The sequence below is a fragment of the Dermacentor andersoni genome, chromosome 1 (assembly GCF_023375885.2).
Source record: "Dermacentor andersoni chromosome 1, qqDerAnde1_hic_scaffold, whole genome shotgun sequence".
Lineage (NCBI taxonomy): Eukaryota > Metazoa > Arthropoda > Arachnida > Ixodida > Ixodidae > Dermacentor > Dermacentor andersoni.
Window position 1 is genome coordinate 182,166,990 of NC_092814.1, and position 120,175 is coordinate 182,287,164.

At 46.2% G+C, this 120,175-nt stretch overlaps 1 protein-coding gene and 1 non-coding gene across 2 annotated transcripts; one reads left to right on the forward strand and one right to left on the reverse strand.

Annotated features, from left to right (window-relative positions):
• Positions 1 to 16,753: 16,753 nt before the first annotated feature.
• LOC126547253 (uncharacterized) lies at positions 16,754 to 87,656 on the reverse strand. The gene is made up of 10 exons (XM_050195207.3): positions 87,501 to 87,656; positions 87,081 to 87,159; positions 77,543 to 77,722; positions 76,671 to 76,793; positions 59,598 to 59,753; positions 58,885 to 58,917; positions 58,650 to 58,773; positions 31,337 to 31,582; positions 29,907 to 30,016; positions 16,754 to 17,271 (listed from the first exon to the last, which is right to left on the reverse strand). Exons 1-10 carry the CDS (start codon positions 87,543 to 87,545, stop codon positions 16,976 to 16,978), a joined length of 1,392 nt encoding a protein of 463 aa, XP_050051164.1. The 5' UTR covers positions 87,546 to 87,656; the 3' UTR covers positions 16,754 to 16,975.
• On the forward strand, positions 55,394 to 55,466 carry TRNAL-CAA (transfer RNA leucine (anticodon CAA)). The gene has a single exon. It is a non-coding gene; the product is annotated as a tRNA-Leu (tRNA).
• Positions 87,657 to 120,175: the final 32,519 nt, after the last annotated feature.

Consider the following 120,175-nt stretch of genomic DNA (forward strand, 5'->3'; position numbering starts at 1 on the left):
TAGCCGGCGCGGATGCAACGGACGCCGGGGCTTCGTTCAAAGCGGCGGACATTTTGGCCCGTTCAGCGCTGCCGCAACGCCTCCTGCCATGCGCGTCCAGGCATGTTTCAATGCCACGTGTCTTCGTGTGTGCGTGTGTGTGTGTGTGCATGTTGGTGCCCACGCTTGTCAAAGCGCGGCAGCCGGGGAGAGGAGCTCCCCAACTGTGAAGCGAGGAGGTCTGACCGGCGCCGGCCCGGCGGATGCGTCACTTCTAGTTTCAACGTGTCCGTGCGGCGCCGTCACGTGCGCCTCATCGCGAGCCGTTCCTTCTTGCCCTCGACTCCGAGAGTATAAAAGCAGCAGCCCACGGAAGCCGAGGGGGGCTCCGACTTCTTCCGTCGAGTAACGTGCTCTCCCGTCTCTCCACTTCGGTCGACCTGACCAGCCGCTCTTTTGCGATGCTATAATAAACAAGTTCTGTTAGCAGTAGACTCATCCTTTGCCAGGGCCTTCGGATGCTTCCAGCTGTGCCCCAGGCCGCCAGGCCAACGCTACCCTTGGGGCTTGCGACCCAGATGCAACAATGTCATTTCTAAGCATCCATGGTGGATGTCGCAACAAAAAAGATAAGAGCACCTCTACAGTCTATAAAACAGTAATCTATGGTATCGGCACATGGACAGAATCCACAGTACCTTGACCATGGCACAAAGCAACCCTTTAAGTTTAACCATGCAGGTTTTAACAGGAAGTGTTTCCAAGTAAAATTTAAAGAAAAATGTTTTAACTCCAGGAGGTGAACACATTGTACGAACCCGCTTAAGTCATCATCACCATCAGCAGCCTATTTTATGTCCACGGCAGGACGAAGGCCTCTCCCTGCGATCTCCAATTACCCCTGCGCTGCGCCAACAGATTCCAACTAGCGCCTGCGACTTTCCTGATTTCATCGCCCCACCTAGTGTTCTGCCGTCCTCGACTGCGCTTCCCTTCTACTGCCACCCATTCTGTAACCCTAATGGCCCACCGGTTATCTAACCTACGCATTACATGACCTGCCCAGCTCCATTTTTCTCTTAATGCCAATCAGAATATAGGCTATCCCCGTTTGCTCTATGATCCACACAGCTCTCTTCCTGTCTCTTAACGTTACGCCTAACATTCTACGTTCCATCGCTCTTTGTATGGTGATATAATCTCGACCGGGTGAGGTGGGTCTTCACGGCAAGAATCAGGAAACGACGACGAAGCCGGGCATCGTGATGATGAAAAAAAAGTAGAAAAGATTGCATTCACTTCATTGGTGCCGTTGTCAGATGGGAAGAGGACTTGGCACCCGGAGGTGCCGCGTCCCAGAGCCTCACACGTACTCATCAACCCAACATCATTAGGTACGTTGACCCCGGCACTCCCCCTCTACTCGGGTTGACTGGAAGGGGGGCTTTGGTTCGGGCCAACGGTCCTTTCCAAACAAGGGTGCTGCTGTGGTGCTGCGCGACTGCGCTACTGCACTCAACACACAAGCAGCCAAGTCGGTCTTAAAGACACGAGCCTGACAGACTCTCGGATTGCCTTAACACAAAAGAGGTCAAGGCATATAACCATGGAGACCACCAAAGCCATCCGCGGAGCAGCGCGACCGCACGGAAGTGCGCCACGACCAATCCTGGTTCTGAGTTCCACTGAGCCAAACAAAACCCCGTAGATCGACTGGTACACACGGCCAAGTCGAGCGAACTTAGGAGCATGCATCACAACTTAATGTAGAGCTGTCCACCTGACTCATCAAACATCACGGCACGACGAGCCCACACTTCGAGAAACTTCTTGTCGCCCAAGTGATGCCACTCCCGGGTGACATGGAACCAGACCTCCTTCCATGCTTTCGCAAGTGCTTCGTGAAAGCCCGGCGCCCGCCCCCCAAAAACCGCATCACAGCGTGCCAACCAAACTTGGTATGAGCACTCCACAAGAAGAAGCACGAACTGGTTGATCGCCTGCTTAGGCAAAGGGTGCAAAAATCGAACAGTCTGATATGGAACACCTGGGAGACTAAAAAGGCTAGCTATTCGTTCGAGATGAGCTGCGGGAAGCAAACACTGCGTAAAGATATTAACCGAATCCTCACGACCGCCACAAAAAGGGCCCACTCCACGAGCCGGGATGGCTGTGAAGGGCCTGTAACTCAACGGCGGGCACCCTGACGCAAGGCGGCACATGAATGTAGCTCGCCTGGCGCTGAGGAAACTGGCCGTAATGAGCTTCCAGCTTGGCCTGTGGATGGACAGATCGTACCTTTGGCAATGCGGGGGGAGACCTGGGGTGAGGATATCGACTAGTTCTTGGATTAGAGTTGAAACTACATCGATGCCGGGGTGAACCTTGCGGAGGCATACCAGAGAGCTGGCAGCCGCCGCATAAATGGTGGACGGGGAACCTGAGCGAGGCACACAGTGGGAAAATGTACTTTGCGAAAACAAACGAAGTCGGGTACTAAGAAAAAAAGAAGTAAAGCTTCGAGTCGGGAGCATATCCGAGTTAAGAGGGACCTGGGTCCACCTGACGTGCAGTGCAGTAGCCACGATGCCCAGGTCGGGCATTCCGAGTCCTCCCTTATCCTTGGGCAACTTAAGCACCTGCCGAGCTACGCAACCAGTTGTCCCTTTCCAGAGGAAACGAAAGAGGACCCTCTCCAAACTAAGCTAGGTTCGGGCTGGAACAGGAGACACACGCCACGTACGGAAGGAAGGAAAACAGAAGCGAGCGAAGAATTGTTGCTCGAGCCGGCAACGGACATGACAACGCGCTGAATTCCTGAATCCTGGTTTCAAGCTTCTCCTTAGCTTGCTGCCAGTTCTCAGGAAACAGACTGTCTGGACCGAATTGGAAACCTAGAATGCGCAACCGCGTTTTAACGGGAAGACCATGAGCGGGCTGCGGACTGGACGGAGTGGAGTTCAAGTACATGGCTGCACTTTTCGACCTATTCAACCTTGCATTACTCGCCGCGCAGTAACTGTCCATGACATCCAAGACGGTGCAAGACGACAATAGACAAGTCATCCAATAGACAAGTCATCCGCATAGGCAAAGAGTGCAACCGGAGGGGAACCTGGTAGAAGTAGGAACCTGCCAATTCTACTATCAAAGGACAACCTCTGCAGAAGCGGTTCAAAAGCGAGCACGTAGAGGGCAGGCGAGAGAGGATCCCCCTGCCGTACACCACGTCCCACAATGAATGCCTCCGAGACACGATCATGTATGAGAACAGCAGAAGTCGGTAGAGAATACAAAGCTTGGACCATCTGCTGAAAACCCACGCTAGAGCCAGCCTCTTCCAAAACCCGGAATAGGCACCTATGGCTAACGATATCGAAAGCCTTCTCCTGATCGAAGGAGCACAGAATACCTTGAAGTTTCCTGGCATTTGCCCACAGAAGGTCCCTGACTGCTAAACCGTGAAGCTGAGTGGAACGTCCCTGGACACAACATGCCTGGTAAGGACCCAAAACAGTGTTGAGTACTGGAGTGAGTCGCACACACAGACATTTTGCTATGAGCTTGTAATCGCAGTTCAGAAGTGTGATCGGACGCCATGCTCTTAAATCGGTGCTTCTCGACTCATCGTTACAAAGGAGAGTGATTAGTCGCTCTCTTTGAGACGCTGACAGAATCCTTCACTGAGTAGCCTGTTCACCAATTATGTGAACGGCTTCCCTAACAGTGTCCAAAACTTTACATAAAATTCAACTGCCAGACCATCGGATCCTGGACTGCGATTATGCTTCACAGACTTCAAAGCCGAAAATAGCTCGTCCTCGGCTATGGCTGAGTAACAGTCTTCCGGCGGCTCATCTGGTGAAACGAATGGAAAGACAGCTGGAGTGGCAGCTAGTTCGGCATATAAATTCGTGTAAAACTGCGTCGCCAGTGCAAGAACTCCGTCTGGTGAATCGACTATGCTTCCATCACTTGGATCCGCTAGGGAAGAGAAAGTTGTGCTCTTCCTTGAAAGATGTCTACGAAGGACATTTCTGCTGCACCACATTCCCATTTCCCACTGCTCTGCTCGGGTTGTGGCTATCAAGCCAACCCAGCGTCACTGCAGGAGGATCCGAAGTTCCTTTCGGAGTGAGGCCAGCGCCCGAGCAACACCAGGCCCGCAGGACAGTGGCTTCGAGAGGCGGAGGATCGCGTCGGAGACGATCTTAGTCTACTCGCACTCATCGCGCGCGCGACGCTTGCCCCAAGACCTGAAGCACTCGCGCACACTGGCCTTCACTTCATCCCATTCTATGCCATCTAGATTCTCTCTCTTGTGGAGCGATCGAAAGAGAATGGATATTTCTGCGGTTGCCTGCCTGTCCTTTAGGAACCGTGGATTTAGACGTCACGGTCTCTTCCCTCGCCAGACTATGTTCGAATCGGCAAACCGCAGAATTAGGAAGCAGTGGTCGCTAAGAGCAGAAGGAACCTACCATGAAGAATGCATACTGGAAGCCAGTGACGATGAGACGTAAAAACGATCGATGCGGCTCAGCAAGCCCCTTCCTGTGCAAGTCATTCCTGACTGTCCAGTGCGAAGCCCGCGCAAGGCATCGACCAGTTCCAGCCCATCGACAAGCTCTCCCAGTACAGCATTTCCAGCCTTGTCTTTGAATTTTGGAGTTCCTCTACGGGAGACGCGATCAACCTGTTCTAACAAACAGTTAGAATCTCCCACAAGACTAAGCCAAGAGGGGCCTACCAAGTATGGATCCAAAGCAGCGAAAAACTCTCTCTGACCTCTATCCTTGTTTGGAGCGTAGACATTAACAATTCGAATGCCACAATCAAGATCCACTGACAGGATACGGCCCTCGGCATCCCTGGCATGACGAAGGACAAGGCCGCTAAAATCCGGCATCAAAATGATGGCCGTAGCTCGGCAGCCCGACTCGCCATAACTCCAGAAAGACCTGGTGCGGAAAATCCTGTCAAAGTGGTTGATCTGACCTAACCTACGGACATGTGCGCGCGTCAGAATCCACGGAATAGTCGCCACCCTCGGCGGTGTCTACCACGCTCAAAGAAGCCCGGCTGTCCACGTCCTCCAAATCGGCTGCTGTGCTATCTACCGGTGATGGAACCGCCTCCACTGCTGCAGGTTCCTGCTGTTCCGGCCGCGCGGCTACAGACGAGTAGGTGCAGACACCACACGCCGAAACCGCGTAGTCTCCGCCACATCGTACGCACGCTGCGTCGCAGGCCACGTGGCCAAACTGCTTGCAGCGCGCGCACTTCGACGTGTCGCACACGGCCGCGTGGTGACCTTCCAGGTTATACCTACGGCACAACCGAACGACTCCCTTATATTCAAACTGCACGACACGCTCTCCTACGCGAGGAAGGTTAGGAACGGGCCGCGCCATCTCCATCAGAATGTGCCGGTTCCCTGTACCAATGCCACAGAACCCCGGCACGCACTCTTCGGAGATCCCGTGGATCCTAGCAAAGACCTCCAGCTCGGTGACAAGAGCTTTGTCTGGAAAAACCCTCACAATCTTCGCACGGGCACCTCGACATTCGAAGCGAACCTCGACATCGCGAACGTTCAATGCGGGATCAGCTGAAAAGTGATCAACCAAGGTCTTATTCTTGATGCGACTTCAACTCGGACTGCGAAAAGCGCTGCACAAGCGCCTTACAAACGTCAACATTGGTCGCGCCTTTCGGAACACGACCGAAGAAAGTCAGCGGACGAAGCCACGAAGGGGCCACCATCGCAGTGAAAACCATGCGGCGCCCGCGCCTAGCCGAAGTGAAGCTAACACTACACGAGTGTAAAAGCTAAAAGCCTCACCTAACAGCAGGAAAAAACACACATAGAACAAAGCCACGAGGGCAGCTCACCAAACGGATGGACACTTGGCTGGAACCCTCAAGAACCCGCGCCGTATCCAGACATTCCGGGAGGAGACCCCGTGGAAGGAATCAGCTGCTCACGAACTCGAACTCACGAACTCCAATGGATGTGACTCTCATCTGAGTCTCGAGCGGTCCTTATTAACACGTGGGCCAGCACGGCCTTAAATAACCTCTGGCGGTCTTGTCATCGTCGCCGTCTTCTTCCGGAGCCTGTCTTTCCCTTTTGCCCATCCTTGGTGTCAGCTCGGGGGAAAGAGTGACGTCGTCTTGACCCTCAGTTTTTGCTTCTATCCTTTTGTGCCAGCTCGGGGAAAAGCATGACGTCGTCTTGACCGCCGGTTTCTTCTATCCTTTGTGTCAGCACAGGGAAAAGCGTGACCTCGTCTTGACGTTCGGTTGTTTCTTCTATCTTTTTGTGTCAGCTCGTGGAGAACGAGGTGGCGTCGATTCGGAGATGAGGGCAATTATGTTGACGTGAGGAAGCCCGTTTGAATGCGTCTCCCACCCGACAGGCCGATCATAACAGCGGTCCTTAACTTGTTCTCAGCTTCATTGTCAGTACCCGCCGTGGTTGCTCAGTGGCTATGGTGTTGGGCTGCTGAGCACGCGGTCGCGGGATCGAATCGCGGCCACGGCGGCCGCATTTCGATGGGGGAGAAATGCGAAAACACCCGTGTACTTAGATTTAGGTGCACGTGAAAGAACCCCAGGTGGTCGACACTTTCGGAGTCCTCCACTACGGCATGCCTCATAATCAGAAAGTGGTTTTAGCACGTAAAACCCCATATTTTTTCTTTGTCAGTCTACAAGTTACTGCCCCATATGGTAGCACCGGTAAAATGCACTGATTGTAGACCTTTCTTTTCAATGATAATGGTAAGCTTCCAGTCAGGAGCTGACAATGTCTGCCGAATGCGATCCAACATATTTTTATTCATCCGTAAATTTTCTTCTCATGATCAGGGTTCCCTGTGAGTAATTGACCAAGGTAAACGTACTCTTGTACAGACTCTAGAGGCTAACTGGTGATCCTGAATTCTTGTCCCCTTGCCCGCCTACTGATCATTATCTTTGACTTCTGCATATTAATCTTCAAACCCACTCTTACACTCGCTCTGTTAAGGTCCTCAATCTTTTGTTGTAACTCATCCCCTGTGATGCTGAACAGGACAGTGTCATCTTCAAACCGAAGGTTGCCGAGATATTCGCCGTTGATCCTTACCCAAGCATTCCCGGTTTAAAAGCTTGAATACTTCTTCCAAGCACGCAGCGAATAGCATTGGAGATTGTGTCTCCCTGTCTGACTCCTTTCCTCATAGGTATCTTCCTACTTTTCTCGTGTAGAATTAATGTAGCTGTGGAATCTCAGTAGATATTTTCCAAGATATTTACGTAACCGGTCTGTACACCTTGATTACGTAATGCCTCTATGACTGCTGGTATCTCTACTGAATCAAATGCCTTTTCGTAATCTATGAAGGCTTATAGAGAGGCTGATTGTACTCTGCGGATTTTTCGATTACCTGAATAATGACATGGATGTAATCCATTGTAGAGTATACCTTCCTGAAGCCGGCCTGTTCCCTTGGTTCACTAAAGTCCAGTGTTGCCGTTATTCTATTGGAAATTATCTTTGTGAATATTTTATATAATACTGGAAGTAAGCTAATGGGCTTGTAATTTTTCAATTTAATGTCTCCCTTTTTGGGGATTAGTATAATGTTGGCATTCTTCCAGTTCTCTGGGACCCTTCAAGTCGATAGACAGTTCGTATAAAGGGCCGCCAGTTTTTCAAGCATTAGGTCTCCTCCATCTTTGATTAAATCGACTGTTATTCCATCTTCTCCTGTCGCTTTTTCCCGTTTCATATCTTGCAAGGCCCTTCTAACTTCATCGCTAATTACAGAAGGAGCTTATGTAAACTGTTCATTACTACAGTAAACTCTCAGTTGTACGAACGTCGGTTTATCGAATATTTCAGAATAACGAACTTTTTAAAAATCCCCGGCAGTTTTCTTATATATTCTATGCAAAAATGTTTCACTTAAACGAATTTCGGAATAGTGAATATTTCAGTTTAACGAACTCGCTCAGAGGACCAAGGCTTATTTTTACGATCAGTTCAACGAAGTTTTGCGCCCTGCACTGCAGGCGCGACCGATGCCCGCCCTCATCAAACCGCCGCTCCAGCGGCAATGTAACGTCGCTGGCGCTACAGCGCCCCTAGGGCAAAGCGGCGGCGCGGAGATCGAACGGCAACGAGGCATAGCCTCCGAGATTGCCCGCACAAAATGAGCAAGCATGTAATCTCGGAGGCCATGAACAAAGTAAGCTCGCTGGCGCTTACAACGCCGCCAGAGCAAAGCGGCGATCTGTCACATCACAAACCACGTGGCGTGCGTTTTTCTCTGACTGGCTAGTCGTGGCGTGGTCGTCCCGTCTCTTTCTTTCCAGTCTCGTCGGTTCCGCGTGATCACACAAACGACCCACGTGGTGTGTTTTTCATCGGCTCCGTTCAGCCTTCCAGTTTTAAGTAACAACGGCAATGACTTTTCGGACAGTTTTGTTACTTCATGTGCTTTAAAAGTAGAAGTGCAGAAGAAGATTACAGATTTTTTTTCTAAGTGAGAAAGGCAGCATTATAAATGTTATGAACCTTGTACTTGTTGATATGTACAAATTCCACTTCACACATTTCTAACACTATGCATGCCATGTCTCTTGCTCCATGAATTGCACTTCAAACTTTTGACTCTGTATGCCATGTCTTATGTTGGTCTAGTGAATATTCAGTTTAGCGAACTTTCAATTAAGTGAACTATTTCCTTCGGTTCCTTGAAGTTCACTCAAGTGAGAGTTCACTGTACTTCGAATGGAGGTATCGTGGTTGCTCTGGGTACTGCACAAGTCAGTATAGTATTATTCCACTGCTTTTACTATATCTTCGAGATTGCTGATGATAGCACCCTGCTTATCTTTCACTGCATACACCTTGGTTTGTCCTATGCCATGTTTCCTTCTCACTGATTTCACGCTCCGTCCATATTTTACTGCTTCTTCAGTCTTTCTCAGTCTTCCTCTATAGCAGCGGACGTGACCGTTTGTCAGTACTGTATAAGCCTCACCAGTTCTTCTAACCTCACTAAGGCCAATGATATCCCAAACAATGCCTGATAGTTCCTCAAAGAGTCCTGCTAAGCTAGCTTCACTCGAGAGTTCGGGTGTTAAACGTTGTACTGTACTGATAAAAAGAGTGTAAAGACTGGGTTTGCATTTACAGAATAATTTTTGCAGTTTCTTTTGTTAGCGTTAACTTCGAAAAAAGTTTTTTTTTTTTTTTTTTTTTTTTTTGGGGGGGGGGGGGGGCTGTGGGCCATTGTGCCTTTACATTATATGTAGGTCACAGATGCACGCCTCCAAGGATGGAACGCTCCCCCTCAAGCCTTTCCCTCGTGCAAGCCAGCACTTTAACACGATTGGTGCGCCAGCCGCGTCGCATAGATACAATTTCACTTGCAGAGTGAGCGCGCGCATTTTCTATCGCTGAAGATGAAGGATGCAAGTCACGGGACGCGTTCGCCGCTGAAACTGCCTGCGCATCTCTCATTGTACTGTGGCGCTGTGGCACGTTTCTACAAGGTCGAGCATGTCGTGACTTATGGTACAACGCGTTTCAATGCTGAATAAAACAACTTCCATTTCCTTTGCAAAGTACACCATGTTGGCTGGGAGAGACATTTGTTACTGAAACCTGGAGCACGTCTCTCGTTGTAATGTGTCATTTTGCCTTGCTGGCTCAAGCACGCTTCGCTTTCACCGATTCCCACACTACGTGGGACCTGCATATTTTTTTCCACAGCATGTTCTTTCCTCCATACATTTTAAGTTGTCTTTGGTAAGCTTATCCAGTCGCCGACCAATTTTTCGGACATGGAGGGGGCCACAGATGCGCCCAACTCTGCTAGATCGATCGCCGATGAGGTCAGCTGGTAAAATTTATTGACGGAGAGCTTCCCGCGACGGCTTGTAGCCAGGTACTCCACCAGCAGTCAGCAAATTTTCTTCACAGCCGTACTGCCTATAGGCAACTAGGCGTAACCAGTGCTACCAGTGACGCCTATAACAAACTTGTGCCGCTTGCACAACAGTCAGTCGTCAAAGGTACGGTTTGGTGCCGAGTCAGCGGGAGCAACTTTTCGTCAGAGCCACCATGCTTGCAGCATGACGCGTGCGGTACATGCCTGAAAAAATCGAGCAGAACACCGTGCAGCATCTGAAATTTAGGTCGACATGATACATTGACTCTAGCGATAGGTGACGTTGCAGCGGGGGATTCCGATTAAACCCGCAGGTCAGAAAAATCAGGCATCTGAAAAATTGGCCAGCGACCAATTAGTTGCCATGTGCAAACTAATTTGCTGCACTGTAGCCGCTATGTCAGGTTCTGCCTTTTCGGTTTCATTATAACAGGACAATGCACCATAGAAATAAAGCATGTCTAACCTTATATAAGCATAGAACGATTATAGCACAGTCGCCGGAGACATGAATATCTGCATTATAGGCGGTATCCTGCTATAGCAAAAAATAAGAACATTTTTCAAAGGCTGTACACGTAGAACTGTATACCAAGCAGCGGCGTGTATCTGAGAATCGAAGCACCCGACCAGGATGTTTGCATCCGTTTAAATTTACGAACGCTGAAATGTGACGAGGACCGCGGTGTTCGCATGAAGCAAACAAATAACAGAAAGAAAACGACAGAGGAAAGTAAGTCGCCGACAAAACCTTCAGACCTACACGATAACTCGAAATTCCCTGCGGCACCGCCACCAACTTAACAGAACTATAATGTAGAACAGCGACTGAAATTTCGGACACCACACAGTGTCTCATTCGATTTCTCAGATTGATACGCGTGCGCGCAATGTCGAAAACATGGTGACCGCGAACGAAGTTGCCACCATTCGAGCGCTGTCCGTGCCCTCACTTTCGTTGTCGAGGTGGTTTCTCCGCTTTCCAAGTGGCTTACAGAGACTGACATGTTTCCTTCAAGGCTAAACCCCATGAGCGCGATTTTGTGCGCGACAGCGACGAGTGACGGCTTTGAGCGACGGATCGGGCCGTCGCGTGAACAGATCGCTCGGTCTTGTCGCGCGATCGCTCGGTTCTGCAAACCTAGAATTCGTCGCTCGTCGCCCGGAAGTGCTATGAGCGACTAGCCAATAGCGCGAAGCCAGAACTGGATGTACATAACTCAAGTACTTCCGATTGTCGCAGGGAACGAGCAAACGATTGAATTTTTATACGTGCAAGGATAAGAACCTACTGCAAGACTTTCATAAATATTTTATGCTGCTTTTTACAGTAAAACACATCGACTTAAGGTAATAAAGCACGCGTCACGCTAGTTTCGGTGCCTATATTGCTGCCCTCATACCGGCAACATTGGGGAGACGTCGCTCTTAGTCATCGCTCGCATGGGGTGCAACTTGTAGGCGACGAGCGAACGCGACAGCCATCTCCATCGCGTCGCTTGTCGCTGTCGCGTGCAAGATCGTTGGCATGGGGTTTATACTTGACTCGGCACCAAACCACTGCTTTGGTCAGACTCTCGACGAGGCTCACTGGTAAGGCCTAACCGCCGGTTAGGCCTAATCGTCATCTGCCTCTCTTGCGTTTCCTTTCTTGAAAACGCTGCACTCGCTACTTTTCTGTCGAGAATGCTCTGTCACGATAAAAACGCGCATGCCATTCGTGACTTCGCAGTACCGGGCTCGCAGCATTAAAGAAAGGAAATGCGTGCAAGACAGATGATTATTTTTGTGTGGCAAGATACGACCCAAAGGGTGTAATTTTGTTTGTGTGACTGTCAATCTATTTTTTTTTTTTTAATGCGTTAGCATTTCTATGGCTACCCAACGAGGAAACCCGTCCGTTCGTCCTTACCGGTACTTAGACTACTGCTTTCAATATAGGGTCCGCAGCAGCGAGCGAATTGGCCTTCGTGCTGCCTCTCGCTTCAACGCAAACTACGAGCGAAAACATAGCGCACACGAAGCTATCGGCATTCGACACTCTCTCCCCATTGCACATCGCCTTCGAGGCAGGGCCCGCGCGTCTCGCTTCAACGCGAACCACCCGCCGTGGTTGCTCAGTGGCTATGGTGTTAGGCTGCTGAGCACGAGGTCGTGGGATCGAATCCCGGCCACGGCGGCCGCATTTCGATGGGGGCGAAATGCGAAAACACCCGTGTACTTAGATTTAGGTGCACGTTAAAGAACCCCAGGTGGTCGAAATTTCCCCAGTCCTCCACTACGGCGTGCCTCATAATCAGGAAGTGGTTTTAGCACGTAAAACCCCATAATTTAATTTTTTTTTAAGTCAACGCGAACTAAGCTGCGGGAACAGCGCACACGAAACTATCAGCACTCGGCGCACTATGTCCCTGTCGCTGATCGCTTTCGAGATAGGGGCCACGCGGTCGCGCCATACGCAGCCGCCGTCGGAGTACGGTTGATAATGGTTCGACGCGGATGGATGAAGCGCTAAAGCGCGATAACGGCTCATAATAATCGAATCAGCGCAGCTGGCGCCACCACCTGCCGTATTTTGCGTCAATTCACCTTGCGCCGCCGTCCGCAGCAGTTCATGTCGCCGCAACGCTGTCGTTTATACTAGTCGGATCAAGTTCCGTAACATTGATAATGACACCGGGCTGCGTGGAGATGAGAAAGTGGCACAATGCTTACGCATACTTAGTCAACTCCCACAGGAGCTTCTGCGTGATTTTCTTTTTTTACGTTTCGTGTCCGCTTGCGCCGCGTTTCCTCCTGCTCCTCTGCATCGCCCTCGTCGCTCTGTCCTCCCCTTGGCCGGCGTGCCTTGTGCCCGCTTGTGCCCGCTCGCTACATTTTTCTGCGATTTCCCCGCGGAAGTCACCTTATAATCGATATTTCGTCTCGCGCAGCTGCACTTATGCAGTATGCGTATACATGGAGTTCTATGGGTGGGCATACAGAAGCCAGATAATGCCGCGTTACAGCCGGTTCGGCACTATAAGAGGAAAGTTATAACTTGTCTAAGTATTTTGAGATATCCGTGTTACATTTTGACTGTCACAGCAAGTACACAAAATGCTATGAAGTCCTCTTAAGGGGCGTAGGCAAGTGGTTAGGCGGGTGTGTCAGTTTATTTTCCACACTGCAAGGGCAACGAAAAATCAGTTTTCTGGAACTTTTATTTTAATGCACTGATTCCAGAAAAAGAGACACTGTAAACAAATCCCGTAATCAAAAGCACATAAGTACATGTATCCATCCAGCAAAACATTTTCTCTTGAGAGCTTGTAAAACTTCCCAGAAAAAAAATGTGAGTCTCCAATTTAATCTCTAAAAGTTGCGTGAGCAATCCATCTAGACGGAACAGACGACAATCATCTGCAGTGTCAGTAACTGGAGTCCATGTGACAATGCTTCGTACATATCTTGAGACGGGTCACTATTGAATCAGCCCTCACGGTCACTTAAGGGGGGACACGGGTTTTAAAAACCGAAAATCGCGAGAAAAAAAATCGATTTCTGAGAACTACTTGTTTCAGCATCTAATACCCCTGTCACACGGCAAATCTAATGTCATTTCCAACAAATGACATTTGTGCCATTAATGTCATTATCACAGCGCGCTGTCACAGGGCGAAAACTAATGTCATTTGAAAATGACGACAATGACGATAGTAAAAAAAAAACACGCCTCAAACCCACTTTTGTCCAATAATTATTTTCCAATATGCGAAATTCCACTAGAATATGTGATCGTTGCTTTCAAACCGTAGCGTTCGATCACTAACTTTTCGACATTGCCAACAAAGTCGAGTCAAGCCAAGCCAAAGCTAAGGCAAGCAACAGTGCGAAGAGAACGATAGGCGCGTCCGCTACATCTGCTGAAGTAGTACGAGAAGGGCAGTTGCATGTCATCGCCGTTCTGATGTGCATGCGGGATCCTAATATCCTAATTCTTGGCGCGTACCACAGGAAAACACGTGCATGCTTTTACGCCAAGTAAATTGAAGCGGCCGCGGCCGATGCTCCGGTGCGAACCAACACAACTGCTGCAGCGAAAGCTAAAGACGGTTGTCTGGTCACTGGACTGAGAGTAGTTTTCTGTATTTACGCACGTGATGGACTTCAATGTCGTTAAAGCAATAATTAGGTAATAAAATTTATAGAACAATAGTGATTTTTTGTTAAAACGAAAAAGAAGCATGTACCCTTTGTGAAACACTGGTACTCTCATGGTGTCGAGGATTCACATTCGGTTCCAAACGAATGCGAATGAGTTTGGCGAACTCATTCGTTTGTGAATGTCATTTTCGACGAATGTCATTACGTTTTACCGTGTGACAGCAAACAAATGGCATTATCAGCGAATGTCATTCGTTGTAAATGACATTAGATTTGCCGTGTGACAGGGGTATAAAATACCCAATCTGCACCGTATCGAAACGATTAGACCAAAAACTCACCTCAAGTGTCTGAAAAAAATTTTGTCAGCGCGGACGTGAAAGGAGCCCAAAATCGCACAGAAACGCCGCAGTTCACGGTGCTATTTCTGGTCTTTCCTACCGCTGAACACCGCCATCTTGGTATCGTTCTTAATTGAAGCTCAAAGTTCCGCCTTTCAGTTCCTCGCATCCTCGCGGACGATGGCCGCAAAGAAAAAGCGCAAACGTAAAAACAATCAGGGGCCGGTCTGACGAAGCTCGAGATGCACGCGGCGCTCCTATTGGCTCAGTGCGCCAGCACGCTGATAGACGCCTTCAGATTGGCTGTCGCTATGGAAACTAGTGCGCTGACGCTGCCAGCGCAGCGCTCGTCTGCTAGGCCGGCCAGTGGGTCTGCTTCGAAAACTTGATACGCCGTTTCGTTGTTGATCGTATTGCGAACGTAAGCGGCAAATCGACCATTTCTAAAACAGTCGGTTTCGCCCGAAAGGCGAAGCATCGATTGCGACATCAAATTAGCAGACAGCTATACGAAGTAAGGATAGTAGTTTTATCGGCCATATAAACTTGTACATCTCACTCGATCACCGCGGAAACTGGCTGTCAAAACGCTGGCGTGAGGAAACGCGGCAGCAGATGCGAGCGAAGTGACATTCGTGTTGTCTAGCTTCAACATAAAGGGAGCGCCTCGAACACAGCACGCACAAAACTACGAGCCAACTAGACTCTGCTCCGAACGCCCAGGTTGCTATCTAGACACGGCCGCGAGAACCCGCGCAGCCGCCACATGCGCAGTTGCAGCCGAAGTAGAACACCGCCCCCCGGTGCCTCGCAACGTTCGGTGCCTCGCGCGCGATGGAAGTTTGTGCGCTTGCTCCCCGCTTTCGTCTTTCGTGCAGGCGAGATTGAGCGGCGATCGTCGACTCCTCTGACACGCGTTCACTCGCACATACAGCGTAAGGGCGCGCGGCGACGGTTATCGCTCTTGGACTTTGTGCGGAGCCTCAGGGCGACAGCAACGGCAGAAATGCGCTTAGAGTGTCCATATATTTGCTATCGCAATAAAAAAAAGTATCTGACACCGGGCGCGCGTCTGCGAAATGCGAAGCGCAAGCCGTATCTGCTTCCTTCGGCAAGAGGAGGCGGTTGTCCCAAGGTTCAGCCGAACCGATAAAATCGCGCCGGAGGTAAGTCACTGCGTTGTGCAATCTCATACTGCATCGGCAATAACGCAGCAGCGAAGCTAACCATTGCCCTTGGTTCTTGCGTGTGGGTTCGTGCATTCCAAATCCTGTTACGAGCCTATACGTGCGCCTAATGCCAATATCGGCGAAAGAATTTTGTCTTTAATTATATAGTACTTATTTCCTGGTTTTGAAGCTTGAAATTGATAATTTCCTTTTCTTTTTTGTTTTCAAGTGTACCTTTTTTAAGGTCTCACATTTCGAGATCAGCATTGTGTCCCTTCTACTCATTCAATTCTCGTCATTTGTTCCCCCTGAATGCTGTCGAGTCAGAGAGTGCACAAAAACTGACATAGTGTCTTAGGACACTGAAACATTTTGAAATCCTGTAGAAATCACCAACAAGAATTCACATTTGTAAAGCTGCAACATTAGACTTTCATAACTTAGGTAACGTGCAGACACAAACATCCTAATGCTAACTTGCAGTCTTTGAACATCCAGGAACACACCTGCTCACTTCTAAATGCAGTAAATTTTTTTGCAAATCAGATCCCAAATTTCTAACAAGAATTGCCGATTTTTTGTTGACTTTGGAAAAAATTTAATTCCATATTTGTAAGCCGCACACAAGATTGGACGTGTCCTGAAAGTTTCATGCGTATAGAGCGAATATCAAAAATAGTTGTTCTGGATGCCATGGCCCCTCATGTTTAATTCTGTTTTTTCTTTTGTGTGTACTTTTCCCAAAACCAATTTTGGGCTCCGTGCAATATACATGCCTCGATATCGCAACATTAAGAACAGATATAACTTTCCCCCTTTTTCTTTTTTTTTTTTGCAGAACGGAGCATAATGTATACTCTATGAAGTATAGCAAACAAATTTTTTTGTCTTCACTTTGGAAATTATTTTGCTACATCTTCTGCCACACGGTTGCCACATTTTGCAGACCTGTATTCAAAGGGCTGTAAAATATCAATGGCCAGATAAAAAAAGTGCTTGCTATCCTTCATTCCTTACTCTTTATGCTATCTAACCATGCCTTACCAATAATTTTTATTGTGCCATTTCTTTTCCATTGTGGCCTTAAACAATGGAAGTTAAATGTTAATTATCGTAGAAGCTGGTTAACCTACAGCAAAACTAATTACATATTTGAAATCAACACAAAACCTTAAGACTGGAAAACTTTATTAATATTGATGAAAAAAAATGATGAACATTATTTGAATAGCAGTATGTGTCTCCCATTAAGATGCAGCATAGGTCCCACCTTTTTCATTTTCACACTGAACTCAATGTGTACTGCAACTTCATTTTGCTGAACTGCAGAAATGACGATGCTGTGGAGCACTTTTCTATTTTGTGCCACAAATGATTTAGCACTTCACTGCTTTTAAACTTTTCTCTGCTTTGCAGATCCAGCAGTGTTTTTCACCTCTTTGCGCTTAGCATCAAACTTGGCCTTGGATGTCTTTGCATGCGCAGGTTTGCCTCCTTGCTTCTCAAATGGCTTTTTTCCAGACACTGTGTTTTGTTTTCTTTCAGACATTCTTGAGATTTGTTTTCTTTCAGACATTTCCGGAGTGCTTTTGCCAGGCTTGGAATCGGACAAATTGCCACGCTTCACTTGCTGCTGCCTGTCTTTCCTCTTCTTCCTTTTGATCTTCTTCTTCTTACCTTCACCAGCAGCTGCCAAGAAACAAAAGCACAAAACACAAAATGAATACACAAAGTGACTTGCATGACAAATATATATTTGTTAACCAGGCTGTGACCAGCACTGAGAAGATGCAAACGACACAAAGGCACGATGCTCATCACTGTTTTTCAGACCTTGCACAGTCAGCACATACAACTGAAATGCAAACCAAGGCTCAAAATTTAATAACCTTTTACCGTCGTTACGTCAGCTATTTGACCTCTTTAACATATACTGTCAGAAAGAAAATGCCTTCGCAAGAAATCCAACTGCATCATCAGAACGGCTTCTTCTGCAAGCCGCACTCTAAATTTTTATAGAGCATCTGGCGGGGCAAACCGTTTAGCCCCTTGCTAAAACGATATGTAATGAAAACATGTTTATAATGTTATCGCTTATATCCTTGCAACCATACTACGCATGTGCCTTACTTTTGAGTCGGTGTATAGAGGAAAGAAGTCATTACTCATCAAGCATGTGTCGCGTGCACAGATGGTGGCGGCAGCATGCCACACATGATGCAATCAGAGCTAAATCTAGCCTCTCACTCGGCGTTTAGAGAGGCACATATAGGCAATACGTTTGTCGATCCGAGTGGAAGTGGTCGCGTTTAAGAGAGCTCACTCAGCCATAGTAGGTAGGTATACCATATAGACTTGTGTAAGGGCCACGCTTTTTTTTCACGATTTTGACAAGGAGCGGCCCACAAGATCAGGCCATTTGGTCAAATTTTTCCCACAAGTTCCAGGAACTTGCACGCTTTCCCACAGAAAGCCTTCGTCGATTTCTTTGTTGTGGAGAGCTCCTCTTTCTGCTTCAGCCACCGACATACGCTCTTGTCGTCGACGCAGACGTGACCTGCCGTGCTCCTCAGCGTATGCAACGACTTTGAGCATGACAATAGAATATGATCGTTCTTCGGCTGGAAATTTCTTTTCCAACAAATTTTGGGCTCCCAAGTTGGGGATGCAGCAGCCCATATGCTTGAGATTATATGGCAATCCATCAAACTCAAACCAGTGCTCATCAGGAGTTATATAAGACCTACAAGTGCGCAACTATCTGCAGAAATTTCACACTTGCTCGGTTAGGCATCCCCGTGTTCGACATCCATAGTCCAGAAATGGCATAAAGAGACTCTGGCACCAAGAGAGGGGGACACTAATTCGCACCCAACACCCTTGACCACAGAAGGCCTACTACAAACAGGGAGCGAGCACGATTGCAATCTTACACCATAGGACCCCCACTAGCAGTATTATAAGTTAACAGGTTGTCTACCAAGTTGACATTTCCAAATTCCCCGAGTTTTCCAGGTTTTCCCTGAGTGCCTTTGCAAGATTCCCCGAGTGACACAGAACTTTGTTATATGCTAAGTCGGGCTGACACTCTCTAGTAAGCATGTTAAAAATTAAAAACGACCTAATTCAGTTTGAATAGTAAGGAGTAGCGTTTATTTTATTCAAAAGAAAACAAAAGGGAAGGGTTAGTGAAATGCGCAGCGAAGAAAATATCTTCGAAAAAAATAATAAAGCCCATTGCAAATCCAGTCGAACATTCTCAAATATGAATAGAAAGGAGATGCATACAGAGGCAAATATTTTCGAATACAGTAAAATACCACTTGAGCAAACTTCATTTAAACAAAGTATTCAGTTGTACGAACTTTTTTTAAAACCCCCACCGTCGCGCCATTGAACCCTATGCAAACGCCCTTCAGTTTAACGAAATTCAGTGCAGTGCGCATTTCACTTCTACGAACAGTTTCCGAGGCTCCATGCCATGTCTCCTAGGTCATACTGAGCACTTCAACAAGTATAAACCGCCCTTTTTGCCACGCTTTTTTACGTTGAGAACCGCGCCGACCACGCTCCATTACTGCGTTACCGCTTACCGCCGCCATTTAGCGGTTTAGCTTTGAACTGGATTGGCTACCTAAGCCGTAGCCAGCCGAAACCATTGCTGTTTTTTTCACGTTTAGTGCGTTTAGTTGGCTCCACAGCCATAGCTAGCCAGAGCTAGAGCCAGCCACAGCTTCAGCCGTACTAGGCCTATTCGTCCTAGCCTCAAGGAAGTGTGCGCATGCTAGTTAACCATGAGCGGCAAACGAAAGCGCCTGACACTTGACGAAAAACGGGACATTTTATGTAGGCTGGACTCCGGGCAGCGTCAACTTGACATTGCAAAGGCATTTGGGATCCCTGCATCGTCACTGTCTACAATTAAGAGCCAGCGCTAAGCAATCACGGCCGCATCGGAAAGCGCACAGTGACAAAAAAATGTGTTGATAAACAATTTGACCACCAGTTCTATCGTTTTTACATAACGGCAACAAGCTGTCGCACGCTTGCTTATTTCAGTTAGTGAACTTTCACTTTAACAAACTTTTCCCTGGGGTCCCTTGAAGTTAGTTCAAGTGAAGTTTCACTGTATGAGCTATTTCTATCAACTGATAGCAAGCTGATTGGTATGAGGCCCAAACTTTGCCACAAGTGAGATTCTCTCCCAACAGCTAGTAAATCAATCTCAACTGTCCTGACATACTCTCAAGCCGCACACAATGCCTCAGTGTTGCGTTTCACTGCTTTAAAGAGTTTGTTTTGGTTTGTATGAGGCACACCTGCATCTTGGCAACTTTGTTTTTCTTGAACTCAAGCTCCTTCAAAGAAGCAATGACACACTTCCTTTCTTGTTCATTCCTCAATGTGTGGGCCCTTTGCATTCTCATCCTCCTTCCGCCGTGCCTTTGCTTCACGGACCATTTGAAGCATCCTCTTGGTCAGTTGTACTGTTAACATCCGATTAATTTGACTCCCTAGGGGCCGCGAAAATGTCCGAAAAAATTGGGCAGTTCAATAAAACGAATGTATGCCTTTTAATGCCTATGGCTAAAATCGCCGTAGGCACTTCTGAAAAAGCTTTGAAGGCCTGCCAGTACACTTATTAGGCATATCTGTGTTCATATCGTGACATGAGATGGTGGGTGCACACATGTATAATTAAGGAATACCTACTGTGTCACGTGACAATTGCCCCTCCCAATACTTATGCTTCACCGCAATACTTTTGCGTATGCTTCACAGCGTAACATTGCTATAATAAGGCGAAGCTGACTTTCGGGAACCGGCATTATGCAACGCACCGTGCATTCCAAGCTTCGAAGCCAATTGCGAGGACCACAAAGGCAGAGTCGGTGCCATTGCTGACAGCGGCGAATTCTTTCAATGAAAAACATGGCACCGAACAGCAAGAAGCTTAAAGGGACACTAAAGGCAAATTCTAAGTCGACGTGGACTGTTTTAACTACCGTTCCAGAAACCTCGCAACGCTTGTTTCGTGTCAAGAAAAGACTTGGCTTACGAGAAAATTGCATCTGAAGGGTCTGAATACCTTTTTCGTAGTTCAAATCCCCCGACACTCAACCAGGGGAGTGGTGACGTTACATACGCCATCACCACCCTTTGCTGCCGTCGGTGAGTAAAACGGCGCACGACAGACGGCCGTACCGAGCCAAGAAAGAGCGGTGGATTTACCGCTGCAGCTGCTTTTTGGTCAAGTGGCATAGACTGTTCGGGCATCTCGCGACATCACATGGAATTCTCTGCTATTTACAGTTTGTGCGAGTCTCGCGTGCCAGCAAAACCAGCGCAGCACCACGGAATCAAGCGAAAACAAAACCTTTTGACCAACCGCATTGTTGTCACGATTAATTTCAATGAGTTCATTTTTTCTAAAAATAAAATATAACTGGACAAATAGCATTTCGTCTTATAATACAATACAAGAATGTTTCTTGCAACAAATGGCTGAGTACTAGCGACAGAATTTTTAAATTAACTGAGGAGTGCTTTCGTCATCGAGCATGTACTTGAATGTCCCGCGGGAGTCTCTAATCACGTCCTGCATTTACCTTAATTTCTCGATTATTAAGGCTCTGTTCGTGATAATTTTGACCCCTTAGTGAGCACTAATCTATCACTTTAGCTTGACTGAATGTTTGCCTTTAGTGCCCTTTTAATAGCGAACGTCAAAGCAGCTAGGCCTAGCATTGCCGTGGTGGTGGCTACGGCCAACGTTAGCTACGGCTGCCAGTGGATCTGCATGCAAAAGTACCGGTTCGAGGTGGCGAGGTAATAAAAATGGCGGCAGTGGTGGCTTTGATTAATGCCGTTTCGAACCTGTGGTCCTAGCAAAAAGTTCAGAAAATCGGACGGCGAAGGGTTCTTGCGTTCATTCTTATACATTAGCTCTATGGGGTACGTGGTCTGGACACCCAATAAGCGTCCTGAAAGTCAATCGTTGACTGTGCATTGGCAACTCCTCCAGCCGACGACATGGCGTCAATGACAATGTGTTGAGATTCCTCTCTTTTACTCGAGCCAGCATTATTGCAACATTAGTTCCTTTTCGATAAAATTACAGCTAATTTTCCTTGATAAAAGCACAAATTCCCCGAGTTTTCCCTGAGTATTTCCAGACTACTCAAAATCCCCAAGAATTCCCGGTTTTCCTGGTTGGTAAACACCCTGGTTTAGCACTTAAGCTCTCAAATGCGTGAATAGATGTCATGCACTTTGATATCGCTGTACAGAAGAAAAAAGCCATTATTCGATCGTGCACATGTCGAGTGTGCAGATGGCGCCGTTGTCTCACCATGCATGACACAATCGGAGGTAAATTTAGCCTTGCACATGGCATTCAGAGAGGAGTAGCACAGCCCTATGTTTATCCATCCGAGCATCAACAGCCGTGCTCGAGAGAGCTCACTATGCCACAGTAAGTATAATTTATCACTCATACGAGTGCTAATCAGGATTGATAAGGCCCACAAGCATGCAAAGTGTTGCAGAAATTTCATGTTTGCTCGGCTATGGGCCCTTTGCGTTCAGTGCGTATGGTCCAGAAATGGCGTGAAGAGACTCACGCAGTAAGTCAAAGGGATACCGAACCAATCTGACCATGATAGAACCTGTAAGTCTTCATAGGGAGCACAAGCGCAGGTGGTTGAGGCAAGCGCACGAACCCCAACCATCTACAAGTGCGGAGGGCTCGAGAGGGGCAGGCAGACTCGGGTGCAACTAAAGTCGACGACCGACAATTTGGACTCTACGGGAAACGTAAATGAGTTTGAACTATCGAATGTCCAAAACAACTAATGTGTCCACAAAAGATAACTGTTTTTACGTTTTAAGGCCCCTGCGCATGGAATAGGTGGTCGATGCGCTGCTGCACACACTTCCGCTTACGTGCAACCAAGTACGGCTGTATATCTGCCAGTTTTGAGTTTCGCTGTACACCGATGCAAGGACTGGAAAGACTCGAGTCAGATCCGCATGTGGAAGACTCCGGAGCACACAGCACATCATCATCCGAGTCAGAGTCGCTGTTTGACAGTAAGAGAACTTGCTCAATTATTCCGTCATTGTTCAGTTTGGCACACGACGAAACCGCGCTGTCGACCCCCATCTGCAAAGTCTTCAAATCTAATGGCGGCAGGAATCGGCACACCGCAGCCCAGCAGGTCATCAATGCTGTCCGCGTCTGAGCTTGTGGTAGGCAGCAGTTCAGCCTCTTCAGTTGCGGAGTCGGGCTTATGCAGACTGCGGCTTGAAACTCTTCTGGAGTCTGACTGCGAGATGCCATTTGACACCGCCTATCTATAACTTCACGAGAAAGACTTGTTGGAGCCAACAGAGTGCTGTCTGGAACACAAACTAAACAAACAAGCACAAAATGGCAGAACGCTGTGCACAAGGCAAACTCAACAAACAGAGTGGCGATAGCAGGCCATGCGCGGGTGTAGTGTGTACTAGAATACGGTTGGTTGGGGCGGCGCATGGTTAGCAGCGAGGCATGTGACGATGAAAAATACTGTGGCAGCACTGCGATCGAAGTAGATTGGGCTACATCAAGGTCGCGCCGCTGGAAAATGCTGGCGATACTTCTCGGAAGGGTCATTCGTACTACTCTGCACACTGTTAAATGCGTTCAGGCTGCTCCAACGGTGTTTATAATTGGATATGAATTGGATAATCTCTGGACCCGGACAGGCCGCCAATGGAAACTGACCCTTGCAACCTTTAACGCCCGAACTCTTTCACGTGAGGCTAACTTAGCATGACTCTTTGAGGAACTATCAGGCATTGTTTGTGATTTCATTGGCCTTAGCGAGGTTAGAACTGGTGAGGCTTCCACAGTGTTGACTAACAGCCACATCCTCTGCTATAGAAGACTACCAATTAGATGCAGTTCGGAGTAGGATTCGTAATCCATAAGGACATAGCGGGCAACATTGACAAATTCTACAGCAATAATGAGAGGGTAGCAGTAGTCATAATAAAGCTGAATAGGAGGTATACAATAAAGGTAGTACAAGCCTACACTCCAACCTCCAGCCATGATGATGATGAAGTAGATCAGTTTTATGAAGACGTGGAATTAGCCATGAGAAAAGTGCAACTCGGCATACTGTACTAATGGGCGACTTCAATTTCAAAAGTGAGAAATAAGCAGGCTGGTGAACTACCAAATGGCAATTACGGCGTCGGCTCTAGAAACACTAGAGGAAGGACGCTGGTAGAATTCACAGAAAGGAATAAGCTACGAATAATGAACACCTTCTTCAGAAAGCGCAGCAACAAAAAGTGGACCTGGAAAAGCCCTAATGGTCAAACAAGGAATGAAATCAATTTCATACTTTCTGCCGATCCCCGCATAGTGCATGATCTAGAAGTGTTAGGGTGAAGTGCAGTGATCATAGGTTAGTGAGGTTTAGGATTTATCTCAACATGAAGACAGAAAGAGTAAAATTAGTTAAGAAGAACAGGCCAACTTACACGCAGTGAGGGTAAAAGCAGACCAATTCAAGCTAGTGCTTGCAAACAGACATTCAGCCTTAGAACAGAGAGATGATGATGACATAGAGCTAATGAATGAAACCGGAACTAGGTTGGCGTCAAAGGCAGCAATTGAAGTGGGAGGCAAGGTACGAAAGCAACCAGTAGGCAAGCTCTCCCAAGTAACAAAGGACCTAATAAAGAAACGGCAAAGAATGAAAGTGTCCAACTGAAGAGATCAGATAGAATTCGCAGGACTGTTAAAACTGATCAACAAGATGAAAATAAGGGATATTCGAAATTATAACGCGAGTCAGACTGAGGAAGCAGTAAAAAATGGACGCAGCATGAAATCAATGAAAAGGAAACTTGGCATAGGACAAACCAATATGTATGCACTGAAAGATAAGCAGGGTAGTATCATCAGCAATCTCGAAGATATAGTAAAAGCAGCTGAATAATTCTATACTGACCTGTACAGTACTTCCATTCAGAGTACTAATGAATAGCTTAAAGAGGCTCCTTCTGTAACTAGCCATGAAGTTAGAAGGGCCTTGGAAAACATGAAATGGGGAAAAGCGGCAGATGATGGAATAACAGTCGATTCAATCAAAGATGGAAGGCACATCACGTTTGAAAAGCTTGCGACCCTTTATACGAAATGTCTCACGACTTCAAGGGTCCCAGAGAGCTGGAGGAATGCCAACATTTTACTAATCTACAAAAAGGGAGATGTTAAAGAATTGAAAAATTATAGGCCCATTAGCTTACTTCCAGTATTGTATAAAATATTCATGAAGATAATTTCCAATAGAATAAGGGCAGTACTTGACTTCAGTTAACCAAGGGAACAGGCTGGCTTCATGAAGGGATACTGTACAATGGATCATATCCATGTCATCAGTTAGTCAGTTGGGGTTTAATGGCGCAAAGGCTACTCAGGCCATGCTGTGCCAGTCAGAAGTCCGTAACGCAACACAACGTTAAAGCAGGTAAACCTGCCTTCCATTATAGTTGATGTAAATAATCAGTAGTCTCTAAAAAGTCAAACAAGTTAGTATATGGCACTAGCGGGTCATCTGCCAGTAATAGGGCAGGGTGTAAAGGTATATGTAAATTACATAGGTTGTGTAAAAGCTTCCGTCTCTGTGTTTCAAAGTGTGGACATATCATAAAGACATGTTATTGTAAGCGGTTCATTGCATTTTTTGCAAGTCGGCGGATTTCTTTTCGGAGGAGAAAATTGTGTGTTAGATGTGTGTGTCCAATCCGAAGACGACAGAGATCACCTCATAAAACCGTTCCTGATGAGTACACAACTTTTTTGTCCCTGATGAGTGCATGACGAAATTTTTGTCCAGTCCACGCTTAACAACAACAACGAACAAAAAAAAAAACACAAATGCAGCGTGGTAGCCTAATTAGTTGCTACATAGTAGATATGGCGTTTCGCTGCTAAACTCGAGCTCACGGGTTCAAACCAGGTCGCCGAATTCGATGGGAATGAAATGAAAAAGCACTCGAGTACTCCTGTTTAGATGCACCTTAAAGAAACCAAGGTGGTGAGAATTGTCTCAAAAACATATCGCCAGCTGCAAAACGGCAGAATTTGTTCAATAAAAAAAAAGGTGGTTGCGTCCTGGGCTTTCTTCTGGTGTGTAAAATAAAGAAATTATTCTCGAGAGCGATTCCTGAGACAAACATGTTACGCTTATCTTATATTCTCTATCTTACAACAATAGATTTAGGTATGAAATTACCTAAATGCATTGTTGTTCCTAAATGTACGTCCGCTCAACTAAGCAGCTTCAGTATTGTAAACGGCTGCATCCATGGCTGTTTTCCATGGTGAAATAACCCGCTTACTACAATGTCCCGATGCCACATTATCGTTTATAACGATGAAGTCTGGCTGCTGAGTGTCCGAGCCGAAAGGTAGTGAAATGCGAAATCCTTGAAAAGCAAAAAAGAAAACGAGAAATTTGAGCTGCTGCATGTTGGGCCACTCCTTCAACAGCCGCCGTGCGTTCATTTTCCAGCCATCTCCGAGCGCCTCTCTCCCGTCACCTTTCCACCCCTCCGAACATGAATTGGCTGCGCCAACTGCGGTGCTCACAGATTGCTCACATGTTGCTCACTTGCTTTTCGTTCAGCGCAGTTCTGCTAACGGCTTATTCGCTCGCGTTAGTCTTTGTTGGTTGCGTAGAAATCGTTCCTGGCCACGCAGTTTCTCAGCCTCGTTTGACCAACAGTTGGTTTGACTCGCCGCTGAAATGGGAGATGGCTGATGCGCCCGCTGATCATCGGCAATGAACGACGTTGCCGGTGAAAAAGCGCACGGCTATAGATTTGGAAACTAAGAGCTTCTAACTGATGAAGCGATTGTTGCGACGACGACGACGACAGCGATGACGCGGTAGGGTAGGCAGCCTCAACGTTGTCCTCAAAGGAAACCCGGCAGATGATTCAGTCCCCTCCGGGGCTTCGTTTTCGCGAGGAACCTTCCGTTGCACTACGTGGAGCACTTGGATGCCTTGGAGAAGGATGTCGGCAAGCTTCGCGTAAAGCATGCAAAACTGACGGACACAGGGTTTTCTCGTGCAAGCCAGTGAGAAGTATATGGCGAGATGCTTGTGGCAATCTCGCCCGAGCGTTTCTTCTAGATTTCTCAAGCTGACAGGCTGCCGCGGCAGCCTTCTCACAATTTCGACAAGGCCCCTTTTGGGGTCACCAAAGCGATGCCTCAGTGGTGCTCGCATATCGCTTGGCACCCATGACCTCTCTTTGCAGTTGTTATGGCAGTGCCATTCTTTAACGCCAACAGCTGCGGCTTGTTAGACGTGATCGGCGCCCCCAGGAAGCAGCTAAACGAGTGAACACAATCAGCAGCCGAGTGAAGGAAAGTGGTGGGAAGGGGCACTGGCCTCCCCACAATTATAGGTTTCTCACATCAGGTCTATCATCCCCCTATTTTGATTTTTTAATGCAACCTGGTTATAACAATTATCGGTTATAACAATGGAATTTTCATGGCACATAAATATTGTCATAAGTGGGTTCAATTGTACATTGGTAAAGACTTCCCAGACTCCTTGATCCAGTCTGAGTACATAGGCAATGCATTTTTGCTAACACTGTTGTTCGTATTAACGTTCAGTAATTGCCTTAATTCCTTTTCTCGGAAAGTCTGTTGGTTCACCTGGGGCTGGTACAGCTTTTCAAAGAAACCCGCTTATTCTGGTCGGGAGTTTTCATTTTTTTTTTCAACCAGTGCATTTAAAATATTTGATAATTTTTCTTAGACTTGTATGTCTTCGATATATATGTCTATGTACCCTTAGATTTACCTAGAAGTGCATTGGTCATCTGCCTGGCTTTGTGCTACGCAGCCAATAAACCTGGTTTATTTCAGTATAATATTGTTTTCTTTGATCATTGTCCCTGATCGATATTCCACCAACAAGAAGAGAGCGTAAAATGACACGATATCAAATTTCCTTTCGTAACATCACATTGCAGATAGGCGGCTTCTGTGGCAAAAATTGCTTGTTACCTTTAGAAAACAGTGCTAGAAATAACAGTTCACCTAGTTAAAACTACAAATGGTAAAGGCTGACAAGAGTCACAGGCGCACCAGAGCAAATAAAACTATAAAAATTTTTAGTGCACAGACATTCTGCAAGATAAACTGGGTGTCCGCGCTCACTGGCAGACGACACACTTGACAACGGCAGCAAAATTGAAGACGTCATGTTGTATAACCCATGCGGCAAATAAGTATGCATAGCAAAAAGGTGTCAATATAAGTTTGCAGTTGAAATAAAGCACCATTATAAGATTGTACACGTGCAATCGGTCTCAACGCCTAAACCGAATTTATGTTGAATATACCGTGAAGTGCATCTCCACCGAAATCTAGTTCACTCGCAGCGCCCTCACAAAATTTTTCCACATGCGGCAGCTCAGCGGGAGAGTGCCATTCGTCCCAGTGAACCATTGTCTAGTACACTCTAGTGGGGGTGCTGGAAAAGGATGTGATGATCGCGATGTTGGTGCGACCTCACAATTCAGGCAAAGCCTCCAAGATCGGCAGTTGCAGTTAAATACCAGAGGCGTAGAGCAGCGATCAAGACAAGGCCTCAGAGATTACCATATAGCGGGTAATCTCTGAGGCCACACTTGAGGTCGAGGTTGCCAGAGGAGATAATGGCGGCAGAGTTGGCGCACGCTTCCCGCGGACGAAGTCCGGATAATCGAATGTAGAGCTGGTGGCTGTCCTAAATATCGGTCGTCTTTACACATTAAGTCTATGGGCCCCGGCCATTGGCGGTGCCGCGAAGCTGTCCAAATTACTGAGCATGTCCGGATTATCGGTGTCTGATTTATTGATCACACCCCTGAATTTTGTCGTCAAAATTCATTATTTTTCTTCCACATGTAATGATCGCACCCTGAACTTGTCGCAGCGATATGTCGTGTGCCAAGTCTAACTAATGATGATCATACTTACCATCTGTCGGATGCTACGCAAACAACTCTTGAAGGCATACCAAGCCGTCTGCACGCACCCAACATTCTTAAGCAGATGCCCCATTTCATTCCTTTTATCACTTTCAGCGCTTCCATAAAAAAAAAAAAGCTACAACCAAACTTGCCTCGGCTTTATTATTTGTAGGGTTCGTAATGGTTTTGGTCAACAACAACAACGTAAAGGGCGCCTTTCGATTCTTCTTGTCTGCACTCGTGGGCATGCAACAAATCGCGAGCGGCAACAATAGTTTACACTGATACATTAGAAGTGTACCCTATTCATACGCCGGCGCTTGTAACGCAACTAAGATATTGGCCCACCCTTAGTGGAAGCGTGCCGTATTAAGATAGCGTGACGACAAATGCGGCAGTTTCTGCAGCATGCCCACCATGCGTTTCTATGTCACTGGCAGCTAAGCGTGCCCATCTCTGTTTCTGTCCCCTCAAAGTGGACATGGCTACGTTATTGTCGAAAACTTGCCGATATTAATTATATTATTCATTACTTATACGGAAGAAACTGTTTCAATGTGCGTGATGTACTCACGAGAAGAAAAATATTCGCGTTCGGCTTGCTCCGCCAGCCGCCATTTTCGTTTTGGTGTCCCGCACTGACAGCGGCAGCCGCCTGCTTGTCATCCCGCAGCAAATGTGGGATGAAAAATGTTTCTTTTCGTGGGAAATTTAACCCGCGTAATGATCGCAGCCCTGAATTTGCGTCAATTTTGTTTAGAAAGAAGTGCGATTATTATGCAAGTAAATACGGTAGATTCAAATCGAAGGCTTGCAGAAAACTAGCCCGGCATTCAACCTGTGGCACATCTGTGTTAATTGGAAAGTGCAAGCAAAACCACATTTTTCCTTTTCCAAGAAGGAAGAGAGAGGAAGGAGGGAATGGCACGCATTTTGTTTAAACTTGCTCTAAGCATATACCTTCTCAGGGATACATAAGCACTTAAGTAACAAGGGTTTAACTTTAGACTTAGCACACCAAGCAGCAGCAAACTTTGAACAGCAAATATTGACAAGCAACATACTATATGTAAAGTACATGAGCATTTTTGGATTTTGCTGCCATCTCACACGGACAGCTCAGTAGTCAGAACCTACTCTATATCTGTAACAGAACACTTTTTCCTACATTGATGCCAACAGTGATGTAATCACGAACAGAGAGTCTTAACTACAGGCTGAAAGTATTGAATAACTGCATTCAGATTTCTGTCGCACTATGTTCAGGTACCCAAAGAAATGCTCACGCTTTAGGCGGTAGGAGAACTTGAGTGGATGCCCATCCATGTAATGGCATGCGTTGTTCTTGAGGGCAGCCAGCAATGCATCCTTGCTCTCAAAGGTCACCAAGGTGTAGCTGTGTCAGAAAGGGTTGTATTTAGATGTCAGCAACAAATTGTCACAAAGAAGCTAAGCCATTTTATTGGAGAAAGCAGTTTAGCCAAATTCCAAACCAGCACACTCCAGCAGTGAGAGGTGCTTATGTTATGTGCTAAAACAAAACACAGACATTGGAAAAATGTATAGCTAGTTGGCATAATCGTACCATACTCGGTAACAACCTCAAAATTCAGTAAAAGCTCTGTCCACAAAACTGCAGTGTGCTTGCCCTCTGGCTTCAAAGCATAGTTTCAGAGGCTCCCTGATATTGCAAGAAGTTTGCCTATGCTGTGATCCTACAAAAATGAACAACTGTAATCATCTGGTGCACCTACACAAATTCGCCGAGCTGCACAGAGGCGTACTTGCCACTGCAGAAGTAGGACGTCACTAAATGTGGCTAGTAAAACTGAACAGACTGGTGGGCTAGTTAGTACTGCATAACTTGAGGCAAAGTGCAAAATAGCATGTAGATCAACAGAAAGCTCTGTCTTCATTCCCTTCTGTTGTCCTACGTGCTATTTTGCGCTTTGCCTCAACTTAGTAAAAGTGCCGTAGTCTTTAACCATTCCATATAGAGCTCTATGCAGCCTGTGCATTATTGCATCTGTATTTCATCTTGAGATAAAACAAGAGCAAGCGATAAGGCAAACTAACATCCGTCTCTTTAGACAAATCAAAAGATCTCCTGCATTCTGTATTCACTCATATTTCTCATAGCCGAAAGGAACTCATCTCTAATCAGGGCCTAAGAATGTGCATGTTTAAAAAGATACAACACTGTTTGTTACAAAATTTGCCGAATATACTGTCTTACCACAACTACACTGCTTCAGCTGAGGTTATGAGTGGCTAAATTGTGGGTCAATATTTTCCATATACAACTGGCCAGGCAGTAGTTATGGTACATCAATACTGCACTAGTTTTGCTAAAGTAGGGACTTTTCACAAACTTGAAAATCTGCAATTCTTTAAAATGAACCCGGCTAATATGTGTATCAGTGATGCCCATGGTTGGTGCAACGGCTGACAAAATGGCTTTTTTCATGTGGCTCTAAGATTCTGTCGCTTTAGACACTCATGGTTTAGGTAGTAATTTATTAGAGTCCAACTTCACTTGGCAAAAAGCCTGATGTGTACAATACCCACACCAACAACAGCAGAGTAACACAAATTATACAAGTGTTGAAAATATGCAAAAAACCATTGCCCATCCTGTGAAGCCAGGCTGCACTCACAGTCAACCTCATCCACCACTTCAACAAGTTTAGATGATAGCAACACTGTTTTCACTTACAAAGCCATGGTGGAAACGTTGGTGGCAGTGGGAAAGAGCCTGGCCACCCGATGCTGTGATAATCCTTGGGGCAGGCCATACACACAAAGCTCGTTCTGAACCTCTCGCCAGTTAGAAGGCAGGTCAGCACGTTTGGCACCACGGTAGCCCACTCTCAGAGGATGGCCTCGCAGGCTGGCCTTTTGCAGGCGCTTGAAGTTGCGATCAGCATCCGCTTCATTTTTGAACTCCACGAAAGCAAATGACCTGTGTGACACAAGAGCACTTATGTCAGGCTCTGAAGCATGACTGGGTCAGTAGGAGCTCCAAGAGGAGTAGCAAGATGGCAGATTAATGTTTTGTTCTCCTATACTAGTTCTTAGGGGTGTGCAAACAGTAATTTTTAAGACTAAATCAAACATGAATAGTGCCAGATGCAAATAGAATATTAAATACCTTTTGAATAAACATTGGTAATATTCTCCATTAAAATAAAATTATGTTCATATCCTAGGATTCATAATATTAGCAAGCTTGTGTGATAACATAGCACATTTATAAAGAGTTGTTTATCAAGGGTTCAAATGAAGCATTCGGAACAAATAGGCAGTTTGTTTGGGTACCTAGCATTCTACCGAGGGGAAAGAATAGAAAAATAGCTGCAGCACAGGGAAATGAGGAAAAATAAATTAAAAAGTAACACTTCACTCACAAGCGTACTACAGCTTCATCCATACAATGTGGACAATTTCAGCTCGCTATTGCCATTGCTTCGATCTAGGACCTACACTTTGAGCTACACGACCTTGTAGTTCACGTCAGTGAGGGGGCGAAAAACCTTGTATGGGCCAAAATACTGTCGGAATAGTTTTTCTGAGAGTCCACGGTGGCGGACAGGTATCCACACCCACACATAGTCGCCGGGTTCATAGTGTATGTACCTTTGGCCACTGTTGTACCGGCGGGCATTGGAGCTCTGATGGCTGCAGAAGTGCTTTCATGTGAGCTCTCAAGCTTCCTCGGCTTTCTGGACGAAGTTATGAGCATTGTCACTTCGTGTGGTTCCAAAGGAAAACGACTCAAGTTAATAAAAATAATTAAAATCGGTGATGTCACAATGAGGTAACAGCTCTGTGGTTTTGGGGCAAAATTCAAATAATGAAACTTTCAACTTCATTTCCTCATCTAAGAATCAACCTACTACAATAAAATGAACAGAAATAGACATACCCAGAATAAAAAGTCTGGCTCCCTGAGTGATGTTTATCATGCTCTAATGCGCAACTTCTCACATTTTGTGTCTGCTACTACGGCCGCTTGGATTAAATTTACCACAATTTTGCTCCAGTTTTACGTTTGATTAGGCACACTAGCAGAGGTCAACTATTTGAAAATTATTTAAAAAGTATTCATACTTGTGAATACAGACTGTTTTGAGCACCAAATTAAAAAGGCATTATTTGATTCATTATTACAAATTTAAAAAAAATTTTCATCCCAAGTAGTTCAGTATGAAATACTAATTGCAACTAAAAGTAACTATAAAAGCATACTTCAGAACGATTCTCTGATTTGGGCAGCTTCATATGTTCATACTGAAATATGGAGTCCCTTTTTTGTCAATCGCACAAGTTACACAAATATGGTACATTGGCATCCTATCCCTCATGTCACAAAAATGTGGCTTTATGCTAGGGACCTCAGTTGGTATGAGCCAATTACAATCTTGGGAATGCATGTGCCTCTAAATAAGTCAGTAAATAAATGTGTTTATTAAAGCTAAACAAATAAAAACAAAGAATTAGAAAACAAGCTTGCACATGGTCCGAGGGTCAAGGCATTAAATTCATAAAGCTGGTTGCTCCTTTGCATTTCTCCAAATTGCAAATTGACGACCCATGTATCGCTCAAAATTCTAATGAAGTTAAGTTCTTAAAAAATTAAATTATGGGGTTTTACGTGCCAGAACCACTATCTGATTATGAGGACCGCCATATTGAAAGACTCCGAAAATTTGGACCACCTGGGGTTCTTTAACGTGCACCTAAATCTAAGTACACGGGCGTTTTCACTTTTCGCACCCATTGAAATGCAGCTGCCGTGGCTGGGATTCGATCCCGCAACCTCGTACTTAGCAGCCCAATAAGTTAACTTCTTTTCGTAATGAATAAAGGGCTACAGAGCCTCTGTTTGTTTTCAATCCATGCCAAAAATCTTTTCTGTTCCTCAGCTGGAACTGCTCAAAGCTGCTAGGGACTCCCCATTGAGGATTCGAATCTGTTTGATTTTCACAGCTCATCACAATCTACAGAAAGATTTTTATGGTTGTCATTTATTGGTTTTATTGGTCTGTACTTTATCTAAGAGGAAGGGGTGTGTATTGGAGGACCGTGTATTGCACCAGTTTTAAGCAAAACATTTTTTAGCTCAATGTGACAAGCATATCGACATGTGCCTTCAAGGAATGAAAGTTTACAAGGTTATTGGATATGTTGATGATTATCTTGTTGTAGCAACGCCGGTAGATCATCAGTTAAGGGATAATGTGGTTAATGCTGTGCTGGACGTCTTTCATGCTTTTTCGAAGGGCCTTAATTTCACCCATGAATTGCCGGAAGATGACACCCTGCTGTTCCTTGATGTGTCTTACCACTTCATGACACCCATGCATGGAGGAGCTACATGACATGGGTCTAAAAAAATTTTTGAAATTTGATTTGGCTCATTCAAAATTGATTAAAATGGAATTGCTCTCAACTGCATGAGACATGTTCCTGCAAAGTCTTGCAAGCACCTAATCGAACGGAGTTTGCAATATCAGGTGGACCGTCTTAACCCTTTGACGGTCAATGACGTAAATATACGGCGCCGCGAACAAGTCCGAAAATGGTCGATGCCATATATTTATGGCACCGTCTGTACGTTTAAAAAGCGCGCCAATTTCCTCACTTTTTCTTTTCTGTCATGTGCTGCCACTATGTGGGGATACAGGGAATTTTTTTCACGCGCCTCCCTCTCTCGGTTTTCGTTGCATGGTTTGTTTTAGCGCTAGTTTGCTCCCACGCGTCTATATACGACCGCTCGCACATTGGCATGCGCGTGGGCGGGCGGCCGTTTGGATGTTGTTTCGTGGGCGGTTTCGGCTTTATGCGCTCGCGAAACTGATGGCTATCTCGTTCCTAATCGCTCAAAGGGCGACCGCTTCTTTCTCGCTTGTTTAGTGCTCACAGGGGTGTGCATAGGAAGCATGCCGCCGTGCATGCGTTTCCATTTCTTTTCTTTTTTTTAAGGCTCGCGAAAACTAATTGCCCTAGCGGTTGGCGATAAGATGAAGATTAGCGGAAGTTTGTCACAAGGTGTTGCTTTTTTTGATGGGCACACAACCCAAACAGTTTTCTTGAGTGCGCGCACCTATGCAGTTCGATTACGCTATGGACGTAAGTGTAAGAGCAGGAACATTTGAAGCTTGCGAAACATTCTTGTGTGCAGATTTTCAAAGCCTTGAACTATGTGCATAAAAATGCACCAAATTTTTAATTCTGATAAGTTTATTTCCTTTTTTTATTGTTTTTATTCATGAATGACGAGTGCATATATACCAATGCAAAATATTTTTTTCTCACTTTACAGTCACCCTAGAAAAATTACGGAATTTTTTTTTTTTTTCTAAATAAGTCCCCAAGAAGAATCGGAATCTGCAATAAAAAACATCGACCCTGGGCGGTCGCATATGGCAAAAAAAATCGACCCTCAAAGGGTTAAAAGCGCGGACTATCATAAAAATAACTTTTAGATTGTGTGGCAGAGGGTCTTCTGCGGGATGTCAAGAATGGTGGGTTTGCACAAGGTACACCGAAATGTCCGTACCCATCCCATATATATAGGTTCTCCAACTGCCTCAAAATGACAGCAGCCAAATGTGGAGTCTCCGTAGTATTCTCCACCCCTCACAAGTTAGAAAGGATTTGCCTCATGGTAAACAGGAGCAAGAGAAGCCTTGCCAGCAACAAGAATCTCAAAACACACTTTGTAGCATGCAGGACAGGTGTTATGTAAAGGATACCGCTGTCCTGTGAGAGATACTACATTGGGCAGATAGGAAGGTGCATTAATGAAAGATTGCAAAATCTCCACACAGCATTTGACGCGAAGAATGCAGGGGGACATTTCAATGATGGTCACCGAGGCCTATGCTCTCCAGCATTCAGCAAGTGTCTTTTGCACACTTTTGCTGACCAAGACAAAAGGGGAAATCCTCAGAGACCTTCGCAACGAATGCTGAAAGAAATGTATGAGCGCACCCTCAGTGTCACTGTCTATGAATTTGATTATCTCAATTGAGGCTTGGCACGTGTTTTGTTTGTGTGTGTACCTTGTCCAGTCTATTGCGCTGCCAAAATGTATGCCAGGCCTTATGACCAACTAGCCCATATTTCTGCATTAATGATCAATGGAGCAGGTTCCAACCACTGGCAAAATAATGTAGCCACTACTTGGCTGAGTCATAATGTGCAACACTCCCATGTCAGGCACTTTTGCCAAACATGAGACAACACATTACCAGCAGAGGAAATTGGTGCTGGAGACTACAGGGTTTTCTACAGCAGTAGAAAAGCTTTCCAGTACAGAAGTAATATGAAGTTCAGGCATCCGACCTATGTAAAATTATGACTACAATGCTGCACTAAGTTTTGTACTCTTTCCATACCGCAGGAAATGACAAAAATTGTACCAACTTTTCCAGAAATGTGGCGCTCAGTGAAGCCATGTTTCCAGTACAAGCATTCAAGTAGTAAAACATAAAGAGAAAGACAACACACAGAATTGAAGAATAAATGCAATATTCACACTGCAAGGTATTTTTGCTCATGGCAACAATACTCGTCAGCACTTGTGGAACTCTTGTGGTTTACTTACCGGTAAGAATTTGACTATGTCAGCTCTTTACTTTTGTTGCCTTAAATGGCCCTTCACCAGCTTTGGCAAATTTGAACAGACAAGCGCAGTGTATACAATGTGCGCCAATGATTGTATCTGTAATGTATTATGCCACTGCACACCACAAAACCAGCTGAAATTGCAAACCAAATGCTACATGCCCTTCTTGAGGGAGCCCCGCTCCCAGCCGGATAGTCGGGGTCAAACGCACAAGTTTGCCTATGTAATTCGCATTGCTGAAACGTCACTCACCGTGACACATGACTTCCAGAATTATTCAGTGCTACAGCAGTTATTTGTTTGATCTGTCACTCCACTAGACGATACCAAGTTTACAAGAAATGATAAAACCTACAAACCAAATGTCTGCAAATCTGTTTTAATCTGTGCTGCAGTAAAAGGGACACATTTTGTTTCATCTGCTTCCCACATCGTGCAGTCGTGCACACAGAAAACGAAACTATCTTGAAACATGCACACACTGATGGATCCCTTTCAACGTGGTGTAAAAGCAGCCAGACAACAACGCAGGTGTTCTCATGCACAGTTTGCGCGTTACCGGAAGTGCACAGAGCAGCAAAAACGAAGGAAGAAACAAGGTGAGGCCTGTGATGCATACGTGATGCTATCCTCTGGTTCCGGTATGGGAGAATGCAGGAAAGGAATTTCACTTGTAAAGGCTAGATGGGTCAAGTGGAGAGAGTCTCTATGTTGGCAGTGATGCTCACCTCTTCAAATCATGGGTGTTACGACACTTCAAATATTTCCATCTCTGCTAGTCATCATCATCAGTCTAGTTATGTCCACTGCAGGACGAAGGCTTTTCCCAGCGATTTCCAATTACCCCTGCCTTGCACTAGCCGATTCCAACTTGTGCCTGCAAATTTGATAATTTCATCACCCCACCTAATTTTTCTGCTTTCCTCGACTGCGCTTCCCTTCCCTTGGCACCCATTATGTACTCTTGCCCTATGCATTACATGGCCTGCACAGCCCCAATTTTTTCTCTTATGAGGAAGCTTTAGCTTGACAAAAGGTATTGCAATGGTTCTACTCACATAATAGTGGTTTATTTGAGAACCATGTATAATACATCAATCTTGTACAGTTTAGACACTCCATTAGGTGCAATTGACAGAATTGTGAAATTTTCATTATCGAGTCAGAGTTGTGAACTTGATAATTTCCTGAAAATATGCAATCTTGGCCAATTTTTATTAATACATTGGTGACCTAAATTGAAAATGTGCAACCAACAGTCACTATATTTTAACTTTTTCTTTTAACCCTTTCAGGGTCAATGACGTAAATATACGGCGCCGCGAACAAGTCCAAAATGGTTGATGCCGTATATTTACGGCACCGTCTGTACTTTTAAAAAGCACGCTAATTTCCAAATTTTTTCTTTCCTGGCGTGTGCTGCCACTATGTGGGAATACAGGGAATTTTTTTCTTGCGCCTCCCTCTCTCAGTTTTCGTTGCATGGTTTGTTTTAGAGCTAGTTTGCTCCAGTGTGTCTGTATACTACCGCTCGCGCATTGGAACGTGCGCGCGCGCGGCGGTTTGGGATTTGTTCCGCAAGCAGTTTGGCTTCTTGTACTCGCAAAACTGGTGGCTATCTCGTTACTAATTGCTCAAAGGGCGGCGGCCTGTTTCTCGCTCATTTAGCACTCACAGGGGTGAGCATAGGAAGGATGCCGCCATACATGCATTTCTTTTTCTTTTTTTTTAGGGAGATTCGCGATATCTAATTGCCTCTGGTTGGCGATAAGATGAAGATTAGCGGAAGTTTGTCACACGTATTGCTTTTTTGACGGGCACACAACCACAAAGTCTTCTTGGGTGCGCTCACCTATGCAGTTCGATTAGGCTATGAACATAAATGTTAGTGTAAGAGCAGGAACATTTGAAATTTGCAAAATATTCTCGTGTGCGCATATTCTAAGCTTTGAACTATAACAACGCATCAAATTTTTAATTCTGATAAGTTTATTTCCTTTTTTTATTGTTTTTATTCATGAATGACGAGTGCATATATACCAATGCAAAATATTTTCTCTTCACTTTATGGTCACCCTAAAAAAATTACAGTAAATTTTTTTCAAAATAGGTCCCGCAGAAAAATTGTAATCTGCAATAAAAGAAATAGACCCTGAAAGGGTTAAATACAACAAAACTCATCAAACTTGATGCAGTAGTTGCCTCTTCAATGTGAACTAGAATATTGGCTATTCCCGTTTTCTCTGATCCACCATCACTCTCTTCCCGTCTCTTAAAGGGGCACTCTGTGCGTGTAGAGGCACGTAGGAGATGCCCGGAACTCCGATATCATGGCTAGTGTTTGAACGACAATACAAGCACACGGGTGAAACAGTTCTTGATTGCAGCGTGTGTACGATACGCATTCCTTTTTAATGCGTAAGCATTCTTTGACCCCAGCTCTGTCATGCGAAAAGTTAAGCTAAAAGTGTAATGCCTTGTATACGCGCAAAAATGTGTAATTTGCGAAGACATTTCTTCGTTATAATAGTGCCAATGTAGAAGGCTGGTAGCTTTATAAGCAATGGACTATTTACGCAAAAATTCACCTACGAAACACTTTTCAAGCCACCATTTTTCAGTCGCAGGTTGCGTAGATTGACGGTTGGAGAGATAAATGTAACAAGATCAGCAGCAATAGGAGTATGCAGTCCGAAGTTATTCAGCCAAGAAATTTCAAAATACAAGAACAAAAAACTGCATGCCCTCCACTCAAATTTTGCACAGTCTTCTGTCCCCATTTCTTTGACCCACTGACGTAACCCGTCAATGTCAATGGTATGAGGCCAAAGCGTCTATGTAGTGGAAGTTCGCACTCCCTGGTTGCCTACATGTTCTTTCACGGATTCCAGTTACTCTGGTGTGCTGATGACACTAGTCAAGCAACCTGGGGCTGCGCAACGTCTCTTCAGTTCAGCTTTAGTTCAGCATAGCATTGCAAACAACAGAAAGAGTGTGGCAACGATGCACTGAGCTGAGAAACCTGCACCACGAGAACATGCAAAACAACGCTGCGAAGCGACAAGGCTGCTCACGGGCGTACAAAACCAAGAGGAGAAGTTTTGTGCTCAGAGACCAGAGGTATGCCACCATACCAGAGGCCAAATAACAGCCAGTGCCCCTACCAGCTTTGTGGTTGCAGCGATTTCTATTATGGCCCTATCTGTTTGCATCAACATAAAGATTACAGCAGACAAAAATAAAATTAATTCTTAATTCGTTATGTTTTTGCTGCAATGCAATAGTTGTCCACAACTTAGTTTTTAACCAATCACGGAGCAGCGAGTTCCATCATCGGCAGCAATGTAGTGATTCGTTCACATATTAAATATTAAATATTTTGATATTGCAGCTTTTACCTAGGCTAGAAACATCCCCAACCTTCAGTCTATGCAACATGCAACAGAAGAACAGTGTTTTGAAAAGTGCTTGAGGGTCCCTTTAATGCTACACTTAACAGTTTTCATTCCATCACTCTTTCCACGGTCCTTAACGTGTTCTCAAGTTTCTTTGTTAACCTCCATGTTGCTGCCCCATATGTTAGCACCTGCAGAATCCAATGATTGTACACTTTTCTCTTCAACAACAATGGTAAGCTTCCAGTCAGGATTTGGTCATGCCTGCCGTATGGACTCCAACCGATTTTTATTCTTCTGCATATTTTCTTCGTTGATCATGGTCCCCTGCGAGTAATTGACTTAGATAAACGGCCTCCTGCACAGACTCTAGAGGCTGACTGGCAATCCTGTATTCTTGTTCCCTTGCTAGGCTATTGATTATACTAGGAGAATGCCAGCAAACTTGAAAAAGGAAAAAATCGAGAGGCAGACAGAGACAATGCACTAGAGGAAGGTGGCTGGAAGGTGGCCGGCCACCTTCCCGTCTCCTAGTATAACCATGTACTAACTATCCCAATAAGCCACTCTTATGAACAGGCTATTGAACATTACGTTTGTCTTCAGCATATTAATCTGCAACCCCATTCTTACACTTTCTCAGTTAAGGTCCTCAATCGATTGTTGCAATTCATCCCCAGTGTTGCTGAACAATGCCATCTGCAAACCAAAGGTTCTCGAGATATCCACCATAGATCCTTACTCCGAAGCCTTCCCAGTCTAAAAGCTCAAACACTACTAAGCATGCAGTGGACATATGTCTCCTTGCCTTACCCCTACTTGATAGGCAACTTTTTTTTTTTTTTTTTTTTTTTTTTTTTTTTTTTTTAAACCCGCCTTGGTTGCTCAGTGGCTACGGTTAGGCTGCTGAGCACGAGGCCGCGGGATCGAATCCCGGCCACGGCAGCCGCATTTCGATGGGGGCGTAATGCGAAAACACCCGTGTACTTAGATTTAGGTGCATGTTAAAGAACCCCACGTAGTCCAAATTTCCGGAGTCCTCCACTACGGCGTGCCTCATAATCAGAAAGTGGTTTTGGCACGTAAAACCCCATAATTTAATTTCTCTTTCTTTTTTTTTTTGACCAGAACCAAGGTAGCTATGGAATCTTTGTAAATAGTTTCCAAGATATTCATGCGTGCCTCATGTACTCCTTGATTATGCAATGCCTCTATGACTGGCGCTATCCCTACTGAATCAGACGCCTTTAAATAATCTATGAAAGCCATACAGAGAGTTTGATTGTACTATGCTTTCTAAATTACCTGAGTGATGACATGGATGTGATTCATTGTAAAATATACCTTCCTGAAGCCAGCTTGTTCTCTTGGTTGATTGAAATGTTGCCCCGATTCTATTGGAAGTTATCTTCGTTAATATGTAATACAATACTGAAAGCAGGTTACTGAGCCTATAATTCTTCAATTCACACACACACAAAAAAATTTTTAGCTGCAAAACTATAAAAGTCTCATTTCAGGATACCTTGCTTCACGATCGAATGACCACAGGTGTAGCAGATGCCACATGCATAACATTAAGGTAACCGCATACTTAAAGCAATTGAAGAAAAAGGCTAAATCGCAGTAAAGTATATGCATCCGAGTGCACCAGTGGTTAGAAGGAAAGAGCTGCGACTGCGAAAGTCATATGGTCTATGCCGTCTGTCAAAAGGTATGACCACAGTTGTTATGACCGCCCCAAAGATGGCCCCTTGGGGACGGCACTTACATGATTGTTTTGTGAATATGGGCCCTTCTAAAACTGAAGGATATATTATGGCATTATTACACCTATTCTAAAAAATTTCTTATGCTAGAATTGTTCGTAAAAGCACGTTCCAGTGATAGCAAACAGCCAAGGTGACCGGCCAATGGCCAAGGTAGTAACTGAACGTACGGTACTGAAGGTGCGCATTGGCACTAGCATCACCGTACCGAGGGCATCTGTATTAGGCACCCGTCCCCCAAAGCTAAGACAGCCCAGGTACTGGCCTTGGTTAGACCCAGGTCGTGGTTAGACCACGGAGAAAGGAAATAAACTCCTCTTCCTCCGTGGGCAGGCAACTCAACGAAAGTTGCGAAGGCGGTGGTCACTCTTTCATGCCTCAAACAAACAACACGAATCACAATTTTAACAGCGGGCATTGTGGCGCACAATCGCGAAATATCTTGAAGTGAAGAAGTTACCTTGGCAAATATTTTCTAGAACATTGAAAGCAAGCTAGCAAGCCTATAGCTCAATCCCTAAACGTCTCCTTTCTTGTGGATTATTATAATGTTGGCATCCTTGCAGTTATCTGGTGAAGTTATGAGGCATTGCGTGTAACAGGCCACAAGCTTCCCAAGCATATCGGCTGCATCTTTCATTGAATCGACTTTTACTCCTTCTTCTCATGCCGCTTTTCACTGGGACATGTCTTGCATGACCCTTTTAACTTCATCACTAGATTTAGCGATGCGATCATCTCTGCTAGTAAAGAACCTATTTGAAAAATTATTGTGGTAGAACACTCCCTAGAGTGCACAACTTCCAGCGTATAACCCGAAATTTGCTATGTGGCCTCGTCAGGGTGTCTTTTTAAATCAGTGTCTTTAGTGTCCCATTAAAGGACACTAAAGAGAAATATTAAATCTGTTTAGACACATACAGTACTCATCAAAAACTATCGGAAGTAAAAATGAAGACCAAACAACCATCTTTAAATTTCGTACCGAAGTCCCAGTACCAGTACACCAGTATGATGTCATGGATTTCCAAGTAGTTATTTTTATATAATTATTTGAATCATTTTGGTGCGATAATTCTTGAAACTTGGCAAGTTTCTTGCCAAGCTTGGCTCCTGTACCATACAATTTATTTCATTTTTACTACTAAGCAATTCATCATCATCATCATCAGCCTGGTTACGCCCACTGCAGGGCAAAGGCCTCTCCCATACTTCTCCAACTGCCCCGGTCATGTACTAATTGTGGCCACGTTGACCCTCCAAACTTCCTAATCTCATCTGCCCACCTAACTTTCTGTCGCCCCCTGCTATGCTTCCCTTCCCTCGGAATCCAGTCCGTAGCCCTTAATGACCATCAGTTATCTTCCCTCCTCATTACATGTCCTGCCCATGCCCATTTCTTTTTCTTGATTTCAACTAAGATGTCATTAACGCGTGTTTGTTCCCTCACCCAATCTGCTCTTTTCTTATCCCGTAACGTTACACCTATCATTCTTCTTTCCATAGCTCGTTGCAACGTCCTCAATTTAAGTAGAACCCTTTTCATAAGCCTCCAGGTTTCTGCCCCGTACGTGAGTACTGGTAAGACACAGCTGTTATAAACTTTTCTCTTGAGGGATAATGGCAACCTGCTGTTCATGATCTGCGAATGCCTGCCAAACACACCCCAGCCCATTCTTATTCTTCTGATTATTTCACTCTCATGATCCGGATCAGCAGTCACTACCTGTCCTAAGTAGATGTATTCCCTTACCACTTCCAGTGCCTCGCTACCTAGCAATTAACTATGTGCAAGCAGCTGGCGTTAAAATCCCATGATCTCATAGCGAGATAGTGTGGAAACTTCACGGCAACAGTGCCACCCATCTTTTGTTTTTGGGTCTTTTATGGTTTAGCAAACCTCCTATCACAATAAGAACCATACACAAGCTATGCGTGTGTCCTGAATAGCAGGACAGCATGATGACGGCAGCGGGAAAAAACTCTGCAATAAAAAGACATCGATCCCATTCTACTCAATTCTGTGTTGCGAAAAATGAACACTGGTCAGCACCTGTCTATCGTCCTTGTTATCATCTACTTGGTGAGACTTAGCTTGCATAAAAGTTAGCACAAAGTAGCCCACCTAGATTCTCTGCTCCTTTGAAGCAGCCACTAGACTTTATTTTTCATAGTGAAGTCGTAATCTAAATCAACCACTTTCTGGGATGTCGCTTTCAGTCAGCAGGGACACTATAAAGAGAAACACTGCAATATATCAGTTTAGACTGATAAAATGTTCTTCCAAAACTATTTTCCTTAATTTCACTGTTAAGGGGTTGATTGCTAGAATAGAAAACGAAGGCCAAACTTCCATTTGTCTAATTTTGCACCCAAACCCCAGCATCGTTATGTCATGGATTTCAAGGTACTTCCATGACATCCATGACATGATCCATGACATCATGGTGAGCAGTGTTGCAACGCATCTTTTATTTTTTGCAACTTTCTCCATTATCAAGCCTCCTTTCACGGTAAAAGCTTTTCTGGCAATTAGTTACAGTTCCAACTTATTCCTCTCTTTACAGTCCCTTTAAGCCAGTGCAAAGAATACCAATCACTCCAGTTAGGCACTGCGCACACTGGAGTAAGAATATAGTCCCTGCTCTATAGACCAGAATCTGTTACTCTCACACATATGTTAAAAGTAAGCTCACTTAATCTCGATTCCAGTTGCCAGCTATCGGTGCAGCTTGTGCTGGACTGCCAATTTGATAATAGGGCAGCTGACAACAAAGCCATGGCAAGCGAACACTGGCAGCAAGCATGAACAAGAACAGTGTTATCACCATTCTTTCTTCCTTTCCACCAGTTCCTGTAATCCCTGGGAAAAGATGGCTGCAAATTCTGATCTCTACACCAATTCATATTCGGGACACGCAGACTTTTACAACCCTTAATTTGAGAGCACAGAAAACGCAAGATGGGTCTTTACCATGTAAAGTTAGCTGTGTAGAAACTGACAGAAGAAATGAGCCTACAGCCATGAAACTACTTCACAGAAAAACTTTGTATTACTACTCTCAGTGATACTATACCATATTCTTGTGTAGAGGCCTCCCTTTCTCTCTTAATGGGCCCAACTTTCTTAGGTGCAACTCATACACTAGCAAAAATAAATGTGTATATGTTTTATATGAAAGAATATTCTTTCAGTGTCCCTGTGCTTTGATAAGTAAAACTCTTGCTTGGGCTAGTTGGTTCGTGCTTGAAGTAGTAAAGGCAAGGCGCAGAAGACCAGGACTCAAGAAGAAGAGCTGTCGTTTGTGTTCTTCTTGAGTCCTGGTCTTCTGCACCTTGCCTTTACTACTGTGCTTCGAGTTGTCGATGAAATTGCCCTCGTGCTGCCATCTGCCAGCCTCTTGGTTAGCTCAGATGGTAGAGTGACTGCCAAGGAAAGGTGCTGGTCCCGGGTTCCAATTCTGGATAGGACGAATTTTTCCTCAACTACACAGCTTTCCAAGAAACCCATTGTGGTTTTCCTTTGTAGCTTCTTGCTGCATTTGGGTGGATGACGATTTTCCCTTTCATGCTTTATAAAAGTGCTTGCCACCATCAGTAATGACTTTAGGAACCTTTTATTTTAGCGTCAATTCGCTGTCACTAGTACATCACCATAGAGCTGGAGCCATCTCCAACGCGTAACACAAGCGTTCCCTTTTATTGGAATAAAAATTAGCCGACTTCCATTATTCTGACCCTAACGGGACCGATGAAATTGACTGAATAAGCCAGCAAGTCAAATTAAACAAGATGCAGAAACAAAATGTCAAAACATATTACCTGATTTATTGAGCAGTACTTCGCCGATTTTCTAACACGACCCCGAATCAAACGCATACTACCCACTTTCTATGTGAACAAAGTAGAAAACTAGCATGGAAATGACATTAAAACGAAGTATAAATCTAACAAGCACCTGATTTTTTAGCAAGAAAAATGGACAAAGGTGTCAAAGCACAGGGCCAATGAATATGGCAAATCAGTTCTGCGGAATTCCGCAAGGCGGTGGAAGTGTCACGAAAGGGAACACTCATCCACTTGATTGAAGCACAAAGCTACAAAAGAAACCCACATGGGTTTCTCTGAAAGAATATAATAAAAAACGCACAAGAGTTTTTGTTGCAGCTTTGTGCTAAATTCAGGTGGATGAAAATTTTCCCTTTCATATTTATATTAACCCTCTTATGCATGAAATTTTGTGGCTGAAGAAAAACATTTGAAATGCACTTGGAAATACTTTCATGAGGTTAGAGCCTGCAAAATTTGTTTCATTTCCATTTGCTACCTCTGGGTGAAATTTGTGAGCTCGTTACAGAAAACTAAAATGGGTATCTAGCACCAAAGAATGCTTTCTTTCCCCCACGTTTTCACTTAACGAACTCTAAATCTAAAGTCTCGCATCTTATGGTAGCCTGTAAAACAGCCAGTATTGCAGTTATGGCTGCAATTTTTTCATCTCAATGGTTGCAACTGTGCAAGTGCTCACTCTGCTTTATAACTTATGTACAAGGCATTGTTTTCAGAGTCGCAAGATGGTGACATGCCAATACATTATTCCCGTTAGCGTGACTTCATCAGTCCCCATTGCAAATTTTGGCTGTACACTGGAAGCTGTAAAGAGCCATTCACGCATTTTACCAGAAGAATTTCTCACATCGGTTCAACATTGGAGGATATAGAAGAAATTAACCGTCCTTTTATCATACCACCAGGAGATGAGCATCACTGCCAATGGAGACCAGGGCGTCTACAAATTTGACATTTCCAAATTCTCTGAGTTTTCCACGTTTTCCCCTAGTGTCTTTGCAAAATTCCCCGAGTGACACAGAACTTTGTTTTATGTCAAGACAGGCTGACACCACGTCGCCTGATGCTGTCACTCTCTAGTAAGCATGTTCAAAATTAAAAAAGGACTTAATAGAGTTTGAACAGTAAGAAGTAGCATTTATTTTATTCAAAAAAATAAAGCAAAAGGGACGCGTTAGTAAAATTCATAGCAAAGAAAATATCTTCGGAAGAATAGTCGAAAAGCCCATTGCAAATCGAGTCGGACATATTCAAATACAAATAAAAAGATGCATACAGAAGCAAATATTTTCGAATAAGAGCTATTTCTACCAACTGACAGCAAGTTCATTGGTATGAGGCCCAAACTTTATCGCAAGTGAGATTCTCTCCCAACAGCTAGTAAATCAATCTCAACTATCTTGACATACTCTCAACCAGCACACAATGCCTCAGTGTTGCGTTTCACTGCTTTAGAGAGTTTATTTTGGTTTGTATGAGGCACACCTGCATCTTGGCGTCAGCCAACACTGTTTTTTTTAAACTCAAGCTCCTTCAAAGAAACAGTAGCATACTTCCTTTCCCGTTCATTCCTCAATGCATGGGTCCTCTCTGTTCTCGTCCTCCTTCCGCCGCTCGTTCGCCCCACGGACCATTTAAAGCATCCTGTTGGTCAGTTGTACACATAAAGTAAAATACTAAGAGGGAGCGTCGCATGACAATTTTGAAGCCTAGTAAAAAAAATTAAAGGACTGGGATGATGGGAAATAGGCCCTCATGTGATAGGCAAGCGGTGGCTTTAGTTGGCTCACTTTGGTTGCACCTGCTGCGGGAGTTTTGGAATATGCGCACATCGTTGGCGTGGCAAACACATGCCACAGTTGAGGGAAGGAATTCAAGTGTGTGAAAGAGTCAAGTCTGTGTTATGTCAGTCAGGTAACGCACCGAACCACCACGCGGCTCACCGCTTAAGCAAGCAGCAGACAGACGCTAATGCCGCAGCGAACAAAGGCGTCGAGTAATTTATCGACATTGTGCCCAACAACCTGCGACCTCAAGGACGACTGGTCGCGTCTCAGGTCAGTTTCAGGGACACGAGGAAACCGTTCGCCCTGCAAATGCGTGAAGGCAACCAAGCCGTCCTTCTGACTGCAATTCGTCGTGTCTGGGGGCATCTTTTGGGAAAAAATACGATGCCTTTCGCCCCTGCAAACATGTGCAAGTGCTCAAGCAAGCGTCTAGGGTCTGCAGCGACTGCTTTTCTGTGTGAAAAAAATTCGTCCCATCTTGTGCCCAGCGATGGACTGGTGAGCCAGGGACCCCGACCATATTTGAGGCCATGCTGGCCCATTGTTATGGCCAAAAGTTCGGCAAGAACTCAATAGGCACGTTTCAACAGCGTAAGGACGTCGCACCACACAATCTCACAAAATAGTTCATGTAAATCTCAAGGAAAGGCGACAACTTCGGCGTTTAGAGAACAGGGTAATGCTATTTATTTCTTTACAACGAAAGACGCAAAGCAGAACCTTTTACTAAGCAAACACTCGACAAATAACCATCCCAAGAAAAATCTCGTCTCAACCTATATAGGTGCTAGACAGTGGAACAAAATTTAACGAGAAAATACGCACCAGATTTTCAGGCACACAACAGTTGATTTGACCAAACAATAGACCACACTTGGGCCAGCATACTTTGGACGGGTTTCGAGGTGAGAGCACCGATTAAACGCGGTGGTAAGCGCAACTGATGCTTCGAAAATTATGTCGCCATGGGTCCAGTAACCCAGTCTTTCTCCTCGTTTCAAGGTAACGTATTTGAAGCGAAGAACGACGCCCGCGGTAGCAGAAACCCACACATCATACTTCCTACTTGCCTCAATGCCTTTAACGAGAGGTGCCACTAAGCCACTAATCATCACCATGTACCAAACACGAATGGTCTGGCAACAATGTGCCGGATCATAGCTTTCTCGCGCCTCACGGTGATGCAACTTGAAAATAACACCACAGATGTTTCCGTGGGAGCAGTAAGGACTGTAGTAGAGGCCGGGCTGCATATATTCAAAATCTAGAAGTCTGAGCACCTTAGCAACAGTAGTTAAACGCAAGTGACTGAAAGGCTGCCGGTGACTCTCAACACCCCTCCAACCGCTATGAGAATACGTCGCGCTACCCTAACGCCTCTTATGCTTACCTAATCTATCTAACGTTAACCTAACATAAAGTTAATCTAAGCAAATGTGGCCAAAACAAAATGACAATGCTCACAGTGTAACCACTGAGAATATGCCGCGCCACCCTAATGCCTTTCACGCTAACCTAACCTAAACCTAAGCTAACCTAACGTAACGTGGGCGAAATGCAAAGCCAATAATCCTTACGGCAAGATATCAGGCAGCGGCGTTCAACCGCGATTGCTAAGGCGCTGTGCGTTTATTTCACTCAAAGCGGACCACTCAAAAATGCTCCTGAAAAGTCGCGGGCAGCAGCATATGAAAAGCCTGCCAAGTGATGTTTTGTTGAAGGTAGAGAGCCATAAGGGGCAAGGAAGGTTAATTCAGCATGACTGACTCGGCACCAGTGCCGTAGGCGCAAGAACGTCTGTCTGACGTAGCTTCAGACACAGCGATCACCAAATGGGGCGTCCGTGCCCACTGCCTTACCGCGCGGGCAGCCAGCGTCGTAGAGTAAACAAACTCGACCCCACTCTGCAATGCCGGCATGCCTAGGGAACAAACGCATACAGCACGTGCTAAGAAACCTGGGAGCAAAAGCCCCCAGATTTTCTCTCTCACGCCCGCTATTACTCACGCCTGCGCACAAACGTCGGGCGATCCCTCAAATGACCGTCTCGTCCCAAGAGACACCGCGCACAAGACCCCGGCGAGCGGGAGGGGCGGCTTCAGATGAGGTTGGCTTGCAGAGGCTAGCAGAATCGCGTAACTCTCCCTCCTAGATTCTTTTTTTTCTCCCTTTCGCCATGGTTATACAGTCAACGTCCCAATTTTTCAGACTCCCTAGGGGCCGCAAAAATGTTCGAAAAAATGAATGCATGTCTTTTACTGTCCTTAAGGGCTCAAACCACCACAGGCACGTACGAAAAAGCTTCGAAGGCCTGCCAGAACACTTACTAGGCATATCGGTGCTTGCACTATGACGAGTCGTTATTCCTCTCTGTAGCTCGAACTAGCATTAGCATGACTCTTGTCCCCTTTCAATAAAATTACAAGTAATTTTTTCTGATAGAAGCAAAAGTTCACCCAAGTTTCCCCTGAGAATTTCCAGACTTAAATATCCCTGAGAATTCCCAGTTTTCCCAGTTGGTAGACGCTCTGGGAGACACGTCCCCTCTGCCTTTAGTAGCCTTCCCAAGTGGCGTTCCTTCCCTGCCTTCTCCTATACGCATAGTGTGCGCCGATGGACGGGCCACTGGTGGTGGCCTTGCGCAGAGCACACAGGAGAGGAACCAGGCGCGCACCGTAGTTTGTTGTGCCATTGATAGTGCTTCTCTGTCTCATTTACGTTTTCAGAGCAAAATAGGCAACACCCTTCGCATGTGTGGGGTGGCCAAAGCTTCAAGGAATGTTGAATTGTTGCAGGCTGGGGGGCTCAAATACCGGCGGAAACGTGCCGGCAATACGGTTCTAATCATTCCTCGCAAAGCCTCATAAACGGGAGCAACGATAGCAAAAATGGATCGCCGCTTCGGCGGGAAATTTCTTGTTCTCATCCTTTCCTTTGTCTCGTCGGTGTTTTTTTTCCACTCGATCACAGTCGCGTAAGTGACGAAGTTCGTCTGCAGTGTAGCATGCGGTTTAAAGGCATTTCGCTAAAGTTCAGAATGCCGTTTGCCGCTTATATTGTTTTCCGCTTCTTTATCGTACTGCGCTAGCTAGGCTGCAGTACTGCACGAGCGCATTGTGTTGTATGTTAAAGCTACTGAAGTTTGCAAGAACTGAAATTGGTTGGTTTTATGTGGCCCGGTAAATCCTTCCTGTTCTCACATCTATTTTATGCGTGACTTCACACATGTTTAACTGTTGCTAGTTGCTCCATGCATAACTCTTGTTAATTGATTCTTTTGAGCTGCAAGGTTTTCACCCTGCCTCGTTTGTAAAGGGTATAAATCACGCTGTGTCTTATCAAAATGGTACCAAGGAAGTGCTTCTTTAACAGATTTATTCTTTTCGCCCGAGGGCATCTTAGATATTGCGTTTTCTTGGGAAATGTGTTTAGAAAATAGGTAGTTCAGGGCGAGAATTGCTAATTGTTGCTGCATATGGCAATTTTGTTCTATTTTTCGCTGCTTCACACCTCGATGCTGCCTGAGCAGACTTAACATGCCGAGCGATTCGTTTTGTTTCACAACGTATTCCCTTCTTGCATGTGAATTTTGTACTCAACTGAATTCTTTCTTATTATGTTTACACTGCAGAGGACTAAACCTGGCCTTGCCGCCAGCGCTAATCTACTTCGACTAGCGCTGCTCTGCCTTGAAATATATCATGTGGCACCTCCCTTTAGTAACATAAAAAAAGTACTGAAAAGTTACCCCCGTATTCACAAACCAAACGCACCTTAACGCGCCATAAGTGTGCCTTATGAAAGGCACCCTTCACTCGTTAAGTGTTTTACCTGGGAGCGAGGCTAGAGAATTTTTTGCTACGAAATATATACTTTGACGACGTTTAAACTGCTTTTATTATAAGAAAGCAATAATGGCATGCACACAAGCATCTGTACATAAATAATGTACAAATGCTTGATGAAACGTGATGAAACGCTCGCCGTTTTTGGTGAGTCCGCCATTTACGCCTGGCCACGTTGGTCTAAACCACTCGACGCAGCGCACGTTTTTGTACAGTCTTCTCCAGATTGGTTTTGTCCGTGTTGTGTTTGTATTTACTTCGTCCTTGTTTTGCCTTGGTATTACTTCCTTCGCTTTTTCTTGCTTATTTATAATTAGCTGTGTATTATTTTACTCATTTTTTTATCAGTTTAGTTGTTTAAATAGTCGTAGTATTATGTTTTTTTTTTTGTAAACCGCGTTGAGAATGGAGCGGCGCAAAATTAACTTTACGGACGAAGAGCGCACCATCCTGATGGATCTGATGGAGAGGCACCGCGATGTGCTTGAGTGTAAAAGGACTGATGCGGTGTCCATCAACGCAAAGAAGAAGACGTGGGAGAAGTTGGCCGACGAATTTAACAGTCGCCACAACGTGCGGCCACGAACGTCCAAGCAATTAAAGAAGTGCTGGGGCAACCTAAAAGAAAAGTGGCGCCGTGCCAAAGCTCATCACACCGCTCATTTCTGAAGCGGCAGGGAACTTCACAAGCGCAGTGAACAGGCTTCTCGCGATCATGGTAGATACGCGCTCGATGACCCGGGAGACCGTCGGCTGGGAAACATTCACGAGGTCCCCGGTCACAATTTGAAATGTGCCTGCTCCGTAGAACCGCAGTGTTATAAGGAGCTGCAGGAGAGGCGGCACAGGGAACCCACGTCCGTCGGTGTGTTCCCACAGAGGCAGCATTGTGAGCAGCTGCTGCACGGCACTTTTGCTGAAGCGGAATCGGCACAAAAACTCGTCGTCGTTGTAAAGCTCCATGGGATTTAAGCGATCCCTGACTACTCGACGCGGCGGCGATGCGCATTCGAAGGCTGCTCCAGTCGATATTTCTTCGTGGCGATCCAGGTAGCCAACAAACTCCTCGAAGTCGTCCATCGCCGCCATTTTGTTTGTATACAAGGGAGCGTTAAGGTAGGTCAGAGGCTACCTTAACCGAGCCTTACTTATCACGGCCATAAGTACGAGAAAAGTTCTGCGATAAGTACAAGGTTGGTTCTTGAAACGCGTTAAGGGCTGTTCACTGACTTAAGTCATAAGCATAAGTATAAGTTTGGTTTATGAATACAGCGGTTAGACTAGCTTTGTACGTTTCCAAGCAGCTCCCTTGGGGAATTTAAAATTGCAAAAACTGCAGTGGGAACGGCAGTTCATCGGCTTATGCAGCAGAATTGCATCGGCGGTACAGCACTAACATGCGCTTTTATTAACCTGTGCGTTTGGTGACTTTGTCGACTAATGTAAGTGTTTCTACCAATAAATTCGCAATTACTCTTCTTGAGGCGACTTCGACCGCACTTATTCGGCGATGTCACATGTATTAATCGGCAGAAAAATCACAACGGCATATGCAGACATCGCACCATGCGGTTTGTTTTTGATATAAGTCTGCACTAACGATGGGTGCTTATTATTGAGGTACAGAAGCAGCATTACAGCAAGGGTAGAATTAAAAAAAAAAAAAAACTATTGAGACATCGCATTACTCATCAAAATTTATCGGCTAGTTAACATGAGCTCCACTTCATGGAACTGGGGTTCATGGCGTTTGGCTGCAGGACGCACCTGGCACATATGTGTACCATGTTGTCCCAAACACCGGTAATATCGTGTTCATACCCGCTCCCACAGAGGTCAGTGTCTTCCCTACAGCTGTCACCGCAGAAGCAGCAGCCTGGCACCCGAACAAAGGAGAAATCGCAGGCCCCGAGCTTCAGCCATCCTTGCTGCGAAGGGTTGTCATCTGCTACTGCTCCCGCGCGTACTGTTGGAAGCGGCCGCTAGGTGGCGATCAGTGGCGCCTCTATAGGCGGTGCACGAGGCGTATACAGGAGTTGAGATGTTTTGAACGGAGCCTCCTTGCTGCCCCCCGAAGTGGCGCTGCTGTTTATCCCTGCTCATCATCATCGTTTCTGCCTAGTTCGATAGTGGCTACAGCAGTTCCGGTCTCAGCTTAGTAAGCCATGTCAAGACAATCCAGCAGCTCATTTGTTTCTTCGTGCCCGACGCTGGGAGTAGGCAGAGTTTTTCGTTTCTGCGACTGGTGTCGGTGTGACGGCGTGGTGGTGTTTGCTTTGTGTGCCGTGTCGAGGTTATGGTGATCCAACGCGGCGTACGGAAACATCGCGTCAAGTGTCTAATGGCGCCGACAGTGCCCGCGCAGACTGCGCTAAGGAATGCCGGCAAGCGGGTGCTGGGAGGCCCAGGATTTGTCGCCTTCCGATGTGCTCCCTACTGACGCCGAAAGAGACCTGCACAGTGGTTGCATTGCGATTCCGTACACCGTCTCATTTGACAGTTTCACAGGTGCTGACACTGCTGTACTGACATGCGCAGAACTCGACAACGGCGAGATCATTTGTCAGGTTTCTGCTGCACCGCTGGACGATGACTCCAGAGTCGAAAGATGACGCACCATGTGCTACGCTGCCGTTGCATGCGTAGCGGGTACAAGCAGTGACTGTGCTTTCAGCCGCCTATAGTGACCGTACGACCCTCTCCGAGGTTCAGGCTTATCTGAGCGCGCGTAAACGGAACAGCGTGCAACGGCGCATTCACGATTTCTCCAAGCCTACTGCCGGGCCCGAATAAGTGCGTGGAAATAAAGGATTTCATATTTTTTTCTTAATCTGCTTTTTCGGACACCTGTTTATTCGGACATTTCCGAAGTCCCTGTGAGGTCCGAATAAACAGTCGGTGACTGTATTCGGGTAAACAACACAAATGAGGGGACAGGGCCTGGCCGCTTGACCTTGCAGTTTCACGGGATGAGCAGAAGCGCCAACGTGAATTATCTGCACAGTGCAGCCATCTGGTGGCATAGAACTCAACCAAACACAGTAGCAGTAACCGGAAGTAGACGACACGACGTGCCATCACGACGGAGAGCCAGTGAAGGCGGAGCTTAGCCCTGATCACTCAGCGAACGAGTTGAGAAAATGCATGGCTATGGAGGAGGGTACCTTGTAGTCGTTCGTAGCTCCCTTAATATGAGACGCTTCACACAAGTTGTGTTGCGAATAATTAACTTGAGCTGTACCCAACGTGTCTGCAAAATTTGTCCTAACCATTTCAGGGGCCCTTTAAGAAACAGTGACCAAAGTGGAGTGGTCAAATGGGTTAGAAGACATTTCGGCTTCCACACAGAAGCCTTGTTTACAGAGTTCCAAGTTTGACACATCGAGCTTAGGTTCACTTCAGTAATCTCTTGAAGTATCTTGCATAGGCATCAATTTATCTTTCTTACCTTATTATGAATTTGCTTCCCAACCAGATGAGATGTCTTATTGAAGCAGAACGCTAGTGTACAGGAAATATAATACCCCTTTCACACTGGGAGTTCTAATGTCATTCGAATCTAATGGCATTGGGTGTAACGAATGTCATTCGCCCGCGGAGGTGTTACACTCGAAAAATTAATGTCATTCGGTGACAATATCAATGGCAATGATTAAAAAAAAAAACGTAGCAACTAAAGTAGAACAAGGTAGGTATAAAATGCTTGCATAAGCAATCCATATATTTGAATATATTTTTAGGACGTCACTTCACTGAAAAAAAATATATTTTAGTAATGCGTATAAAAAAAGTTGTTCTATTTCAGACTATGTGGCCACTATAAGCCAAAACAAGGCTTAGCCACCTGAGTAGCCGATAAATTTAAACCAAACAAAATGGCTGACATGGCGATGCTGGACGACGCTAAGTTGCAGGAGGTGAAGCGATTAGTTGCTGCGTACTTTGCATTACGAGCAAGGTGTAATAATCAGAGGAAGCGATTAGACGTTCTATGGCAGACGAGCAGAGTGGCGGAGGCACGGGCGGCGGCCAAAGGCTGCCGAGCTGGAGAGTAACATTTTGCGACAGCCTGCCGCACAGATTTTGTCTCTTTAAAGTAACAAGTCCATTAAAACACACGAACGTTATTATTTCTATACGAGTACGGTTTTCAATTTGCAAATGCTGTGTCCTGTTTTGCTTTGTTTCTGGGGTTGAGAGTACACATTCGCTCCGAGTGCCAAGCCGAATGAGTTTCTCGAACTCATTTGATTGCAGAAGTCATTCGGTGCTAATGGCAATAAATATCGCTGTGTAGAAACCGAATAATGTCGTTCGATGCTAATGCCATTCGGTTCGAATGACATTAAAACGGCCAGATCACGTTCTCGTGACACCTGCGGCAAAAAGGACGTTCCACGTCCGCCGCTAAGGTCTGTGAGTGGTGGCACTGGCTCACACACCCAGGGTTCTACTAGGACACATAAATACCCAAGAAAGTGTATGGGGAAACGGTGCCGCAGTAGCTCAATTGGTAGAGCATCGCACGCAAAATGCGAAGGCTGTGGGTTCGGTTCCCACCTGCGGCAAGTTGTTTTTTCATCCACTTTAATTTCCATTATTTATCGTTTCTTTATTTCATTTATTAAGCACAAGCAATTTCCCCTATGTTGTCCTTGGTGTCAGTGTTTGTTGGCTTCTTATGATACGAGTAATTAAAACGCCCAGTGTGACAGCGGTATAACAATGCAGATTGAGAATCAATGCAATGCTGGAGCGAAATGAGAGAAAAATTAAGAGGTATGCAGCCTCACTGCAGTGACTGGGCAACAAGATTTATCCTGCTGCATTTTTTTCTTGGGTGTCTTGCATGATATGCAACATTGTGGACCAACATTGTAGGCCAACTACAGCACACACACTTACATCTTTGCTTGGCCTGCAGTACCTATGGTACATGCCAAAAAACGTCTACAGACTCAAATTACTCTAGCAGTCATCAAACTTTCAGCCACCATTCCTTTAACCCACTTACCAGCTACTTGGAACTCTCTGGAGCATGAACATTTAACAAAAGCACTTGCAGAAAACCAAATCTTATCCTTGACCTATAGCTAACATGCTACATTTAAATCTGCCCACCCAATGTTTAGGTGTAATTTGGCCAATCGTAAACAGTATGATCAATGCAAAGTGGAAAACATAGATTCACAAATGGTTATGCATGTTTGGGTTGAATGGCTATTCTGATAGGTGTCAATTATAAATGGCAAGTCCCTTGGGCAGTCTGCATGGACTTCCTTAAACTCTCAAAAGTCTACACAATAAAGTTTAAGAAACACTATTATTGAGTTACGCTACGAGGCACTACCTTATCTAAGTGCAGTTTCGCACTTCAGAAAGCGAAATGCTTTAAAAATATTCACATTTAGGGGCAATTCACTCTTGCAGATGCTTTACTAAATGTACAGCTCTACTTATAAGGTATATCAAAATTGAATATCTAATTTACACATTGCAGACACGCCAACTTGCAAAAAATTGGCTTGCCAAACTTATAAGTGAAAATGCTCCTTAAAAAAAAAAAAACTTTTTTCACCTAGGACTGAAATTTTGGTTGTTAGCAGAGTTCTAGATGTTGATTGTAAAATTGCAATCAGTTTTATTACAGCTGTAGTAGCTCAGAGTTCAAACATCACATAGTTTAAATAGTTTTTTGTGTGTGTGTGGTCACATTTTAGCTTAGAATTTTTCACGGAGCATTGTGCCTTAACTTATTTTGCACCACATAAACGCTAGAATGTCGAGAACTCTAAAATATGTGCATAACACACATTTCCAACAAAAGATCACCAGAATCACGTATTTTACATTCCCTGTATCAGCATTTCAAATATTTTGTTGAAAAATATTGCAAGTGGTATCAGTATGTTTATATATATATATATATATATATATATATATATATATATATATATATATATATATATATATATATATATCAGTACTCTACGTTGTCTCAAAAGGCTCTGTGCAAAATTTTCTTAAAGGGACTGACGACTGGCCAGAACGTGTTGCGAGACATTGCTGGAAATGAAACTACCGTGATTTATACCGATATAGTCCAGCGCACTGTTTGCGATTTAAGTAGGAATTCTAATCTTAAATTGCCCAAGAGTCTCAAAAACCAGTAAGTTGCGTGGTCTGGCAGTGATATCTTAGTACTCCGGATGCAGTGTATGAGATTACTTCACCCAAGTTGGCTGTTATTAAATACAGCGTACGTATTGCTTAGAATTGCAGTTCATATATTATTAGACACTTGCCCTTTATTGTATGCATATTACGAAGTGAAGCAAGTCCACGCTAACGAGCGGCACACGTCTCACAATGCATGGCGATGCACATGCTGTTGTAACCGTGAGAGTTTGCAAGTACCCAGAGTTGTGTGGTCTGTCTCCGTGCGAGATACAAGATGCCAACGACTAGTGTCGCAAACGGGTGCCAGCACGACATTACCCCACGCGTGGCTATGGCAGCACGCTGAACTGGATATCACAGGTAAAAGCCTAGTTTAACTTTTGAGAACTTGGCTCGGCTAAGAAAAACTCAACTGGTTAATGATCAAAGCAGTTTGGCAGGAAACCACGAAAACATGTAGCTATTATTGTAGAAATAACAACCCTTTGGAAAACATGAATCGTAGGAACACAGGCTTGATAAACAAATTAGTATTTTTCACAGCTACAGCTGCACTTGTCTGCCTCCCACCAATGTCAGTGTACAATTGCCATCTCCCTCACCTATCACTGTTTACAGTCAAGTTTCCAGTGAATGACTACATCCTCACTGAAGATCAAATTCTGACGAACAATGTTCCACGGTGTTTTCCACGTTATCACTTCATGATTAGACACTGGCCAGTAACCTTTCCATTGCACTAAAAAATATGGGTACCATGAAAATTGGTTGTCAGTCCCTTAAATGATCAGTCACTTATAAGAGCACAAAGGTTTGTACACACATGAAAACTGCATGAGAATGAAAATTGAGAAAAAGAATTTGAAAGTGACTTAAATGGCCAGGAGAGAAGCTGATAACACACTACCAAAAGAACAATTTTTCTGTATTTCCCAACGGAAATACAAAGCTTGAAGGTGTCTAGTCTAGGAGATTGAGGCTTGCTCTATCTCTCTGCATGTACTGCAATGGCATACAACACCAAAGAGCACAAACACACATGAGAATGAAAATTGAGAAAAAGAATTTGAAAGTGACTTAAATGGCCAGGAGAGAAGCTGATAACACACTACCAAAAGAACAATTTTTCTGTATTTCCCAACGGAAATACAAAGCTTGAAGGTGTCTAGTCTAGGAGATTGAGGCTTGCTCTATCTCTCTGCATGTACTGCAATGGCATACAACACCAAAGAGCACAGAGGCAGGCGTTCAGAGATAGCAGACAAGACTAAATTTGCAGTTTTAAGAACCACAGCAAGAGATTCACATTGATCTTTCACTAATTTCTTGTAGGAATTAAGTCTTGCTTTTTGAGGACATAGAAGTTAAATGACCAAGAATAACTTCACAAGTAACTCAAAACTGAGAAATCTCTCAAAGCCTCAATTTTTGAGGTCTATCTTTCCTTAAAATTAGTAGCAACATGTCTGCGCACGCTAACTTGCACTTTCCACCTTGTTCACACAAATAAAATAAAATGTTTAGCCTGGTTACAAGTACAAAATCTTTAAAAAATTGTCCAAGGAGCTTACAATTTCTCGCCCAATTTGACATTCGTTCGCACACTGACAATGTCGGGGGACAGGTCCTTCACTTCCTCAACAGCGCAGCCTTTTGGGAGATTGCCCACATACAGGAACAACTTGTCGTATTCATCTGCAAACAAGATGGAAAGTGGCCACCTGTACAGACTCATTGCTACAAGGAAACGCGGCTGCTGCTCGGTTTCTTTTGGGGAAGCGATGTGCAAACCAACAATGTCCTTACCTACGTCCATGAGCAGTGACCTTGGAATGCCATCTAGATAAAGCAGAAGAGGAGGTTTACATCAGCTACTGCCGAAATTTTGCACTGAACTACATTGAATGGGTGTAGCGCACACCCAAACTTTTCATTTTAATTGACAATGCACATTGCTTCAAGATTATGCATCCCCATATTGCCTGCCTTGCTCCACCACTTCAAAATGAAAACATTCCACTTACTTAACATTAAGACTCGATGCTTTAATACGCTACCAAACATATATACTGCATCCACAGTATGGCAGCATGTTGCAAGCATTCTGAATGCTTCCCATCCCAATCACACCAGCTTTGCAGAACTCAGATTATCATAACAAGGTCAAGCTTCCAGTATCCCAATGCAGAGGACAACGCTCTGCTACAAGCACAGTAACATAGCTGAATTTACAGGCTCCTTGCCTTCAGCCATTCATGCAAGTTTGTGGGGAACGACACATAGTGAATCACATAACGTAGTTATTTTTATTAAAAAAAGTGGGACTGCAATGAATAAAAGAGAACAAAATCAATGAGGAGGGAATCGGTAATACATCAATCTCTACAATCACAATGGTTAAAAAATGTGGGTGCGACATTGGTGTGTATGTGTGTTGCATGACTGCCACAAGCGTGTCACCCGTGTGGCCCCCATGACCCATGTTACTGATCAATATTATGGCCGACTGGACCGTGCACCTCCTTGCTTGGCTTTCTTGCTTGTCTGCTCTGTGGGCCCCTCATCTGCTTTACGTTTGGCCTGCGGTGCTTTGGATAGCTTCTTGACCTTGATGGTTACTTCCTCCTCTTCCTCCTCATCTTCGTCGTCGTCGTCGTCGTCGTCATCATCCTCCTCTGTAAGGCAATGCCACAGGCATTTCATTATTTTGGCAGGAACTAGGACTTCCACACACATACTGCAATATAATAGTGAGACTTCTCAATACCATAACTTAGGTGAAATAGCTCACCAATGCATTTGTTAAAGTCTCGCCTTTGAATGGCCCATTGTTGCAGCTGCCAATGCCAGCCATCAGTTTGTCTTCCATTTGTATTTTAAAATTATTCCACTCAATATTTTCATGGAGAAAACCCATGAAAACCATGGAGCAAATAATGAGTGTGCAAATACAGTTAACATTCCATTTCTTGGACTTCCTAAGGACCACGAAAACTTTCAAAAAATGCATGCCTTTTACAGCTCCCGAAGGCTCAAATCACAACAGGCATGTCCGAAATAGCTCTGAAGGCCTGCCAGTCATTAATAAGGCTTATCGGTGCTCCTACTGTAACAAGAGACAGCGGGTGCATGAGTATGTAATTAAGGAATGCATACTGTGTCCTGTGATAGTGGCCTTTTTCTACTCTTTGTATGCATCACCCCAATACATTGCATATGCTTGACCACGTAACACCGCTGTATTGAGGCACTGACTTTTGGGAACATGCATTATATAACTAGACTTGCTGTGCTTTCCATGCTTAAGTGCCATCGGCAAGGATGACAAAGGCAGAGTCACTGCCATTGTTGACAGTGGCAAATCCTTTCAATAAACAACATGGCTTCGAACAGCAGGAAGCTTGGCAGCAAACATCTGAGCAGCTAGGCGTAGCATTGCCACAGTGGACATGGCTGCCAGCATATCAGCATACGAGTGCTGCTTCGAGGCTACAAAATAATCGAAATGGTGGTGGTGGTCACTTCAATTAATGCTGTTTTGGACCTGCAGTCATTACAAAAAGTTTGGAAAATTGAACTGCAAAGGGTTTCAGCACTCGAAATTTCAAATTCCCTTATACACTGGCTCCATGGGCTATGTGGCGGTGCCCCGAAAGCATACGAAAATTTGCTGGCTGTATGTTAGACTGAATCGAATAGTGTCAGAAGCGAATTGAATCAAACATTGAATACCTTTCAAAGAGCGAACTGTTGTTTTTACCATTAGTATAAAACGATCTTCACAACCTAGTGTATTCACTGCACAAATGGAGCCCTCGAAGCAAATAATCAGTTTTTTCACAATACTCGGCACTCATTGGCAAGTGCAAATGATCCCCAGTTTAGTCAGAAAAGTCTGGCTCTCTAGTGATGAGGCATGCTTCCCTATATAACATTTAGTGATTTAGTACATCTGCTATATGGGTGCCAGAATTAAATTCTTCGCACTTTTCCTTGAATGCACACAGTTGACAACTTTAAATATTTGAAACTTCCAAAAGATATTTGTGTTATTCTCATCCAACGCGACGCCCAGCTTAATTCTTGCAAATGGATAGATACAAAGCCCCATTACATTTTCCAAGGTTCGCTAAAACTAGGCTAATAAAAGCTCAGCTACCAAAAAAAAAAAACAAAGTGGGCAGAATAATTAGCATCTTTACTTCAACTCTCCAATGATGAAACTTCCTTGATCTGACAATCCAAGAGATACTATGAAATAACCGCAGCAGATTATGCCTTTCTGGGCACTATAAGCCAGTAGAAAACTGATCGGAATAGTTGAAAATCTTGTTATTTCATAGAACCGAAAAAAAAAAAAAAAGAATGTAGAGGATTGGAACGATATAGTGGGTCGTCCTCTTCAGCGCTTTTGCTCGTGAATGCCGCTTGCGCTCCAAGTCAGTGCTCTGCCTAGACTGCCGCCGCTGCGCTGCTCCTAGTCCAATCAAACGAACACCTTAACATTTGGTGAACAGTTCTGTACCCTCAAACCTCCCACCCTGGAACTTCGATCCCACTATCCTGGCATCAACCATACCTCAGGACGCCTCCCAGCAAACACTTTCTCTTGCACCAACCGCGTGTCCTGTTGTACCTCGTCACTGCAACCCTGCCATCTTATCTGGTGCAGCCGACACCGATGTGGAAGACTGGCTCACCACATGCGTCAGGGTCAGCGCGCCTAACAGGTGGGATGAACCAGCCAAACTGAACAATGTGCTGTTCTACCTCACGGGTGTTGCCAGCCTATAGTATATCAACAACGAAGCAGATTTCCCAACTTGGTCTGCCTTCAAGACCACCCTTGTCGACGTATTCGGTCGCCCCGCTGTTTGTAAGCTGCGTGCCAAGCAGCGTTTGCGGGTGTGCTCTCAGCAGCCGGGTGAACCATTCACCAGTTACAGTGAAGACATCCTGGACCAATGCAAGAAAGTGAACTCGACCATGGCGGAGTCTGAGCGGATCAGTCATGTACTGAAAGGTATCGAAGACTTCAACATGTTGCTCACCAAGAATCCTTGCTTCATGGCCGAAATCATCACATTGTGCCAAAGCTAAGAAGCTATGAATAACCCAAGTGCTGAATTCGTTTATTTATTACCAAGGGTATCAAGAAAAATGCTTACTCCATGAGCACGCTTTTACTTACTGAATGAATCAGCTGGTCCAGTTTGTATTTTGCACGAAAGCAGTGCAGAAGTTGCAATTCTCATTAGCGCTCGCAACAGCCTGGAGTAAGCACGTGCCGACAAGCGTACATCATGTCCGACTACTTGTGTGGTTTGTGTGGTTGAGTGTTTAAATGTTTTAGAAATTAGTGAGAACTGATGGCTACAACACTGATCAGCAACGTTGAGAAAGCCATTCCTATGCAGGCGGGCGCAGCCAAGCGTTAGCAGACGATAGCCGTTGATAGTACTGTATTTACTAGATCGTAACGAGAGTATTTTTCACGATTTTTGTTGCTTGAACTCAACCCTCGTATTACATTCGAATAACAGCAAACTTGATCATTTTAATAGAAATATTCTAAATTCCGCACTCTTTAGCGTTACATTAGCAACCTGTACGTTTACATCAACCGAAAGCAAGAATTACTTTTTGTTTGAATCAAGACCATTTTCGTTATGCTTGTGGCTACTGTTGTGCAAATATACTAATAGCAGTTTCGCATATTACGCAATTCGATGTGCGCTTCGAGAGCAGTTGTGATATTCGTGCTTTTCGAAGTATTGGCAAACTCACGGTCACGAGGTGGTTTATTGCCTAATTATCAATAAGGCAATTATCAATTTTTAAAGTAAAAATAGACTCACACATTGACCAAAACTGCATTAACTATAACGGTGAGAGCTTTCAAATATATTAACTGTCATTTCATTAAAGGGGTGGAGACATCAAAATTTTCATTCATGCGTTTGTTGATTCAAACGTTGCGTCATGCTTCAGGGAGCACGATACACACAGCGGGATTCATATATATCCGATAAATAATTTAATAATAGCATTATTATACCGAGCGATTTCGGTTTCGGTTTCTGGGCTCCGGGGTATGCTATGACGTCACAGAGGAGGAAACGCAACATGGCTTGGTCACGTGGGCCACAAAAAATAGTGACGTAAAACTATGCTGCGTCGTCTGCTCGTGCATACGCGTTGCCAGCAGATGTCAACAACTGGCGATTCGAAGTGCATGTCGAGATTATTATAATTATTGCGAAGAGCGACAACAACAGTAAGAAAATATTGCGGCTTGTGACAGTCGGTGATTCATTCCGAAGCGCCGTAAGCTTTAGCTTTGAAGTGAACCGGAAAAGGCCTAGCTACGATATTGGCGGCGCCGAACAATCAGAGGCGGTGAAGCTGCCGTCGGTGCCAGAGTGACCACTCCTTGGTTGCTGATTGGCGGCTTCGCCGTGCGGCTGCCGCACAAATGGGTCCCGGGCCCGTCCTCTCTAGGGCAAGGAATCTCGCCGTTCGCGAGCAAAACCGCTGTCGCACGGGGGCCCGTGAACGGCAAAAGACGTGCGACGAGTTTCCATGCCGGTAACGTGGACAGGCCCTCACATTGAGAAAGGCCAAGCGAACGAGAGACCGCTCCGAGCTGCCGAACTATGCGACTATGCGAAGAGAGAAGCGGACAACACGAACGCCGCATATCCTGGTCCCTTTCGGAGTCGGCCAGCTAGTGTTACACTCAAACGTAGGCCCGTCCGCACGGCAACTCGCCACACGCAGTTTGCCGTTCGCGGCCCGCCGTACGGCGTTCGTGTTGTCCACTTCTCTCCTCTGTGTCCGTGCCTGCACGCCTTGCCTCTTCTTTGCATTAAGAAAGGATTTCTATATGCCTGTAGCTCGGTCATAGTGGAGGCTATGCTCGGTCGCTCGGCTCAGCAGGCTCCGTAATCGGCACTTCATCGCTACTCATCATACGTCACGTTTTTGTGCTAGTACGCTATGACGTCAATATTTTCGTTCCTCCTCTGTGACATAGTAACTGCCGCACTAGCGTTGGGTCTCGACTACGAGAAGGAGTTTTTAATGACTTTTTGGAGATGAATTAAAATTATTTTTAAGTGTTTGCAGCGTCCAATACCTCGTTCTGGGTGTCCTTGCATACGGAAGCAGCCTACAACATGCTTTTTATAGCCTCAAAATTTGGTGTCCCAACCCCTTTAACTTTGTTTAATCCCTTCAGTCACGGCATACACGTTTGTAGACGCCGTGACTGCCATCTTTGCCATTTCTGTGCAGTGGTTGCAAGGAATAGACAACAAACATTAAGCTTTGAGTAAACTGAACATTATGCTTTCCTAAAGTACTGTAATTACACAATTGTAAGTCGACCCCCCCCCCCCATTTCACGTGACAGAAAAAAAAAAAAAAAAAAAAGAGCATACCCAAGGGCACATTCGATAAGGAAAATTTATTAGTAACTGACATGGTCACTGGACTACTCGCCTTCACTAGTGCTGCCATCGGCATCGTTGATACAGTCCCACAGCGCGTCGTCGTCCCGCGAAATTACACATTAGGCAAACGACCGCACCACAGCATCTTGTGGAACAGCAGCTCACGCCGAGTGCACCTAACCACACGCAGCCATCAGGGAGGCTCTTTTGACAAATCCGGTTGGCGTAACTTCGCAGTCTTCTGCCGCCAGCCACTCATTGTACTCATGACCGAGCAAGTCCTTAAAAGGCGAAGATCGGGGCTTGTTTCATGGCCATGTCACACTTCAGTGGCAGGGACAGATCACACATTTCAGCGACGTACGCCGCAAGCTTAGCCTACAGCTCCGGAAAGCATCCAGACTTTGGCACGTGGGAAATTTCTCCCTTGCCATCCCAGGTGAAAATTTCGCTTCGCTGCAGTCACCACTCTCGCACCGCCCGTTCAGAAACACTGAACTTGCGGCCCGCTGCGCAGTGATTTGTTTCTTCGGCGTAAAGGATGGCAGCCCTCTTCAACGCTGCTGTGAACGAGTGCCGAATGATTAGTGGGCCTGGAGCACTCATGACGACTGAGGAAGCATAGAAGTAGCATGTAGCCAGCACTCAAGTGGAACGCATCAAACCAATGCCTTTCATCAAACTATAGAGAAAGCTAAGCGAAATAGGAAAAGAAAAACGCGCGAGCGGTGTCTGCTCTTCCATAAACTACCGATACTCCCCGCAAGCGCAGCCGTTCTGAGGGTGCCGCCGCGAATGGAACGCCGGCACTTCCATCAACTATCGACACGCCCCCATGAGTGCTGTGTCACAGCCTCCTATATACTGTGTGGTTGTGTGCACCATAGAGTTTCTCACTATATTACTCTATGGTGTGCACTGTAAAACTCTCAAAAATGTTGAAAAACCCTTCCGAAAAGCAAACAAACACGCGGGATAGTGAAAAGCTATGGGTAGGGCCATAGAGAAAACATAAAATTGTAAATACGTTGTAGCTTCCGTTGGTCTCGCTTTTTTGGTGCTGCCATGTTTTGGTTTCGATTGTAAGTCAACTACCCGGTTGGCGTGTGTTTCGTGTTGAGATTTTCTTCAGATTTCAGACTTCACATTTTCAAATTTTAAAAAAGTGGTCGACTTACAATTATGTAAATACAGTACACATATTTCACTTCCGAGTGAAATGTACCGCTTCAGACAACCGCTGTGGTGAAGGCACTGCCGTCTTTGACGGGATGTTTGAAGTGGGGCATTCTGGTAGTAATTGTGAGAGATCTTTTTTTTTCCTCGTTGTAATGCTTGCACTCAATAATCAACCTGTGCATGTAATTCAAGCGGGTGATTCAGCATTTTTAATGAAACGTAGCATGACTGACTGTACAGTAAATGAATGTTTAATTACTATGTAATTATGATGGGTCACTATATAAAATACACAGAGTCATTCTCCCACTTTGACTTGCTTTCTGTTGAGTCTCCAGCACCTTGGCATAAAATTATGTAAATTTCACACATTTATCGACTGTTGATCATAATTCGTGACAGTAGGGGTTAACAACACTGGTGCCATCTTTGCCAATTTTCATGCCCTGGTTGCCACCACTCTTCAAATCTACACTACAGTCAAATCTCGTTACTATGAACCCCACATTAACGAATTTCTTAAATTTACGAACATCTTAATATCCCTGCCAGATTGCCTATACAGTAAAACCTTGCTAAACCGTATCCACTTAAACAGTAGTTTCGTTTTAAAAAGCAGGAAAGTCAAATTCTCGACTCAGCGGCCATTGAACATAATGCGTTTTGTATCCGCACAAACCGTACCAGCTTATTCCATACGTATGTTAACACGTAGTGATTCTACTCTTCGCCACGCAATCACGGCGGTGCGTTATCGCTATCGGGTGGCCCAGCAGAACAACAAGCCACAGAGATCAGAACAACAGCCTCCAAGCGCCCTGTGCGTTTGCACGTGAAGCCACGTCCACATCATTTCGGCGTCGTGCAAGCTCGCACTCACGTCATGCCGAAGCTCGGATAAAAAAACACCGGACGCTCACCATACAAGAAAAATTGGACCTCATTTGTGCTATCGAATGTGAAACTAAGAAGTTGGCGCTGGCACGCAACAGGGATCTACCGTTGACTACGGTGTGTGGCATTTGGAATGCAAAGAAGTTGCTCGGCGGCGCTACTGCGATCGCAATGGGATGTCGGCTATGAGGTTCGACTTTTCGCCATCGTTGCCTCTGTTCTTGCCGAAATGTTGCCTAACGACAGTGATGAGGACGACACGAGCGACAGCACGGGCGATTCAGGCCCAACAATGGCAGAAGCTGCATGTTAACATTAGCCTCATGAACGCAACATCACAACGAGAACAGCACCCCGCAATGAAAAAGGCACCCCGCGACTTCTGCCGCGTTACGGCGTGCGTGCACGGAGAATATGCAACGCCAACAAGGAATCTGTCATGCGAGTGTTTGTCGAGAAGAGGGACTGGCTGAAAAGCTGGCTCACTGCTTCAGTAAGAGGCCGCTGTCGTCGCTGCTAGGCCGCAGCGGCATCAAACGAAAATAATACCCCTGTCAAGCGGTCAAGTTAAGCGCACTCACGGGGAGTGCCCTTAGGGTCCTTGAGCGATACTTTAGGCTACGCAGTGCTAAACGGGAAAAGAAAGCGCACTCATGCTAAAAAAGATGGCGACAGATTAAAATGTTTTTTGAAGATGTAGATTAAAATTAAAAAGCACTTAATCTATATTTACTCAACAAAAAACGAAAATATTTTTATCATAAGAGTGTTACAAGTCGAGGCCGGCCCGGCCAGGACGAATGCCTAGCCAATCCAGAACAAGATGGCGTACGACGAGGTAGCATTTGATCCGGCTAAAACAGAACATCAGGAAGTTCTGTTCCGATTATTTTGTTAAAAGCTGCTCAACAGCTAGAATAAACTGTGTCCTTTATCTATGCATTAAATTTTGTATCGTTGAAACTACTGGCGGCGAGGCTACACAGTCAACAAGCAAAGTGCATTCGTGAACGCACTCCGACCGGAGTGCACTCTTCTGTGAGTACACTCTATTTGCAACTTTAGATTTGGGAAAGTGCACTTAACTTGCCAGCTTGACAGGGCTATAACACTTGTTGTGTGAAGTGAATAAATACTGCCATGTCTTTGCCCTTTCATCGCACTCTCTCAGAGTTCCGTTTTTGACAGGAAAGTGGCCGATATCATGCTATTTCGGTTAAGCAGTACTACCATTTAGTGCGTCTTACTTTTTCCAAGCTCCAGCCAACTATGGTTTAACGAGGTTTTATTATTTTTTATGTAAAAATACTTCAGAACTACAAATTTCAATGCAACGCATATTTCAGAATAACACACATAGTTTCTTTTCCCCGTTATAATCAAAGAACATCAATATTACGAATTCAGCTAAAAGTAACAGCACCGCCAACTCTCGCGTGAAACAAACCGAGTGCAGTAGCTATCATCACCATGTCACAGTAGCTATCATCATCACAATGTTGAGTGCCAACTGCTTTACCACAAACTTCACCAAGAACTTCACGACAGGCTTGGCGATGTTCGCACAAGATCCAACGATGAATGCAGCTAGCTACAGCGCCAAGAAGAAGCAAGTAGTTTTCAACCGTCGCAACCATTTTGAAAGACAAGGACAAGATTGTCAAGCTTCACCGGGAATCACAACTCGCTCCTAGGAGGAAACGGCTGCGACTGGAAAACTCAAAATGTGGACCAAGCTGTTCTCACGCGGTTCAAAGATGCCAGACTGCAAGACGTCCCCGTCTGCCCAATGCTCCAAGAAAAAGCCCCGCATTTGCCGATGCACTTGAATAACTGGGTTCAACACCAGTGCGGGTTGGCTTTTCAGTTTCCGCCAAAGGAAAGGAACAACTTGGCAGGTAATCTCGGGCGAGAAAAAGGCTCCCGACAAAGAAGGCACGGATTCCTGGCGCAATTATTTCTAGATAGAGGTGGCTGAATCTTGCTCTGAAGACCATATTTTCAACGCGGATGAGACTGCTTGTTTTTATCACCTCCTGCCAGACCGGATGATGCACTTCAAGGGGCAGCAGTGCAAGGGAGGGCAGAAGTCGCATCTTGGCGTGACAGTCCTGTTCTGCTGCAATGCAACAGGCACGAAGAAAATTGACTGCAATCAATATTAGTCAGGCAGTGGAAATGCTCACAGGAGCTTGGTGGAACTTGAAAGAGTCCACCATTAAGCAATTGCTCGCGAAAAGCAGGGCTTGTCAAAGCGCCTGTGCAGCTTTGACCTGGAGATGACCTGGAGGTGACCAACAACAACCCAGGAGACCTGTGGACCGAGGTTGCGCAACTGCTGCGCACTGTCTCTTCCTTCGACGATTACGTGGAGAGCAACAGTGTAGCACTAATGGCGGCGGACCTGACAACCGAAGAGATTGTTAAATGAGTTCACGACATCTCCAGTGAAGATGATGACCCGAAGGAAGACGACTGCTGGTCACCAAACACAGAAGGGATTGTGTCAAACATTGATGTTTTAGTGCACATGAACACAGTCCGCACTTTCATCGCTCGGTGAAATGACATACCCGATGAGGTATTGCGCAAAGTGGAAGATGTAGATGCATTCCCTATTCTGCACGCGCCAGAAGAAAATCACGGATTTTTTCAAATAAAACAGCCCTGAAGTGAGTGAAACATTCTTATTTAAGAGTATGCATGTCTGCACACGTCTACTGCCAAGGTACGCCATTTTATTCCCATGTTTGTCCACTGGTTTATAACCACAGGTTTTTCATTACAACGATATTTCAAAATAACCATTTTTGGCGGTTCCGCATGATTCGTTATATCAAGATTTTACTGTAAACTAGAAAAAGAAGTCTTCAAATTAATATAACTCATTTTAAAGTTTCTCGTAACCTTCATAATTGCTCAGAAACTTATTTGCAAGAAAACTCATGAACATCACTTCAAAACATTTAAACTATAATATTCCGAACGAAAGCGTTAAGAAGAGTGAATGACATCAGCATTATCGAAATGGCAGAAATTTATTCATCGGCAAGATGGACACTAGATGGTACTAGAATATGGTTGAGTGGGACGAGCGGCTGGGCTGGCGCATACTTTCAAGTGAGGCACATGACGACGAAAAATACTGTGACGGCGCTGCGTATCGAGAGTAGATTGGGCGGCATCAACGTCGCACCATTGGAAACTGCTGGCGATTCTGCTCAGAAGGGTCATTTGTACTACTTCTAGCGCTGGTATATGCGTTCAGACTGCTCAAACAGTGTTTATATATGACATGTATTTATGCCTTAGGAATTGACGCCTTTCTCTCTTTTTCATTTCATTTTTTTTAGATGCCGCTCAGTGATTGCACGTGCATTGCAGCTGCAGTGTCTGTGTTCATTCTATTGTTATTGTACGGTTCCCTTTCGAGAACAAAGATTTTTCTGGTTCTTCAAGCAACATGCATCTCTCATTTGTATTTATGCACATATAGTTTTCGATGAGTAGGTCTCGCGAAATGTTGAAGGAAAAACATATGTAAACTTCCTGCTTGCTGCTTCAAACAAAAAACAAATCTGCACATATCTGCCCCATCCGGCGCCCTGTACTCAAATTTACTGGAAGTATTCTTACAGAAAATGAAGAAAAAACTGCAGTGCAACACTACATTTATGCATCTGTCTTCCTCGCATAACAGAAAGCAGAGTAAATGGTAGAGGTTCTTTTATTGGTGTCAGACCTCGGGCGCCGGAAACAGTTTTGCGTAGCCATTATAGTGTTTCAGCCAACTTGCCAGAGTGTGAAAATATGGCAATGCGCTCTAAGAAAATGCAACCAAATGCATGTTGCTCACTTTTGTATGTAGTGCGTCATAGTATTTCTTTGTATTTTCCTTAATTAGGTAATTAGTCAAGATTAGTTAACCAAATTTTGAAGCAACGAAACTACGAAAAAAATTCAAATTAGTTGCAGAGCGGTTTGCAAGATGTCTGTATAAACAGTTTCTGTCTTTTTATCTATTAAGTATTAGTGTTTTTCAGCTTACTGCGGATTCCAGCGAAAAACAAAAAAACACCACGTGACATGCCTGCTTGCGCATCGTGATTGCACTGCTCCGAAGAGTTTCCAGCACAAACAAACATACCACTTAGCCGGGTGTGCTGCCACAGCGTCTGCTTATCACTATCATGAACCACCGCGAGGGAAGCACATCGCTGGCGTAAATCGCACAGCCAACGCCTTTGTCACTGCCCTGTCGCCTTTTAAGCGGCAGCGCGCTCTGCTAGATGCTATGTTCATTTGTGTGCGGACAGTTTGGGAGCGCTGCAATCACGGCGCGCAAGTGGACATGTCACATGGTATATTTTTGAGAAGCCAACAAACACTGACACCAAGGACAACATAGGGGAAATTACTTGTGCTTAATAAATGAAATAAAGTAACGATAAATAATGGAAATTGAAGTGGATGAAAAAACTTGCCACAGGTGGGAACCGAACCCACAACCTTCGCATTTCGCGTGCGATGCTCTACCAATTGAGCTACCGTGGCGGCGTTTCCCCATCCACTTTCTTGGGTATTTATGTGTACTAGTAGAACCCTGGGAGTGTTAGCCAGCGCCACCACTCACAGACCTTGGCGGCGGACGTGGAACGTTCTTTTTGCCGCAGGCGTCACGAGAACATGATCTTTTTGGGTGAAGGCAACTGGTCAATAAACCCACATATGCTACTTGAAGGCATCAGTGTTGCCGGATTCGAGACCCTCGTTATGTAATAAACGAGAAGGAAGCGGGTTAATCGAGGGGCCCGATTTTTATTAGCCATATCATGAGAAGCCAACAAACACTGACACGAAGGACAACACAGGGGAAATTACTTGTGCTTAATAAATGAAATAAAGTAACGATAAATAATGGAAATTAAAGTGAATGAAAAGACTTCTTATGATATGACTAATAAAAATCGGGCCCCTCGGTTAACCCCCTTCCTTCTCGTTTATTACATAACGAGGGTCTCGAATCCGGCAACATTGATGCCTTCAGGTAGCATATGTGGGTTTATTGACCAGTTGCCTTCACCCAAAAAGATCACGTTCTCGTGACGCCTGCGGCAAAAAGGACGATCCACGTCCGGCGCCAAGGTCTGCGAGTGGTGGCGCTGGCTAACACTCCCAGAGTTCTACTAGTGCACATAAATATCCAAAAAAGTGGATGGGGAAACGCCGCCACAGTAGCTCAACTGGTAGAGCATCGCACGCGAAATGCTAAGGTTGTGGGTTCGGTTCCCACCTGTGTCAAGTTGTTTTTTCATTCACTTTAATTTCCATTATTTATTGTTACTTTATTTCATTTATTAAGCACAAGTAATTTCCCCTATGTTGTCCTTGGTGTCAATGTTTGTTGGCTTCTCATGATATGGCTAATAAAAATCGGGCCTCTCGGTTAACCCCCTTTCTTCTCGTTTATGGTATATTTTTGTATTTTGCGGGCATCCGCAGGAAGTTAAAAAACACTAATACTTAATAGATAGAAAGTTGTAGAGCGCTTTGCAAAACATCTGATTAGACAGTTTCTGGTTACCCTAGCATGGATGGAAACAAGCAACTTTTGTAGCGGTTTCTGAAAACTCTCGCGCATCTTACAGGTCCTATTTTTGTTGCAGTTTGTCTGGAGCAAAGGGCAAGCTGCCGTGCACCCAGTTCAGTGGTGCTTCCGTGCTTTGAAAGCAAATTCGTGCAAATTCACCCATCATGGCCACGAGCTCTTATTTGCATGCGCAACAAAACTAATCTTCGTGTGGACTTCATGTGAAATACAGATTCCTTCGTGAAATAAAACCATGCTAGTACAGTACACATGGGCCTCTGTCTTAGGCTTGCAGGGCAGACAACGGTCACCACAATCTAACACTGTACGTACCGTATTTTTGATTCTAACGCGCCCTTGATTTTAACACACACCCGTTTTCCACGACCCAAAAAAGGGGGAAAAGAGCACTCTCAATTGTAAAGCCCACCCATTTGTCGAGACCTAAAAAAAGGGAAGTCCTCTACAGAACCGCGCACCTCATTCTTCCGTACAGAAATACAACATTTGGAAAAAACAAATTTACTCCCAATGCACTAAAGTTGCGATAAATAAAGAAAGTCACAGTTTCACTCGAAAGGCGAAGCATCAATTACGATAGCAAATTAGTAGACAGCTATAAGAAAGGTAAGGATAGTAGTTTTATCGGCCGTATAAACTTTTAAACATTTGCTTACTAGCTAGATTAATAACCACGGTGTCATGCACGCACGAGCAAACATGAACATGTCTCACTCAATGACCGCGCTAACTCTTTATGAAAACGCTGGAGCGAGGAAGTGCAGAAGCAGGAGTGGGAGAATTGACCTTTGTGCGGCTTCTCGCTTCAACGCGAACGAAGCGAGAACACAGCGCAGTGCGCCTACAAGCGTAGACTTGTCTCCGTCGCAGATCGCTTTCAAGATAAGGGCCGCGCAGCCGCACCATACGTAGCAGCTGTCGGTGTAGAACACCTCTCTCGTTTGCGTCAGTCCCGCACGCAAGTTTCGGGAACTCCGAATGCCCGTGATGCGGCCTGATTTCCGTCCGTCTCCACACACAGGATCGCTTTCCTTTTAATTGCAGCATCGTGATAAACTCTGCATGTCTTTGCAGTTGGCACTTCCATACTGATAGAAGAAACACAAAACGAGAAGACAGACGGTGCACTAACCTAACCCAGAAGAAGCATTGCCTAAGCACACGTACTGCAGCATATGGAGGAAGCTAGGCTCGAAGCACATACGAGGCGGCCATTTTGATATGCCGATGGCGATATGGTAACACAAATTTAGGGTTAATTAAGCTCGATTTAACGCGCACGCAATTTTTGGGCCCGTTTTACCAGAAAACAGGTTCGCGTTAGATTCGAGTAAATACAATTCAAATTTGTGGAATACAGTTAAACCTTGATATAACGAAGCTGTACTTGCAGTGAAGAACTTCATTAAATCAAGAATTTCATTAATTTGAGATTTACAGTTTCAGCACCAAAAACTTCAAATTCACGGGCATTCCTGGAGGATAGTATCTTGTTAGTAAGCACTTATAAACGAATTGCATGAAGGTCGGGTCATAACAATGTAGTTATGAGCGCTAGTGCGTGTGGTGCAGATCGCGCAGAGACTGGTGCATCAATGTGGCTCACATCGTCCGAGATTTGTATGTCAGTACCGTACATCCTGGACACCATGGCTGACCATGCTTAGTGCCCGCAACCAGCACCCAGAAATTAACCCTTTGAAGGTTTTCGCCGTACATGTACGGCGGCGGTTTTCTGTCCCGCAAGGTATTTGCCGTACGGGTACGGTTCCGACCCTCCGTTTGAAATTTCGCGCCATAATGACGATGCGTGCTCACCGGGAGGTGCTGCCACCTCTTAGCACTTATAAGATGCGTTTGAAATTGGTGCTACCTTCTTGGGGAGATAAACAGAACTGACTGCTAGCTTCAGCGCGTCGCTCAGACTGCAGCAACGCCCCTTTGGCGGTTTCGGTTTCGCCGCGTGATCGCAACGAAGGCGTGCGAAACGTAATTTTTTTCTTTGTCGGCACTCTCTTGCAGGGCAGTGGAAGTTGATTTCTATCTTTATTGGCGCCGCTCTTAGCTTGTTTATCAGCGCCGCTCACCAGGTATTCTCGCTCTCTGTGGCAATGCGCTTACGCGAGAGGGTGCCTCAGACCTCTGCCCAAGGCAGCCGCACGCAGAGATGTCATGTGTGCGCCAACACAACTCCTCGCTCCGAGAGAAAAGACACGCATTTTAGGTGTGCAGACTGCGATAAGGCGCTGTGCGTAGACCCGTGTTTCAAGGAGTACCACGCTTGGAAATACTATTGAACATTTTGCAGTTCTGAGTGATGCCGACACCAAAATACTGTTCCTAATTATTTTTTACTATTTATTCCTGACTTTATACATTTTGTACATTCAAGATCTGCAATAAAGTAATTTGACCACCTGGGAAAGTTTTTTTCAAAATAATTCGACCCTCAAAGGGTTAAGAACAAAAGGCTAAGAAAATATGGATGTCAGTCTCGAGCAAAAAAAAAAAAAAAAAAGAGAAAATTAGTTTCACTAGAAAGGCAGAGCACTGATGACAAGAGCGAAAAGACAACTACATGAAGTAAGGTTCGTAGTTTTATTGGTGGCGCGCGCTCAGAGAAACATCAACAAGATCTCACTCGATGACTGCCAAGCCACTGACACAACACAAGGGAACGCTTCGCACCATGTCTCGCAAACTTGAGATTACGCAATTGCCAACACTAGATTTTAAAAATTTAAATATGGGGTTTCACGTGCCAAAACTACTTTCTGATTATGAGGCACGCCGTAGTGGAGGACTCCGCAAATTTTGATCACCTGGGGTCCTTTAACGTGCACCTAAATCTAAGTATACAGGTGTTTTCGCATTTCGCCTCCATCGAAATGCGGCCGATGTTGCCGGGATTCGATCCCGCAACCTCGTGCTCAGCAGCCCAACAAAATAGCCACTGAGCAACCACGACGGGTGCCAACACTAGATGTGCGGGAACTCAAGGCACATCAAGGCACCAAATGTCTCGACTCAACCTTTGCACTTGCCGCAGTGAGATTACGTCCAAGTTAAGGCATGCGGCCCGCGCATGGATGCGCGTAAGAAGGTGCGAGCACCAAGAGAAGGCAGATGACGCCGTGTTCTTGCCCCCCTCCTCCCTCTCCCCTAAGTGCGCGCTTGATCGCATTACTACGCATTCACTCCCTTCCCACCCCTTTTTTGCGCAGATGTAATCGTCAACTCCCGTATTTCTCCGGTGCTCCGTGGCTTCCACGAATTGTTTACAAAGGCTACAAATAGCACAGCGGTGTTTCCTACCTACCGCACCTCGGTGCGCACGCTTTGACAGCGTTTTTGCCACTCCAACGTTTCATGCGGAAGGACACTTCAAATAACTTTTGGCTAGGCCAACATTCTTATAATGTTTTGGTAGATTTATTAGCCATACAGGCTTTCAGGTACATGCTTGAAATGGCCAAAAATTCCGTTAAATCGAAAGCGTGTCGCGAAACTACTTTGTTAAATCGCGAAAACAAATACATGGTTTTTAATGCAACTACGATCGGGAAATCAAAATAGTTCGTTACATTAAGAATTTCATTAAATTGAGGTTCTTTATATCGAAGTTTGACTAATGATTTGCATGCATCAGTGTCAGTAGGCAAATTTTTTTTGCAAGCTTGCCTGGTTTAACTTGAGCACATGTTCTGCGCATGCTCTCGCTCCGTGAGCTGAATGGCGACGATGTTCGCTGCAAGGCAAGCATTTCGATGCTGGCATCGCCACTTCCGAGACGTGGTGTTGGGGCACACGTCTTCATAGCCGAGCTATTAGTAGTGCAATTTAGACGGTCACAATAGCCAACAATATCTTTCTGAACTGAGGTGCAAATGGTAATTGCAATTTTGACTATGGTAAGCTGCATATGTGGAGTGGCAACAAATGTGGAGACTGACCAATTTTGGGCACTTGCCATCTTCTCTTTCGCCAAAAGACAAAAAAAAAAGAAACAATACCTTGGAACAGGCTTTTTACACAAATGTAGCAAGTTGTAGCATGTTTAGCCTGTTGGCACAGTTTGGCACAATTTGAGCAGCAACCATACCACTAAGCATAGAATACACTGTAAGCACATGCTATACTGATGGACAGGTCATTTATTTTTGCATGTTACGAGAATATCTTTTCCTTTTGAACACACACTCTACGGTATGTCAAGTTGTGACCACACAGACAGCAGCTTTTTTTTGCAGTCAAAGTGATTGGCGAAAAACCCGGCGAGCCGTCTGCCAAGACTTCACGAGATGCCGATGGCAACGCTCCACAGAGCAATGCTACAGGCTCCCATGTTCCTGCTAGGAGTGGCTGCACCTGTACATTACTTTTCCCATCCTGCAGAGCATCAATTCTGCATATACAATGGCCAGAGAATACAAAACAAAATCAGTAGCTCTCACCATCTTCCAGGTCACTCTCATCGTCTTCATCATCATCATCCTCGCTCCCTTCTTCTAAAGAAACTTGTTTTGCTGCATTCTTTTGCTTGGCTTTGGCCTTTCCAGCTGCCACCAACTGAGGCACTGCAGTGCAACATATCACTAGTCAGAATTCACCCAACAGAGTATGTAGGCACATAAAAGTAAGCTGCAGAGCATTGTTTCACCTTTATGGACAAGAGTAAGGTATCTGATTGGGCTAGTATATAGTGGGCTCATTGGAGGAAACAGTAGAAGAGAACAGTAAAAAAGAAAGGATAGTGAAACAGCTATATGAACTTTCATTACAGGTCTTGGTGCAGGCAAAGTGTAGATTCACTGCAAGAGCTACCATGTATATTTACAGTAGCCAACCTACCAGCCTGAAGAGAATTTCAAGCGATCACTTTTTTTACAATGTCAATATCACAAAAAGCTTATGAATACACTTTTCCTCACAGTCTTAGTCTGGAGCTTCTTGCCTACATGCACACTTTCAACAAACTGGCAGTGGTTGCCAGCTGGTCACACTAGCGTGCTTGCTTGAGAAAGCTGACTCACACAATGACCACTTGCATACCTTAGTGGCAGGGTACGCAAGTTTCAACATTTTTCATGACTGTCATCTGACCCATGAGAGCTTTACTATATTAGGAAGCAGGTCAACTACAAAAAATTATGAACTGCTGTCAAGCTGACCAAGATGCTTTGTTTTCAGCCTAAGAAGCCAAATGTCTTGAATTTTGCACCTTTGTGCATGGCCATGATATTCAGTTATGACTTCATGCCCCACACATGTTGTTTAAAAACTTACTGTGCAGATTCCCAAAGCTTTGGAGCCAAGAAACACTTACCTTCATCGTCATCTTCACCACTTAGGCCCTCACTGTCATCTAGCTCATCATCATCAAGGCTGTCTTCATCCAGTTCATCATCCTCATCGTCAACATCTTCATCATCTACCTCAAGGTCATCCTCTTCAGAGTCTGCCTCAGGTGCTGGGATCTTCGGCTTCTTGTTTGGCATTGTGGAAACTGCAGAATAAAAAGCACAATAAGCCAGGAGTACCAGTCACCAGATGTACTTGTAGCCAAAAAAATGCATTACCGTTTCTACTGAAATATACTTGTGACAATACATATTTGACACTCAAACCTTGAGAGCCGTCTATGTTTTACAACATCTATGCATCCAACAACATTCCACCCTTGAATTAGTGCAAATGGTCAAATCCCACGTAGCCTCCTGCTGATTTTTTCACTACACTGAGGAACTCTATAAAGCAAGGGTTTGTACAGAACATTTTCAAATTTTAAGAATACCAAAATCTAATACAAGAAAGGTGAAAATTTTTACTTCCCTACATAAACCTTCAAATATTCACATCTCCATTTTAGCCATAGTTTCTTCTTCTACAGACACTACTTACACCTCCTTTTCTTTGGCTCTTTGACGAAAGCTCTTTGCCTCAGCCAAGAAGCATGTCAAGCACCCTCACAAAAATAATTATTCTGCATTTTATTTACCTCTCCAAATTTCTCAAACTCAAATGATTTCTTGCTGTTCCTGACAGCACTTTCCTGTTTGCGATACTCCTAAGCATTCACTGCATAACTGTCTTGCCTGCTGCACTAAAGCATAACTGTCTTGCCTGCTGCACTAAACACTACTTCCATTATAACAACATTCAACAGCATATGAATGTCTATGATATTTGGATGCTGAACGCCGGATGAAAATACATGCTAACAAACTTTCTGCACAACGCTGATTGGTTTAGCAGTTTTGCTACCACAGTCGCGCGACTAATCGAGTGGCGAGGGATTGGTCCAGAATAGTCGCTTTTTGAGAAAAGCGGCCATGTGTGCAAGGTACTTCGACCAAGACGACTGAGCTGCTGCAGCAAGTGCTTCGCCGGAGCAGACGCCTCGCAGTCGCTTTGTGACCAACTTGGTAGCGAGACCGCTGTCAGTAGCTGGTGTGAATGAGCATTAAGGGTAGCGAACACCTCATTCTTGCCCTCGACCTCAAAAGGGCTTTGGATAACATCTCACATGAGGCTATACTCGACAAACTCAATGTCATAGGGTGCGGTGAGCAAATATTTGCCTATGTCAAGTCCTTCCTCACTAACCGACCAGCCACAATAGGCATTGGACAGACCCGGTCAGATCCTATAGACATATCTAACAAAGGAACCCCTCAAGAAGCAATAACACCACTCCTATTTAATGGCGTTTTTCACTGGTTGATCTGGAGCGGCCGCCGAAATCATCGAGCGAGCGCTCGGGTTTCACAAATCCAAATCGGCCAGCGGAGCGCAAAAATGCTCCGCGGGGGATCACACAGGAAGTCTGCGTACACGTCACGCAAACCGGTTCCGGAAACCATGCCCGATTTCCGCTCTGTACATTTCAACGGCAAGCAAACTCGCCGTCCCCCGTGCGTAATTTGACCGCTGTAGTCGCAGAGTCCGTCATTTCCATGTCGCGCCCGCAAGGATTGTGCATGGACAACGTGCACAGAAGGCTTCGTACAGCACCTGCGTCACCTCGTAATCGCTGTCGTCTGAGCTCTCATCGCTAAATGCGAGACTCTGCAGCAGCACCGAATGTAGCCATTTTGCGAAGCAACACAATGTTGTGCGTACGAACCGGGTACCGATTTCGCTTGAAGATGGAAGTGACACGAGCTACTTCCGCACGAATCCGCGCCTCGGCGGCGGAGCAAGTGAGAGCGATCCGGCGTGGAGAGAGTTGATCCGAAACGACCAGTAAAACGCGCGAACCCGCTCCAGATCGACCAGTGAAAAACGCCCTAGCATAGCTATGCAGAGACTCGCTCATGCCCTAGAGGAAATCCCGCAATTAGGCTACACCTTATATGTGGATGAAACAACCCGTTGGGCTACATACAGCTCTCTAGCGTAGAAAGAGCAAACACTTCAGCAGGCGGCCGACATTGCCTCTAGTTTCACTAACAGCGGACTTAGCTGAGCCCCGGAAAAATCAAACATTACCAGAGTTCAAAACCCTTGCTATAAAACGAATGGACAAATACCGTATTTACACGATTGTAAGTCGACCCCTTTTTTTAAATTTGAAAGTCTGAAGTTGGGGGGTCGACTTACAATCGAAACCGAAACATGGCCCCGCCAAAAAAAAAAGCGATACCAACGGGAGCTACAACGTAGTTACAAATTTATGTTTGCTCTATGGCCCTACCCGTATCTTTTTGCTATCCCGCGTGTTTGTTCGCTTTTCGGAAGGGTTTTTCAACATTTTTGAGAGTCTTGCAGTGCATGCAACACTCATGGGGGATGTCGATAGTTGATGGAAGCGCCGCTGTTCCGATTTGCGGCGGCACCCTCAGAACCGCGGCGCTTGCGGGGAGTATCGGTAGTTCATGGAAGAGCAGACACCGCTCGCGGGTTTCTCTTTCTCTGTTTAAAGCACGACCGGCTTTATTTATAGTCGGTCGTGGTTTATAGGCATTCGTATTGGTTTGACGCGTTCCACTTGACTGCCGGCTACGTGCTACTTCTATGCTTCCCCAGTCGTCATGAGTGCTCCAGGCCCACTAATCGTTCGGCACTCGTTCACAGCAGCGTTCAAGAGGGCTGCCATCCTTTACGCCGAAGAAACAAATCACTGCGCAGCGGGCCGCAATTTCGATGTTTCTAAACGGGTGGTGCGAGAGTGGCGACTGCAGCGAAGCGAAATGTGTGACGGCAAGTGAGAAATTTCCCACGTGCCGAAGTCTGGACGCTTTCCGGAGCTGTAGGCTAAGCTTGCGGCGTACGTCGCTGAAATGCGTGATCGGTCCCTGCCAGTGAAGTGCGACGTGGTCATGAAACAAGCCCGGACCTTCGCCTTAATTTTAAGGTTCTGCTCCGCCGTGAGTACAACGAGTGGCTGTCGGCAGAAGACTGCGAATTTACGCCAACCGGACCTGTCAAAAGAGCCTCCCTGACGGCTGCGTGTGGCTGGGTGCATTTGGCGTGGGCTGCTGTTCTGCAAGATGTCCTGGTGCGGTCGTTTGCCAAATTTGAAATTTCGCTGGACCACGACGCGCTGTGGGACCGCAGCAACGATGATGATGGCAGCACTAGTGAAGACGAGGAGTCCAGTGACCATGTCAGCTACTAATAAATTTTCGTTATCGAATGCGCCCTCGGGTATGCTCTCTGATTTTTTTTTTTTTTCGGTCAAGCGATATGGGGGGGTCGACTTACATTCGAGTCGACTTACAATCGTGTAAATACGGTAAATCTCAACGTGGACGGCCACCCCATCGCTGAAGTCACCCAAGCCAGCATTCTGGGTTTTCGGGTACAAAGCATTGGCAAGGCTACAGACACACAATCAAAACTTTACAAACCACAACTAAAATCTTTAGGATGATACACCGCATAATGTATCACCATAAAGGAATGAAACAGAGACACCCTACGGCTAGTTCAAGCTTTTGTCCTTAGTCGAATATCCCACGGACTCGGCCTCAGCAAGTCTGAAGAATACAAAGTAGACACCGTCATTCACAGCGTGTGTAAAGCTGCCTTAGGGCTGCCTATACACATTCCGACTAAGCAGCTTTTGGCCTTGGGCCTACATAACACTTTTGCAGAGCTCCAAACTGTGGTACTGGTCTCACAGAGAGACTGCCTCAGCCCTACTGCTGCAGGCAGAACTATCTTGGCCCGCATAACAGTCCCACCCCCCCCCCCCCTAAATACAGGAGATGCTATGGAGGACATGACTAAAGAGTGTCACAAGCACATATGCACCAGACTGCTTCCCAAGCATATGCATCACAATACCAACCAAGGTCTTCGTTTGGCCCGGGTCTAACGGCTATGCCACCAAGTGGCACCCAAACGTAATATATCTAGGTGCTGCTACACAAGCAAAATCACGTTATACAGCAGTAGCTGTAGACAAAAAACACCAACCCCTCGTCCCTGCATCCTTAAACACATCTTGCATAACTTTTGCGGAGATTACAGCAATAGCCCTAGCTAACCAACATCAGGATAAGAAAGGCCGCTCCTCAACCATAGTGACTGACTGAAGAAGCATGTCGCTTATTTATGACAGGCCGTTTACCTTCTACTACCCTTAGGTTGCTAGGTTGTAACTTGCAACATTACCACAATATAATATGGTGCCCAGGACATTCAGGCCTCGTAGGCAACGAACGGGCTGATGCTCTAGCTCGTTGACTTGCAACCGAGTGGAGCAGCCCAGCTCACATGCCTTGCCCATGCCGAAACACCCACACAAAATGTTAGAACACCAGCGTTTGACATGCCAAAAATACACCTCCCCACACAAATCCTTAAACGGGGAAGAGGCCACAAGCCTCAGAAAAATCCAGACCGACGTTTATCCGCACCTCCTAAAGCTTTACGCACTCTACCCTACACAATACCGAGCTAGACAGCCGTGGTGTGGCGGTAGACCAACCCTTACCCACATTTCATGGATGTGTGAAAGAATGCCACCAGAGTTAGCTATTCAGTCTAACAAAAACTAACAACGATTAGCAGAGCAGCGGAAGGTACAGCTCGCCAGTTCAAACCTGGGGCCGCAGAGGACACTCCTCCAGCAAGTCCAGCGGGCAGCCAAGGCCAGTGGAGCCCTGGACTAAGGGAGCCACCCATCGCTCTTTGACCCCTTTCCCCCCACTCCCGTGTCTAAAATTTTACTACTACTACTACTACTACTACTACTACTACTACTACTACTACTACTACTACTACTACTACTACTACTACTACTCACTAGCAGAGGGTATTAAAGATCCTTATAGCATTAAACTGAATGTATTCATGTTTAAAGAGGTAAACATCACTCACTATTCTGCAGTCGCTAAGTGCAAGTACTGGCTATACTGTTATAAAAATTCATTGGTGGTGGAAATTTCATCTAACTATGGATATGTGTAAAGGCTGTCTTGATATATAGTTCTTGAAGCCAAAGCACTAAAAATTCACAGTTCTAAGTGTCATGCACTTAATTCCTTTTATTACTAAGCTCCAGAGCGAAAAAATGCTTCTTGTATGCATAATAAATTAATTATTGTTTAACAATACATAAATTCCTCGAACTAACAGAAATGGTAGCGTTTTTTGCGTTAAATCGTTCCATCCCAATGAGTTTGCAGGTGCGTCGCATTTTATGTTTTTCATATCTTTGAAAATGCATTCTATTTCTGATATTTTGTACATAACTGTATTTAATATCTTGCATTATATTGTGTAGACTGTGTCGGTATTAAATAATCTCATTTAATCAGAGCAAAACGAGACAAAGGACAGCAAAGAAGGTGGGACGAAGACTGTCTTCGTCCCATCTTTTTTTGTCGTCCTTTGTCTAGCCCGTTCTCATACCTTAGTGTATTAGATAAGCCTTGATGCTTACACTTCCACTACGCATTGTGCTTTGTTTTGTGGTTTCCAGCACAGTTTCTTCTTTATTCTAAAGCATGTGCCTATAATGAGTCCTTGCAAGCTTTGACAGTACGGAAAAGTAAAATAAGTATGATAGTCACATGAGACCTTATTTAGTTGTATTGTCTTTTCCACATTTGTTAGACTGTTTAACATGCTGAAAGGAGTTTATATTTTTGTTTTTTAGGTCTCTGCACTATTCTAGCTTCAGCCACAATATCTAGATCGGCAAATTCTTTTTTTTTCAGCAAGTATACTTGTTGCTATGGGCAGTATTCAGGTGTGGTTTCTTGGCTTTATAACATAGGGTGGCAGTAAAATATTGTTTTTTGAAGCTGATGTAGGCCCTTTTTTTTTTTTGCAGCAGAGTTGTGGCATTGAAATGCACTGAAGTACCTTGGTTAAGTGCTTGAATGCATTCTGCTATCGCTGCCTCAATGTGTGTGCATGCACGTACACACGTGCACGCCCACAAACACACACACACACACTACACATACCGTCCAAAATACATCTGCCACAGGATCCCATTCTGGATGTCCAATGGATGTACAAACTAGCTTTTTTATATATGCACGGGATCTCTGATGGACTCACAAAACTAATGGCTATCTCTTTACTAATCGCTCAAAGGGCGACCGCCTGTTTAGTGCTCACAGAGGTGCACATAGGAAGGTTGCCGCCGTGCACGCTTTTCCTTGTCTTTTCTCTTTTTGGAGACTCACGAAAAATAATTGCTTCTGGTTGGCGATAAGATGAAGATTAGCAGAAGTTTGTTGCACGTTTTGTTTTTTTGATGGGCACACAACCAGTTTTCTTGAGTGCGTTCACCTGCGCAGTTCAATTACGCTACGGACATAAATATTAGTGTAAGAGCAGGAACATTTGAGACTTACAAAATATTCTCGCGTGCGCATTTTCTAACCCTTATGTGTATAACAATGCATCAAATTTTTAATGCTTATAAGTTTATTTACTTTTTTAATTGTTGTTACTCATGAGTAAACAGTACATACATACCAATGCAAAGTATTTTTTTCTCACTTTACGGTCTCCCTAGAAAAATTACGGTAAATTTTTTTTCGAAATAGGTCCCTCAGAAGAATTGGAATCTACAAAAGATCGACCCTGGACGGTCGCATATGGCAAAAAAAAATCAACTTTGAAAGGATTAATACATAGATAAAGACTGTTCTATGGTATTTTTAATTCAAGAACAAGTATGGATAACATGAACTATTTACATATGACCGACTACGTGTCTATGAGAGTTGATCACGAACTCAAAGTGATAGAAACTTTATGTAGAACTAAAGTGCCTAATAAGTCCTTTTTCCCCAATACAAGTCAAGACTGTAATCAGCTATCAAGTGATATTGTGAAAGCAACTTAAAATGATATGTTAGTACAGCCGCTTCATGACGTAATAGTATAGACGTGAACATGTGGTGTTTTATCCTATGTTGCCTGTATTATGTATATTTTTTTTATGTACCCCCTTTATTCTGGTAAATAAAAAATCAAATGCACGATACAGGCTCCTTGAGGGCAACCACGTTTGGTGCGTCATAGGTGCCAAAATTAGAAGTAGTGGCACCTACGTGAACATCCAAATTAAATTTGAACTGCGCACCACGGTCACATTCAGTAGGCGAAGCGTTGCGGGCACGGCCCACTCTGCCATAGCCTTTGCATTGCAAGCCATTGAAAAAGGAGTAGCTGCACTGCATAGGGGACGTTTGCCAATAGCTCTGCTTCTGCTGAACGCATTGAAGTACTTTTTGTGGCAAAGTATTTCTGAAATAGTCTATTTTAAATTCAAATGCATTTTTTGACTTCGATAAAAGTGGTTCAGGGCCCTCTTTGTATTTCAACTTGCACCAGAAATTTGTTTCTGCACTGACCACAATGTCTCATGCCAATGATTTTTGCCAGAGGATGCGAGGCAAAAGGCACTTGACACATAGGTTTATGCTATTCATTTTGATTGTTTGGGCTTGGAGATCACACTGTACGTTTTCATGTCTTACATGTAATCAATACTTTAAAACAAAACGAAAGTTTTAAACCCTGAGGTCTAAGCTGCGCAAAATATAAATAAAAACTTAATACCACAATTTTCACCGTCATATCGCCTTGGGCCCGGTTGAGATTCAGGTTCTTTAACCTCTCCGTGCCATGCTATTGTCCCTAGTTCTGACCTAAAATGGCCAGATTATTTTTGAGGGCCCTAGCTAACAATTCAGTTTACTTCCTCAGAAAGAATAAATTCGCTTCTGCTTGCACTGTTACATAGTTTGTGTGCTGCCATCTACCAAAAGCATGACTAAGCACTGAGACGAAACTAGGCTCGTCCATGGCATTGCTGGCAAGTACCATTGATGAGCCGGGCAAGCCCTTGATCGTTTTTACCAGCAATGCGTGGACAAACACAGTAGGTCCAATGCACAAAGGAGGTTAAAGATGTTCCTTCGTACTGGACAGGCAATAGCGCCTTACTTATTTGCAGGATATTGCATTTCAATTCAGTCATACGAGAGAAAATATTTGGGAGAATTTTAACTTGCCCAAAACGTATTACAGCTGTTTATCGGTACACAGGAGATGAGCGTGCACAAAACTGGGGAAGCTATCACTTGTCATTGACATCAACTACAGCACATAGAAATAATATTGCAGCAGATAAGTTGAAACTTTCCGTTAGTGCAAAGGCATCGGCAACCACAATCATTAGCATGTACTATTTTTTGTTTCTTTTTTTCGTTAGCAGCGCGCTACCAGCGCTCCACCACCTAACATCTGTCAAAACATGGCTACGGGTTGTGGGAAGGCCAGAATCCAAAGACAGCTTTCGCTACTGCTGAACAAAAGAGTTTTGTTTGCAAGCAGCATAAGTCCTCATTGGGTGAGTGAAATGCAAAAGCATCGCAAAATGCAAAGCAAGTCAAGAATGAGGAGGCACAAAGAAATTACCTACATGGCCATATTGATCTTTTTATAGGCGCAAGTTCATTACTAGGATTGCCTAGTCACAACACTGCTGAGTTGCCACACTGTATTGCCTTCTGATATGTGTCTCACTAATGGTAACAGAATTAACAGCCAAGAATGCTCAATATAGCTGCCTTGACTGCAAAATCGACATTTCACTTGAATTAATGTAACACATCATCGGAATATGTGCTTGTGAGTGCTCCACCTGATCAGCTACTTCATGTCTTCATATACGAAAAATTATGTTTCAACAGTCTGCCTCTACGCCTAACTGCTCTATATTTGAGGAAACAAAGAACAATACAAAATTATGGCGTACCCCCCCATTGATTGCAACTGTTCTGTAACCTCCTGCTGCGTCTACTTGACCGCACATTGTTTTATGTACATCGCTGAGTGGAATTAATTAAATGTATACTTCCGAAGGATTCAGCCAGGCACTATATGCCTAGAGCATCACATGTAACCATGAACTTACTCAAAGCCAGGCTTGTAGCAGTAGATGGACGCTCATTATGACCGCGTCGCATTAGTACTTACAAATGACGCGCCAAAAATGGCGACGGAAAGTGCGCGCCTACAAATATGACGCACCGACTGTTTCCTTCACCGCACAGCGAATCGCGCATGTGCTATGCGCAAAAAAGCGATTATAAAATAAACTCAACTTCTCGGGGCAATAACTTAGCCAAAAAGCACCAAGGACACGCAAGCAAAGCGATATGGAATTAGGCTAAGCTAAGAGGGCGCGTTCTGCATATAAGCGTGCAACTTTCTCGCAAAGATACCCCTCACAACAACGCCGTCGATTGCTTGAAAGAGATCATGACAATATCATAAAGGTCTAAGCAGAATTACTAACATCACGTTTACGTGAAACGAACAATGGCTTCTGCGACTTGCGACGCCACTTCAAATTTCGGCCGCACCGCTGTTTTGAAACGCACCTTTAACGTAGTCTTCTGTGTCCGACTCCACATCTCCGTCATTGTCATTCGCCTTCTGCAGCTTCTTTTCCTTGCCGACCTAAAATGTAGCACACAAATTTGGTTCAATATGGACGGCATGGAAGCCTACTTCGACACTGTCTTTTTTATAAGCCTAGTTTTTGCCCCTCGGGCACGGCGGGCTTGGAAAAGCGCAATTCCAAGCCCGCTTCGTGCTCGTTTGGGTCATATTTATGAAGTTGTGCTTCTGCAAATGGCTTGCTGTTTATATAACCTGGTTTGTACGCAAGAATTTATGCACACGATATCTTAACACAAGCCAAATAAAAAAAAAAGGGGGGGGGGTACGATGACTTCAAACCGGCAAACAAATATTTTTTTCTTTTGGATGCGCATCAATTATATCGGCAAACAGAATACCTTAGATGGCTTTGCAGGTGCACCTTGAGTCTTCTTGAGCTTCATGATGAGAATCTTCCCGCCTAGTCAACAATTTACACAGGACTGACTCGCAACCACGCGGTTCAAAAACTTTTTGTCAAGTCGGCGTCTCGCCGGGTTGCCGGGTCTCGCGATGAGGCTCAATGTGGCTTGACGAACCTCTCAGCCTGTCTCAGCCTTCCGAGCCGGAGCCTCCAATCAAGCCAACGCTTTTCGGGCGTTGTCTATGCGTGCGTGTGTGTGCATATATATATATATATATATATATATATATATACACTTTTTAATGACAATGGTAAGCTTCCAGTCAGGATTTGGTAATGCCTGCCGTATGGACTCCATCCAATTTTTATTCTTCTGTATATTTCCTTCTCATGATCAGGGTTCCCTATCATAGAGTTTCTCACTGTGAGAAACTCTATGTTCCGATATAGATATAGATGGACAAACGATAATAGGCAAACGTGCTCCTGGACAGACTCTAGAGGCTGACTGGCGAGCCTCAATTCTAGTTCACTCGACAGGCTATTGAACAACGGTTGCCGTGATATTCGCCGTTGATCCTTACTCCTCAGCCTTAATTCCCTGTCTAATTACAAAGCCTAATCGCTTGAATACTTCTAAGCATGCAGTGGAAAGATTGTGTCTCTTTGCCTGACTCCTTTCTTGATAGGTAACTTTCTAAACCGCGGTTCTCCGGCAGCTGTGGAATCTTTGCAGATATTTCCCAAGATATTTACATAAGCGTCATATGTACTCCTTGATTACGTAATACCTCTATGACTTCTGATATTTCTACTGAATCAAATGTCTATTCATAATCTATGAAAGCCAATATATATGAGAGGCCGATTGTACTACGCAACTTTCTAAGTTACCTGAGTGATGAGACGTACGGATGCGATTCATTGTAAAATACAATTCCTGAAGCCAGGCTGTTCTCTTGGTTGATTGAAATGTTGCCCTGATTCTGTTGGATGTTATCTCTGTAAATATTTATACAATACTGAAAGTAGGTTACTACCTATAATTCGATTCATTCACACACACACACACACACACACACACACACACACACACACACACACATATATATATATATACACTAACAAAAGAAATTAGCTGCGAAACCGAAAAAGTCTCACATTTCAGGATACCTAGTTCCCGATCAAATTACCACAGGTGTACGTATAGCAGATGCCACATGCAAATCACAAAAAGTGTATACATCCGAGTGCACCAGTGGTAAGAAGGAAAATTTCTGCGACTGAGAGAGTCATGGTCTATGCTGTCTGTCAAAAGGTATGACCACGGTAGTTAGGAGTGAGTGAGTGAATAAAGTTTTATTGGGTCCAGCAAAACGCGATAAAACGCGCACCCGGCTAATCCCGCGACGGGACTGATGACCGCCCCGACGATGGCCACTCGGGGACGGCACTTACATGATTGTTTTGTGAATACCCTTGTAAAACTAAGGGATATATTGTGGCATTAATGCACCTATTCTCAAAATTACTTACGCTAGAATTGTTCGTAAAAGCACATTCCAGCCAGTGATAGCGGATAGCCAAGGCGACCGGCCAATGGCTAAGGTGGTAACTGAAGGCGCGCATTGGCGCTAGCATCAACGTACTGAGGGCGTCTAGCTGGTAGCGGCTGTATTAGGCAGCCGTCCCACCAGGCACCCCAGGCATAGCTTAGACCCAGGTCCTGGTTAGACCATGGAGAAAGGAAATAAACTCCTCTTCCTCCATGAGCAGACAACTCGATGAAAGTCGCGAAGGCGGTGGCCGCTCTTTCATGCCTCAAACAAACGACATGAATCACAATTTTGAGAGCGAGTATCGTGGCGCAAAATCGCGGAAGATCTGTTACTGAACAATTGATCTCACGTCGCACCCGCGACCATATTAAGGGGCATGCTCGTTTCGCTTAACGTGTTCGAAAAAAAAAAAATTGCGCTTCACACGGGCACAGAAAACACTGTTTTTGCTCTGTTCTTCCTCAAATTTTGCAGAAGGATCGCATTTTTGGAGTCTACGTCGTTCAGTGTAACACTTGGCACAGTTAATTGCCTAGTTATTAAAAAAAAATTGCAAATTTGCCTTCGTTTATGAGGATGAGACCTGATTCCGCTATAACGCAAGCATAAACTTCTGTCGCCGCCTGCGGCAGCTGCGGAAAGCAGCGTTTGAGGGATGGCTGCCGCGTGTTCCAGAGGAGCGGGCAGCACGCGGCAACCGTCCCTGATCGGTTGTTTTCTGTATCTGCCGGCAGGCGACGATACAAGTTTATGTTTGCGCTGTCGCGGCAGCAGCTTGCAACCCCGTAAACGAAGACAAATTTGTGCTTAAAAAAAAAAAAACAGGCACTTAACTGTGCAATGTCTTATACCGGTGTCACACGACCACTTTCGATCGCGATCATGCCCGATCCGGATCGAAGTTCTAGACCGCGATTGGCTCCCTCACGCAGTTTGCGCAAATGAATCAATCGCAACCGAGAAATTCGATCCGGATCGGGCTTGATCGCGATCAAAAGTGCGCCGTGTGATACCCGTATTTATACACTGAACGACGTAGACTCAGAAATGAGACCTTTCTGCAGATTTCTATCAAGAACAGTGTTTGGTTAAGCCATGACCATATCTGGTCAACAGCGTTGGTCAAAACATGGGGTAACACATGGAGTAACCCAGTGGCGTAGCCAGAAATTTATTTCGGTGGGCTCTCCGCCGAAACTACCACTCCTTCTCCTCCTTCACCTCTCTCTCTCTCTCTAAAAACTAAAATTTCGTTTACGAATTGATGCATTTATGTAATGTGTGTCGATGACCTAGCTGGTAGATGACTTGGAAAAACTAACAGCACTAAAAACATGGCCATACAAAATCAAGACAGCGTTGTGTGTCTTCTTGTTTGCAGGCCAGACTTGTTGCAGTTAAGGTAAAGTGGAGATAACCGTTGCTTTCCAGCCAGACCTTCTAGTATATGGTACGGCCACGGCTATGCGCGGGAGAGGGCGGGCACTATTTTGCAAGTTTCCTACCCATCGCGCTTTCGGCGTTGTGGGCATGCTATATTATTCTAGATTTAAAAACAAAGGAGCGAAGCTTTGAGCTAGAACTTCGTTAGTATCATATGATGCAACTTTCACTCACTTTTGGTGACCTATAGCTACTGTCCGACTTGTCGGAAGAGATATTTGGAAGTAACTTGCGCGCTCATGGTATTGTACTCATCACGCGACGCATATTGTTATTTGATCACACTCGAGAACTTATGAGGCAGACAGTCCGAAGCAGGGCTGCTTCATGTTTAGAAGCCTTTGTGAATATGACGGCATCCGTAGTTCGCAGTAAAATAAGGGCAATCCGAGAGATTTGAAAGCGTCGTGTAATTCTGACACCTGTTTATTCTAAAAATTGCCGAGACGTTTAGTTAGGATGGACTCTCCGCAGCAAGCAGCTCGTCTTACGATGGGGTAGGCGAGCCTCAGCTATAGGCGACAGGCCGCAGCCTTCTGGCGTTGAGCGATCGGACAGTGACGAAACGCTCTCAATATATGTCAATAATTAGCCGCTAACTTCGTTCTTGACGCATTTTATGCGCATCTCTCCCCCTTCCTCCCCTCCTATTCATTACTCCACTCCACTTAAAATTCTTTCCGTTAGTCACTGTCACATTGTTCAACATTCCCCGAGTTGTTGAGCGGCGCGGCGGCCGCTAACATTCCTATATTTCTGTTTCTGCGTGGACTTCGAGACCATTTACCTACCTGCCCTGCCACGTTTGTTGTGGCGGTTTCTTAGCTTCCCTGGCCCAGCACTCCCGTCCTTTATATATTTTGCCGTGTACGCAAATCAGCGTTCTGTAGGTCTTTCTATATTGTCCTGTTTTCATTCATAACAGCGTGTACAAACTACCCTAACAGCAAGCTCTTCAGTTTATTGACGTTATAAAAGTCAAGAGACAATGGAAACAAAAAGAAAAAAATAGGGGGGGCGGGGTAGCTTATTATGCGTATCCTGGACAAGCAAGTCGCATTATTTTCGGAATGCTTTTCTTCCGCGCAGCGTGGTCAACGATTCGGTCAAGTGCCAGAAATGAGAAGCTCTTCGACGACACGAAAGCCTGGTGGGGAGTAACAATGACCTCAAGTTTTATGCACGCGCTCGTCCAATATTTATATGGGTATGAAATTTTTAGCGCGGAGAGCACAGCGCACAGGAAGCCATCAGCTATCTCCAGTCGGTTAGCCTTCGAACCCAACGCAGATTGCCTCCCCCCCCCCCATATAGGACGCGCGCGGCCGCCGCTGTATGAGTAGATGTGCACCAACCTGCCCCTACCCCACCTTGCGCGCACCACCTTCGCCACCCCCCTTGCGAGCGCGAGAAGACACCGCCACCTCAAGCTACCATCCTTCTAGGCTTACCCTTGCAAGGTTTCGCTCACACCTACAGTATAGAGGCAATTGATAGAGGCTAGAACCTTTCTAGCCTCTATACTATACAGCATACGGCGCGCGGCCGCAAAGTTATCGCACTTGGACTTTATCACGGCGACACCGATGGCGGTCATTTGCCTGGAATGTCCATATAATTGCTATCGCAATAACATGTGTATGTGTGAAGTCTATAGACTTCACACATACACATGTTCGGCACCACGACACCACACATACACATGTTCGGTACCACGTCCGGCTTCCTATAGGAAGCCGGACGTGGTAAAGGTAGAGCGGGGATTGGAGTGCTTAGAAAAACGTGTATATATTTTACGGGGAGGATCTGATGTTTAAAATATATTTACAGGGTATTTACAAAGCATCCACTGGCATGCAAGGCATACAAGATGGAAGCCAGTCTGCGCGACATCGGCGAGCGTCGTCTCCTGTACTGTCTATATATATATATATATATATATATATATATATATATATATATATATATATATATATATATATATATATTCCAGAAGAGTAGACTGCCTGCGCCTGTTGCTAATAAATCTCTTAGCAAGTGGTGGACGTGCTGGGTTTCGACCACCCTGGAACTTCGGAGTCGCACTCTACCCCCATCATGCCCGACGACGCACGCACTCCTCCAGCTCCTCCAACGGCGCCGGCCACCTTGGTCTGTGCCGGTGCCTCGCGTCAGCGAGATCCCCCTATCTTCTCCGACACAGATGACAAAAACTTTGAAGATTGGATCTCCTCTAGCGAGCGAGTGAGTGCCCATAATCAGTGGGACGATGTTACCAAGTTGAGAAACCTCGCATTCTATCTTACGGACGTTGCGAAACTATGGTTTCTAAACCATGAAGCCGACCTCACTTCGTGGTTGGTCTTCAAGGCCAGCTTTACCCAAGTTGTCGGTCGGCCAGCAGTACAAAAGCTTCGTGCAGAACAACGTTTGCGCACACGATCCCAAGAGGCTGGAGAGAACTTCACGAGCTACGTTGAGGACATTGTCGACCTTTGCAAAAGGGTGAACGCGTCGATGTCAGAGGAGGAGAAGATCAAACATATAATGAAGGATATTGAGGAAGACGCGTTTCAAATTTTATTATCGAAAAGTCATCACACTGTCGCTGAAGTGATAGAACTGTGTCAGAGTTACGACGAGTTGCGCAGGGAACGGCTTCACACCCGACGTCCCACTGCGCCCGCCGACTCTCTGTCAAGCCTTGGAGTCGACGACAACCATGCTGCTCTGTTCGTAAAAATTCAGGAATTCGTCCGGCCAGAGGTCGCCCGCCAGCTATCTTTGATATCTTCTGTCCCGGAACCACCACTCGCTTTGCCTCCTACAATCCGCGACTTCATTCAAGAGCAAGTATCTCAAGCCGTTTCTCCAGCCGCTGAGCAGACACCAGTCACTGCACCTCTCACTTACGCTGAAGCAGTTTCCCGATCTCGTTCACAAACGCTCTTGCCGCCCTCTATATATATGCATCGACCGCCGACATTTTTGCCGCCATCTATGCCGCTTACACGACCGACAGCATTTTCCTCCTATGCCGCTACCCGACCGACAGCATTTTCCGGCTCCTCAACCACGACTCAGACCTTACCCCCACCAGTGGCGCACTTTCGATGACCGCCCAATATGTTTTGCTTGTGGTGGTGCTGGTCACGTGGCGCGCCATTGTCGTCGTTGCATGCTTCCTCTTCGGAACATCCGGTGAGCGCCACCTTTCCCCGCTCCGCTTTCCTCTTTGCCTTCCAGCCTTCCTATCTCTTCCTTTTCCATTGATCGCCCAACCGCGTCTACCCGCCGCTCACCATCTCCCCGTCGTCGCTCGCTTTCTCCGATGCGGCGCCGTCCCGTGTCCACCGAGCAGGAAAACTGATGGCTGCAGTTCCCGAGGCACAAACTGCGTCCACGTCGCAATGCCCGAGTCCTAGTCCCTCTCCAGCCAACGTAATTATAGTCTGTCGAAGGAATTGCCGTCCTGGCACTTGTAGATACAGGAGCCGCCGTATCCGTAATTTCCGCCGAACTCTGCCGCACACGCTACGAAAGGTTTTGACGCCTGTCTACGACTTCTCCCTTCGAACCGCGAACGCTCAAAATATTACGCCTCTCGCTGCCTGTACTGCTCGCGTCTTGATTCAAGGACTACTGTATACCGTCGAATTCGTCGTGCTGCCCTCGTGTTCCCATGACATTATATTAGGCTGGAACTTTCTGGCAGATAATAACGCCGTTATTGACTATTGCCACGCCGAACTCGAACTTTCTACACTTCCCGACCTTGAGACGATCGAAAACGGCCCTTCTAGTGGTAAACTGTTTGTTTCCAAAGACAATGCCGTCCCTCCGCGCTCTTCCCTGCTTGTGCCTGTGTCATGCACCGCTATTTCTGATGGCACAATTCTTTTTACGCTATCTGAGGTGTTCATTCGCCGCCGATGTTCTCCGCTGCCCTTTGCTCTTCTTACTCTTCGCAGTGGCGTCACGAAAATGGTCGTAGACAATCCCACGGCCTGCCCTTTCCCTTGATTTCATGGTGAATGCCTAGGCCTCGTTCAACCGGTCGACACCTTTTGCATCTTTGACGCTCCTGCCATTTCTACTTCTGCGGACCTTGGCGCACTTACTTGTGACCCTGTGGTTGATCAGTCACTCCTCGACGCTTTCCACTGCTCCATCGACGATGGAACGTCATCTTCAAAACGAAGCCAGCTTATCGCTCTCTTGCAGAAGTTCCGCGCTTCTTTCGACAACCATGCTTCCGGTTTGGGCCCCACATCGACCGTTTTTCACCAGATAGATGTCGGCAGTCGTGCACCTTTATACGGCAACGCCCTTACCGAGTATCCGCCTCTGAGCGCCGTGTCATTGACCACCAGGTTGCTGACATGCTCAAGCGTGGCGTTGTGCAGCCTTACAACAGTCCCTGGGCATCACCGGTCGTTCTCGTTAAGAAAAAGGGTGGCTCTATTCGATCCTGCGTCGACTATACCGACGTCTGAACAAGATAACACGAAAGGACGTTTACCCTATACCGCGCATCGACGACGCCCTCGACTGTTTGCAGGGAGCGGAGTTCTTCGCTGGATTTACGTTCTGGATACTGGCAAGTCCCTTTAGCACCACCTAATCGACCTAAAATGGAATTTGTAACACCTGACGGATTATACGCATTCATTGTAATGCCTTTCGGCCTGTGTAACGCTCCAGCCACTTTTGAGAAAATGATGGATAATATTTTACGCGGCCTCAAATGGAACACGTGTCTATGCTACCTGGATGACGTAGTTGTCTTTTCCGCTGATTTCTGAACACATCTCAGCCGTCTCGAGCACGTTCTGAAATGCCTTACTGACGCGGGACTTCAACTCAACTTAAAGAAAATTTCGTTTCGGCGCCCGAAAGCTCACTATTCTTGGCCATGTTATCGCGAGACGGCGTCCTTCCGGATCCAGCCAAGCTCCGCCCTGTCACCGACTTTCCACAACCAAAGAAGTTAAAGGAGCTTCAAAATTTCCTTGGTTTATGCTCGTATTTCCGACGTGTTATTCGAAATTTCGCTTGCATAAGTGCACCCCTGACAGCCCTTCTAAGTGGCGACAAAGAACTTTCCGCTTGGTCGCCCGCCTGTGATGACGCCTTCACGAAATTACGCCACCTGCTAACCTCGCCTCCTATCCTCCGCCACTTCGATCCTGCAGCCCCCACAAAGGTCCACACCGATGCCAGCGGCGTCGGACGCGGCGCCGTACTCGCGCAACGAAAAGCGGGGTTTAATGAATATGTCGTTGCCTACGCGAGCCGAACTAACAAAGGCCGAGGCTAATTACTCTGTTACAGAGAAAGAGTGTTTAGCCATTATTTGGGCCCTTGGAAAATTCCGTCGTTATTTGTATGGTCACCCTTTCGATGTCGTCACTGATCAGCACGCCCTTTGTTGGCTGTCTACCCTTAAGGACCCATCTGGCCGACTTGCTCGCTGGGCCCTTAAGCTACAGGAGTACGGCATCCACGTTCTCTACCGTTCCGGCCGCAAACACACGGACGCTGACGCCCTTTCTCGCTTACCGGTCTCCGCTGATTGCGCTTGCCTATCCGCCCTTGAGCCCACACTTATATATCATGCACTGCGCAACATGCCGTCGGAGCAGCGCAAGCATCCCTGGATCTGTGCTCTCATCAGCAACCCTTCTGATCCATCCACCTCTTCACCATCTCGCGCTCTTCGCCGCCAGGCCACCCACTTCTGCATTCGCGACGGCCTTCTTTATCGTCGTAATTACCTCTCTGACGGTCGCAAGTGGCTTCTTGTGATACCCCGCCATCTCCGTGACCTTATGTCCAGGAGGGCTGCAGCATGCTGTTCTTATTGAGCGCCGTAAGCGAAATCTATGAGGAGCGTGCCGCGTGATCCCTCATACTACGCAAGGGAGGCGCGCTTCCGACAGATGGCGACTCCGTAACTCCTCGCCCGCTGTTAAGAACGGCCAGCTGCAGTGCAAAGTTTTGCCAACCCGTTGCGACTGTGGGGGCAACATCCCGGGAGCATCGCCGCCAACCTCTAGCCACGGCGTGACTAAATCGACTTTGTGTCGGGGAACAATACGCGCATCCCCCACTCTCCGTCGCTTCAGCTAGGATGCGTTCGATGAAGCAGGCTTTGTGCTGAAACCGCCGCCAACCTCTAGCCTCATCGCCGTTGTGACGGAATGAGTTCGGCGAGCCAACTATTGTTACCAAACTCCCCAACGCGGACCTGATCTGCTGCGGGTGAGCGAGTTGCCGCGAGAACGCCGTTTTGCACTCCTTCCCACGCACCGACCAAGACGCAAGACAACGCGCTACCCGGAACGGCTCCCGAGTTCTACGAAGCCCCTCTGACGTCGGCTCCGGACCATCGCCCCTGTGTGTATGCGTGTGTGTGTGTAAACCGTGCCGCGGAGAGGCGGCTAGTTTGCGATGACTAAACGAACGTTCGCATCACCTTGTATCGGGAGAGGACCGAGTGTTTAAAAACCGCTATTGTGCGGCTGCTCAGGACACTCTCTCTCAAGCAGTCATGTTAGACTGATGTACTTTCTCAAACAGTCATGTTAGACTGACATAAATACTGTAAATAAACCCATCTTCCTCGTTCTCAGTGAGAAGCAGTCCTTCCCTTCATCAACGTCCTCAGCGTGGATAAGTTGGACGACGGCATGGGCCAGCTACCTCCTAATTCATGCCCGACTCCAATCTTGACAACGGATCACGAGCGATGGGATTGAGCCCCCAATCCTGACAACGCACAGCCGCACTGCCGACTGCCACCGCCCGCGACGTTGCATCGTTTCTGTTACGACATTTCGTTCTTCGCCACGGTGCCCCTCGCGAACTTCTGAGCGATAGAGGCAGCTGCGCCTTTCTTTCCGATGCTTTGAAGGCACTACTCGACGAATGCCGAATCGTCCACCGCACCAGTACAGCGTACCATCCGCAGACTAACGGCATGACCGAGCGCTTCAACCGTACTCTGGCGATATGCTCTCGATGTACGTCGCCTGTGATCATTCAAACTGTGACCAAGTTCTACCTTTCGTGACGTTTACTGCGGCCCAAGCAACTACTGGATTTTCCCCTTACTTTCTCCTATACGGACGAGAACCTTCTACTACGCTCGATACCATTCACCTGACGCGTACGAAAGTACTCCGCTATCTGAAGCTGCTCGTCATGCCGAGGAATGCCGCCAGCTTGCCCGCTCTTTTTCCACCGAGGACCAGTGGCAGCAGCAATCCCGTCAACCTGCCGACCGCTCTGCAGTAACTTTTTCTCCTGGCTCTCTCGTATGGATTCGGGTACCCGCACCACACCCGGCCTCTCCGAAAACTTGTCACAAAATACCTAGGACCCTACCGCGTCCTGGAGCAAACGTCCTCCGTCAATTACGTCGTAGAGCCCCTCACGCCATCGACGGACCTACGCCATCGCGGCCGCGAACTTGTCCACATCTATCACATTGAGTCGTACTACGACCCGATAGTAGTCTCTTCGCCTTAAGCCGCCAGCATGGCGCCTTTTTCTGCGGAGGGCGATTGTAACGAAGAAGAGTAGCCTGCCTGCGCCACAGAACCATCGCTACCGCGGTATGAGCTCGTGGTTGCTGTCCTTGGCCGAACGCTTGTGACTGCTACCCATTCGCCTGCGCGTCACTTGCATTTCGCTAAGGGGCGGGACGTGTGCAGGCTGAGCTACTGAACAGCACTTTGTCATGTGTTGAACACTGTTTAAATCGTGGATCCCGAACCTCAAAGGGGTGCGACGTAAAACCATAACGTATTTCTCTCATGAGTTCACCGCTGAACTCTTTTATATCTGCAATGTCTTTTTTTTTTAAAATGAAATAACTACCTACAACTGCTACTTGTGAATGCAAGTTTAAGTCAAATCAAACATTAGTTATGCATACTATGTGCTTCTAGTAGGCGACGTAGTATGTTTTGTTCGCGGTCAAGATGCACTGTGGGCAGCTGGTCGCATGCAGAAACATGTTACTTCGCTCGCATCGTGTTAAACAGATTTATATCGCCAACGCCGCTCAGGTAATAAATATGCCACGTCCTGCGGTGTAGAAGAAATCTAATTTTACTTCGAATTACGTGGCCGCACACCTAATATTTTTCTTTCATATGTGACGCAATATTTTTTAGTCGCGAATACAAACAGTTAGTGAAGTCTCTCTAGCCTTCGTATATAGCACTGCCTGCTATGCATGAAACGGCGTATAATGACTGTCGGAAGCATATATTTTATTTAGGCTGAGTCGGTACGAAAGAAAGAGTTAAATATTGCAAGCTCTAATGGAACGTTCGACTACATGGTCGCTTTCGATTTCTCCAGACCGTTCTCGCGATGCGGTTTACATTCGAATGTTTGATATCGAGCGCTTGGAACACATTCGCTTGGTTCATTCAGAGCTCCGCGCTCCAGCTCTGAGCACTCGGAGCCCGATCGAGACCCGACAAATTCGACCATGTGGCTATTGCGGTTGCTCTGATGACAGCCAGCCCATTCTAGTGGGCCAAGCTTTCTCTGGCTTCTATCATAGAATAAACAACCAACTTCTTCTATCTTGAGAGGATTCCGCATTGCTGCAAAGTGAGGTAGAGGGCGGTAGAAACCAGTCGAATGTATCACAAACTAAAACTCTTAACTCAATAAAAAAATCATAACAATTCTGCAAACTGCACCTAATAATTCATATAAAGTGGACGAAAATTATTACACACCATTCTAAAGTGTACCAAATTTATTAGTAGGACTTTTGCAAAACCCTCGTAAACACAATTACCCGTAAGCTATGAACTCATACGTCCCAATCGGTATTTTTTTTAGAGTATCGTTTTCCCACATGCAAGAAAAATGCGTTTCTTGAAAACTCTGTGCTCGCTACTTTCCTGACCAGAATGCTACGTCACGCTGTCGTTCGGGACTTGGAGGTGCCGGGCTCGCAGCGTTAAAGGGACACTAAAGGTTACCATAAATTCAACTTAAAGTGATAAAGCAATGCCCTAGAGCGTCTAAGGCGTCAATATAATCGCGAACAGAGCTTTAGTTAAAACTTATGGGATTTTACGTACCAAAACCACTTTCTGATTATGAGGCACGCTGTAGTGGAGGGCTCCGGAAATTTCGACCACCTGGGGTTCTTTAACGTGCACCTAAATCTAAGTACACGGGTGTTTTCGCATTTCGCCCCCATCGAAACGCGGCCGCCGCGGCCGGGATTCGATCCCGCGACCTCGTGCTCAGCAGCCCAACACCATAGCCACTGAGCAACCACCGCAACCGAGAAATTGAGGTAAATGCATGACACGATTTGAGACCCCCCAGCGACATTCCGGTCATGGAGTACGCCGTAGTTGGGACTAACGCCTCCCCAGTCGAATTCGATACGACCGATTGGAACACGATTGTTTCCTATCGTAATAAGAACCCCAAAGCTGAGTCATTAACAGCTCAGAAGCCAAATAAGCAGACCGAGAAGCCGCAGGCGCAACCTCTCCCTCCACTGCATCCCAAGAAACAGCTTCCCCGACTCCCGGAGGAGGACTATAAGATCATCTACAGACCAACGGGTGGCGTAGATTTCACGCGCTACACCGGGAAGTCCATCAGGCACGCGATCGCAACAGCGAGTGGCATCACCGCGACCGAGGCTGATAAAGACCAATCTAGAACAAATTCTGCAAAAAATGTTTTCAGCATATCGGCTCCGGTGCAGGCAAACGCACCACGCTACGTCACAGTCAAGCAAATCAAGATAGAAGGCAAAGACGTCGTCATGACGTCGTACATCGCCCCTCCGGACAGGGCCCTGCAAGGCATCATCTATCGGGCTTACGATGGCGAAACTCAACAAGAAATGATGACAGAATTCCACAAAAGAAACCCTGAAATCGTACAAGCACGAACCATGGGAAGAACATCAAAGTCCCTTCTGCTCCACTTCGACGCGGACGAACTACCAGGTAGCATCGTATACTTCGGAGTCCTGTACCCAGTCTACCCCTTCATTCCGAAAGTAGAGGCGTGCACGAACTGCAGAAGAGTCGGACACAGAAGAGACGTATGTCCGGAGCCACCGCAACAACGGTGCCCGTACTGCGGCAACCAGCACCTAAAGGAAGAAATCTGCGACCCAGTTTGCATTGTCTGCGGAGGAGGGCACCGCACAGGCGATAACAGTTGCAAGAAACGATTTCAACGACCCCAAACGAAAACATCGGAGCACCAGTCAAGATCCAAATCCCGGACCTGCGACGACGCAACATCCACCCAAAGGAAGGATCGCTCGAGCTCCTTTCCGTCCTTGGACAGCGGACGCAGCAGCAGCCGCAGCGGAGGTGGCAACAGCACCAGCAGCCGGACTCAGAGTCCCGGACCGAAACAGGTGAGCTGGGCGGGAGTGGCCTCTCACGGAAAGGGGACGGAGTTGCAGTCATTACAGTCTAAACTCGATCAGGCACTCCACCACATTCAAATGCTCACGGACCGAATCAAACACTTGGAACAAGAAAACAGTAAACTAAAAGCCCCCACAAAATCTAAGGACCCTCTTCCAGAACCAATCCCAATGCCGGAGGTCACAGAAATGGAAACTACTGTGGCCGCATCAGTCGAAACACCAGTAAGCGTAGTAAGCAAGGAAGAAACACCTCGCAAAAAACGAGCAATAACTGACGTAAGAAATCCCTCAATGGAAGATAGAGCCCCAAAACTCAAACAAAAAGTGGAAGTGCACAGCCAGAAACTCGATAACCTAACACAAAGAGTTGACAATCTAACACAAAGCCTCGAACAACACATACAGGATGTAAATCACAAGTTCGGAGTACTCGACACCGTTTTACAGGAAATTTTACGTCGGCTTCCCCCGTCAACTCAAGGGGCGCCAATCGATCAATCCCAGCAAAATGGCCCATCCTAAAACCATAACAATTTGGCAGTGGAACTGCAGGTCTATGCGCAATAAAAAAGCACATCTGCAGTTACACATTCAATCGCAATCCGAAAAACCTGACGTAATTGCGATCCAGGAACCCAGAATGTCTCGACTAAAACTGCCAGGGTATCGGGCAGTTCTGCCATGTCACATCGCAGAACAGCCATTAACCACTACGATGGTACATAGAAACCTTACCGTGGTTAACCACGAGATTGAAGACGTAGAGCTCGACTGTATATTAATCGAAATTCTACCTAGCAAAAGAAACTCTTCTTCTCTGTTCGTACTTAACCCATACAGCCACCCCAGGGCACAGGCTGGACCAGCGAAAGCCGCTATACTCAAAGCCCTACAAATCGCAGGCCAAAACCCAATCCTAATTGTGGGCGACTTCAACGCTCAACACGTGCAATGGGGACACGCAACAATATCCAGGAAAGGCACGGCCCTAATGGATTTTATCCAGCAAAGAGGGCTAACCCAATACACGGACCCCATGCAACCTACCAGGATAGGCAACAGCTTGAACAGGGACACGTGCCCGGACCTCATGATAGGCAAAAATCTCCCAGACTTAAGCTGGAGCAACACCAGACAAAATCTGGGAAGTGACCATATATCATAACGTCTAAAATCGTCATTGCCAATCTCAAACCCCAACCTAGAAAAAACAGAATCACCGACTGGGACAAATTTAGGACGATCCGCGACCAAAATCAGGAACCGATCGCAGACCTAGAACAGTGGACACAAACCCTCCTATCAGATGTGGGAAAGGCCTCTAAAGACGTAGTACATGACCTAGGCGTAAATACGATTGACAGCCGCCTCACACACATGTGGGAGGCAAGGCAAAGCCTCGAAAACAGATGGCTTGAGCAAAAATACAACAAAAAGCTTAGAAACAGGATAGTCACACTCGCGGAAGCAATTCAACACCACTCCGCAGAACTCGAAAGACAGCAGTGGAACCATATCTGCGAAAATGTAAATGGCAATCTAGGCACGAGAGAGACGTGGAATCTTCTGCGGCATCTCCTTGATCCGGAATCGAACAAAGCTACGACTCAAAAGGAAATCACAAAAATCTTAAACATAGACCCAGGCACGGATCAAGATATTATAAACACGCTACAGCAGAAATACTTCTGCACAACTCGAGAGACGAAGTCCCTACCCGATTATAAAGGACAACCAAACCCCATCCTGGACGCTGACATAACAATGGCGGAAATAAGAGTAGCCCTCCTTAAGATACGCACGACATCCGCTCCGGGAGAGGACTGCATTAACAATAAGACACTCAGAAACCTAGACGACGCTTCCATCACAGCCCTCACGGATTTTGCGAACGGGTGTTGGAGGGAAGGAAAACTCTCAGCGTCTTGGAAACATGCCATCGTTAAATTCATCCCAAAACCGGGCAAAAAGCTCGCGCTCGAGAACCTCAGACCTATTTCGCTTACTTCTTGCATAGGAAAACTGACAAAGCACGTCATACTAGACAGACTGCAGTCCCACATGCACAAAGAGAATTTATATCCAAACACTATGGTCGGCTTTAGACCACATTTATCAACACAGGATACGATGCTCAGGCTAGCAAACGAGGTCCTTTCTCAGGAGCAAGAAAGGAGCACAAGGGCAATCCTAGCTCTAGATTTAACCAAAGCATTTGATAACGTCAAACACAAAGCAATCCTAGATTCTCTTTCACCGTTGAATGTAGGCGAAAGAACGTTTAACTACATCAAGGACTTCCTCTCCGATAGAACGGCTAAAATTAAAATTGGCACAATCAAATCCGACACCTTCACTTTAGGAGACAGAGGAACGCCGCAAGGATCGGTCCTCTCCCCCTTCTTATTCAATATAACCGTCATCAAAATGGCACACGAACTCGCCAAAATCCCAGACCTAGAACACTCCTTGTACGCGGACGATATCACCCTTTGGACAACCAAGGGGAGTATCGGCACGATACAAGATACGCTACAACAAGCGGCAGATGTAGTAGTAGAGGAGGCACAAGCCGCGGGACTTGCGTGTTCCCCCCAAAAATCTGAACTCCTCATCCTACACCCAAAGCGTCAAAGAAAAAATAAAGCGCCTGAGATCAAAATATACGCGGAAGGGGCAGCCATCCCAGAAGTGGAAACACTAAGAATCTTGGGAATGCTGATACAGTCAAACCAAAAAAAAAAAAACGACACACTAATTAAGAAGCTGAGAAACACCGTCAACCAAATCTCCTTCCTCATCAGACGCATCGCGAATAGGCGAGGAGGAGTTAAAGAAGCCGAGACCAGGAAACTAATCCAGGCCTTCGTTCTTAGCAGAGTCATCTACTCTACACCATACGTCACCCTCACAGTCAGAGAAAGGGACGACGTGGATTCTCTAATTCGACAATCCCACAAAATTACGCTCAACCTCCCTCGTCATACCCCAAATGAAAAACTACTACAGTTAGGAATTCATAACACCCTAGCGGAAATGATGGAAGCACACCTCACCGCACAATACGAAAGACTATCAGGCACTGAAACGGGACGTTTCATCCTAAAGAAGGCAGGAATACAATATGAAGGAATCCGTGCACACACCTTGCCGATTCCAAGACACGTGCACGAACATTTAATAGTCCATCCTCTGCCCAAAAACATGCATCCACACTATACGATACAAACAGACGAAAGGCTAGGGCACAAAAACTTCACGAAAGATTTTCAGTTCAGAAAGACACGGCGCATGTGGACGTGGCAGAACATGCGGACAGAGACGCCTTTTCCCTGGCAGTTGTCGATCATCGAGGTTCTCCCCTCGCATCGGCGACAATCGATAAAACAAAATTTCCGGAGGAGGCCGAAGAAGCTGCCATAGCTTTAGCCATTACCTCCACCACTGCCAAATACATCATCAGCGACTCTAAAACCGCAATTCGAAATTTTTGCAAAGGAAGGGCCCACTCAGCAGCCATCAAAATATTACAAAAAATTTCCAATACCCGCCAGATCACATTGATCTGGGTCCCCGCCCAGTCAGGCCATCCTGGAAATGAGGCGGCGCACCAATTTGCCCGAGGATTCGTAGTTAACCGGGAGGTGCGTTACCCCGAGCTCAGGTCGGCCAAGGAGCGAATGACGACCTACAAAGAAATTACTACCCACTTCAAGAAAGAAAGACAAATCTTCCCAGAACCACATAGATCTCTAAGCAAGACACAACAAGTCAGTTGGCGGCAGCTCCAAACAGACACTTTCTTTAATCCGTACATATACTCCATATGGTTCCCAGAGCAGTTCAGCCCCGTCTGTTCTCTCTGTGGGCACCATAATGCAGACACACCACTCATCCTATACTCATGTAATCAAGACAAGCCGTCGAACAGTCTGCAGCTCTCTAGCCAATCGCAGTGGGAGGCCGCGCTGCTCAGCTCGGACCCGGAGGTTCAACTCCGAGTCACGGAGCGGGCCGAAGAGGTCGCCGAACGACATCGTCGGTCGGCCACCTGGCGTCCGGCCTAGAAGAGGACACCACCGCGGGGAGGGGAATGTCACCCCAACCCCCGCCTAAGACCTCTTCTTTAATAAAGTTTATCTCCTCCTCCTACGGTGGTCCTGCTGGCTCGCGAAACTTGCATTTGAAACAAGCAGCGAGAATGCCACGTTCATGTGATGTCGTGGGGTGCGCGAACGGTCCGCGGTTAAGTGCCGTACCTCTGCCACAGCGCGCTGGCAAAGAGCCGAAAAATCACGTAGTGTGCTCGCTGCACTTTCGTGTAGAGGATTACGAGTTCAACGCCGACTTTACTAAAGTCGCGTGGAATGGCTTTCAAAGCAGGCCGCCGTCGTAGTAGTACGCAACGACGCCGGCAGCGCGAGCCCTCAGCAGCAGGTCACGTTCATCAGTGCTTAAATCACTGAACTCGAGCCCAGCATCGCGAGCCAATGGGTCGCTGTCAGGGTCGTCCATTGCAACGAGCGTCGAAGTTGGCGTCATAAAATAAAGAACCAGCTTATCGTCGCGCGCTTTCCCTTTCGTTAGCCACCATAGTTCCGCTTTCGCGCTACTGTCGGCTCTGTCTTGGCTCTGTTTCTGGCCGCGCGTTTGCGTTTTGTGCAGAAAAGCCGAAGCGCCGTCTGCGGAAGCCGTTTTACTCACCGACAGCGAAACGTCACTATGAGACCATGACGTCAATACTCCTCGATCGGAGGGCGGGTGATTTGAACGGCGCTAGAGGTACGCGGACGCTTCAGAACGCATTTTCTCTTAAAATAAGTATCTTCTTCGCACGAAAGAAGCGTTTCGAGGTTTCTGGGATGATATTTCAACAGTCCACGTTGACTTAATATTAACCTTTAGTGTCCCTTTAAAGGAAGGAAACGCGCGCAAGACATAACGATTACCATTGTGGGACACAATAAGCCCCAAAGGCTGTAAATTTTTAAAGAGTGACGATTACTGTTGTGACGAGACGATGAATGGAAACTTCCGCGGACGCAAATGGTCAAATGATTAAATCGCAAGCGGCTGTTTGCAAACGCACCTCAAATCGCGCGCCGCGCGACAAGAGCGATCGCCGAAGTGGAGCCGCATCATGCTTCGTATGAAGTTCAAGCATATATAAATAAATTTCAACTAAGGTTCAAGTGCGATAGGATCCTATCGCGCCCTGCGCAGTGTGCTTTAGGTGCGAGTGATACAGTGTGCGAGGGTGGGACAAGTAAAATGGTGGCTTCACGAATGCCGCCTTCCCGCGCGAGCAAAGGGAAAGAGAGGGAGGGGAGCGAACGCGATCAAGCGCACGTCTCCGCCGTGGCTGCAAGGGCGGCTGAGCGCCATACGCAGCCGCGCACCAGAGGTAATCTGCCGCGTGTGCAAACAGTGGGCGTGCAGAGACGGCCTGGCACCGTTGTAGGCTGTCTTACCGCGCGTTTAGTATTGGAGGTTGCGTAATCTCGAGTTTCGGTGACCCGTTGAAGCGAGAGGCCTGCAGACGAGGAATTCGCTCCCCGCTGCCAGCGAACTTCCCGATGGCGTCGTCGTGGGGACGAAGTGCACGCGAAAGGTAGCTTAGTTCGTACCGCCCAGAAGATATCGTTGACGTACAGTCGCGGTCAAAAATACGCGGCCCACGGCTCCAGTCGGCGGAGCGGCCGCGAGCCGCACCGCGGCGCTCGCGTCGGCGCTGCGAGAGTTTGCGCTCTGACGACAGGTATCTCCCTCACTCTCGGGCGGATACGTAACGGACGATACGTAACGGGCGGATACGTAACGGATACGGACGATACGTAGGGAGATACCTGTCGTCAGAGCGCAAACTCTCGCAGCGCCGACGCGAGCGCCGCGGTGCGGCTCGCGGCCGCTCCGCCGACTGGAGCCGTGGGCCGCGTATTTTTGACCGCGACTGTACGTGGCATGAAACCGTACTATTCGACGCTGACTCCTAAATTTATCAATGATTTTTTTTCAAATGTGCTTTTCTCGAGAGTAGAGAGTAAAAACTTTATTGAATATAAATAAAATAAAATAAGGCACGATGGTTGAAGCCCCTATTCCAGGGCCCCACTGGCACGAGCGGCTCGCTGGGCTTGGTCCAGAACAGACAACTGGCTCTCCCGACCCTCGTCCGCAAGCCGTGCCTCCCACTGCCTATTCTTCATTAGTGGATGTTGGTGTAATATGGGGCTGTCTATGTGCGGAGGCCTCCTGGGGAGCTCCCATGTGATGTGTTTTAGTGTGGGTTTGTCTGTGCACCACGGGCACTCGTCAGTGAAATTCGTGGGGTGTATTCTGTGTATACATAGGTGGTGCAGGTTGGGGTATGTATTCCTCTGAATACGACGCCAGTCCCTCTCCTGTTGGCTGTTTAAATCGGAGTGAGGATGTCCAAAACGTCTCCGATCCTGCCTTTGCTGTAGGAGGATGTCACGAGAATTCGGTGGAGGGTCGTCGCTAGGCCATGCCGTTGCTCGGACGTTTAATCCTCGAGCAATACGGTCTGCCCTCGAGTTTCCTGCCAGTCGCTCGTGTGCCGCACACCATACGATAGTGTGGTGCCCCTCTAGTTGAGTACCTAAAATTTTGATTATTGATTTGGGCGCCGTTCCATGTAGAAACAGGCGGCAAGCCGCTTGTGAGTCGGATAATATGACCGCCGAGTTGGTTTGGCTCTCGGTGTCCTGAATGGCCAAGGCGATGGCTGCAGCCTCTGCCACACATGCCGAAGCGGTTTTTAAGGATGCCGTTGTTATGTTGTTGCATGTAGAGACAATGGTGAAAGTGTCTGAGCTTGCTCGACTGGCATCCGTATAATAGAGCCCCGGTCCCATGCCAAAACGTTTGTGAAGAACCTTTACCCTTGCTCTGCGTCGTCCGGGATGGTACTTGGGGTGCATGTTTTTGGGAATTGGGGCCACCGCGATGTGCGATCGAACGTTGCGGTCTATCTGTGCCGTTTCCTCTCCGTAATACTGGGGTCTCAGGGGAAAGCCTAACCTCGCCAATACTTCCCTGCCCTGAGTTGAAGAACAAAGTCGTTCTTTCTGAGCATATAACGTCGCGACTGCGTACTCGTCAAAAGTATTGTGCAGGCCCAGTCTCTCGAATCTCTGCGGCCCCCTTCTGTGCAAGGAAAATCGATCGGCGACTGTACGTATTTGCATAAAAGGTCGAATTTCAATAGAACAAAGTAAATCGCCTATTTTATCGACTTCCTTATATCGAGGTTTAATTGTACTAGACATCGTACAAACACCGTACATATCATCAGAATCATCATCAGCGTGGTTACGCCCACTGCAGGGCAAAGGCCTCTCCCATACTTCTCCAACTACCCCGGTCATGTACTAATTGTGGCCATGTCGTCCCTGCAAACTTCTTAATATCATCCGCCCACCTAACCTTCTGCCGCCCCCTGCTACGCTTCCTGTCCCTTGGAAATCCAGTCCGTAACCCTTAATGACCATCGGTTATCTTCCCTCCTCATTACATGTCCTGCCCATGCCCATTTCTTTTTCTTGATTTCAACTAAGATTTCATTAACTCGAGTTTGTTCCCTCACCCAATCTGCTCTTTTCTTATCCCTTAACGTTACACCTATCATTCTTCTTTCCATAGCTCGTTGCGTCGTCCTCAACTTAAGTAGAACCCTTTTTGTAAGCTTCCAGGTTTCTGCCCCGTACGTGAGTACTGGTAAGACACAGCTGTTATACACTTTTCTCTTGAGAGATAGTGGCAACCTGCTGTTCATGATCTGAGAATGCCTGCCAAACGCACCCCAGCCCATTCTTATTCTTCTGATTATTTCACTCTCATGATCCGGATCAGCAGTCACTACCTGCCCTAAGTAGATGCATTCCCTTACCACTTCCAGTGCCTCGCTACCTATCGTAAACTGCTGTTCTCTTCCGAGACTGTTAAACATTACTTTAGTTTTCTGCAGAGTAATTTTTAGACCCAGTCTTCTGCTTTGCCTCTCCAGGTCAGTGAGCACGCATTGCAATTGGTCCCCTGAGTTTCTAAGCAAGGCAATATCATCAGCGAATCGCAACTTACTAAGGTATTCTCCATTATCTCTCATCCCCAATTCTTCCCAATCCAGGTCTCTGAATACCTCCTGTAAACACGTTGTGAATAGCATTGGAGAGATCGTATCTCCCTGCCTGACGCCTTTCTTTATTGGGATTTTGTTGCTTTCTTTATGGAGGACTACGGTGGCTGTGGAGCCGCTATAGATATCTTTCAGTATTTTTACATACGGCTCGACTACACCTTGATTCCGTAATGCCTCCATGACTGCTGAGGTTTCGACAGAATCAAACGCTTTCTCGTAATCAATGAAAGCTATATATAAGGGTTGGTTATATTCGGCACATTTCTCTATCACCTGATTGATAGTGTGAATATGGTCTATTGTTGAGTAGCCTTTACGGAATCCTGCCTGGTCCTTTGCTTGGCAGAAGTCTAAGGTGTTCCTGATTCTATTTGCGATTACTTTAGTAAATATTTTGTAGGCAACGGACAGTAAGCTGATCGGTCTATAATTTTTCAAGTCCGTGGCGTCCCCTTTCTTATGGATTAGGATTATGTTAGCGTTCTTCCAAGATTCCGGTACGCTCGAGGTCATGAGGCATTGCGTATACAGGGTGGCCAGTTTTTCTAGAACAGTCTGCCCACCATCCTTCAACAAATCTGCTGTTACCTGATCCTCCCCAGCTGCCTTCCCCCTTTGCATAGCTCCCAAGGCTTTCTTTACTTCTTCCGGCGTTAGTTGTGGGATTTCAAATTCCTCTACACTATTCTCTCTTCCATTATCGTCGTGGGTGCCACTGGTACTGTATAAATCTCTATAGAACTCCTCAGCCACTTGAACTATCTCATCTATATTAGTAATGATATTGCCGGATTTGTCTCTTAACGCATACATCTGATTCTTGCCCATTCCTAGTTTCTTCTTCACTGCTTTTAGGCTTGCTCCGTTCCTGAGAGCATGCTCAATTCTATCCATATTATATTTCATACATATACATATACCGTTGTTACGTTTCGCCTACAACGCGCGGTAATGCCGGCGCGGATGCAACGGACGCCGGGGCTTTGTTCAAAGCGGCGGACATTTTGGCCCGTCCAACGCCGCCGCAACGCCTACCCGCCAAGCGTGTCCAGGCGTGTTTCAGTGCCACGTGTCTTCGTGTGTGTGTGTGTGTGTGTGTGTGCCCACGCTTGTCAAAGCGCGGCATCAGGGGAGCGGAGCTCCCCAAGTGAAGGTTGGCGATGCGTCACTACACTCGGTTCAGCAGGTCTCTCGGCCCGACAGTTCGCGCCGTCGTGGGGTCATGCTCCGCCGTCCCGTGACCTTCATCCCGTGACCTTCATCCCGTGACCTTCTCTTTTGGACCGCGACGCCGAGGGTATAAGAGCAGCTGCCCCCGGACACCAGGAGAGAGGCTCCGATTTGTACTGTTCAGTTACTTGCTCTCCCGTCTCTCCACTCCGGTCGACCTGACCGGCCGCTCTTTTGCTATGTTAGAATAAACAAGTTGTTCTGTTACCAGTCTTCTCTTGCTTTGCCGGGACCTTCGGATGCTTCCAGTGCCCCAGGCCGCCAGGCCAACGCTACCCTTGGGGCTTGCGACCCATTGGCAATAACGGGCGTCAGCACCGTGACCCCAACAACTCGTGCCAGCGGTACGATTACAACATCTGGTTGCCAGCGGTGAGATCGCGACAACGGAGGCCAGCAGCGAAAAGATGCGGTTGACTGTATGCTGAGCAGCACAACGACCATCCGGGAGCAGTGCAACGAGCCCTGTGTGATGACTGGTTGCCTGCAGCGGAACGACTGCGCTGAAGTCTTGGCTGCGAGGTTTGGTGAGTGCGGGACTTTCTTCTTCTGAGTTTTGCCAGGCTTTTGTTAGTGTTAGAAACAGAGCTGGTAATTGTGGTTGTCGTTGCTACCGGGTTAGTTTGCGGCAAGACAATAGTAGGCAGTAGAGAAAGCAGCATTCAGAGCAGCCATGGATTTGAAGTCGTTGCGCAAACCGAAATTGCTGGAGCTTGCGAGAGAGTTGGGTCTGGATGTCTCAGACAAACTCAGAAAACCAGAACTGCTAAGGGCTATTCTTGAGTTAGAAGCTGAGGATGACGAGCTGTCGGAATGCCTTGAGACCATTGAGGAGAGGGAGACGGCAAAAAGACAGGAGCGTGAACTTAAAGAACAGAAAGAGAAAGATGAGCGTGAACGAAAAGAACAGAAAGAAAAAGAAGAGCGCGAACACGCTTTGGAAATGAAGCGTCTCGAGGTAGAGATGGAACGCGCTCGTAATGGAAGTCAGGCACACAGTGCAGGAGAACGAGTATTGTTCAAAATGACTGACCTGATGCGGCCGTTTAAGCTTGGAGAGGACATTGGTTTGTTCCTGGTTAACTTTGAGCGAACGTGCGAGAAGCAGGGGTTCTCTCGGGAAACGTGGCCACAGCGCTTGCTCACTTTGCTACCCGGCGAGGCGGCCGACGTAGTCGCTCGCTTGGAGAGAGAGGAGGCAGAGGATTTCGACAAAGTGAAATCAAGTCTGCTAAAAAAGTACCGGCTGTCAGCGGAGGCGTTCCGTCGGAAGTTTGGGGAAAATGAGAAAGGCAAAAGTGAGTCATATACAGAGTTTGCGTACAGGCTTATGTCAAACATGCAGGAGTGGCTCAAAGAAGAGAAAGCGTTTGGTGACCACGAGAAAGTTCTGCAGTGTTTCGGGCTAGAACAGTTTTATAGTCGGTTACCTGAGAACGTGCGGTACTGGGTCTTGGATAGGCCAGACGTTAGTACGGTGGCTAGAGCCGCTGAGTTAGCCGAGGAGTTTGTGACGCGTCGGGCTCGTGGAGCTAAGGACGGTCAAAAGGGTGAATTTGGCTCCAAGTTTGAGAGGCCGAAGTTCACGCCCATGAGAAAGCGGTTCGAGACGAGGCGAGCGCGCGTGTGTTATACGTGCCAGAAGCCGGGTCACTTTTCGGCGCAGTGTCCGACCGAACGTGAGGAGACGGCGGCAGCCGAAGCCGAACGCGGAAAGCGGTTCGAGATGAGGCAAGTGCGCGTGTGTTATACGTGCCAGAAGCCGGGACACTTTTCGGCGCAGTGCCCAGAAACAAAACCAAAAGTCGTGTTTTTTTCATTAGGCAGCACTGACGAGAACATGAAGCTTCTCGAGCCTTACATGCGAGACCTCCTCGTGAACGGGAAAGAGTGCCGAGTGCTTCGCGATTCCGCAGCTACAATGGATGTAGTTCACCCCTCTTACGTAGAACCCGATATGTTCACGGGCGAGTGCGCATGGATCAAGCAAGCAGTGGAAGCTCATAGCGTGTGTCTGCCGGTAGCAAAAGTGCTTATTGAAGGACCTTTCGGAGCACTTGAGACGGAGGCCGCAGTGTCATCTATGCTGCCCCCCCAGTACCCGTACCTATTTTCAAACAGGTCCGATCACCTCCTGCGCGAGAAGGGGCTTTTGTTTGGTGAGGCTAGCGTTCAGGCCTTAACCAGATCGAAGGTTCGGGAGCTCGCTGCAAAGGCGGTAGATGCGGGACCGACGTTGTTGAACGATGAGAAAGGGTCAGAGGCGCAGCAAGCTAGTATTCAGAGCACGCCCGAACGGGATAAAATTGAGCCTGTAGCGTTAAAGGCACCAGATACTGGAGAGGAAATTCCCGATGCGGGAAAGTTAGAAGAGCTTCCGGTCGAGCTTCCGGGACTAGGCTCAGTGACAAACAGGAAAGACACCGATCAAGTCATTAGTGACTTAATAAGTAAAGCATCGCTGTCGCCTGAGCAGAAAACCGAACTACACCAGCTCTTACAAGAGTTTCAAGGTCTGTTCTCTGAGAGGCCTGGTAGGACTTCTGTCCTTACTCATGACATAGAACTTACCTCCCCAGAGCCAGTACGATCCAAGGCGTACCGGGTGTCACCCCGCCAGAGCGATATTATGGAGGCTGAGGTAAAGAAAATGCTACAGCTCGGTGTTATTGAAGCGGGTGAGAGTGATTATACCTCCCCTTTGATTTTAGTTGAGGTACCGGGCAAGGAACCTCGTCCTTGCGTCGACTACCGCAGGCTTAATTCCATCACTAAGGATCAAATTTATCCGATCCCTAACATCGAGGAGCGCCTTGAGAAAGTGAGTAGCGCTCAGTTTATTTCCACCCTAGATCTTGTCAGGGGTTATTGGCAGGTTCCACTTACAGAAGAGGCTAGTAGGTATGCGGCGTTCATTTCACCAATGGGGACATTCCGTCCTAAAGTTTTGAGTTTTGGTTTGAAGAACGCGCCATACTGCTTTTCAAGCCTCATGGATAAAGTGTTGCGGGGACAGCAAGAATTCGCTTTACCGTATCTAGACGACGTAGCAATATTCTCCGCATCCTGGCCTGAGCATATGGCGCACTTGCGGGCAGTGCTAACCCGCCTGCGCGATGCGGGCTTGACAGTCAAGGCTCCCAAGTGCCAGTTAGCACAGGCCGAGGTTGTCTACCTCGGACACGTGATTGGTCGAGGTCGTCGCCGCCCCTCTGAAATAAAGGTGGCCGCTGTGCGAGACTTCCCGCAACCGCGCACGAAGACCGATATTCGGTCGTTCTTAGGTGTCGCCGGCTACTATCAGAGGTACGTCCCCAGGTACTCTGATATCGCGGCTCCCTTGACGGATGCTCTAAGAAAGACAGAGCCGCAAACAGTCGTCTGGGATGAGACGGAGGAAAGAGCTTTTAGCGCCCTAAAAAGCGCCCTAACAAGCCAGCCTGTGCTACGATCGCCCGACTACACAAAAGGGTTCGTTGTTCAGTGTGATGCTAGTGAGCGAGGCATGGGCGTTGTACTGTGCCAACGGGAAAATGGAGAAGTAGAACACCCCGTCCTGTATGCTAGTCGTAAGCTGACGAGTCGTGAGCAGGCGTATAGCGCCACCGAGAAAGAGTGTGCGTGTATCGTGTGGGCCGTTCAGAAATTGTCATGTTACCTAGCCGGCTCGAGGTTTATCATTGAAACGGATCACTGCCCTCTCCAATGGCTGCAGACCATCTCTCCCAAAAATGGCCGCCTCCTGCGCTGGAGCCTCGCTTTGCAACAATATTCCTTTGAGGTGCGTTACAAAAAGGGGAGTCTCAACGGTAACGCCGATGGCTTAAGTCGAAGCCCCTAACGTGGGAATCAGCCTCAAAATTGCTTGTTACTGATGTTTTTCTTCCTGAGGCAGGATTTTTAACCTATTGCTTTTGTGTAGTGTTTCAAAGTGATGATGTGCTTTCTAGTGCAATTTTCCGATTTGTGGACGCGTTCTGAGTGCTGCTAAACTACTGTAAGGAACTAGGCAGCAGTAAAAAGGGGGAAAGAGCCTGGCAGGGCTTAGTGAGGGTTGTGCCGTGCTTGCTGACTGAGCGGTTGACTTTTGGCGTGGTTCTAACGCTTGCCGGAAACGAGAACAAAAATGTCAACTCTCCCGAAGTCACTTTGCAGTGTCCTGTGTGCACCTGAACGTGAGAACGAGGCCTTCTCTGTGCGCTGCGATCAAGAAACGCCCAAGGACGCCCAACTTCGGTTATGAGCATCATCGAGCGACATCCCTCCGGACAGCGGATGCAGTCCCCTGACCTTCGGGATCTCCTTCCCCCGGCGGGGCGGTCTGTTACGTTTCGCCTACAACGCGCGGTAATGCCGGCGCGGATGCAACGGACGCCGGGGCTTTGTTCAAAGCGGCGGACATTTTGGCCCGTCCAACGCCGCCGCAACGCCTACCCGCCAAGCGTGTCCAGGCGTGTTTCAGTGCCACGTGTCTTCGTGTGTGTGTGTGTGTGTGTGCCCACGCTTGTCAAAGCGCGGCATCAGGGGAGCGGAGCTCCCCAAGTGAAGGTTGGCGATGCGTCACTACACTCGGTTCAGCAGGTCTCTCGGCTCGACCGTGCGCGCCGTCGCGTGGGCTCATGCTCCGCCGTCGCGTGGGCTCATCCCGTGACCTTCCTTCTGGCCCGCGACGCCGAGAGTATAAGAGCAGCTGCCCCCGGACGCCAGGAGGGAGGCTCCGATTTGTACTGTTGAGTTACGTGCTCTCCCGTCTCTCCACTTCGGTCGACCTGACCGGCCGCTCTTTTGCTATGTTAGAATAAACAAGTTGTTCTGTTACCAGTCTTCTCTTGCTTTGCCGGGACCTTCGGATGCTTCCAGTGCCCCAGGCCGCCAGGCCAACGCTACCCTTGGGGCTTGCGACCCATTGGCAATAACGGGCGTCAGCACCGTGACCCCAACAACTCGTGCCAGCGGTACGATTACAACACCGTACATATAGCAAACCTTAAGCCTTCGTGCTGCACACAACCAAGGAAGTATGGTTGCTATAGCCCAGTATCACAGCTTAGCAGCAGAATGCCCTAGCCAATGAGCAACCTCAGTAGGAAACAAGCGGAGAGTTTTCTTTTTCCAGGGGGGTGGGGGGGGGGGGGGGCGGCGGCGGGGGCTCAACCAGCTTTCCTAAACCCATTATATATATATATGTATATATATAGTATACAACTGGACGAAGGAAGATTATATATATATATATATATATATATATATATATAATCTTCCTTCGTCCAGTTGTATACTACTTCGCTATCACTAATAGTGCTTCGCCTTTCCGATGAAACTGCAGCCTCTCTCGTCTTTTTTTCTTTTTCTGCGAGTTCGATTATAAGCGCTCCTGCGCGTGACTGCTGTTGATTCTGATTTCGAGTAAACCCGGCTTGGCCTCATGTCGGGTACTGGGGGAATTATACAGTGTTCCTCAACTGTATACAGTGTTCCTCAGCCGCCAGTACTTATTTCGTTCCTGAAATTTAATTCGACAATTGCAATGATCTAATTCGAGTACTGTCCTAATTAGCAAAATGTCAATAAGGCATTTGTAGGCACCGCCAGCCCCTCCCCCCCCCCCCCCCCCCACACACCCCGAATGACATCTAACTGCTGTGTTTTCAGCTACGTCTAATCGCGTGCAATTTTTTCTGACTGGCAGACAAACCTCACGAAATATGAAAAATATCACGTGACTGCGTTCCCACCCGCATCATAAAGCAGCGCCCTCAAATAAGCGAATTGAAAACAACTGCATTGCCTGTCGCAAACCCGAAGAGACAGCACATCACCTTGATGATTGTACGGAAGGAGCACCTACAGCACGTTTTGCGGCTTTGTAGCTAGCTATTCCTGCCTCTCTACGTCTTTTTTATTATCTGTGTCTCAAGGCAGACTGATCACATTGATAACAAAAGGCCCTTGATAATGCGGCCGAAGCGGCACCCTGACCGAGTACGAAACGCGAAAAGCAATGTAATAGACATAGAATGTTTCAAAATCCCGGCTTTGCTCGCACCGCCTCGACAGAGTGCGCGCGCAGCTATATTTCGCGCCAGAAATTTGCTTCGCATCAAAGCCAAATTCAAGTGACGGTTTTATTTTTTACGAGAGTGTATACATGCTGCAAGAACAGGGTCATGGGAAAAAATTAAAAGCGAAATAAACAGACTGGGAAGCGACCCACGTGTAGAGAAAAGGCAAAATCGATGCGTTCAAGAAAGTAAATATAGCACTTCTAAATGAGCCGAATTGGCAATAGTGACGCCTGCACAAAAACAAACAAAAATACATCAGATATCAGTGTGCCCTTTTTATCGAATTCGTAAGCACCGTTGAACACCAGCTGCTGCCTAGAGGACAAGTTCGAATACGTCTTCTGCAGCTACGCAGTACTGAGTCCGCTTTGTCACATCTACGGTGGCTTTCTTGATGACCGATGCTGGAATTAGACGGCAGACATGCGTTATCCGTGCCTTGAACTAATATGACGTCCGTCTCGATCATGTAAGCACTATATTTCACATAACCTAAAAAAAATCGAGTGGAGAGAGGTCAGGTGACCTGGCCGGTCAATTTACAGGCCCGTACCTTCCAATCTGTTGCGCATGAAAAGTCGGTTTCGTGCTTGGCTGCTGCTGTGCGCTGGTGCCCCACTTTGCCGATACCACAGAAGCGGAAGACATGATAGCGGGACTTCGCTGAGAAACTCATCCACCGCTCCTTCAAGGATTTCGTCCACCTAATGCTGTCCAGTCAGTGTGTAATCGAAGATGGGACCGATCATAGCACCGGCGTAAATTTAGCGAGACATAACGACTGGGACGAAACAAAACGCACCTTTAAACATTTGCACTGGCGTTGTCAATTCACTTTTGGGGTGACAGGTTTTGTGGCAAAAAAAAAAAAAAAAAAGCTATCTGCACCTTGAGACAACAGCGATCACAGCTTGTTTCCAACACCAAACGCGTCGCGTTACTTCGGCCGAGGCGCGGCAGATAAGCACTAGCTCGATCACGATGTGTTACAGCGAAGCTGTATATAGCTAGCCGATTCGTCCGTCCGTCAGTCTGTCGCCCATACGCTGAAAACTCCGGCGCAACCCCTTGCGAAGGGCACGCAATTGGCTGCACTAGTAGTGACGTCGTTGCTCTCCGTAGCAGCCGAGCGGGCGCGCAGTAGTTTCTCTCCGGCTACATAAATGGGTAGGCCACGCGTCATACGTACTCCTGAGGAGCAGGCAGCTTTCGATCAGCAACGCCGCGAGCAGAACCGGGAACGAGCTCGTCTACGCCATCCCAATGCTGCAGCTGGGGCACGGGAACAGGCTCGTGCAGGCGAGCGCAAGCAGCAACTGCGTACCGAGGATCCGGCCGCCTACCAAGCCGTCGTTTAATGGTTTAATGAACCATCGGGATTAACCCATTGATAAACACCGGGGCTGCATGTTTCAGCTTCGCCGGTTAAGTCTCTGTACGGAGTGCTTGGGCGGCGATTTTCTTTATTTCCTTCTGCCTAACTGAGCCTGTTCGAAGGTGCTAACTTATGATGCGGGTAGGAGCGCAGTCACATGGTACTCGCCATATTTCGAAGGGTTTAAAAAGCACGCAATCAGTACGTCGCTGAATATACCACAGTTAGATCTCCCTTGGCTGTGCCTACAAATGTCTCTTTCATAATTATGATGGTACGTCTCGAGTTGGATAAATACTATTACCTAATTAATCTCGGTAACAAAAAATTACTGGCAGCTATTCCACTGTACTGGAAACAATATGCAGTACGTTTTCTTCAAGTAATGCATTGCCCTATTTAAATCTTGGTGCACGATAGTTAATTGAAACACCCTGTATATATTTATGACCTCTGCATGCAAGTGACAATGTTTCCATCCCTAATAAATGTTATAAATTATTAGAAATGCTTTTTAATGCGTAGTTAGCTTTGCTTACTGGAAATAGAAGCGAGACTGAGACACGTACATATCAATCGCATGCATTTCACACACCATTGATAAAAGCCTACCGAAGGGATCACTAAAGTCTACATGTTTTTTCCAGAGTCAAAAAAGCATGCAAAGAATCTTGAAGCGAGGTGAACATACAGCAACATATTCATTCTCTAGGCATAAGCTATCCATAGCTTTAGAAATAATTGTTAATTGGCTACCTCCTCTTTTAAATCCAATTTTGCCCTGTGTATTAATTTAAATATACTGTATATGTGCATGGTGTTTGCAGTGGACATTTAAAACAGTGTTCAAGTGAGAAAATGCGGATGAGGCAGCCACCGCTGGTAGTTCTAATGTGCTTGTTCTCCAATTGTCTGGATTTGCAGAAATAAAGCAAATTATGAATTGAAATCCATGCACGTCCACGCCAACAGTGATGCAGTAAGCTATTAGCGACAATAAAATTTTAAGGGGGGAGGTGGGTCTTAAAATTTTTTTTCTTATTTTTGGGTGAATCTTTAATAAACTCCACTGTCTGGGGTAATTTCTCATGCTGATTTCAGATCTGTAATTAGATTTCTGATAGCTGTAGCAGTTCAAAAAATATTGAGGTCTGAAGTCAAATTAATTTCAAACTCGTTACGGGGCTTTTTGATGATTCCGTCTTGCTAAACCAAAAACTAAATGCATGACACCATTGCTAAAGACCTACTGTAAGGGGTGATGCTATTTTTATTCATTTGGAAGCATTTTGCGGACAAGAAAACAATGTTGCATTTATTATGAAAATTTTTTTCTAATTAGCAGCGATTACTATACCTGAATGTAATTTTCATGACGGCGCAAGAGTAATAAAAATAGCATCACCCCCCAGATTATTTCAATACGAATAAAATGATACCACCCTTGTCATTTTTGGCCAAGAACAACCCAGAAAAAACCCCCGTAAGGCGGAGTACAGTGTGCAAAAACATCGAACTGAAATAAATGCATTTGAAGTTTCAAACAAATGTAGCTTTTGCTGAAGTGAATCTACAGCAATACAAATGGCACCATTTTGAAGCTGTGTTTTGTAAGAATGGCCATACTAAATGTGTGACTGCACACTCTCAAAACAATAGCACACTGGCCACTGAACTAGCACAAGAAACTTTATTAGGCACCACGCTCTACAAAGAGCATGTTGCCTGGGTTTCAAACCGAAGTGTAGAACTCTGTGTGGGCATGAATATAGTTCCAGTGTTGTACATGCAGGCTGCCTGATTGATAGCAGTCTCCATTACAATCAGTGAGGCACTTTTTTTTTCATTTGGTAGAATTAACGATGTTACTGAATGAAGGCTCCGAGTGTAAGTAGCCTTCCAAGTCATCTTCACCTGACAGTGGCTGTGGAACTTAGGATGAGAGAGTCAGTGATAGATATGCAGCTGCTAGGTGCTTTCCAGAATTTTACTTTTGTATGATGCCTCGATCACTTCTGCAGCCAGGTGTGTACCAGCCCAAGGGGCCTAGTGAACAGAGCTCATGATGAGGTTCTCTTTATGAAGGGGTGGTATGATAGATATTGTTACGAGCTATCGTGACAATATGATAATAGAATGAACGCGCAATGTGCTTGGTTGCGAGTCCGAAGTGCCGATGTGCGAAATGCATAGCTGCAGATACAAGGAGCCGACGCGCGATGTGCTTAGTTGCGCAGTTCAAGGTGCCGACGCGCGAAATGCCTAGTCGCGGGCTCGAGGACTCGACCCTCGATGCGCTTATTCGCGCAGTCCGAATTGCCGACGCGCGAAATGCCTAGTCGCGGGCTCGAGGAGTCGACACTCGACGCGCTCATTCGCGCAGTCCTACGTGCCGACGC

Coding starts and splice junctions, on each gene's coding strand:
- LOC126547253 (XM_050195207.3), bottom strand. CDS start 87,545: ATGAAGCTCAAGAAGACTCAAGGTGCACCTGCAAAGCCATCTAAG. Junction 58,918..59,597: donor CAAGAAAGCCAAGCAAGGAG/GTGCACGGTCCA, acceptor TGCTTTATCTAG/ATGGCATTCCAAGGTCACTG. Junction 58,774..58,884: donor GTCACTGCTCATGGACGTAG/GTAAGGACATTG, acceptor TCTTGTTTGCAG/ATGAATACGACAAGTTGTTC.